Below are 144,179 nucleotides of genomic sequence, written 5' to 3'. Positions count from 1 at the left end.
AACTTAAATTCCAATGTGAAAGTCAAGGAGGAAAATAGCATCCTCACATTCAGAAGGCGGGTTCCCATAGTGTGAATTTCTCTGTCTGGTTAGGATTGCTTCCCTATGTTCGAACACCCAGGCTGATGATGTTTCACTCAGTTATCGGTGTTCTTAAAGGAACTGCTTTACTGCCAAGTTTCTCTGTAATCTTTAAAGCACAAACTTACATTATGATGAACCATATTTTAAATGAAATCTCCAATGTATTTCAGTGTAGTGAAAACTTGTCTTTTACAAAGCTTTAAAATAAGATTTAATATATTTTAGAAAGGCTCACTACATGATTATTTCTAGCCTTTTAACCTAGTCCCTAATATTGATTGTGATCATAAAAATATCGGTAACAATAACTACCATTTTGAGCATTTATCATGTGCCAAGAACTATACCAGGTATTTTCTATACAGATCTGTTTGTTTTTTGCCATTTTATTCTCTGAAACCATCTGACCTTGATATAACATACTTTGTAAATGAGAAAATTTAGACTCAAAGAAGTGTCTGAGGGCAGACAGAGAAGACATAAACTTGGGGGGAACCAGGAAGAGGCCTCAGTTCCTAGCTGACTGTTGGTCAGAGGTCATCCTCAGTTTTTCTATCCCATTCTGTCTCCTGACATCCAATCCTTGGGGATAAAGTCTTTTGTTCCCAATTATAAATGAGTCAGTGCACCTGAGGCTGCAGAATCCATAACTTACAACCACACTAAGATACAGCCTAATAATTGTGTCCTTCTTGAGGAGAGATTTCAATAAAAAGGGGTGGGAGGAAGGACAGACAATGGGAGGGACATCAAACCAAGGACCCTGGATGACTAAAGGGATCACCTCATCCCCTATTAGAAAATGACCCAGACGACTAAGCTTTGTTGGACTGAAGATGAGAGCAGATCAATTACTGGGACCTTCGCCTACAGTTTGGTCCTGTCATTCATTCCCTCGGCAAGTACTGCTGTGCCTGGCTATTGTATAGGATTAGATAACACGCCTAACGTGAACAAATACCCCTCGACATCTCACATGGAAGTTTTTAAGTAACCAAGTGTTTCAATAAGTCAACATTCTGTTTCTACACTTGTGGCTTAAAATCTCCTTACATTATTCCAAAAAGGACAATGAACACAGGTAAATAATTCTTTCTCAATTTTGCAGCATCTGAGGGTAGATCCCTATAGACACCTCCAACCCTCACACCCCTTCTCTTTGTGTAACTGAGGCCACTTGAGCTCACCCTAGGCTCTCAGGCCCCTCCAGAGCCACTGAAAAGTGGACTGCAGGAGGCTTTAGTTCAATACATGAAATCTGACACTGCTCAGAAGACGAGCCTTCTACCCTGCCCTGTGACACAGCTCCCACTCCCTAGCACTGTTCTGATAAAGGCATGGCCCCCTCAGGACTGCTGTCATGCCCTTTGCTTCTCCTGTACCCCCTTTTGCAGTGTCTCCTCCCACTTGCTGTCATGCACCCCCTAGCATGTCTTGGTTTTGCCTCTTCTCGTGAGAACACGTAGCGACGTGGCATCCATCACCCCACTCCCTGCTTTCATTGACAAAAGAATGGACAAATACCCTGACCTCAGAGCTGCTTTGTATTTTTTCCTTAAACAAAAAATTAAACTTTCTTCTTTAAGTGGAAAAGAAAAGCTTCCAGTTAACAGAAGGTTCTGAATGAGACTCCTAATATTCTTATACCAAAACCCTGAATGGCTGATGAATATTTGTCAGTGTGGATCTGAAACCCACAGAACAGATATTCCAGGTGTGGCAAAATAGCAAATGCCATGAATGCCAGGATTTTCTAGAAGCTGGAAACTAATTAGTGTCTATAAAACTTTGAACCATACAGATTCTCCTCATCAGAAAAAAAGAAAGAACAGAATATACAGACATTCATCCTCAATACCACAGTTATATTTAGGTCATCTGAAATAGACTGTCAGATAGATAGATAGATAGATAGATAGGCAGATAGACATGTAGATAGATGGTAGATAGATAGATGAGAGATAGATGAGAGATAGATAGATATGATGGTTGGAGGGAAGGAGGGAGGGAGGGAGGGAGGGATGGGCAGGTAGATAAGTAGGTAGATAGGTGTATAAATTGATAGATGGATAGACAGATAAACTGGTGATTAGTTTTGTTTGAATGAACTGACACTTTCCTTCTCCACGACTACCAGTACTCAGAAGTCATCATAAAAAGGGATCTGACGCTACAGACCAGCTAAACATCAGAAAGGAGATTTCAGTATGAGAAGCTGTGTCATTCTCTCCTTGTGCAGTCACCAGCCAGATGGTAATATGGATTCTGAGGAAACAGATGCTATACTCATGGGACAGGTCCACTCCTCCTAAAGATGTGGGTAGAATCAGAGCCCCGGTCATCAGCAGCCCTCTAACTCTTCTTGACTCTGGATCCCTCAAGGAGCCGAGGGTTTATTCTGTTTGCCCTGCCTGAGAAATCAAAACCAACAGAAATTGGCAAAACAGAAATGAGGCCAGTGGAGGAATTCAGCTACCTACTTTCTGAGAGCCAGGCATGGAGGAGTATCTCTGATTCCCTCCCTCCCATCCTGTCCGGCCCTCCAAAGGCTGGCCAAGGCCCTTTTAGAGTGAAGAAAGACAAAGCATCTCTGGGAAGGAAGGTGGGAGAGGTGCTGACAGTGAGTTATAACTTGCCTGCACAGTAAAGGTGGCAGCGAAGGGGAAAAATCTGAGGGGCAGACCCCGGGGAGGCATAGATGATGAGAAAGTAAGCCAGGGAGGAGAAGCGTGGGAGGATGGAGGGTGTTGTGCATTAGATTAATAGAAGGCAAAGTGGAAAACGGAAAGGAATACACAGGTCAGAGGATGTGAGCGCCACATAAAAATCCAAGAAACTGCTCTACTTCAGGATGAGGAGAGGTTGGCCAGCTATGAACCTCTCACCAAGATGACATGTGAGCTTTCTTCCTTAGGGAGCCCAAAGGGAAGCGTGGGGAAAGCCAGCTTCTGTTTGTGCAAACTCTGTTCAAAATATCTCACACATCCTCAGACCAGTCTCCACTCTGGAGTCCTCTTTGTAGAGACAGGGGCACTCACAAGAAAATGTCTGCTCCTCTCTTGACTGTCCCAAGGCAAGAATGCAATTCCATGCCAGTGTAGGTGATAAATAGCGGCAGTATTCTTTAAGCACCTATTAGGTGGCAGACATCTACACCCTGTCAGGTAGGCATTCTTATCCCCATTTCACAGATGAAAAGATTGAGGCTTGGGGATAAGAAGTCACTTGCCCAAGTTTCCATAATGAATGAGAAGCAGATCAAAGTGTGAATACCAGTAACCCCAGCTGCACTAAGTTCCAAGGACTGTGCTTTTTCCATTACACTCTTGTCTCTGAATTAAAAGCAGGAAGGGGGCTGAGAAAAAGGGAGGAGACCAGAGTGGCATGGGGGCAGTTTCTAAACGACTACTAGTGCTTTATCATTTTAACACAGAACAGGAATAGGCAGTACTGCTGGGTGATGATTTTTCCTGAGTCTTACACATTCCTGCACCTCTTGTCGGCAGGGGCACTGACTGACTTTGTTATGCACCATCTTCTAAAGGATGCGCAGCACACAGATTTGGAAGATAGAGATAATATCTCCCTTGGGAGCAATGGGCAGCCTGCTTACTATCTAGCAGGAAAAATCAGCTTCCTCTTCTGTGACATACCCTACAATTTGTGTATGTGTCATGTGGCCCTCTTTGCATTGCCCCGTGAGTGCCAGGGCAGGGGAAGATGACACAAACACGAAGCTCATGCTGGTTGCTATGCCAGGAATCATAAAGTCCTTTGTCGCTGACCCAGGAGTATCACGTTTTCTGCCAACATCCATGAAACCTTGACAGACTAACTTGTTAGCTGGCAAGTAGGGTAATATCTCAGACTCCACAACACTGGAGGCTTCATAGAGAAGCAGGGAGTGGACAGAGAAATCCAGATGAATCCTACTTGTCTCATGGCACCCAAACAGAGTTCAGATGCTCCCATGTGGCACACCAGTAGGCATTCTGGTACCTCGTGCATCCTTGGGCAATGCAACCTGGGAAATATCTTGAATGCTAATAAGCCATTCCCACCAGGTCCCAGTTCCTGAGCAAACACCATGATTCCCTAGGCTGCCATATATCTATAATGCGGTACTTGACTAAATGCTTAAGAATGGCCGACACTTCTGAGAGCCTTATGCACATTATTTCATTGAATATTCAGAAGAACTCTATGAATTAGGAATTATTGCTCTCAGAAAGGTAAGTAACTCATCCAAGATCACACAGCTGGTGCCCAGGTCTGTCTGAATCCATGCCTGCAATTAGCATCCTAGAAGACTCTCTTTTCCAGCCAACAGTGAATTCATCACTCTTCTTGAAACATACTTCCTTTCAATTCTTTAAAACAATTCTTTAGACGAGCAACTATGCGCTAATAAGAAGAAGCAGTTGCCATTCAGGATGGGAAAAAAAAAAACTTATTTAGTTAACGAGGAACACTTGTTCAAGCAAAGAAGCACTCTGGGGCAAGTGAAACTTTATTTTTTTCCTTAATTATCTGAGGTCCACGTTAGGGTAATCCAAACCTCCCCACAGAGAGGATGCAGTCTGCATAACCCCAATTTTCCCCCTCTTCTGACCCTTTTGGAGGGAAATAAGATGTGAGGCCGATAATCTTAGGCGCTGAGAATGCCTCTTGCTGGGCCAACAGATATAACCAGCTCCGCAGCTCATGCCATAGTCAGGACTGAGGCCGGGATGCAAAGACGGGCCCGCCCACTGCTTACGTGGCTACTAGGACAGAGCGATGGCCAATCGTCAAGATGTCTGACAAAGTCAACTTTGGGGAAGAAGCGCTCTGGGGTCCTTCTGGAAGAGTGGGATGTGTATAAACACTGTGGAAAAGAATATGGGATCCCTCCTGCTTCTGTCACCAGCTCAGGGATTCAGGAGAAGCCCCCTCCCATCTCACAGATGGTCAATTCACCAGCAGGAGTCCTTAGCTTTCATAGGTCGTGATCAGTTGTGAGAATCACTGCAAATAAGGAGTTACTGTATTTATTTCTGAGGGTTGCCCTAACACCTAGCAAACTACAACCAACTCAGTGTTAAAGCAACAGAAATGTCTTCTCTCGCAGCTCTGGAGTCAGAAGTCCAAAATTAAGGTGCTGGCAGAACGATGCTCTCTCTTTTAGCTTCGGGTGGTGGCTGGCAGTCCTTGGCACTCCTTGGCTTGCAGCTACATATCTCCAGTCTCTGATCCATCACACATGGTTCTCTTCTCTTTGTGTGTCTGTGTCTTCACAGGGCATTTTCCTCTGTGTGTGTCTGTGTCTTCACAGGGCATTCTCCTCTGTGTGTGTCTGGCCCCTTTTTCTTTAGAGTCTCTGTTTAAATACCACCTACTCTGTGAAGCTTTCCTGCATACCTCCTTCATTCTCTACCTGGGTAGCTTATTTGTCTCTTTGGTCAGCATTTCTTTATTATAATTTGCTTCTGTCTTTAAGGACCATCACCTCCTAAGGACCATCACACCTCACTGGTGTGTAACCTATATGTCGGCAGGGGTTTTAGTCTGCTTTTCTTACAGTACCTGGGATGTAGTAGAAATTCAATAAGTACCTATTAAATAAGTGAACGTATGAAGGAGATGGTTTCATAAGTCAGAGAAAGTGGGATGTACTTACAGCCAGCACTGGGATGACTTCTACCGCCAACAGGTGCTGGTTACAGCGTGCCATCTCTTACACGTGAAGCATTGATACTTTGTCCTATTGAAGAATGTGGGCTTTGGAGTCAGACAACTGGGGTCCTAGTGCTGGTCCTTCCCCATAGCTCCTCTGTGACCCTCAGCATGTTACTTAGCCTCTCTGAGATGCTGTATAATATGGATGTGTGGTTCTGACTTCATAAGATTATTGTATAAATTATTCATTTAACAAACATTTATTGAATATCTTGTTGGGCGCCATGATAAAATAGGATAAGGCCTATACAGTGCTTAGCAAAGTTTTTGACATGTCGGAGGTGTAGGTTAAGTGGCATTTTGCTCAGCTGAATACCCAATATGTGAAGACAACACAAATGAGGAGATCCGCCAGGTGTAGTGTGAAGATGACCAGAGAGACCAAATGTCCTCAGCATCCTTTCTCACTAAAGGTGCCCCACTCTGCCCACCCACCGTGACCAGAGAAGTTTCTCCTCAGCAGCTGGTGAAAAGAGGGTATGAGGGGTAAGTGGGAAAAAGAATGTGAGAGAATATTACCCAAGTGAGGCATCATTTGTCACCATTCTCTTGGGGGTTTTTGGTACCTCATCAACTCCTGAGGTACCAATCCTATCAGGCAAAGGTGAGGGCTGGGAAGGTTGCAAGGAGAGGTAGAAAAGCGCAGTCTTCAAAGTCAACATTGGGTATGAGGTGAGTTTCTGCCACTTACACGCAGAGGATGGGCAAAGAACCATATTCGGAGAGGATATTCATTTGGGGTACCACGGAACACCTACGACATGCCTGCCATATTCCTTGCTGAACACTCTACTACGTTAAGTCCCACCATCCTCCCATCAACTCTTTGAGTCAGGAATTAATATCCCCACTTTGCAGATGTAGAAAACGAATCCTGTGAAATTGCCCAAGGACAACCAGCCACTAAGTAGAGCAGGGGGCGGGACTAACCTCTGTCTGCATTCCTTCTGCTTCCAACACTCGCATCCCTCCCATATCTAAGATTCCTGGGTGAGGAGTTTTTCAACCATAAACAGGCCAAAGTTCTAACTGGGTTGTTCAGTGTGTAAATGTCTACATGGCCATTTTTATTCCATCCCTTTATATAGGGCACAGAGTTATTTGAGTTTATTGGCACAGAGAACCTTCTGAAATGGCGTTGCCCTCTTATATGACACCATACGATCAAAACCATACTAATGAAATAACGTTTTATCTCTGGGGTGAAAGAAGGAAAACCTTAATGTGGTGAAACCAGACCAGAGTTTCTCAACCTCAGCACTACTGAAACTTGGGGCTGGATAATTCTTTTTTTTTTAAACATCTTTATTGGAGTATAATTGCTTTACAATGGTGTGTTAGTTTCTGCTTTATTACAAAGTGAATCAGCTATACATATACATATATCCCCATATCTCCTCCCTCTTGCGTCTCCCTCCCACCCTCCCTATCCCACCCCTCTAGGTGGTCACAAAGCACCGAGCTGATCTCCCTGTGCGATGCGGCTGCTTCCCACTAGCTATCTATTTTATATTTGGTAGTATATATAAGTCCATGCCACTCTCTCACCTCATCCCAGCTTACCCTTCCCCCTCCCCATGTCCTCAAGTCCATTCTCTATGTCTGCGTCTTTATTCCTGTCCTGCCCCTAGGTTCTTCAGAACCCTTTTTTTTTTTTTTTAGATTCCATATATTTGTGTTAGCATACGGTATTTGTTTTTCTCTTTCTGACTTACTTCACTCTGTATGACAGACTCTGGGTCCATCCACCTCACTACAAATAACTCAATTTCGTTTCTTTTTATGGCTGAGTAATGTTCCATTGTATATACGTGCCTCATCTTCTTTAGAGGCTGGATAATTCTTTGTGGGAGGGGGGCTGTCATACACATTGCAGGATGTTCAGCAGCATCCCTGGCTTTCACCCACATACTAGAAGCACCTCCTCCCCCAGTTTGTGATAATGAAAAATGCCTGCAGATATTGCCACAGATCCCTCGAGAGGGGGCTGGTGAACATCACCCGATTGTGAAACAGTAAACTAGACAAACACGGGTCCAAATTCTTAGTCTACAATTTTCATGGCTTTGGGAAAGTTACACACTCTCCTTGAAACTCTTTCTCACGTATGGAATGGAGATATTAACTCCTATCTTGCAAGGTAATTGTGCCAAGATAATGCATGCAAAAGCACATTGTGTGTGGGTCCTCAGAAGATGCTCAGTACATACCTATAAAAATAAGAACTTATTTTTTAAGACTTATGATGAGCTTTCATAATGCCCACATTTGAGGATCTTGTTTCCTTTATCCCTGTAGAAGGTGAGGTACACTCTTTAAAACTGTTGCTGCCCATTCCATACAAATTGACCTTGAATATTTATGAATAATATCTATCAATTATATTATGCCCATTATCTCCTTTTAATCTTTTTTAAACCACTTTATGGAGGTATGATTGACATACAAAAAGCTGTACATATTTAATGCGTACAACTTGGTGAGTTTGGAGATAAATGTATACCCGTGAAACCATCACCACAGTCTATGCCATTAACATATCCATCACCTCCTAAAGTTTCCTTTTAATCTTTACAACAGTCCTACAAGGATCATGGTGCCATCACCATTTTAAAAACAAGGAAGCAGTTTTAGAGACTTCTTAAGTAACTTACCCAAGATCACACAGCTAGAAAAAAGGGTTCAAATTCTGACTCTATATCCCAAGATATTTGCTAGTATCTTATCATACTTCCATACATATCCAAGAGGCACGTCCTGAATTCTGTACTGAGAACAGAGGCTCTTCCGCTGAGTTTACAAGGAAAAATAAGCAATTACCTTAGGTGGGATGAATACACTTTACATAAGGGGAAGAACAAAGGGTTATGAGAGCACAGAGGAGGCATATTTATTTCATCTGAAAGGTTCTAGAAGGCCTGCTAACAGAAAACATACAAAGAGAATCACGAGTTAGCCAAATTGGAAGAGGGAAACAGTCCAGATAAAGCTAACACACGTGCAAAGTCCTAGCACCGAGAGCAAACGTGATGGGCGTACAGTTGGCCCTCCTATCTATAGTTCCACATCTGCAGATTCAACCAACTGTGGATCAAAAAGATTTGGAGAAACAATTCCAGAACGTTCCAAAAAAGCAAAACTTGAATTTGCCAGGTGTCAGCAACTACCTACATTGTATTTACAACTACTTACATAGCATTTACATTTATTAGGTATCACAAGTCACCTAGAGATGATTTAGAATATACAGGAGGATGTGTGTAGGTTATATGAAAATATTACGCCATTTTTACAAGGGACTTAAGCATCTGTGGATTTTGGTATTCATGGGGTTGGGTGGTCCTGGAATGAATCCCCCGGGGATAACTGTAGTTAAGAACGGATGAAGTTTGGAGAGCAAAGAGGGGAGAAGGCAGGGGTGAGATGGGAGGTAGGCAGGGGCCAGACAACCAAGGGATGTGTCTGGCTGGGGTGTTTAGAGCTCTTCTTCTGGGTCAGGGAGCTTCTTGCATGTTTCAACTTCCTCCTACATCCTACCTCTCACATCGACCCCCTAAAGTCTCTCTTCAGTGGCTTAATGGGTTATAAAGAGCTCCATTTCTTTGTGAAGGCTGCCGCTATGAAGTTGACTTTCCACACTCTGGCAAATAGAAATGTTCTCCTGGTAAAGTTGAACCATGGTTACCAGGCCTTTTGGCCAAAAGTCCTAATGAAGAAAAATGAACAAGACTGCTGGACTTTATACAGGACCTGTGACAAGCCACACACCACCAGCCTCTTCCCAGAAGCGTGCGTGAAAACAGATGCCTAGCTCAGCAAACAGAGGCAGTGCTCCTGGCAGGCTGATGCTGGGGAAGGAAAATGGGCATGCCAGTTTGGGGAGCTGGGGTGACACTGCGGGGATGACGCAGCAAAGGTTTATGAGACCCGATCTCTGCGGATCTTGGCAGACACTCAGAGGCCAAGGCTTCCTGAGGAGGAAGGTTCCTCAGTGGTACCTCCAGCTTATAAGGGTTTTTCATCAGAACCAGCAGACAGGCTGCCCTGTTCCTCACACTTTAAAACCTTCAAATAAGAAATGTTAATTACTTTTCAGACTTGAGAAACCTAAACTATCCAAACTGGCTGTTTTGCAACGCATATACATAGAACGTGGTCACTGGGTTAAAGGCACGTCTTGTGGAGTTTTTTCTCGTATTCCCAGCATGTTGACCATAGTGGGTGCTTGGTGAATGATGGGGGCCAGGAAGTGAATTGTAATCCCTATGGCAGCCTAAAAAAATGTCTGGTCCATCTTTATTTTTCACTGGTCCAATCACCACTGATAGAAATATGAGGTATCCAAAATATCTGTGGATTAATTATTCCCAAAGTATATCATGTTGCATTGGTTCTCATGTTGAAAAGAGCAAGGCAAGTTGGATAAAGATTTTCCTGGGGAAGGAGACAGGAACAAGTCTGAACATCAGAGAGGTCCATAAGACAAACACATACACACACACACACTGAAGTCACATATTATTCAAGTGTAAAGATTTTTTAAGTCATCATGTAAGTAAATCACTTGTGATATAAAATTACCGTTGAAAAACTTCCTAAAGAAGGAAGGAAAGAGAAGGCTGAGTAAGAGGGGAAGTAATGTCATGCAGCCGGGCTTGGAAGTGATATGTTGCTGACCATTAGGGACAAGGCGCCCGGATGAAAGTGAGCGGGGGAGGGGGAAGGTCAGAAGGTTCTACTAGATTCTTCTCTGCTGCCCAACCAAACTTCAGGAGAGGAGATGAGTTATTGGAGTTTCCACTGCATGTTTCCCAGTTTCCACTGATGACCACACACAATTTTAAGCTTATCTAATTAAAAAACATCTAGAAGTTTCTCTAATTAAAAACCAAAGATACTCAAGAAATTATTCCTTTGTTACTCTGTAGTACAGACTTTGAAGGAAGGTTATGTTTGGCTGAATCTGGGGGCTGTGGAATCTACCTGACCCTCTTATCAGGAAACACACAGAAAGTTTTGTAGTTAATTTCAGGGGTTTGCAGTCCCCTGAAAGTGCATCCATGGACCTTCCTCTAGAAAGAAGAGGTTTGCTAAGTAAATTAACTGTGTATAGCAAGCACTCTTTGAAGTAAGTAAAACTCCTGCCTCTAAACTTCTTCTAAATAGTTTTGTTTCTTATGGATAAGTTCCCATTTTGATAAAGTTGCTAAAAAGGCTTATTGAATGATGTAAAGAGTCACCTCTGGGATTTTTATTCTCACTATTGCATCATAATGAGTAAGTCAGTCTACAGAAGTTTCAAGGGAACCAAAAGGTTACACGAGTTTCTCCCTGGATGAACTTGGATAAGACATTTCCCCTTCTCAAAGTACAGTTTCTTCATCTGTAAAGTAAAAGGATGGTGCCATATAACCTCTAAAGCTCCTTCCAGCTCACGAGACAATGAGTGCTTACAAGCCAGACCCTCTAGAAATTCTGCTACATCTTCCCTGGAGAGAAATCAATGGTTAAATTCTGATCTTTATGTGAACGGAAGAGCAAAATCTTTCCTCAGACAAAGCAAGAAGGAACAGAGGCTCTGTTTCGATGGAGAACTGAAAATAAACTAGTTGTCTCATTTTCCACCTCAGCCTCTCCTTTGAGAATTAGAAAGCTATTCTTGGGTTTAAAAAACTCCTCAAAATTATCAACACTGGCAGAAAATTAACCATAGTAAACTGCAAAGATCTCTCAAAGCGCCCGAGGAGAAGGCAGAAGCAGGTTCCTTTCGGTTCCCTGTTGGCTCCATTCCTCCTTCTCTTCATGATTACTTTTTCTTGTAGGATGAAGCCCAGCTAGGAATGCGTAGGAAGGGAGGAAGAAAAGGTGAGTCATCATTTGTTGGTGATTATTCCAGGCCAGGAATTGTGCATATGTGATTTCATTCCTCCGGGGAATTTGGTTGAAGGATGCGGAAACGAAGCCTCAGTGGCGATAAGAAACTTGCATAAAATTATACAAATAGAGAACATCAGGACAGAGAGGTCAACCCAGGTCTCTCTATCCCCAAGCCCCATTTACTTTTCACTGAACCAGGCTGCCTCCATGAAGATCTGGTGTGTGACCCCTATGAAGATGTTTCTGCATCTGAAAGCAAAGATGACCTACTGTGTAACGCACGACTCAGAACTGTAACGTCCAACACTACCCAAAGGGCCACAGGTGATGACGGCAAAGACTACAACAAGGGACGACACTGAAAACAGCATTGTTGGGGGGACAGACAGCATCACTCAATGACAAAGCACACAGTGAAGATGAGGAAACTGGGCCAGCCTTTCCTACGAACCAGCTATGAATCTTGAATAACCACTTAACATACCAAGGCTCCTGTTCCTTTGCCTTTAAAACACAGATGAGTGGTATCATTAGACCCCTTCCTCACTGAGCCTTCGTGATCATCAGAATAATATATGTAAAGACACCTTTGGAAGAACAAAGGAATGCTTTATGACTGTCAGGTTTGAGAATTTTTTTTTTTTTTTAAACTTTGGGTTTATTTATTTATTTATTTATTTATTTTTATTTATGGCTGTGTTGGGTCTTCGTTTCTGTGCGAGGGTTTTCTCTAGTTGCGGCAAGCGGGGGCCACTCTTCATCGCGGTGCGCGGGCCTCTCGCTATCGCGGCCTCTCTTGTTGCGGAGCACAGGCTCCAGACGCGCAGGCTCAGTAATTGTGGCTCACGGGCCCAGTTGCTCCGCGGCATGTGGGATCTTCCCAGACCAGGGCTCGAACCCGTGTCCCCTGCATTGGCAGGCAGATTCTCAACCACTGCGCCACCAGGGAAGCCCAGGTTTGAGAATTTTTAACATACATTCTGGATCTTTAGTTCTAGCCCACAGCAACTAACCAGATAGTTACCTAACCTAGCTATAATTCACTTTTGGTTGTGTCTGTATTACCATCCTTACTAAAGAATAGAATAGGAAATAAAAATACAAACAGATTCAGATACTATTCCTTTAGTATAACTGTATGTCCCCTGACTAGTTAGCGCCCCAGTCATGAGTTTCCAGTTTCACGCAGGAGACCGAAATGTCTCTTCATTTCACGGTGAACTTCTTTTAGCCTAGCTCATATTACTCTTTCATGCCTGGTTTCCAAATGTCAACTCGTAGTAAGAAATTAAAGCTAAGAGCGCCCTGTCACTTAGCTAACAAGTAGTGTTATGACTCAAACGGAGATCTGCTTGACTTAAAAGGTGATGCTCTCTCCACAAACGCTACCCTCTCCTACAGCAACAAAGAGCCAACATGAGAAACAAAGCCTGAAATTCCACTTGTCTGATTAATGCAGAGTGCCTATCTGGAGATTTATCTTTGTTTTTCTACTAAATAAATGGTTACATTTCCCCAGCCAAGAATACACTGGGCTAATTAATAACAGCCCTCTTTCAAAGTCTACTATGCAGAAAAAAAATTCTATCCCCAGGGACCAATCCTTCGCAATGGCCATGGAGAGACCAACTCAAGAGTTCCTCCCTAAGAGACCCTTGAGAGCAACCACACATTTACATCCTATTGGCCATTCACACCTTAGCAAAGATTAGCACTGCTGAACTGTCAAGCAGAAAATAATATGGAATGAATGGAGGAGGAAGGGGGAAGAGGGAGGAAGAACAGAGAAAGGGAGACGGGGTGGGAACGCAGGCAGGAACAGGAAGGGAAGGAAAGACAGGTTGAGAGCCTACTACTTGCCAGGTACCTTCTGGGTAACATATACATGGCTTCACTTAACAACCTATAGTATTAAACTTTTGGTTCACTACTCACTATTTATTCAAATATTTTAGATCAACTTTATGAGCTATATCTTACATACCATAAAATGCTGTCTGATTAGGTTATTCATTTAGGTAAAGCATCACTATCATCGTGACAGGCAACATTTTCATCACCCCAGCATCTTCCCTCCTTCTCCATTTACAGTTAACTCTCTTAACCCCAGGTTCTGGCAATCACTAACCTGATTTCTCGCTATATAAATTCACTTGTTCTGGACACTTCACCTAAATGAAATTATACAGGAGGCAGCCATTCTCATCAGACCTCTCTTTCACTTAACATACTGTTGCTGAGCTTCTCTAATGTTGTAGCATGTCTCAGGATTTCATCCCTTTTTTCTTTCTGAAGAGTATTCCATTACATAGATATTCCACATTTCGTTTATCCATTCATCTGTTGATGAGTTAATTCCATTTGGGGGGCTATTACTAGTAAAGCTTCTATGAACATTTATATACAAGCGTTTGTGTGAACCTATGCTTGTGTTTCTCTTGGGTGAATATCTAGGAGTAGCATTGTTGGGTCGTAGGGTATGTGAATGTTTACCTTTTCAAGAAACTGCCACACAGTTCTCAAAAGTGGTTGCACCGTTTTACACTCCCAGTCTTCCTTTTTCCACCCACTAGCCAAAGAAAATATTTTGATTATCAGCCTCTTCCCCTTTCTCTTGCTCATCAGAGGTTGAGTTAAATGATAAAGTGCTAAAAGGAAAGAGCTAGAAAGAAAAAAATGCTGAGCATATTTGGGATAGAAAAGGATTCTTTCCCTACAGCGCATGCCTTCCTTCACGTACACACATATACAACACACACACATAGACCCCCAACGAGGGGAGTTAAGGGAAGGATGCCGAAGTGTACAAAGGAGAGTGGCCGGAAGAGGAAACAGGATTAATAAGTGTAACTGTGGGCTGTGTATTTGGGCTCTGCTCAATGTCCTTCAGCTGATGCCAGTAATGCCTGTGCATGATAAACTGTGATTCCTGAAGGTGGCACTGCCACAAGACCGAATCACATGAGCTTCCGGATTGGGAAGGGCCCCATACAGATGAGGGAATCAGGGCTCAGCAGAGGTCTGACTTTACTTGACGGTAAAGCAAAACACAGCAGAGTCAGATCTGAGTCCGAGGCTGGCCTCATTATAAGCAGAAGTTGGGAACCTGGTCCCTACCCTTCACAAGCTGCCCCCATCCCCGACCAGCCCCGCGTGGAGTTATGCTCGTACTTCAGTGTAACACAGCACATGTCACAGGATCCTTACAGCACCTGGGTAGCAGTATTTCCATGATTAGTTTCTCTACAGACAAGGCTGATAGCCAGTAGGCATTGATAAGTCTGCACTGGTTATTTACATATTGAAATACTTCTATACCTGATGAAAACCAAATGGTTTGATAAAGAGCCATTTCCTCCAAGGCTTTTCCCCACACTCTGAGCCTCTAGCTGCCCCAGCTGCCCCAAACAACATCTCCATGTGATCCAGCAACCAAAGGCTTGAAGCCTGGCACAGACGGCCCCCAGCCCCGATTCCCACTCCCCAGAGATGTGACCTTCAACCATTCTGATTGGTGCCCATGCCATACCAGTTGTTAAATATTTTAACCATCACCACCTTCTACAGAAAATTTTTAGAAGACATTTGATTTCACACTACCCATTTCCTTGACATCTCCGGCCTGTGTATTCTTTTCGATTCTTATAGACACTACCTCTTACCTAGAATATAAGTGAGCTGCTCATGGTTATAAAAAACATAACAGCCACTATCATTCACTAGGTACCTACTGTATTCTCTTTATGGGCACAATATCATCTAGTCCCCAAAGAAACCTATAGAGTGGGCATTTTTGCCCTCATATTTTAAGAGACTGAGGCTCGTACAAAATATAAATATAAATAATGTCCTCAAAACCAACATCTGGGGCTCTTTCATGTTGAGTCTTTCTACCATGCCTCATTGCCCTTCCTGATCTGAGTAATGGAAGCCATTTAAAAATGACTTCTCAATTAAAAATATGAGAACCATTCTCAAGTGTTCCAATTCACTTAAAAATGCTAACCACCTCTCCTTTTAAGATGCCATCTTTAATGGGTTTACCAACTCATGATAAAACTGTGAAAGCGTCCAGACTCTATCCTGGCAAGAGCCTGACCACTTCTCACCACAGTGGGGACCGTAATCACACGTGCTGGGAATGTGGAGTCACCCCCTTTAAGCACCACTCGAATAAAATCATTCACTTTCCCACTCTCACATTCATGTTTTTTATTTATATTCTCAGCCATCATTTTTTCATGCTTTTACACTCTCTTGCTATAAAATAATACATAGATTTAATGGAGACAGGCTTTGTCACAGTAAGAGGCCTGGATTTAGTGGTTTCTAGGGGGGGGAATTATTTGGGATAACTAATTGAAACCAAAGTGCATTACCATTCCTTGCCTGCAACAATAAACACTAGGTCTTCAAAGGCTGACCAAGTTTCCAGTGATTCCCAACAATAGCAGTTGTCATTTTCAAATGATGGTCCTTTTGAAACGCCAAGTGGAGTGAAGAAAAAGTGTGTGCTATTGCTGATTAGACAGGAATATGACTTGCAGAGCCTATGTTACTCTCTTGTCTGCAAATTTTCTGCCCTGATTAATTACAAAGAGTGCCAGAGTGTGTTGACGTTAGTTAAAAGCATTTGCTCTTTCCAGCCTGTCGTTATACCCGAATTAAGGATTTCTGTGTCGAGGTGAGGTCAGGAGGGTTCAGATCTGTTTTTCACTGATAAATCTTTCTGTCCCATAAGGATTAAAGGAACCCAAGGCTTTCATATGTAAAACGAATACATGATCGCCTGTGTGTATATGTCTCCATGATCAAAGAGCGCTTAGCCAAGTGGGAATGCCTCAAAGAGATAAGTAATTTGTTCACTACAAACATTACAATTATCTATCCCTCTACAAAGTACTGAGAATAAATTCTCTAATCAGAGTTAATTAGCAGCCTTGTTGCTTTGGGTTTAGCCGACTAGTTTTCTTAAAGGCACATGAACAACATAAAAAAATTAACACGCCTTTTCCGTGCCAACTTCTTAAACTCTTTCAAAGTTAGTTGGAGTAACTGCCCACTCATTAGCTTCAACCCATTGCCTCCCATTTGATGAAATCAACTGAACAAAATTCACTGAGCTCTTCCTCCACACCCACTTACTCTTCCATGCTTTTACTGGTTGCCTCCCTACTCTGTGCCAGTCACGTTTTTGAGGGCTTAATGCCCTCAAATTCACAATCCAACACAGGGCGCCATAAAGAGGAACGAGCCGGGGTGCTCTGGAAGCCAAAGGAGGAGAGGGGGGATGGAAATGATCTCTCTCAGGAGGTGAAAGTCAAGGTCAGTTTGGAAGCATGAGCAGGAATTTGGTAGGTTTATGAGGAAGGAGGGCATTTCGGGAACATGAACAACAAAGCCACGTGAAACAGTAACAACAACGAACATTTATTCAGGGCTCTGCCATATATTCTGCATATTCTAATGCATTGAATCTTCACCCAAAATGCTATAATGTAGGTTCTATTATTATATCTTTGTAAAGATGAGGAAACAGATGGTGGAGAAGATGAAATAACTAAAACAAGACGCAGAGTTGGTAAGAGGTGAAGTCAAGATTTGAACCCAGGCCATCTGACGCCAGGGTCTGTATGTTATACCAACTAGGTGCGCGTGCCCACACACACAGAAAATATGTGTCTTCAAGGGAGTCCTAGTCTATTGGCTAGGTAAGGCATAGACACATCGAATTTTTCCTGCACATCATATGTTTTCTGCATCAAAGAGCTCTGCAAAGAAAATGCAACAACCGCTTGTTTCAAAAAACAAGAAAAGGCCTTGCTGGTGGCTCAGTGGTTAAGAATCCGCCTGCCAAGGCAGGGGACACGGGTTCGAGCCCTAGCCCGGGAAGATCCCACATGCCTTGAAGCAAATAAGTCCATGCGCCACAACTACTGAGCCTGCGCTCTAGAGCCTGCAAATCACAACTACTGAGCCCGCGTGCCACAACTACTGAAGCCCACGTGCCTAGAGCCCGTGCTCTGCAACAAGAGAAGCCACCGCAATGAGAAGCCCGCGCACCACAACGAAGAGCAGCCCCCGCTCACCGCAACTAGAGAAAGCCCGCACACAGCAACGAAGACCCAACGCAGCCAAAAATAAATAAATTAATTTAAAAAAACAAAACAAGAAAAAACACACAGAAGTGCTTCCCGAAACACCTGATGCATGGGAAGTGTCTGACTTAGGGGCCGTGCCCCCCCTGCCCCTCCAAGCCAGCCTCCTCCACAAGATCTTCCAAAGCCTTCCCATTTGAGAAGCTCCTTCTCATCTTTGGTGCTACGTGGGACATGGACAGTCAAGGGGCGGGGGGGCGGTCGTGATTATTTTTTCATACCATTGCAGTTAATAGTGATGAACAACTAGAGTGGACTGTTCTCTGCTCTCTCACTCACATGAAGAAAGCCTGGGCTTAAAAAAAAATGTTCACTCAGATTTGCCTTTACAATTGTGTCAAGTTCAGAATCATGTTCTCACACCAACACTCTGGTGCCTGAGGAGTAGCTATTATTATATTTGTCATCTGCTTTTTTAATGCTATTTTCTCCTCTCATCCTCCCAACAGCCCTCCAAAATATGCATTATTATCTCCATTTAATGAATGAGAAAACTGATGGCTATAGAGTTTACATGACTTGTTCATATTCATATCCTCCTAGTACTAACAGGAGACAAGATTTGAACCCAGAATTTTTTTTAAACTGTGGATTCACAATGTCAACCATTCTCTCTCAAGAAGTTTTCCATCAGTTTTAAATAATCTGGAGATGGCAAAATCCAAGCCATTTTCCCTTCAGTTATTTTAGGAAAACAGCAGTAGAGACTAACTTTGGAGTAAAAGTCTTTTTTTAAATTGAAGTATAGAACGTTGTATTAGTTTCAGGTGTATAGCAAAGTGATTCAGGTATATATATGTATATATATTATTTTTCAGATCCTTTTTCATTATAGGTTATTACAAGATATTGAATATAGTTCCATGTGCTATACAGTAAATCCTTGTTGTTTATTTTCTATATAGTGGTATGTATCTATTAATCCTATACTCCTAACTTATCCCTCCCCCTCCTCTTTCCCCTTGGTAACCATAAGTTTGTTTTCTATGTCTGTGAGTCTATTTCTGTTTTGTAAATAAGTTCATTTGTATCATTTTTTTAGATTCCACATATAAATGATATCATATGGTATTTGTCTTTCTCTGTCTGACTTGCTTCACTTAGTATGATAATCTCTAGGTCCATCTGTGTTGCTGCAAATGGCATTATTTCATTCTTTTTTATGGCTGAGTAATATTCCACTGTATTATATATGTACCACATCTTCTTTATCCATTCCTCTGTTGATGGACATTTAGGTTGCCTCCATGTCTTGGTTACTGTAAATAGTACTGCTAAGAACACTGGGGGTGCATGGATCTTTTTGAATTATAATTTTGTCTGGATATATGCCCAGGAGTGGGATTGCTGGATCATAAGGTAATTCCATTTTTAGTCTTCTGAGGAACCTCCATACTGTTTTCCACAGAGGCTGCACCAATTTACATTGGGAGCTCATTCTGTTGTAAAACAAGCCTGTCTTCTCCACTTCTGGACATATAAAAGCCCTGTGTGGGCTCTCTGAAGTGTTGCTAGAAATGGTCAAATTCAGGCTTTACCATTTTTCCCCCAATTTTCTAAATAGTCATCCAAGTTACATATTCATCAAGTTATATGCACTCATATGTGCACATTTGTTTTGAAGCTACAGCAAAGCTGTAGTGTAATTTGGGCATGTGAATAATTTCTACACGGCTTTGCCAGAATAGAAGAGACAGTATTGGACTTGACGAATGTGTTGTCACTACCTCTTTTGTGCTAATAACCTAACATTATATTGCCGGACAAGGGACCCACTGATGCAACACTTTGGGGTCTGCAAAGGCCTTTCATATGCATTATTTCATGTCATATTTACAGTGGATTATGAGTCAGGCATATTAATGCAGTGATTATTATCTCCAGGTTACAGAAAAAGAAACTTAGTCTCAGAAAGGTCAGGAAAACTGCTAGAGACTTTGTAAGTAAAAGATGGGGGTACCCACTGCAAGGACAGTACTGTTTCCACTGTACCACACTGCCTTCTCTCATCAGCCACTGCCCAAGAGAAATAACTGACACACAGACCCTAACCACGGAAGTCCAGCTTACCAGCAATCCAGAAGGTTCTTAATGCTGCCCCTGCTAACTCAAAATGGTGAAGGAAACAAGAGCTTAGACCAGTGGTTCTCGACCACGGGTGATTTTGTGCCCCAAGGGACATTTGGCAATGTCTGGGGACATTCTGTTGTCACAACTGGAGAGGACGTTGCTACTGGCATTCAGTGGGTAGAGGCCAGGGATGCTACTAAATATCCTATAATACACAGACCAGGCCCCCACCACAGAGACTTATTTGGCCGCAAATGTCAACAGTGTTGAGGCTGAGAAACTCTGGCGTAGAAGAATTGTCCTTGGGATGATAAGAAAAAGGAAGGAATATAGCTAATTTTTCCCATTGGCACATGATAATTTAGCACTATGTAGGGTGAGCTACTTCCAACCTTATGAGCTGCTCTGCCTACAGGTTTGGGCGGTGGGTGGGGAAGAAGGGACTCCCAGCATTTTGCTAGGAGAGAGTCCCTGCTTTACGCAGAGAATAAATAAGAAAATGAACGTCAATGGACAGAAATTCACTTTGCAGCTCACTTTTGTTTCAGAAGGCACTTACTCTTAGTATTGTTTGAATGTTGAATGATAAAGTATCCACTATGTGTTTATCCATGATATACCAGTGAATATATGAACTGTTCTCCTGATCTCATGATGAACACAGAAAAATAAACATAAGTCAATTAATGACAAGAAACATCAAAGGGGGAAAAATCATTTAAAATGATGTCTATACTAGATTTATAAACTTTAAGATCAAAGTACATTTCTCAGGAATTTTGTTTTAATCACCGTGTCCTATGAAAAGGGAATCTCTGATAGACTCTTCCTGTTTGAACAATTTCTCTTTACCATAGTAAAGGAGTTATCAAAATATTTAAAATATTAACAGTTTGTTAATCCAATATTATAACTGTAAGCATAAACAATTCGCAATTCCTGAAACTCAAAGCTAGGTGAAATATAAGCTTAACATTTTTTAAAACACATGTCTTTTTTCAAGAGTGAAACCACCAAACAATTGGTAGCTGGGATGAGAGCTTCATTTTCACCACGAAAGTGTAAATCCATCATCTGTGAGAAGATTGTAAATTATGCATTCAGGGGAAATTCCTCTCGCTTGGCCTACTGGGGGAATCCAAGAAAAGCAGGAAAAATGACTTACTACCTCTGCACACTGACCTGAAACTTGTACAGATAGTTCACTGCTAGAGAGAGGAACTGGTAGAATATAATTCAGCAGCAAAATCCAAAATGAACTTCGAGGAGTGATGAAGAGGAGACAGAGGTAAACAGATTTTGGTGTTTCATTTTTTCACCCCAATCGAAGACACCTCTAGAAACCTAATGTGTACTCCTTGAAATACAACAATTTCACACATCAGGATCTGACAAACCATAGCCGAGAAAGGAATCAGGTGTTGCCTATATCTTCCACGTATGTTCTTGGCAAAAGCATATCTTTGTGTATTAAGTGCCAAATGAATAATACCCAAAGTGCATGAAAAAAATTAATCAACTCTGAGATGATTAGCCAAGGTTTTTTATCATAGGCTCTCCAGAAAATAAATCAAATATTTAACAAATGAAGAGATGGGAATGGATCTTTTCTCCTGTGCCAAGGATAGTCCTTCCCTTAGATTAACTTGAGCTTGAGTCAAAGGGCCACTGGTCATCTCTGAAGAGAACTGGGACCACAGGAAGTATTGTAAGTTAGTTTTCTGCAATATGAAAGTACTAGCACCTATTTCATAGGATAGCCATATCGGTTAAACTAGATGCTCTATGTAAAGGGGTCAGAGCATAGATGTGTCCTATAAATGCTTTCAGGATGAAGACAAGTAAGAAAAGAGGTATATGTGCTTAATCCCTGTAACCCCAGAGCAGACACACAGAAGGGATGTGCAAGGATGAAAAGGAGAAGTTTGGTTTCGCTTGGAAGAATGAGTAGGAATTTGGGTCATACATGCAACCAGTTTAGAGACTATGTTCAGAAATCTGAACTTATGTGACCTTGGGTAAATAACTTGACCTCTGTGAGCTTCAGTTTCCTTGTCTGTAAACTGGAAATGACATTAGTACATTTCTCAGTGTACAAATAACTTAATACAAACAAAAAGCTTAGGATAGGTCTGACACATTAAAAATGCACATAATAAATGTTAGTTGTTTGCTGTTATTACCATATTTATGATTAGCAAGGACTACTCAGCATGATACTCATTCAGGATGTTTGGGGAAAGAGTGAGCTCTCACCATTGGTCATATTTAGCCAGAACCTGGAAACCCACCATTTAAGAAAGCCATAAAGAAGATGTGGTACATATATACAATGGAATATTGCTCAGCCATAAAAAAAATAATGAAATAATGCCATTTGCAGCAATATGGATGGACCTAGAGATCGTCACACTGAGTGAAATAAGTCAGACAAAGACAAATATCATATGGTATCACTTATACGTGGAATCTAAAAAAAAGGGTACAAATGAACTTATCTACAAAACAGAAATAGAGTTACAGATGTAGAAAACAAACTTATGATTACCAGGGGGTAAGGGTGGGGGGAGGGATAAATTGGGAGATTGTGATTGACATACACACACTACTATATATATAATAGATAACTAATAAGGACCTACTGCATAGCACAAGGAACTCTACTCAAGACTCTGTAATGGCCTATATGGGAAAAGAATCTAAAAAGGAGTGGATATATGTATATGCATAATTGATTCACTTTGCTGTACAGCAGAAACTAACACAGCATTGTAAATCAACTGTACTCCAATAAAAATTTTTTAAAAAAGAAAGAAAGAAAGAAAGAAAGAAAGCCATGCCTTGGCACGAAGGTTGCTAAGGCCCCAAGCATCTCTTGATCCTAGTCATAACTGAAAGCCAAATTCTTACCTGCTGAAATATGCAGGAGTTTCAGAAAGTCCTCCCACTTTAAATTCTCAGCAGAGCCAAGTCATAAAATTGCACTTTTTTCTCTGGTCCCCTTCTTGGCAGCCAGGCCTTTCAGCCTCCTGCAACTACTCCCCCAAACCTCGGCAGCATCTTAGATGATTTCCCATCACGGTACCTCCTAATAAAGGATAAGACAAATTGGTAGCTGGGGGAGAGAAGTGTCGTGTGTTACATTTTGTGTTCGTTTAACGAGTCCATCTGTGATTTACAGCCCAACAGAGGGGTAGGGCTCTAATTCAGGAGGAAGGGAGCTGGGTGAGTATATGCTGCAAATGAAACTAGAAGCACCGCAAAGCAGCTGTGCACACCAGAGACACTTTGCTATTTTGTTTGCCAGAAGCAGAAGCTAGGAAAACAAAAGAGATGTCACAGAGGAGATCTCTTGAATACATGATAAAACATACATAACTAGAGTGGGACAACCTGCAAAAGTGCACAACCAGTTTTGTCTGTTAGTCCTAAAAATCATGCTGGACACTGCCTGAAACTTCAGCTGTGAAAGTAATTCTGATAGGAAAAAAAAAAACCTTCAATAGATATTTTTGTAGCTCTTATACGCTTCTTCTCTGTTGTCAAGTTCATATACTTCTTTTCAAAACTGGACTCTTCCAGATCTCAAAATTTGGGAAGAAGGTAGCAATTTTGATGCTTTCGAGAAACATTTTGTTAAATCTTTTGTTCATTCATTATTATTCTAAAGGTGCTCACATATCTTCTTATCTTTCTCTATAAAAAGATTTAACTGTTTTTTTAACCACAAGATCTCAGGACATAATTACATCTTAGCTGAGAAGATGATTTTTTTTTTAACTAAGCCATAAATTGTTTGTCTAAATAAGAGAAGTAAAAAAAAAAATGCTTTCCTTAATATGATCTGATTTTTCCTAATTACACAGAGGTGGGTTGCATTTCAGGTTAAAATAAAACAGGTAGAAGCCTAAAAATTAATTTTTAAATTTCATGCAAAGCAAAACTACAATGAGGTACCACCTCATGCCATTCAGAATGGCCATCATTAAAAAGGCTACAAATAACAAATGCTGGAGAGGGTGTGGAGAAAAGGGAACCCTCTTACACTGTTGGTGGGAATGTAAGTTGGTGCAGCCACTATGGAAAACAGTATGGAGGTTCCTCAGAAAACTAAAAATAGAACTACCATATGATCCAGCAATCCCACTCCTGAGTGTATACCCAGACAAAACTGTAATTCAAAAAGATACATGCACCCCTGTGTTCATAGCAGCACTATTCACAAGAGCCAAGACATGGAAACAACCTAAATGTCCATCGACAGATGAATGGATAAAGAAGATGTGGTGTATATATACAATGGAATATTACTCAGCCATAAAAAAGAATGAAATAATGCCATTTGCAGCAACATGGATGCAACTAGAGATTATCATACTAAGTGAAGGAAGTCAAAAAAAGAAAGACAAATACCATATGATATCATTTATATGTGGACTCTAAAATATGGCACAAATGAACATATCTACAAAACAGAAACAGACTCACACATATAGAGAACAGACTTGTGGTTGCCAAGGGGGGAGGAGGAGTGGGGGAGGGATGGAGTGGGAGTTTGGGATCAGCAGAGGCAAACTATTATATGTAGAATGGATAAACAACAAGGTCCTACTGTAGAGCACAGGTAACTATATTCAATATCCTGTATATATGTGTAGAACTGAGTCACTTAGCTGCATAGCAGAATTTAGCACAACACTGTAAATCAACTATACTTCAATTAAAAAAAATTGTTTTTAAGCTTCTGCACAGCAAAGGAAACCATAAACAAGATGAAAAGACAACCCTCAGAATGGGAGAAAATATTTGCAAATGAAGCAACTGACAAAGGTTAATCTCCAAAATTTACAAGCAGCTCATGCAGCTCAATATCAAAAAAACAAACAACCTAATTCAAAAATGGGCAGAAGACCTAAATAGACACTTCTCCAAAGAAGATATACAGATTGCCAACAGATACATGAAAGAATGCTCAACATCATTAATCATTAGAGAAATGCAAATCAAAACTACAATGAGATATCATCTCACACCGGTCAGAATGGCCATCATCAAAAAATCTACAAACAATAAATGCTGGAGAGGGTGTGGAGAAAAGGGAACCCTCTTGCACTATTGGTGGGAATGTAAATTGATACAGCCACTATGGAGAACAGTATGGAGGTTCCTTAAAAAACTAAAAATAGAACTACCATATGACCCAGCAATCCCACTACCGGGCATATACCCTGAGAAAACCATAATTCAAAAAGAGTCATGTACCACAATGTTCACTGCAGCTCTATTTACAATATCCAGGACATGGAAGCAACCTAAGTGTCCTTCGACAGATGAATGGATAAAGAAGATGTGGCACATATATACAATGGAATATTACTCAGCCATAAAAAGAAACGAAATTGAGTTATTTGTAGTGAGGTGGATGGACCCAGAGTCTGTCATACAGAGTGAAGTCAGAAAGAGAAAAACAAATACCGTATGCTACCACATATATATGGAATCTAAAAAAAAAAAAAAATTGGTCATGAAGAACCTAGGGGCAAGAAGGGAATAAAGACGCAGACCTACTAGAGAATGGACTTGAGGATACGGGGAGGGGGAAGGGTAAGCCGGGACAAAGTGAGAGAGAGGCATGGACATATATACACTACCAAATGTAAAACAGATAGCTAGTGGGAAGCAGCCGTATAGCACAGGGAGATCAGCTCGGTGCTTTGTGACCACCTAGAGGGGTGGGATAGGGAGGGTGGGAGGGAGGGAGATGCAAGAGGGAAGAGATATGGGGATATATGTATATGTATAGCTGATTCACTTTGTAATAAAGCAGTAACTAACACACCATTGTAAAGCAATTATACTCCAATACAGATGTTAAAAAAATTTTTTTTTTAATTTTTAAAAATTTAGTTCTGTGGTTAAATATCTGCTTGAACACATATGAAACAAAACTTAATGATGAAAAATCTGGGCCTATCTTCCTACAACAAAGGAAAATCATGTGAGAGGGATCTCAGGGCTGGGTATAAAAGACAGTTTGGTCCATCTTCTCAATTCACTCCGGGATGTTCAATCTCTGGACTCTATAAACAACATTTTGATGGTGGCCAAACTCCACCTAGTGACGGGTCACCTTTTTTGGATGAGAATCAGGAAACTGAGCTTGAATCTTTAAATATGCCCCAGGACCATACACTATCCAAGTCTAACAGAAATTACATCTGTCCTGAAAAGAACGATATGGTAAATCATTCTAAGAAAGTTTAAATCACTTCTTCATTTTGTTCAATCATGATCTGAATGCAACAAAATAAGAAATCACTCAGATATGACTGAAATAATAGGCTGATAAAGAAAGACCCTTCCAGGGGATGGAAACACAGGATAGAAAGCCTCCTCTTTATGGGAACTGCTGAATGTCCTAAACCTTTACTACTAAAGTTTTATCTACACTGTTATTTCTTCATTCAGCAAATAATTTTCCAATACTCACTATGCCTTAGCTACTAAACTTCTTCAAGCTTCAATATGCATCTTTCATTAGACAAAATCTAAGTTCAAGGAGTAGTGGAGGAGAAGGGAATGCAAATAACTGAGACAGAAGCAAATAAATGATTCCTCTAGCCCCAAAAGTAAAAATAGGATTGTTCAATGGAGGTCAGTCCTGGCATTTGATTGGATCCTGCATATGATGAAGAAGACCACAGGCCTCACTTCCCACCCCAACTCAGTCTTACCCAAAGTGGGACAGAATGATGGACAACCTAACTAGGAGTGGGACTAAAAGAAGAGAAACAAAGGAGCTCAATGATCCAACTGGCCATGGAGGGAAAAGGGAGAGAAGTTGGAACATTCCAGAAGAAGAGTTCCTCTACTGACCATGGGGAATATTCCAGGAGAAGAGTTTCTCTACTGACCACGTCATATGCCATGTCCATTAAAGGATGGGATAAGGACAAGTTGAAGACAGTATAGGAAAAATCTCATCATAGATTCTGTATAGATTAGAAGACAAGATCTGAACTTGAAATAAATGACTATATTTTATGCTCTTGAGATACCATATATGTACTTAATCTGTAATATAAGTTTGTTTAATTATGGAAGGGAGAGGTAATTAAGTCCCTGCCTAAATTAAAAACGCAAGAGCTATTCATTCATTCAGCAAATAATGCTTAATTTGTGAAAAGTGCCAGAAACACCAGGAGCTCTGACCCTTATCCTTCCCTCATCTTCCTTAAGCTCGAAAATGCTTTAACACAGGAGGAGTGGGAAAGCAAAGAGACAGAAGCCCTTCCCAGGGCAGGAAGAAGCCAGCAAGACAGAGCTGGAGGAGACCACCTCATCCCTTAGGCATCGAAGTGGGCGAGATGAGGGATGAGAGAAGCCAGGAGCTGGCAGTGAAGATGCAGCACTTTTTTTTTGGCCCGTTTAGTCATCTTCACACTGCCTGTGACCATCAGAAATGCCAAAGGACAGTTTCCCTCCATATTTTTCATGTGACAATTGATCATAGAACAAAAAATGAAGTAGAAAAACAACCAAATAATTTGTTTAAAATTACTGCTTACTTTCCTCTATTGATGAGCTTTACTTAACATTTTTTGTCTGATCATCACACAGCCTCAATTTTTATTATAGTAATAATAGCTTATGACTGAATAAGCTTATCATTTCTAAAAGGCTTTCACAAAGAGACCATCCTTTTGATCCTTAGAACTACTCCGGAAATTAGGTGTTATTGTTATTTCAGCATGATAGATCTGGAAACCTGGGCTTCAGAGAGGTTAACAGATTTGTTCAAGAGAATGTGGAGTGATGTGCATTCGCCATACTTTTAAGTCGTGCGGTGTTCCCGTTGCCCTTTTCCTTCATTAAATAGGTATTAAATTGAACAGTGTCGCACCAACATTCATGTTAGCAAACTCGGTCCTTCTGACTTGCACTAGTGCAGCCCGATCTTCTACAAAGAATGGAAAACACAAGAGGAGGAGTTCAAAAAGAGGAGTGAAGGGTAGCAATTAAGAGCGAAGTATGGGCGTCAACTGGATCTAAAATCAAATTATGATTCCGGCACTTACTGACTCTTGATCTTGACTAACTTGCTGGACAAGTTAGTGAACTTTGCTCAGTCTTAAAATCCTCATCTGTAAAATGGAGTAAGAACAGTGCCTGTTTCATGCTGCTGAGAGGATAAGCATTTTAAGCCTGCAAACAACGTGCATATATTAGCTGCACTATCTCTGCCAGATGCTGTGATAACAATGCTAAAGGACAACTAGTAGCAGCAGTGGTACTAGTACCAGCAGTAGCATTAGTAGCAATAGTACTACTAGTACTACTGCTAGTAGTAATAGTGACAGCAGCAGTAATAGTAGTAGTAGCATTTTGTAACAGTAGCAATAATACTGGTAACAGTCATTGTCATCATAATCACAGTCACAGTAATAGCAGTAGTAGTAATAGAAGTTATCTATGGCTAATTAAAACTTGATGATCTATCGACCAAGTGACATGGAAAGAAAAAGGGGGATGACTGTCCAGCAATAAACATGAGCAAAGAGCAAATGAAGGTAAAAGTTTCTCTGGGTTTGATGTGTTTGAAGGTATCACTGAGACCACCTGATCAGAAAAGACTTCAGAGGGAGAAAAAAAATATGTCTTATTTCAATAATCAGAAACCACTAATGAACAAAGGAAGGCCCACAGAGTCATTGGATTCTAACCATGGCGGTTGGAAACACTGGCAGAAAAGACAGTTCGGGGCTCATCAACTCCGGCAACCTAGAAGCCTTCTCTGTACCGTCTGGGGAAGCAGCAAGCTACCGTACAATCGCAACCAATGCAGGTGAAAACGATTGTTTCAAACTCCATCTTCCTCCTTAGCTTTCTCTCAACCAATTCCGAAAGCAAATGGGGCCAAATAAACTTTTTTTCCCTTTTATTTATTAAACTATAGTTGATTTACAATATTGTGTTAGTTTCAGGTGTGCACGTTCAGATTCTTTTCCATTATAGGTTATTACAAGATACTGAATATAGTTCCACGTGGTATACAGTAAACCCTTGTTGTTTATCTATTTCATATATAGTGGTGTGTCTCTATTAATCCCATACTCCTAATTTATCTCTCCCCTTCCTCTTTCCCATTTGGTAACCATACGTTTGTTTTCTTTTTTTTTTTTTTTAACATCTTCATTGGAGTATGATTGCTTTACAATGGTGTGTTAGTTTCTGCTGTACGACAAAGTGAATCAGCTATACATATACATATATCCCCATATCTCCTCCCTCTTGTGTCTTCCTCCCACCCTCCCTATCCCATCCCTCTAGGTGGTCACAAAGCACCGAGCCGATCTCCCTGTGCTATGCGGCTGCTTCCCACTAGCTACCTATTTTACGTTTGGGAGTATATATAAGTCCATGCCACTCTCTATTTGTTTTCTATGTCTGTGAGTCTGTTTCTGTATGGTAAATAAGTTGATGTGTAGTATTTTTTTAGATTCCACACAGAAGTGATATCATATGATAATTGTCTTACTCTGCCTGGCTTACTTCACTTAGTGTGATAATCTCTAGGTGCATCCATGTAGTTGTAAATGGCATTATTTCATTCTTTTTTATGGCTGAGTAGTATTCCATTGTATATATGTACCACATCTTCTTTATCCATTCATCTGCCAAAGGACATTTAGGTTGCTTGTCTTTTCTGGATATATGTCCAGGAGTGGGATTGCTGGATCATATGGTAACTCTATTTTTAGTTTTTTAAGGAACCTCCAGACTGTTCTCCATACTGGCTGCACCAACTTACATTCCCACCAACAGTGTAGGAGGGCTCCCTTTTCTCCACACCCTCTCCAGCATTTAGTATTTGTAGACTTTTAGACGATGGCCATTCTGACCTGTGTGAGGTGGTACTTCATTGTAGTTTTGATTTGCATTTCTCTAATAATTAGCAATGTGGGACGTCTTTTCATGTGCCTGATGGCAAATAAACTTTCTTTACTGAGAAGAAATTAAAAAATAAATCACAATTTCTTGAGTGCCTGGGAAGTATCCCACCCCACACTAGGCATGGTACCTGCACTTGACATTGGCTATGACCACAGAAGGTAGAAAGGAACCAGAGCCCAAAGAAGTCAAGCAACATAGCCATTGTGAGAAAGCTGGAAACAAGCCCATCTGGCTTCAGGCCCTCGTCTTTCTCACTAATCATGGCTGCTCCCTGAAAATGTGCCTTCAAAAGCTATTGGCCATTTAAAATAAGACACTTCAGTTAGGTCACTTCTGACTCAAATTTAAATTTGTGTTCAACATTGTAGCAATTGGCTTCCAACTCTATGTCCTGGCTCTTATCACTTTAGTACTGGCTTCTGCAACCCTCAGGAGCATCCATTAACCAATGACTGCAGGAAGTTAGTGAGTAAGTGCTCTAGCTGCCTCCATCCCAGGAAAGCTACATGGAGGCATTTGTTCTACACTGGTTTCCAATAAGATTAAGATCCAGTGGTCACGAGAGTTATTGATAACATGTACTTTATTAGCTGTCTTCCCCTTCCTATCTCAACTCTCCTCTCCAACGTGAAATGCTTAACAACTCAAATCCTTGCTCAGAATCTGTTTCTGGTGCCTCCCAAAAGCATCAGAGCAAATTTGGTGTTATGTGCACATTCTGTTCATAAATTCCATCACACAATTGTGGGATCACACCCGTTTTTCTAAACCCTTCTGTATTTTTTTAATTAGCTAAAATTACGCCCAAGAAGTTGATGCTCGAAGTTAAATATAACACATTATTGTCACAAGTACATTGTTCTGAGAAAATACTTTTGATTGTGTTTGGGTTTTTGCAGCTCCTAAAACGTCTATCAATTTTTCCATTGTTGGAGGTACAGCAGGATTAATTATAACCAGCCTTCCAAAGAAAAAGGAAAAATAAAGATCCAAAACATTTCACATGTAATACAAATCTGAGTTGGGGAAAAAACAATCTCAGCTTTCCAACCATGTGTCAAAGTGAAAACCAACCACACAAACAAGACTAAGAGGAAGATGAGGAAAAATGGTGGTGATGGGGGAGGGGTGGACAGGAGGACATATTTACTTGAGTTTGGGAGGAGGGGTGTATTCATAGCTATTCAGGTGCAGGTAGGTCCTTTACGGATAATGGCTTTTCAGGAGATTGTTCTTATCAAAACTGGGAAAAGAAAGGATGGGAAGAGAACATATACTGTGTATGTGCCTATTAGGGGTCAAATAGTCTTCCAGATACTTTACATATTCTATCAATTACTACCTTATACAAGATTTCTATGAGGATCATTATCACCATTTACATGGGATGGAAGAGCCTGATGGCTTAGTAGAGTTAAGAAGACACATTTAGCAAGTGGCAAAACTGGAGTTCAAAACTCAAGTACAATAGATTCTAAAGCCTGCTGATGTCAATAATATACTACTGTTCTAGCAAACTTGCATGGAAATTACATCACATCACAATTTGCAAAGAACTTTCGTTAAGGCTGAGAAAGAGAAAAGCAGCTCCTGACATCTGGGGACGGGGCTGGTACTATCAGCCGTGCCTTGGTGTCGGTAAGAGCCTCCTGGCACTGGCAGGGTGTTGTGATACATTCTTGTTGGGCACAAACATTTTCACAGAACACCAGCACTGGGGAAATGATCGTGATGGGGCAAGACAAATACAAGATCACTCCATAATCAGGGCTGAGCAGAGAGACCAAAAAAACTACACTCTCCGAACAAAAAATGATAATAATCATTCATTCATTCATTAAGAAGACCAAATATCACCCCTTCCTGGCAAATACAAGTGACTGCTACTTCTTTACAAGTATAGCTTGAGCTTTGCTTTGTTCCACTTATCTTCTAGATAGAAACTATTAAGACATGTAATCACAGAGTTATCTTTACATTCTAACAGCATCCAATCTAGGGCAAAGCCCTAGTTGTGAAGAGGGTTCTAGTTTCCTAGAACTTTCCCCACCATCAAATAACACAAGCCTTCTAATACCTTCTTACTGAGAAAATCCACAGTTTCTAATGGTGTGCATTCTAGCTCATGTTAGCAAGTTAATAAATCCTATTCTGTTCAACTTTAGGTATATTTCTGGTGGTCTTTGGCTGAAAGACTTTGAGACTATGTTCATTTATTCAACAAACATTTTCTGAATCAGGCAGACTGAATATAAATCAGGCAGAAACTGATATATATCCTACTTTCAAAAGGTGTATAGCAACACATACTCTAAACTCAAAAGCAATTAAAAAAATTTTTATTTCCTTTAAATACAGTTTTAACAATTCATATTCCTTTTACAATAAGATCATTTCTTTTTTAAAATTAATTAATTAATCAATTAATTTTTGGCCGCGTGGCATGTGGGATCTTAGTTCTCTGACCAGGGATCAAACCTGTGCTCCCTGCATTGGAAGCATGGAATCTTTAACAACTGGACGACCAGGGAAGTCCCTCAAAAGTAATTTTTAAAATGCAGATAGAAAATATCAATGATTTAATAACATATTCAAAACTGTCCTTACTGAGTTTACACCAAAACGATAGTGAACGTTGTCTCTAAATGTACTTCCATAATACGGAAGAGAATGGAAGAGGGGTCTTCAGAAAACATAGAAAAACAAAGAAAGAAGAGGATGGAAGGGTAATCATTGAGGAATCTTGGGTTGCCCTGAAAGTAAAGCCTGAGACAAGAACTTGGGATAGATTGAAATCCAGGGAGAAGCAGTGAGGGACCAGTGAGAGAGAGAGAAAGAGGAAAAACCAATATAAGAGCATGTTATTGAGGTCTGTGATCACCCAAATGTGAAGTGCAACTATGCACAAACCCCACCTTGATACACAGAGCCCTAGTTCAATATTAAATACCGATCAGTAGATAGTTGACCAAAGTGTCCAACATAAAAATTAGAGAAGACAAGATAAATAGAAAAAAAAAAATGACCCTGAAGGAAATAGAGATAATGCAGGGAACAGAAGATAATTAAAGAGCAAATTTTTATTAAGCTTTCAAAAAAATTTTAAAACTTATCCATAAAACATGTACAAAAAAGAATAACCCAGAAAAGTCTGCAGGAAGATTGAGGAAATCTCCAAGAAAACAAACTGAAAAAACAGAGAGACAGGCAATACGAGATACATATATTTTCTGAGAAATATGGGAGTACCAACACAGAAGTTTCAATATCCAATATACAGTATTTTCAAAAAGATTAGAAATTATCCGTTTCTAAATTTCACCAAGATGTGCCTAGGCATAAACCTTTTAAAAGTAACTACGGAAGATCACTGACAGAACTTTCTATCCAAAAACATGTGTTAAAAATTAATAAATAAAATTAAAAGGTAAGTAAACTGGGAAATATGCTCATAAAAATTTATAAGAAAAGCCCCAAAATCCCAACGGAAAAATTTGATTAAAAATGTGGACAATTCACACAAGACATACAAGTTGCCAATAAGAAATAAAACTTTAAATAACACCTAAAAATATAAATAAAAAGTGACTAATGACATGAATATGTGTCCAGGAATTTTTAGAAAATGCAAATTGACATGAGATTTTCTTCTTTACTTATAAAATAAACTAAACTTAAAAGTCAAACATTTTGGACAAACGAGAGCTGGAACAGATACTCTGATTTCCTTCTCATGGGAGTGCGAATTGGTACAAATTATCTGGAAAATAATTTTATAATGTGCATAAAATCCTTCAAAAAAAAATATCCCTTGCTTTCCCCAGGGATTTCCCCAAATCTATCCTAAGAAAATTAAACTTACATCTCTCTCTGTACTTTGTAACAAAAATATTCACACAGACCTAAAAAAAAAAAAAAAAGGGGAAAAAGCTCAGACAGAGACATATATAGAAAAATGTTTATTATTTTGGCATAAACATTGGAAATAAGCTAGACATGGAACAAGTAGAGTAACAGTGTAAAAACTGTGGCCCATTCATTCAGGTAGCCATCTAAGAGGGTGTTTTAAGAAACTATTTCATGAAATGAGAAAGTGTTATTGATACTTTTAGCATTTTATTAAGTAAAATTTTTAAAATTTGTACATTTCAAGGGGTTTTCAACAAAATAAATAAAAACATAACCAGAAGATTTAAAAAGAGTGTTACTGATAAAAAGGTGGATGAAGAAAAGCAGATTTCAAACTAGTTTATACAATGGGATACCAATCAAATTATATAAATACATGATACACATATGGGGTATGACAGAGGGAAACATATTGATTGATAGATAGATAGATACATAGATAGATAGATAGATAGATAGATAGATAGATAGATAGATAGATAGATAGAAAGAAAGATAGATGGATGGACAGATGGATGGATGGATGGACGGATGGGTGGATGGATGGATGGATGGGTGGATGGGTGGATGAATACATTTCCTGGGGAGTGGGGGAGACAAGACACCCATATGTTAACAGTGAAAATTTCTGATTGGCTGGATTATAGTTAATTTGTATTTTCTTCTTTAGACCCTTTTTTTTACCCAACTTACAATGAGCATATATCACTTTTCAATTAAAAACTAAGTTGTTGTTTCATAATTTTATTTTTTATCTTTACCGGTTTAACTCTTATGAAATTTATTTGGGAGTTTCATTTTGAGAGTTTTGTTAAATGACTGACTGATGAAATCAATAGGCAAAATCCCTGGATCTGTTTTGCCAGGTCTGTAGAGCAGAAAGACTTAGGGGAATAAAGGAGATGTGGGAAGATTATTTCTGAATATGTATGTTCAGGGGAGTTGCAGAGGGATGAGACCAGGAGTCCTCTGCTTTCACTTCAAGCCTGATGAAAAGAAAGGTATCAAGAAGGGAACCATTCAGTAAGGCCATCAGTATGAACTGCCTTGGTTTCCTTCCCCAGACACGTGGTGCTAAAGGCAACTTCACCAGTGGTCTGCAAATTCTAATTGCTCCCACGGTAGAAGGTCTTGGGGCTGGCTCACACACATTAAGAAGTATACTTTTTTAGAAATAGAATAATAACAGCCCGGCCTCAATTTCATGCAATTTTATCCTTTTTAATAAGCAGTTAAATCATATTTTACATCTGGTAATAAGTTAATGGATTTTCTACCGTGCTTAAGACTTTTCATAGACCTATCTTCACAACGACTGAACACAGTGTTTAAGATCGCAGACTTACAAGCCAGGGCGACCAATTCTAGCTGCGTGGCCTCTCGGACAGGTTATTTCACCCTCTCGTGCCTGTTTCCTCATCTACAAAATGGAGACAATAAAAGAGCCTACCTCTTTGGCTTTCTTACAAGGAGTATATGACTTAAAATGTGTCAGGCGCTTAGAACAGTGCCTGGAAAAAGAATATGCCCTGTGGAAATGTTTTCCATATTAAACAGAAATAAGGTGGAAACATTTCTTGATCAGACCACGCCTCCTCATGTTTGCATTCAGAGTCAACTGTCTGCAGTCACCATCATAAAACAAACAAACAAAAAAAGGTGTTTGCTCATTCAAATATAAATAAATAAAAGGAAGAAGAACCAACAGTGGTCAGCATCTCTTCTGCCCACCCCAAGCCCCAAGAAGGACAAAACAACATGGTGACTTTTGGAACCCACACAACAGAGTGGACGAGGCTGTTTCAGACGGGAAGCAGAGGGCAGGCGAGAGCTCGGGGAGAGAGAGTCCCCCAGACTTAGAAGGTGATGAAGTCTGGGAGGACCAGTGAGTGGTGGGAAAAGAGCCCTGCTTCGTGGAAGCATCCACAGAAATTGGCAGGACCTCAGCTCATACTAATGCAGTGAGGGAGCGATGCATCATCGCTGGCCTTCAGGAATGCGGTCCAGGCCACAGGTATGGAGAGGTGGGTGGAGAAACCGCTGTTGATGCCCGATAACAAGAACCAGGTGGAGCCGAAAGAGACAAGGACCCGTGGATGGAGCACTTCCTTTCTCCCAGGTACTCTCCTTGCCCATGAATTGCGATCATCATTCCCATTTCAAAGAAGAGAAAACCAAGAGATAACTTGTCCAGGGTCATACAGACCTGAATTTGAATCCCAGAACTGGGATTCTATCCCAACTGATTTTCTATCTGCCTCTGCACTTCCCACAGCTGCCCACTATTAGTAAATCCTGGAGCTGGAGTATATAGTGTGTACGTCAAGATGAGGCAAGGTCACCTGCAGGCTTTCTGCAGTTCAGCCAAACTCACTGCCTGGTCCTCCCAGCCAGACTTCGCAAGGGAGTCTATTCATGGATTTAAGGCTCGAATGGCATTAATATTCAAGGCAAGTAAGGATGTGAGCAGGATACGTATAACCCTAACACATCAGCCCCCGTCAGTGTGGAGGTCGTGTTAATTGCTGAAATGGATACAGGTTGTAGCATAAGAGAACTTGGGCTTGGATCCCTGGGTGGGATTACAAACTATATGATAAAGGGTCAGTGATACAGGTCACTTACCTGAGCCTCATTCACTTTCTCTGTAGTATAATTACTGTCATTCCTATTTCACATAATACCTTTGGGAGGGTCGAGTAAGACAATGCAGTGAGATGCTTAGCTTGGTGCTTAATTAACACCCTGCTCTCCAGCTCCTCCCCAAATGTGTGCCCACGTTTTCTTCTTCCCACCAAGAATAATATCCAGGAACCTAGACCCTAAGGAACACACCCCACTACCCCAGGAGCTAGACCAAACTCAAAACGTCCGCACAAACACGTCTAAAGCAGGTGACCTCTTTAAGACCTCCCTAACCCCTCACTGAAATTCCAAGTGATTATTTAAAATGACACAAAGAGAAGAACGACAGGGCAGGGAGACCAAGAAAGTTAGTTTTCCTAACAGCTGTAAAAGAAAACAAAATGAAGAAAAATATTCCCCATGAAATTCTCACAGTTAAAAAATATAAACCATGTTGTCTTTCACTGGGGTCATAGAGTAAGTTCAAACCGTACCCGGGACGTATCTACCTTGCGATTGTTCAATAGCACAGACAGACAGTGTTAATCATTTTCTGATGGTTGCTCTGAGCTGTGGCTTTGGCGAGTGAGAAAAGACAAATTCCCAGAGCTGAAAACTGAAAAGAAACACTGTACAATCATGGGAATTAAGGGGGGGTGGAGGGGAAAGACAGTCTTGGGCTGAGTTATTATATATCCCTGGTGAAGTCGTTCAAGGACTTTCCAGCTGTGAGCTGCTACGGGAAAGTCTGCACCAAGAGTCCCACAGGAGAGCTCCGTGCATCGCTGCAGTGGACGAGCCCAGGCAATGGCTAGGCTGATGGTTCTCAAGCAGGGTCAGTTTTGTTCCCCAAAGGACATTTGTGATGCTGCTAAATTTCCTATAATGCACATGACAGCCCCCGCTCCTGCATCCCCCCACCAAGAAAGAAATTATCCATCCCCGAGGATCAACAGTGTTGAGACTAAGAAACCCTGAGCAAAACACGAAGAAATGCAAGTCCATCACCATGGGCAACAGACAAGACTGAACACCCAGAGCCTGCATCTGATCCTGAAGCCTCTGTTTTTCATGATGGCACTTCCTTCTTCGAAGCCACATGTACGCTCAGCCTCCAGCCTAGGTTTCTTTTCTCTCTTCCCCCTGATACTGAAAACACATCATTCGTCAAGTCCTGAACACATAGGACAGTTTTCGAAGTGCTTCACAACACTGTGTAGTAACTCTGTTTTAATTCTCATGATAACTCTACGTGGGATGTACGGTTATGGCCCCCATTTTACACACCAGGAAACTGAGGCTCAGAGGGGTTGTATCAATTGCCCAACTGTGAAGCAGCAAAGTCACTGTTCAAACTCTGGATGGTGTGATTTCAAAGCATTAGCGCCTAACTGTTCACATCCCCTTGCAAAGCTTCACCATATTGCCTGGGTAGACCCAGCGGCTCACTGAATACTCCTGAGCTTTGTCCTTCTAGGAAATGGAGATGTATATAAAGTTGCATGTGTTGAAGATAATACAAGGCAGGAATCCTTGAGAACTCAAGCAGATGATCCCTGCGGCGATTACACCCAGGAATTTCCTCCAGTGAAGCAGGAGTTGAATCGGAGGTGCCCAGACTTTCTTCTAGTCCTAAGATCCTAGATTCTAGCCAGTTCTTCAGGGCTTGACTCCAATCCTCCTCTCCTCCCCTGGTTCCCTTATACCTTCCTTGCCCTCTGATCCATAGGTGAGCTCTTTCTACGAAACTCTACAGGCTTCTTTTGGTATCAAGCTCCAGGTAATCTCTCTTTTTTGTTGAATTCAACCTGAGTCAACCTGACAGCAGTTCACCATAACTTTCCTGAAAGAGGAGTTCTAGTGTCAGGCTTTAGAACAGATGATGCAATAGTCAATAAATGCTTAATACATCCATATTGTGGGGATAAGGGGGGAGGGATAAATTGGGAGATTGGGATTGGCATACACACACTACTATATATAAAACAGATAACTAATAAGGACCTACTGTAGAGCACAGGGAACTGTACTCAATACTCTATAATGGCCTATAATGGGAAAAGAATCTAAAAAAAGAGTGGATATATGTATATATATAACTGATTCACTTTGCTGTACACCTGAAACTAACACAACATTATAAATCAACTATATTCCAATAAAAATTTTAAAAAATACATATTGGATGTGCTTACTCAACAGGTGACAGAGGTAATAAAGCTTGAGTATATACTAAATGACTTCAGACACTTGATCTCATTTGATCCTTGTGATAAAGTGTGAGGAGTCAAGACAATGTTATCTGCCCCTCCCATGTATCTCCTCCCACCTCTTGGCATTATTATTATTATTTTGGCTTAAAATAGCAATTTTATTATCTCTCAAGATACTTCAGGTTGACTGGGCTCAGCTGGGTGATTCTTCTGATTCACATGATGTCCTATGGGACTGAAGTCATTGGGGCCTTTGATAGGGCTGGAAAATCCAATTGGCTCATTCATGTATCTGGTGTCTTAGTGGAGATGATTGGAAAGCCTGCTTTAGCAGGTTTGTATTCCCTTCTCCTACATGGGGAGATTATGGGGATTAACTTTCTAGGACTCATTCTCTGCCTCTGATAAACAGAGAGGTTGAACTCAATCAATGGTTCTCAAACTTTGATTTTTATTAAGAGGACCCCTTCTTCAAACAAAATCTTATACAGCATCTTAAAATAATAAACAGAAGCAGAGCTGATATGGGGGGAAGAGTAGCAGTGTGTGTATAGTTCTAAGAAGATGGATCGGGGGCCTGATTTTGATCCATTGTGGTGGTTTCCATGATTACTATTGCCCCTTTGTCTAGGTCATCCATGCCATCATTGGGTACCAGACATCTGGAGGCAGCCCAACATGGCAGCACCTGGCAGAAGAAGACATTCTTTGCAGATTTCTCCACTGACCATTTGTTTGACCCCAGGGAGCCCTCACTTCTCTCAAAGTTGGCATCCAACCTTCATAGGTATCACTTAGTCACCATGTACCATCCAAGGTTTATCCTCCTCCAGAAGGCAGCCTTGAAGAGAGATACAAGGCACTCTTGCTTGTTCATCTTATTTTTCCTCTGCTTCACCCCACCGCTTCCTTGCCCCACCACCATCCCTATCCCCTTCTTGAGGAATCCTCACATTCTGTTTTGTATATAGCCATTCTCCTGTCTCCCAACCCTTGGATAACCTCCCTCCCTTGGAAAATCCAACTCTGTAACAATTATAAGCACAGGCTTTCAAAAGAAAAATCCTGTTAAGTCTCCCCATCAACTTTTCCAGATACGATGGTACAGATCATCAGTAAGAAAAGAAACATTATTCCCTTCTCACCTTCCCTGAGTGTAGGAAGGAAAACAACCCACTCATCTCTCCATTCCATTATTGCTTCAGTGATCAATCAGAAAAAGTCCAATTTTCTTGAAATTCATTTTTTATCTTACTGGTTTCTCCCTCTGATCCCCACCCCACGGTGCTCTGCATTTCCAAGCTGTCCACCAGGAACACAAGAAAAAACACATAGTGCACATGAAGGCAATTCTCCCTCCAGTGCACGATCGGGTCACGTGGGGAGAGATTAATGTGATTCTGAGCTTGGAAATGTGCTTATTTATGATTATTAATGAGGATGGCTTGGATGTGAAAGGATTTTGCAAACACAGCAGTTTAAAAAATGTATTTTCTACCTTGTTTATGAGGCACACATCTATATATAATTCAGTTCAAGGGTTGAGATTTTCTGTTATTATGTGCCAGGGATTATTTATCACAATGGTGAATAATTTCCCAGTACAAACTATCCTCCTCTTATCATCTGAATGGACTTCCCTTCCACATCATTCATGTCATGCTGAAATCGAAGACCATGAAGCTGAAACCATGACATAAGTCTTCCTTTGGATGACAGCATATGGTGTGTGTTGGTTGGAGTTTTTAAAGCACAATCAAATTTCCCACTGTCAGAGACTAGCCTCCCAACTTTGTCTTAGCTGGTGACTCTGGTGTCTGAAGCTGATAGGAAATTATGCACTCAATAAAATATGAGATTGCAAGAGAGAGACAAAGCCAAAATAAGCAGTAGTCCACCGGAGTAGAACCCACTTTCAACAGCCAGTGTTTCATGTCTATCATGCTGATTGAAGCCATCCAGAGGTAAAAACATAAGCGTCAAGACATGTTGAAACTTAAGGATGACAGCTAAGGCGTCCTACTCAAAATATAAGATGAATGTCCACGAATGAGTGCTGGACTTCTCTAAATAGGTTGAAAATCTGACAGGTTGGTATATTTGTGTGAAAGGAATATGAACTCTGATTAGTGAACTTCTGCAAGGGGCATCAGCACATTATTTTTAATGACATAGGGAACTGCACATTAACCTCCACGAAGAAGCAAAAGGTAGATTAAAAAGTCAAAATAGGGACTTTTGTGCTTATGTTGGGAAAATAAAACCAGATTTCAGGAAACCTCAATTTTCAAAAGAAAAATATTGCTCTTTCGCAAAGCCAACACAAAAATAGGTCCAAGTGGTGTCCCATGACATGATGCAACTTGAGAAAATAGTAAGAAAATCAAACAATACAAAAGGAAATAAAAATCATCTCAATTCCTAAAAAGAGGGAGTCCAAAGAATGCTATGCATTTATCTTTAATAAGGAGTCTCTTTCGATGTGATCTGTCAAATATTCTGAGGTATGTGTCCGTTGTTTTTGCAAAGGGAAGTGTGGAATGCTCATTTTTCCTTCAATGGAACATATTTTTATGATCCCTCTAACTTGTTTTTCTGCTCTTCATCTACAAACAGGCTGTGGTTGCTAGGATGCATGGTTGAACTCCATCAGGGGCACAACCACAAACTTTAGTATCAAGCACCATATTCCTGCTCAGAGAGGTGCATGGACTTGCTTAAGGTCACACAGCAGATGACTGAAACAGAAGGCACTGGTCTAGAAGCTAAGAACCTTGGGTTCTAGCCCGGGAGCTGATAGCTGATAAGCTCTACACCTTAAGATAAAATCTCATGAGGTTTGCACATTTTCCATCTTCATAAGAAAACGTTTCATATGTCTCCTTGTCCCTTTATGAGTCCTCCACACCCATGGAATCCTGCAGCCAGTTTTCCCATGAACTTGGACCATTCTTGTAGTATACTGACATCTGAAACCTTTTTTCCTCCTGTCAACCACCAATCCCCTTGTGTCTTTAAAGAACCCTGCAAAATCTCTTCTCCTCCTTTACGTCCTCTGTGATGAGGTGTAAGCCAGGACTCCGCCTCTCCCATTTCAAGGATTAGCACAGGGGGTGCTAAGCAGAACAGAGAGCGTTGCTTCATCTGGGACCTGACTGGATGTGTTAGAGAGTTCCAGCTGCTTAACATCTGCACCACTGTGTCATATTCTGTCCTCAAGGTCATTGCCCCTATCTTTGGGACTCATTAGGACCTCCCTACATAGCCATCAGCAGCTGACCTGGGAGAGCTCTCCATAATCGAATATCCCTCGACTCTATTTTAACTAAAAGTAGGGGCCAGCCAAGCAGGCGGCCACCAACGTGGTGGGCTCCGGGTGTATCAGAAAGACCCCCCCCAACCCCGTCCAAGATAAGACCCTCAGCGATGACCTAAGGTTTCCACCACTGCACACACTACTCCTATGAGCCTCTGGAAGACATGCACATTGAAACAGTATTTTGTTACCTGCTGAGGATAATACGGTCTAAGGGAAAGAGCTCTAGACTAAGAACAGTTGGGTTTCAATCTCAGCTACAACACGTGTGACAGATGCGAGTTTCTTGAAAGTGTTTACACTCCAAGTGTCATTTTCTCCTCTAAACTGCAATTAAAAATACTTGTCAGTTTCAGAGTTGAGGTCAACTGAGAACTTCGATCACGTATGGAAAAGCAATTCATGAACTTTTTATTGACGTAAAATATACACAGAGGAGGGTGCCTTTCGGAAGTGTACCTGCTGGTGATTTCCCCACACTGAGGACACCTGTGTAACCAGCACACAGATCAAGAAACAGAGCCTGAGTCGGAAGCATCCTCACCCCCCGTCCAATAACTCTCCCTTCAAGGGTAACCGCTACCCCGATTCCAATGCCAAAGGTGAACTGTGCCCGTTTTATCCTTTACATGAAGGGGATCATGCGGTGTGTACTCTCTTGTGTCCCTCTCTTTCACTCAACATCACGTTTGTTACATTCAACCACACGGTCCTGAGTAGCGTTAATTATTTGTTCTCATTTGGGGGCGATATTCCATTACAGTCGTCCCTCAGTATCCACAGGGGGACTGGTGCCAGGATCCCACCCCCAATGCTGATACCAAAATCCCCGGACGCTCAAGTCCTTTATATAAAATAGCATAGTATTTGCATATAGCCTATCCGCATCCTCCCACATACTTTAAATCATCTCTAGATTACTTATAATACCTAATACAATGTAAATGCTATGTAAATAGTTGTTGGCATGCAAGAAATTCAAGTTTTGCTTTCTGGAACTTTCTGGAATTAAAAAATATATATTTTTGTTCTACAGTTGGTTGAATCTGCAGATGCAGAACACGCGGATAGGGAGAGCCACTGTATGTGAATATACTGGGTTGTTTTCTTTTTAATCCACTTCTGTTGATGGGAATGTATAATAGTGCTGCTAAGCACTTCATAAACTTATATGAAATATACAAATGTAAGATATTATTATCATTGCTGTAAAGCCATACCTAGCAGACACAGAGGCCTTGGGAGAAAAATATCAAGCAGTGAAATTATAGTGGGAAAAGGAAAAGGAAGATCCAGGATGAGATTTTCCTGGGTCAAGAGAAAATATAAAATGTCAGGTACATCACAAATGTGAGATGTTACCAAATGTTTTAAGTATAGCCATTTATTTCAGCAAATATTTGAATTCCTACAAAATGCCAAATGTTGTGCAGTATTGCATATGATTCTAATACAAACCCTATAAGGTAGGAAGTATAGGTATTCTTATCCCAACGCCATAGAATAAAACTGAAACCCAGAGAGGTGTGCACAACAAGTTGATGGCAGCGACTAGAGCAAATTCATTCATTCATTCACTCATTCATTATTCAACAAAGACTGCTTGAGCTTTCAAGATATGCTAAACACTATGTAACATGTTAGAGATAAAATATGCAAAAAGACAGAAGCCCTCGTGTCAATTACAGTGCAGTTCAAGTGATGGCCATTGATCAGTCACCACCCAGGTGAATGGAAAATTAGAACATCACTAAGTGCTTAAAAAGCAGAGGTGCACGGTGATGCTGGAACACAGTGTGTGTATGTGAATGGGACTAAGGGAGAGAGGCTCTCCTGAGGAACTGACGATTGAGTGATATCTGAAGAATGTGCTGGAGTTGACCAGGCGAGGAGGGAAAGCAGCATATTCCAGGGGGAAGGAGCAGGGCAGGTGTGAGAGGTAAAAAGATGCTTTGAAGAGACTATATGACTCAGAAGCCATATTAAGGAGCTTTGTCTTCCTACTGGGAGTACTGAAAAGTCATCCTCCAGGAAACCTGGTGAAATTCAACAAGGAAATGTGATCCAACATATACCTATTGTGCCCCAGCTATGGAAAGGGCACTGAAATCTGCACAACTGAATTTTTAAGATAAAATAAAATATACTTTGAGTATGTTTAATGGGTCTCACTTAGAAGGATAAACCAGTGGGGCCATTGCTCACTTGGCAAACCATTCATTGCTTGCAAAAGGAATGGGCAGGTGGGTTCTCTGTCTGCTGGTCATCCGCCAGGGTCTCCTGAGAAGGGAGCGCTGGTTTGGCTGCCCGTATGGGCACAGACTGGGGCAGCCGACATGGAGGAAGTGGGCACCAGACAAGGAAAAGGAAGAGGAGGTTGTTTACCCCAAGACCTACTCTGGCCCTCGCGACTGCTCTTCCGTGGCCACCTGCATGACCTTGGCGTCACCTTGGGGACTGTGACGTGAGGTTTTGGGTTTTCAACAGGATTTGAGGTTTCTCTGGCTGCCAAAGGACACTAAATTTGAGAGGCAAACCTTGCATGGGGCTCCCGGGAGAGAAGGGCAGTGCCTGGATTATACCCAGCTCCTTGCCACGATGTGAAGGGTCTTCTCAATTAATAATAACGAAATTTGTCAAGTCAGCGCTAAGTATCGCAAGGACCTTTCTCCAAGAGTATGAGACAACCCTTATGTTTCCTATCAAAAAGGAGAACAAAAATAAGGCTCTACGATTTCTCACATTAGAGCTGGTGTCATGTACTTCTCTTTTGCAGTGTTTGGCAACCTTGGTGTATTTGCCTTTTTATTAGTTACATTCTCAAGCCCAGCAAATGTTTCGCTTTACAATGTGTTTTGAATTAGATTCATGAAAGCTATAAAAAAAAATAAGTGGCTGGAATTAAGCTAATAAAGTCCTAAAAGACTAAAGAACTGCTGTTGTTATGAGCATCAAGTAGTTTTTTTTTTTTCTATCTGAGAATTCTGGTACCTGGATTGAATATACATTTATGCAGAATCATAGACTCTTAAGAATGGAGAGAAGATTAAAAAACTTAACTGGTCCAATATCCCATCTGATGTTCTCTTCCCTTCTACAATGGTCCAGCTGAGTGCTTTTATTATCTCTCTGTTGATCAAACACCTACAGTTACTTGTGGCCCATCGATCTCAGTTTGGATACCAACTTTCTCACTCAATATATTATAATCCAGCCATATTTTTCTGATTTCTCTCAGTGATTATCATATGCCTTGCTGAAAACCAGAGATATTATAACCTTAGCTTTCTCTCTCTAATATTCTGAAACAAGGAAGGCAGAATTCATTTAACATGACTGATTCTACTGACTTTCAGTTATTTTTTAAAATTTATTTATTTATTTATTTTTGGCCGCGTTGGTCTTCATTGCTGTGCGCGGGCTTTCTCTAGTTGCGGCGAGCGGGGGCTGCTCTTTGTTGCGGTGCTCGGGCTTCTCATTGCAGTGGTTTCTCTTGTTGCAGAGCTCTAGGTGCGTGGGCTTCAGTAGTTGTGGCACGCGGGCTCAGTAGTTGTGGCTCGCGGGCTTAGCTGCTCCATGGCATGTGGGATCTTCCGGGATCAGGGCTCGAACCTGTGTCCCCTGCATTGGCAGGAGGATTCTTAACCACTGCGTCACTATGGAAGTCCCTTGACTTTCAGTTATTATTACTTCATTTTCCGAGTTTTTTTAAATTGGAGTATAGTTGATTTACAATGTTGTGTTAGTTTCAGGTGTACAGCAAAGTGATTCAGTTATACATATATATATATTCATTCTTTTCAGATTCTTTACCCACATAGGTTATTACAGAATACTGAGTGGAGTTCCCAGTGCTATATACTAGGTCCTTGTTGGTTATCTATTTTACATATAGTAGTGTGTGTATGTTAATCCCAAGCTCCTAATTTCTCTCTCCCCTGCCATGTTTCCTCCCAAGTTTCTTTTAAAGAATCTATTTACAAATCTCTAAACATTGAGACAGTCAGCTGAATTTAAACTGCTACCTAGATAGAGGGTAAACATCTTCACATTCAAGTCTTTTAACCTTGCTTATTCAATCAACAAACATTTACTGAGATCTGCCATGTGTGAAGAACCATATTGGACCTATGGAATGCAGAAACAGTGGACATTTTTAGCTCTCCAAGAACTCACAGGTTAATATGTCACATGAATAAATACTGATAATGACAGTGCAGAGATTAGCTCGGGGAGTATTGATTGGGCGTTGGAGACCAAATGAGGTCACAGAACTAAGGCTGGCTGGTGGGGAGGAGGGAGAATCAGAAAAGTCTTCAGAAGAATCTTGGATAATAAGAGGGACTCGTTCAGAAGAGGTGAGAAGATGAGAGAAGGGAATTCCCTCCTAGGGTAACAGTTTTTACAAGGCACAATGGCACAAAAAGCATGGTCTGGTTAGAAAATTGCAGGTAGACCCATGGCCTTTAGAGGTCCTTTTTTTCAGCTTTTTTTAAAAGAAAAGACTTCATTTTTTAGAGTGGTTTTAGGTTCACGGCAAAATTGAGCAGAAAGTACAGAGAGTCCCCACATACTCCCTGACCCCACGTGCACAGCCTCCCTCGTATCAGCATCCCGCACCAGGGTGGTCCAGAGTGGTCCAGAGTGGCAACTGATGAACCTACACGGACACATCATCCTCACCCAAAGTTCAGAGTTTACATTATAGTTTGCCCCTGGTGTTGTACCTTCTTTGGGTTTGGACAAACGTGTAATGATGTGTATTCACTGTCATGAAAATCCTCTATGCTCTGCCTATTCATCCCTCTCTCCCCTGTAGCCCCTGGAAACCACTGATCTTCTTACTGTCTCCATAATTTTGTCTTTTTCCAGGATATCATATAGTTGGAGTCCTACAGGATGTAGCCTTTTCAGATTAGCTGCTTTCACTTAACGATACGCATTTAAACTTTTCATGGTTTGATAGCTCATTTCTTTTTAGCACTAATATTCCATTGTCCAGATGTACCACAATTTATTCGTCCAGTCACCTTCTGAAGGACATCTTGGTTGCTTCCAAGTTTCCAACTCCTTTGGGTAAAATACTAAGAAGCATGATTGCTGAGTCTTATGCTAAGGCTAAATTTAGTTTTGTGAGAAACTGCCAAACTGTCTTCCAAAGTGGCTGTACCATTTTGCATTCCCACCAGGGCCAGTGGTCTTTTATTCATTTATTCCCAAAACAGCCACTGAGCATGCCATGGTGAATAAAACAGAAGTGGTCCTGCCCTCCTGGAGTTTGCAGTCTCCCAGGGAACTTGCTAGAGATTATCAGAGAAGGTATCCTGAAAGAGGAGTTGCTTCCTGGAGCTGTTTCAGGAAATGGCTGAGAGAGGACTGGAAAAGAGTTCCCTACATTATCCTTTCAGGGAGGGCATCCTGGAAGGACAAAAGGTTCTTCCCATGTCCTGAACTATAAGGGAGGAGAAGAGTTGTCCCCGAGGCACAGCTGGCTTGATGATGGAGAGGGATGTGACAGAATGGCGTTGACCATGGAAGGACAGCGTGTTCCTCCCCATGTGGACTTCAAGCATTTACATTCTTTGTCCCCAGTGTTGTCCTGTGATACTAAGGAGCCAGTCATAGTTGTTTCAAAGGAAATGAATCTCAGGGATCAATTGTCCTGGTGGCTTTCACACATTTTTAACCACTGCAATCCTTCCTCCAGTGAAATCTTAGATGAAATCGCAATGTGTACATCAAATAAAGGTGGGTGTATTCATTTTCTATCACTGCTGTAACAAACTGTCACAAACTTAGTGGCTAGAAACAACACAAATGTATTATCTGGAGGTCAGAAGTCATATGATGAAGGTGTCAGCAGGGAGTGTTCCTCTCGGAAGGCCCTAGGATAGAATCTGTTTCTTTGCCTTTTGCCAACGTCTGGAGGTCACCTACATTCCTTATCTCATGGTGCCTTCCTCCATCTTCAAAGCCAGCAACATTGCATCTTCAAATCTCTCTCTCACTCTTCATCTTGCACCACATCTCCTTCTCTCACTGTGGCTCTCCAGCCTCCCTCTTAGAAGGAGCTTTGTCTAAATGTCCATTGACAGATGAATGGATAAAGAAGATGTGGCATACATACACACACACACACACACACACACATACACACACACACACTGGAATACTACTCAGCCATTAAAAAGAATGAAATATTGCCATTTGTAGCAACATGGATGGCCCTAGAGATTGTCATACTGAGTGAAGTCAGACAGAGAAAGACAAATATCATATCACTTGTATGTGGAATCTAAAAAATGGTACAAATGAACTTATTTACAAAACAGAAACAGACTCACAGACATAGGAAACAAATTTATGGTTACCAAAGGGGAAAGGGGAAGAGGGATAAATTAGGAGTTTGAGGTTAGCAGACACGAACTATTACATATAAAACAGATAAACAACAAGGTCCTACTGTATAGCACAGTGAACTATATTCAATAACTTATAATAAACTATAATGGAAAAGAATCTGAAAAAGAATATATGTATATAGTCTGAATCACTTTGTTGTTCACCAGAAACTAACACAACATTGTAAATCAACTATACTTAAATTTTTAAAAAAATTTTAAAAAGAAATTAACCTGCCCGTTTGAAGATAACATGATTGTCTATATAGAAAATTCAAGGAATTTACAAAAACCACAGCTAATAACTGAGCTTAGTAAAGTTGCAAGGTAAAAGATAAATTTTAAAAGTCAACTGTATATGTAATTTAAATTGTTTGCAATGTATTTTCAGTTACAATTTTCATATATTTATTACTAGTAATTACAAAACAATTTTGAAAAAAATAAAGTGGGAGGAATCATCAAAAAAAAAAAAAAAGAAGGAGCTTTGTGATCCCTGAATGCACCTGGATGATCCAGGATCATTCGCCATCTCAAGATCAATCACATCTGCAAAGTCCCTTTTGCCATGTAAGGAAACATACTCCTAGGGCCCAGTGATTGAAGGTAGATATCTTTGGGGGGCCATTATTCATCCTACCACAGTGAGACTGTCCTGGTCAGAGCACATGTGGAAGATGGAGAGCCCTAAGATCTAGAAACATCAAAATGCTGCACAGACCACAATTTTAAAGCAACTGACCGGAGCCCTTCCTCAGATCGTGGACGAGGAAACAAAAGTCCAGAGGCAGGAAGTGACTTATTTTAGGACCCACACAATTTTACGGAAGATCTAGGATTAGGATCGACTCCTGGTCCCTTGCCCTTTCCCCTAAACCCACTACTGTAAAAGCTCTTCCCACGAACAATACCAACAATGATAAAAAAGCAGCAGAGTTTTGGTACGGTACAAGCCATGGTCAGAATTGCCGTGGAGTTTTGCAAAATGAAGACATACATGAGGTTTCCTTGGGTCCTGGAAAGCTGACATCCTGTTATGAATTGGAAGGCCTTCCACTCTGGAAACATCTTAGTAAAGAAAATCCCAGTTGCTCAATAGCTAACCACTCATCATAACACAGAAGAAGGCCGTGCTGTCCTAATAGGACCTGAAGACCCCTGGCAGCATCCACAGAGACCAGAAGGCCTGTATGTCGTCCAGACAACTTGTCCTCACATTCTTGGCCTCATAAGTAACCCAAATGCTCCCACCACACCCCCTCTCTCTTTATTTCATGTCATTTATCACTTTTTTCCTTAGTTTCAAATATGAGCCACAAGTTAAAGGCTTTGCAAAAGACTAGACTCTCTGACATTTAGGGGATCTGGTGTTTATTAAATTGGGAGATTTAAACTGACTGTGATTTGTTCTTAATTTAGAGCAGTGACAGACAAATGCCTGAAATGTGTGTGTGTGTGTGTGTGTGTGTGTGTGTGTGTGTGTGTGTGCGTGCATGTCTGTTGTATTTGTACAGCATCCAGGATCCAGGCACATTTGGGGGAGTAAATAGTTTAAAAATCCAGGCAGCCACAAGTTGGAGGGAAAGGAAAGTAAATGCACATTTGAAATCAATTATACTATGAGTTAAGTGGGGCAGTTGGCCAAAGCAGAGGGGTCCCACCTTTCCGATGCTACCACATCTGTGGGCCCACTTCTGGAGACGCCTGGTAGACTAAAACGTCTTTCAGTAATAAATGAGTGGGTCATTTCAATCTGCTAATCTCTGGAAAGACACAGAGTCTGGCTTAGAGGACACAGATGGATGGGCCACACCCCTTCCCCTTGGGCCCTGGGTCTCTCCTGACCATGCTGGTAATAATCACCTGGCCTTCTCAGTGTGATTCAAATCACTGACCCAACACTCGGTATGTGCCAGGCACTGCTAAGTACTTTATAAAGGTCTTTTAATCTTCATATTTGAGTTAGGTAATATCCTATAGTAAAACTAACTTCACAGATTAAAGCAATCACAGCTCAGAAATGTTAACTGCCTAAGACCCCTGCCAGTGGTATAAGGTGGGATTTTAACATTAGATTTATCTGACTCCTAAATCTATATTCTTCCCCGCACATCATCACGTGTACTAGGTCTTTACCCCTAGGCTAAATGCTGGAGGTAAAATATAAATATAGACATAAACTCTGCCCACCAGGAGATCTGTCTGTCTCAAGCAGTGAACTATTTAATTAATTTATTCATCTCTGGGACTTCCCTGGTGGTCCAGTGATTGAGACTCCGCACTCCCAGTGCAGGGGGCCTGGGTTCGATCCCTGGTCAGGGAACTAGATCCCACATGCATGCCGCAACTAAGACGTCCACATGCTGCAACTAAAGATCCTGCACGAGGCAACGAAGATCCCTCGTGCCACAACTAAGACTTGGTGCAGCCAAATAAAGAAAGAAAGGTTAAAAAAAAAAAAAAACTGATTCATCTCTTAATTCAGCTAGTATACAAGGAGTGCATCAGAGGATCCAAATGTGCACTGGATCGAGAAGTTGCCTGTCCATGTGGACCGCCATTGGGAGGAGGGACCCCAGATAGTCAACGAATGAACAAGGAAATACAGTAAGTAGTTGCAGATGCTAATCAGTGTTAGGAAGGACATAATCAGGCTGCCACAGTGGAGAACAGCCGTTGACACTGTCCCACAAGGAAACGCATCATTTTGTAAGGTAATGAGCTCCACGCCTCTGGAAGTATTTAATCAGAGGGTGGGTGACCCACAGATGATCCTGCCACGATGGGAAGCCACTAAAGGTCGAGGGAAGCAGAAATCCATCAACTGGATTCCTTGTGATGCTCATTTCAACTGGAGGCAGGATGGGACATTCCCCAAAGCTAGAGGAGAGATTCTGGAAGAAAGGATTTGGGTTATTGATTATTATTCACGAAAACTGGGTTGGTGCCAGGAAATTATCAAGTGTAGATTATGGTGACGGAGGGAGAAACAACAGAAGAGAAACTGTTCAAATGAATGGAGGAGGGGAGGTAGGAGGACACACCAAAGTCATCGCAGGAATGGCAGGAATGGCAGGAAAGCTCTGGGTTCAGGCTGAGTTCAGGCTCGACGGAGATCGTTATCGGATCCTAATCACTCAACTCTGCAGAGCTGGGCCCACAAGAGAAGGGCGGCTGATTATCGGCTCACATGTTGGGTTCCAATGCCCCTTTAGACCAGACAAATGTCCGGTCTGGGCTGGAAACAGTATAGGCACTTAAGGAGCGCTTCATCTTAAAAGAGGGAACTGTTTTGCTTTTGTCAAACTGGTTAATTTGTCCCAAATGTTAAAACCCTCTCCTTCTCTTGAAGGATCAGCGTTCAAACAGCCAGACCAGGGAGAGTTAAACCAAACATCTCCTGGGTCTCCCCTCTGCCTCTGGGTCCCACCGGCATGTTCCCATTGAGGAGAGATGAAGGATTTTTCACTTGCAGAAGGAAGAAAAGTTCTGGGGTGAGCTGAGTCCAAATGGCAGTATTCTATAGAACATCAGGTGTCAACAGTTATCTGTCTGTGGTTCAGTTCAGACATTTCAGTGTTCCCACCCCAGTAATAACATCCTTGGTTTCAGGCCTGAAGTTAAGAATTCTCAGATTTTTGAAAACCCCTTTCTGCAAAAAGGAGGAAAAGGAGAAGTGTGTATTTCAAATTGTTAAACTCTGGCAAAATTCCAAGACTTATTAAAGCACACACACACACACACACACACACACTCACACACGCATGCACGCACACAGAGACACAACATAGAGCCAAGAATTTCTGCTACACTCTTGATGTGCACTTTCTCATGTAATCCCTACAACAACCCAGTGCGGTAGGGACTTAAGAGTATTATCCTCCCTTCATTTTATAGCTAAGAGAACCGAGGCTTCAGGAGATTAAACACATTGCCCTAAGTTCACACAGATGGTAAGCGGTAGGGCCAGGATTTGACCGGTTCTCTCTCCCTCTAGGGGAGTCGTTCTCAACCAGGGCCAATCCTGCCCCACCTCCCCAGGGGACATTTGGCAACGTCTGGAGATATTTTGGGGGGCGGATGCTGCTTTCATCTAGTGGGTTAAGGCCAGGGATGCTGCTAAACATCCCACCAGGCTCAAGACAGCCCCCGACAACAAAGAATCATCCAGCCCTAAATATCAACAGGGCTGAGGCTGAGAAATCCTGGTTTAGAGGCTGTGCTGTGAAATATTACATTCCATCTGGCTTTTCTGTTTTCCTATCAATCTTTTCCTTTTAGCACAAATCCCTCTAGGATTTATTTCAATCCCACTGGACCACACATGGTTGTATGAAGCCACCTCAGAGCCTTCTTGCCATCAGATGAGACACATCACAGTATCACGGTATCCTGGCATGGACTTCTCTCTCGTATGTTTAGAACGGCGAGATGCCTTCTGCCTCAGGGAAAGCAGTCTCAGGTCCACATTTTCTCTTACTATCCTAACAGTAACCATGTGAAGTGAGAAATTACCCATTTAACAGCTGAGGCGCTGACTTGCTCAAGGTCAAGCAGCTAGAAATTCCCAGAACTGAAACCACACAAGCCCCCCCCCGATTCCCCCACCTGCATCCTTCCCTAAGGTGGAGGCTCTCAGGCTTTAATAAGTTCTGCATCAATTGCAGGGCTGGCTTTTGAAGCTCCAGCCCCACCCCCAGAGCTCTGATTCAGGAAGTCCAGATTGGGGTCCAGGAATAGGCATTTCTAACAAGCTCCCCACGGGGTTTTGATGCAACTGTCGCATGGACCAAATTTTGAGGAATGCTGCGCTCTAGAATACTGGATATGAAGTGCATTTAATTGCAAGAATAAGAGCAAAGATATTGATTTTGTTTATTTTATAGTAAAAGTAATAAATGGGATGCAGATGAGCACACGTGTGCATGTGGACCCGGAGAGGGGACAGGCAGCCTCGGGGGGTCTCAAGAGTAATGACAAAAGTGTTGCCTTGAGTACCATAAGGATTTGAGTTTTCCAACCCAATTTTGCCACATAGAGCTTTCTGATCTTGGGCTTTCTCCTGCTCTCTTAAGCCTTTGTTCTGTCATCATTTACTATTTGTTAATAAAGCGGAACTAAAATTAATTATGTGCTTTTTAGAATGGTATTGGCACTAGACATTTACGTACGGGACACACTTAATACAGTTACGAAGATCCACTAAGCTCTACTCAATAAGTGTTTTTGGTTGTTGTTGTTTTCAGGAAGTGTGTGAATTGAGTCAGTTCAGCTGAAGTCTATGCAACACCAAGCACGTGGCGTTTCCCCTTTGGCAGAGCAAAGAGCACCCATAATCCAACAGCAGCTCGACGAGATGAAGCACCATCCCCCACCACGCATTCCCCCTGCCCACTGAACCAGAATAAGCAGCATCGCCAAAGCATCTGAAATATTTTTAAATTTATAAACATGCCTAAAGCAAAAGCATGTCTTTCCGGGTCTGACGAGAGCGCGCCAGCTGCCCCTTTCTCTCTCTTTCTTTTCATCTGATTGGGCTGCAAGCGAGACTTTCATGAATGAACTGGAAGAGAGATGTCAGAACGTGGTCTGATGATCGCAATTAGAGTTTTCCTCTGTAATGGTGTGATTATTATGTCTGTCTTGAAAACCCCACCCAAGTCAAGGCGTTCAGCTCCGTCAGAGGAAGAGTGGGAGCTTCTCCAAGTCCCCTCACAAACCACGCGGAGGTCAGGCAGGGGTGCAGGGATGCAGGGATGCACGAGGTCTGGTTCCTGACTCAGGGCAGCACAGGGCAGGGCGGCCAGACAGGCAGCCATGTTCATTCCATCAACACCTACCCACTGAGCTCTCACCCTGTACTAGGCACACACAAAACGTGCAGTACGTGATAGCGACAGTGCAGACGTGAGCCCTGTCTTCAAGATGCTTAGAGCCTGGTTTGGTGTCAAAATCACTAGGAGGGGACATTCAATAGGATAGCCAGCCAGCGCAACTCACCACTGCCAAGGTCATGAATAACAAGAAAGGGCTGAGAAAATGTCAGAGACGTAAGGAGGCCAGAGAGACATGAGGACTTAATGCAATATGGTGCCCTGGATTGGATCCCGGAACAGAACAAGGACATTCGTGGAAAAACCGGTGAAATCCAAGTCTGGAATTTAGTGAACAGTAAGGTCAATGTCAGTTTCTTAGTTGTGACAAATGCACTGCAGTGGGTGTTTTAACTTGCAGGAACTAATGGAGAAGAAAAATGTTAACAGTGTGGGGGGCAGCAGCGTGGAGTGTAAGGGAAACCTCTTACTATCTTTATGACTTCTCTGAAAATCTAAAACTATATCAAAATAAAAAGTATGTTTTTTAAAACACTGGGGAAGTTCTGATAGAAACGCATACCTCTTGGTTCTCACCCCGAAAATTCTGCAGTAAGTCTATCTTTCATTTCTTAGATTGGAAGCAACAAAACCTGCCTCTGGTAGCTGTCCTTTCTGAGGCTGGGATGTTCAGCTGTCCTTCTATTAGATGAGATAACAGAGGTTGTCCTGACATGAGATATTATAAGTTCTTTCCATATTTTCCTTTTAAAATGGAATTTAGCCAAAAAGCAGTGGGTATTTTAGGAACAAATGGATGAAACGTCAGGGAACTTTTTCTGTCCTTTTGTTGCCTGATACTCAGAATGCCAGAGAGAGAATGACATGTGTCACTTTCTTATCCCTCGATGAGACATGGTAAAGCATCTTCCATGAGTACCGGGCCAAGACTGAATGCAAATTGGGGAGGAGAAACGTCCCACAGGGAAATTAGGATGCTGTTTCTGGAAAGATTGGGAATAAATGCTGGGCAGCACAAAGAACAGGTAACCACACCTGCAGTGAGGCTGAGGAATATGCATTTTAACAGGAACCCTCCCCTGCCCCCGAGGGATTCTTTGGCAAAGGATTGAAGGCTCTCACCCGAGAACTGCTGGTCTAGTGGGGCAGACAGACCCCAGACATGATACAAAGCAGATGCTATTTGTCTTCTAAGGAAAGCAGAGAATGTAATAGGAGCCGAGAGAGAGAGAGAGAGAAAGACTGATCTTGACCACAGAGATGAGAGCAAGTACTATGGAAGAAGTGGCAGTGAGCTGGGTCCTGAAATACGGCTAAGATCTCAGACGGTGGGGGCTCACAGTGTGAGGAGTTCCTTATTTATATTTTCCCTTCGAAATAAAAAAATCAGAGCAAAGGAGAAGAGGAGCAGCTGTGGTCCAGGGTGGCTAGACCCTGGGGAGCATGGCGGGACGCAGCCAGAGATGGGGTGGAGACCAGCCCATTCCAGTGGGAGGAGAGCTCCCAAATGCCCGGCAAGGCGCTGCCCTGCTCCTGGGACCTCCTGCCCACAGAGCAATTCACATGGGCCTCCCTACACCCAGATCCTTCTGGCTCTCGCTTGTGCCTAGGTAGACTACCAACTCCCTGAGAATCTGAGAGGAAGAAACTGAATGCAGGGAGACAAAGAAGGAGGATGGCGGGATACGACTTAGGACCTGAACTATAGTTAGTTGCCCAGGGAACTAAAGGATGGCGGGAGATTTGGCAGAATAAAGATGGCAAGAATTGGATGGATGTGAGAAATTATGGAGATACCAGTTCTGACTTCCACTCGGGGGATCAGAGGTGAATGGCTGTGCTTTGCTACGGAGAAGCACACAGGCATGGGGTCCGGGAGCCCCGATGAACAAGGAGGGGCCGTTCACCTCCATGCTTTGGGCAATGTCATCAGGGTGGAATGCCAGAAGAGCTGTCCAGATGAACCAAAAGAGCCAAGGTCCTTTTGCTGGGACAATGGTGCTGAGTTTCAAGTCTGAAGAGTAAAGGAAATGCAGAGTTCAAGGGCTGATCAGTGAGGTCTATTGTCAGGATGATCACACTCTGCTGTCAGAATAAGGTTGAGGAAAGAGGGCAAGAAACGAAATGTGAGTAGTAAGCGAGCCTGTAGCTCCATGTCATGTGACTGACATTCCTGATGGGTGTGCCAACACATTTTACAGATAGGAAAACTGAGGCCCAGATAGAGACCCTGGTCCAGGGTCAAGAGATATTTATCAAGTGCCTCTGTTAGGAACTGAAGATACGAAAACCCTGCTCTTGAAGGGCATAGATTCAAGTAGGGAATCAGACACTAAATAAACGAATATATAATATAATGCCAGGCTATTCCTAGAAAAACAATGGAATAAATGCTGGGCAGGAGCAGAGTAAGGAGATGGGTAGGCAGGCAGAGAGATCTGCTGTCACCCTGAATTTCCTCCTTTTGATTCAGGATATCAAACTTTGTAAAATATAAGAGAAAGATAATTAGATTACTTAGAAGACAAATTGTGAATTAACCAAGTAGAGTTTGGACCATGAGGGGATCATTTTATGATGAGTGAGAACCGTCAAGCGCAGCCTGGGATGGTCGACTAGAATCAGAAAGACCCAGGGTTGAATCTCAGTAACTCTACTGTGTGACCCTGTGCAAGTTACTTAACCTCTCTGATTCTCTTTGAATCTTATCTGTAGGGTAGATACAGGGATACTTTTTCAGATGTTTGTGCTGAGGATTAGGAATAACGTATGTAAAGTATTAGTAAAGATATTCTTGTAGGTCACACAAATTGTCAAAAAAAGTAGAAACTTTTGTTTCCTCTCCTGGGAAATGAGTCTGAAAACCCAGCCAGTACTGTCTACTCTCTTTCTCTTGACAATTTAAATTGAATTAAATGGATGGAGATGACTTAATGTAAATAGTGTAACTCAGAAGAAGCTGTGTATTACTTCCTGCTATCTCATCCCATAAAAGGCCCTAGTTTCTGTAGTTGCTAAGATCTGATTGTCCCATTCTTCTTTCAATCCAATGAGCTAGTCCACACGCTTCTAGTAAATTCCGTTTTTGCTCATTACCCGGAGAAGTTGCTTCTAAAAAATACTTTAACTGATTCAGTTAATATTACTAATATTATTAGGAGTGTTTGTGTCCCTAATATGGAATATTTTCATCACCACATATCATTATTACACTGAATATTAGTGTTATCATCTTTCTCAAAAGTAAAAATCTTAACTGGGTCCTAGGTTTGGGGATGATGGAAAGACATTGGGACTCTACACATATTAATAGATACTAGATTGCTCCTCTCCCACCCTGCCCCGTCCCCCATCCTTGATAGTTGAGGAAATGCCATATGCTTTGTCTAAAATGCAAAGGACACTTTATCAAGATCTTGGCCTTGAGAGGAAAGACTGAAGCTTCAACAGCTTTCCTGCACACCGCAGTGGATGCTGAAAACAATCCTGGATTTGAATGCCCATCTCAGAAGTGTGGAGCTCAGAGGGGCAGAAGTGGGAACTCAAACCCCAGAGATGCAAGGGTGCTAAGACTGGAAGGGCCCTTGTAGATCCATCAAATATCCTGTGTTTCTTAGACAGGAGTAGACGTGTGTGTCCATCCCACTCCAAAATCTGATTATATTTTATCCTACTGCTGTGCCAATTTGACTCGGAGACTGTTATGTTAGATGAGAATAAACACAAACTTCCATGGATGTCTGTGGTCTCTTGTTAATCCTTAAGAAATTTCTCTCTTTAGCTCAGTTGGCTTGAGCTCTGTCTCCAGCTGTTCAGAGTGGATGCCAACCCATTTTACAAATGGGAAGACTGAGGTCCAAATGGAGACCCTGGTCCAGGGTCACACAGAGAACAAGGATCAGGGCTGATCTTAGAACCAGGCCTCCTACTTTTCCAGCCCAATTAGGAAGATAGGGAGTTAAAGGGAGAAGAAAACATTGTGGTGGCTTTTGTTTGCTTTTGTTTTAAATCAAGTGTGATTTTCTTTTTCCGGGTATACTCTTGGTTTTTTGATCTGCAATTCGGAGGAGGGAAGACTCATCCTGTGAGCTGTGCCGTTCTCCACCTTGTGGTTCTCCATTCGCATCCCTGTCCGTGGCTGAGGAAGGGCACACAGGGCTGGTCTAACAATGCAAACTAAACCTACTATATATTTGTGAACGCCTGCTGGGTTGCCAGGCAAAGTTGGAGCTTCTTGAACGGGCTTTGGTAGAAGAAATCTGAATCATCAAAAATAATTCTAAATAAGATCTGTATCTATTGGAGGCCTGAGATGATAGCTCCTTATATGTCCTACAAAGGTGCCTTTCACACAGCTTCCTCCCACCTGAATCCCCAACCAGTTAAAATCCTAGCCATTCTTTTTCTTTTCATTATTAAATATTGAAGATAACCCTTGGAGGCATGTGAGTGTGTTTTCTTTAAATAATTTTCTTTAAATAATATTTAAGAGAAATAATATTCCTTTTAAGTAATTTTGATTATATGTATATTTAAACATTTTCTCCTAAATTTTCTGTTTACCACTTCCTAAGAAATCTACGTGATTATGAACTCTTCACAGATGTCATTTAGGAAAGCTGCATAACTTTGATCCAGTAAGTTCCACAATCATCCCCTGGTTGTGGGTAATTGAGATCATTTTTGCTTTTTTTTGGCTAATAATTTAATTAATAAATATGAGCATCTTTTCTTTTTCTAGCCCTTCAAATAGATTACAAAAATGGAATAGCTGACGTGCCACACTCCCTGTAGGGTGTGAATGTGGCCATTTTAGCTTCTTCTTCCCAGCTGTGGAGAATTTCATTGAAGAAAAAAAAATGACTTGCCAATTGATCGATAAAGCCTAACAGTTCACTTATCTTCTGTTTACTCCCGAAGTCGAACTTTTGTCCATGTTCTCCCACGAGTTACATTCCTTCTTTGGTAAATACTTTTGTATTCCACTGTCCTTCTATTTTCCAAGGCCCTTCGTACATCCTACTTCTCCCATTAGGGGCTTTCAACGTCTCTGCAGCACACAGGAATCCTCCTCCTGTTCTACAGTTCTGAGCGCCAAGGGCACAATCAAATCGCAGCAATTACACGTGACTGTAAAGAAAGCACTTGGGTAGAAGCATGATCTCTCCAAAGAGACAGCGAGCACAGCTTTGCTGCTCGGACACAGTGCACACTTGGTCAATGTTGAAGGGAGGGAGGAGGAGGGGCAAGAGGTAAGGCAGGCCCACATCTTTCTGTCATCACCTGGCCTTCAGGAGGTTGGGGATCACGGCAGAGGAGAGACACCAGGAGATCTGGGTCTGCAATCTGAGTAAGTACCTGCACTCCACTTTCACCAAACTCACAGGCTATCATGGCATCAACACTGCTTCCCTACGAACTACAGATGGGACCTGGCCGACTTCTGTCTAACACACTGAAGGCTCTGCAGAGGCAGGGCTAAGTCATTAATGAAAACCTACAAGGTACTCTTCAGATGCGCCAACTTTTAAACAACACCGGATTTCCAACATAAAGGCCAATCTCATGGCAAACCAAAGTTAATATCACACTTGAAAACAAAAAGCCTATAAACAGATTCTTCTAGCTGATCGTTGTTTCTAGCGACCCTTTTCATTGTCAGTTATGTAAGAAGTTTAATTCCATCTTCTTTTTTTTTTTTTTTTGTAACATCTTTATTGGAGTATAATTGCTTCACAATGGTGTGTTAGTTTCTGCTTTATAACAAAGTGAATCAGTTATACATATAATTCCATCTTCTTTATAGTATCTCACCTATAAGGAAAGGGTAATCATGCTTCCAAATTATGTTAATTATGCTGAGCTATTGCCAGATCTAGATGTGGGAAGAGGAATCACTCCAGCCTATTTTTTTAAATTAACCTCTTGTCCTCTAGTTTTATCCCATCCCAGAAAATGAAAGCCATATATTTTAGAATCTGTATGCCAAATTCTATGTGTAATTCGGTGGAAAATCCCTAGCAATAAAGGGGGAAGCTGTAAAATGACCAGCAGTTCCCTGGGTCCCTGGAAACCTTAGATAACATTTTCCAAACGTCCCAACTTTTTCTTTAAACCCCACTTGAATCTCAAACCTCAGAGTGTATCTCGCTGCTGCCTGAAACTACACCACAGATCCACTGTTGTTGATTATCACAGGAGCAGGGGCGAAGGCCAGGATGAGCCTCTGTTTGCTTTCTGAACAGTTAGGAATAGTAAGGAATCTGAAACTTGCGTGTTTAGTTATTAAGGAATCTGAAACGTACGTATATTAAGGAACCTGAACCTCCACTCCAAAGACCAATGGATCGAGAAGTCTGATAAAGTGAGTGAGTCTGTGTGTGTGTGTGTGTGTGTGTGTGTGTGTTGGAGGAGAGGGAAATTGAGGACAGCAGCTCTGACTTAGTTGGTCTAATGCCAAACACAGCAAGAGAGACAATCATGAGTCCATCATCTATTTTAATGCTATGACATAATTTGCTATTATTTGCCCAGTCCTATGCGAGGTATTGTTTTGCTTTTTTAAGATGCAGATGTGTGATCTGTCCTTATATAAGGTAAGTATGTTGGAGCATATATGTGGGATGTGTGTGTAGAGGTTAACATTCATTAAACACTACTCGGTGTCCTAAAATTACACACTATAAACATTTCTTCTTTAGAACCTTATGCATTACGTGTTACCCTCCTCTGTGAAATGGAAATAATGATAGCCACATCTAAAAGTTGAACAACTTCCCTAAGTAGTGGGAAAGCTAGGATGTGAACACAACTTTTCCCACTGCATCAGGATCCATGAGGCCACACCCGCCATCCAAACATTAATAATGACCCCTGTCGTGTGTAGACTGCTTTAAGGGTTCATGACATGCTTTCCTACATGTTGTCTCCTACAGTCTTCTCGGCAAAATTGTGACCTTATCACCCTATTTTAGAGAGGAAGAGATGGAGACTTGGAGACATGATACTTTATTTAGGAAGATAACTACGGGTAACACAGAAACACACTTGAGCAAAACAGGAACCCCTAAGTATGGAAATTGAATCAAGTCATTCTTCTGCTTAACACCTGTGGTCCTCAGGATGCCACCTCAGCATCTTAAGGTGCAGCCAAGGCTCTGATGACCCAGCCTCAGTGCCTCCTCCTACATCCTCTCAGCCTCCAACCTCCACATTCCAGCCACAACAAACTCTCTTCAGCTCCTCTGTATCACCATAGTGTCTCTAAGCACTGGGCCCCCCTACAGGTTCTTTTCTCTCTCTGGAACTTTCCAATTCCCACCACACCTCTTCCCATTTCCACACGCTTCTGCTCTCTCAATTTACATGTCACTTCCTCGGGGATGCCTTCCCTGAATCCCACAAGTGTGTCCGAGACGCCCCTCCCCTGTGCTTCCCCAGCCCAATTCCTCCCCAACATAGCACTTTGTGTGCAATATCGTGATGGACTCTTTATTTTGCCATATCCCAATCATAACTCCATAATCTTCAGGAAGGCGGGGTCTGGAACACCCCGATGGCCCTACAGGGCTGACCCACTATGAATGTATCCCAATGCTTTGACCACTCTTAGAGTTTCTATTCCTTTCTCAGGTAGCGAGATGTAAAGAAGGCCTGAGAAAGTTAAGGGGGACTCTTTGGGTGAGGTCAGGCTACACTCTGATCTTAAATGGTGGGCTGAATTTGCAGAGGGAAGGGAAGAGGAAAGGACATCCTCCATGTGGGAAACAGCATCCGGTCTACTGAGCGTGACATTTCCATGGAACAGGGAGGAGCTTGGTCAGGCTCAAGAGGAAGCTCAGGTCTTCCTTGTGTTAGAGCCCATGCTCTTTCCACAGGGAGGCGCACATAATAACGTATGTTAATCTTGTATCCTGCGACCTTGCTGAATTTATCAGTTCTAGTAGTTTTTGTGTGGAGTCTTCAGGGTTTTCTATATATATATATATATAGTATCATATCATCTGCATATAATGCCAATTTTACCTCTTCCCTTTCAATTTGGATACCTTTTATTTATTTTTTAAACATCTTTATTGGAGTATAATTGCTTTACAATGGTATGTTAGTTTCTTCTGCAAAACAAAGTGAATCAGCTATACATATACATATATCCCCATATCTCCTCCCTCTTGAGTCTCCCTCCCACCCTCCCTATCCCACCCCTCTAGGTGGACACAAAGCACCAAGCTGGTCTCCCTGTGCTATGCGGCTGCTTCCCACTAGCTATCTAATCTATTTTACATTTGGTAGTATATATATGTCCATGCCACTCTCTCACTTCGTCCCAGCTTACCCTTCCCCCTCCCCGTGTCCTCAAGTCCATTCTCTACATCTGCCTCTTTATTCCTGTCCTGCCCCTAGGTTCTTCAGAACCTTTTTTTCTTTTTTAGATTCCATATATATGTGTTAGCATACAGGATTTGTTTTTCTCTTTCTAACTTACTTCACTCTGTATGACAGTCTCTAGGTCCATCCACCTCACTACAAATAACTCAATTTCGTTTCTTTTTATGGCTGAGTAATATTCCATCGTATATATGTGCCACATCTTCTTTATCCATTCATCTGTCGATGGACACTTAGGTTGCTTCCATGTCCTGGCTATTGTAAATAGAGCTGTTATGAACATTGTGGTACATGACTCTTTCTGAATTATGGTTTTTTCAGGGTATATGCCCAGTAGTGAGATTGCTGGGTCATATGGTAATTCTATTTTTAGTTTTTTAAGGAACCTCCATACTGTTCTCCATAGTGGCTGTATCAATTTACATTCCCACCAACAGTGCAAGAGGGTTCCCTTTTCTCCACACCCTCTCCAGCATTTATTGTTTGTAGATTTTTTGATGATGGCCATGCTGACCAGTGTGAGGTGATACCTCATTGTAGTTTTGATTTGCATTTCTCTAATGATTAGTGATGTTGAGCATCCTTTCATGTGTTTGTTGGCAATCTGTATATCTTCTTTGGGAAAATGTCTATTTAGGTCTTCTGCCCATTTTTGGATTGGGTTGTTTGTTTTTTTGATTTTGAGCCGCATGAGCTGCTTGTATATTTTGGAGATTAATCCTTTGTCTGTTGCTTCGTTTGCAAATATTTTCTCCCATTCTGAGGGTTGTCTTTTCATCTTGTTTATGGTTTCCTTTGCTGTGCAAAAGCTTTAAAGTTTCATTAGGTCCCATTTGTTTATTTTTGTTTTTATTTCCATTTCTCTCGGAGGTGGGTCAAAAAGGATCTTGCTGTGATGTATGTCATAGAGTGTTCTGCCTACGTTTTCCTCTAAGAGTTTTATAGTGCTTGGCCTTACATTTAGGTCTTTAATCCATTTTGAGCTTATTTCTGTATACAGTATTAGGGAGTGTTCTAATTTCATTCTCTTACATGTAGCTGTGCAGTTTTCCCAGCACCACTTATTGAAGAGGCTGTCTTTTCTCCATTGTATACTCTTGCTTCCTTTATCAAAGATAAGGTGACCATATGTGCGTGGGTTTATCTCTGGGCTTTCTATCCTGTTCCATTGATCTATATTTCTGTTTTTGTGCCAGTACCATACTGTCTTGATTACTGTAGCTTTGTAGTATGGTCTGAAGTCAGGGAGCCTGATTCCTCCAGCTCCATTTTTCTTTCTCAAGATTGCTTTGGCTATTTGGGGTCTTTTGTGTTTCCATACAAATTGTGAAATTTTTTGTTCTAGTTCTGTGAAAAATGCCATTGGTAGTTTGATAGGGATTGCATTGAATCTGTAGATTGCTCTGGGTAGTACAGTCATTTTCACAATGTTGATTCTTCCAATCTAAGAACATGGTATATCTCTCCATCTGTTTGTATCGTCTTTCATTTCTTTCATCAGTGTCTTATAGTTTTCTGCATACAGGTCTTCTGTCTCCTTAGGTAGGTTTATTCCTAGGTATTTTATTCTTTTTGTTGCAGTGGTAAATGGGAGTGTTTCCTTAATTTCTCTTTCAGATTTTTCATCATTAGTGTATAGGAATGCAAGAGATTTCTGTGCATTAAAGTAGTAGTATCCTGCTACTTTACCAAATTCATTCATTAGCTCTAGTAGTTTTCTGGTAGCATCTTTAGGATTCTCTATGTATAGTATCATGTCATCTGCAAACGGTGACAGTTTTACTTCTTCCTTTCCTATTTGGATTCCTTTTATTTCTTTTTCTTCTCTGCTTGCTGTGGCTAAAACTTCCAAAACTATGTTGAATAATGGTGGTGAGAGTGGGCAACCTTGTCTTGTTCCTGATCTTAGTGGAAATGGTTTCATTTTTTCACCATTGAGAACGATGTCGGCTGTGGGTTTGTCATATATGGCCTTTATTGTGTTGAGGTAAGTTCCCTCTATGCCCACTTTCTGGAGGGTTTTTATCATAAATTGGTGTTGAATTTTGTTGAAAGCTTTTTCTGCATCTGTTGAGATATCATATGGTTTTTCTCCTTCAATTTGTTAATATGGTTTATCACATTGATTGATTTACGTATACTGAAGAATCCTTGCATTCCTGGGATAAACCCTATTTGATCATGGTGTATGATCCTTTTAATGTGCTGTTGGATTCTGCTTGCTAGTATTTTGTTGAGGATTTTTGCATCTATGTTCATCAGTGATATTGGCCTGTAGTTTTCTTTTTTTGTGACATCTTTGTCTGGTTTTGGATACCTTTTATTTCTTATTCTTGTCTTATTGCTGTGGCTAGGACTTTCAATACTGTGTTGAATAGAAGAGGTGATAGTGGGCATCCTTGTCTTGTTTCAGATTTTAGCGGGAAGGCTTTCAGCTTTTCAAGTCCCAAATAATATGAACACTGGGTCCCTCAAGTGGAAAGAATGGAGCAGGATACTTAAAATCCCACTTCTGAGAAATCAAGGGCACATCATCATCACAGCACAGATGCAATGGAAGGATTATGAGCAGGACCTTCTGGGTATGATGAAATCTGCCCTTTTGGAGTACTCCTCTGAATCCATGGTGAAGGAAAGAAAAGGAGAGGAAGTGGGTGGCAACCTGGGAAAGCATAATAAGCTATCTTGCAGTGGTCCAGGAGACAGAATGAAAGGGAAGAGATGGTTAAAGAGGTATTTAGAAAGTGTTGGAGAGGAGGGGTAGGAAGAGCAAGGCTGATCAGTAATTCAGATTGTTTTTCTCTGAACAAACAGCCCTGGGAAGAGATATACTGGTAAATCTTTAATAACTGGCTCTTGATGGAGGAGCTCTGGCTTGTAGGGCCATGGTGTAAATACTCCCACTATGTCCACTTGCCATGGTGTAAACACTCTCAGCACGGCTGATTTCAAGCTATCAGCATAACTTCTCTGAACTTAGAGTTGGGAGGAGTCGAGTACAGTCGGCTCTCGCGAGTCAGCAGGAGCCAGTGCCAGTAAGTACCTCACTGGCCCTGAGACACAGAGGGTCCAAGATGAGAGCAAAGTAAAAATGCCCCAGTGCCCAGGGGAGCCCTGTTCTACTTGGATGCTCAGCAATTATTATAGATCCACAGTAAGTGACTGAGGATGCTAGTCTGGAGAATGAATCATAAACATAGCAGCTTCCACTTAACAAGTGATGTCTGAGACCAGGCACCAAGCTGAGTAGCACTAACACACAGTCTCATTTCATCCTCAAAACCACTCTGGGGAGGAGGTATTCATTTTTCACAGAGGCATAGAAAGGTTAACTTATTTGTTCAAAATCACACAGCAAGTAGGTAAAAGGAGAAGAGATTTAAACGTATGTTTGTCTAACACCAAAACCCGGGTTCTACTTCTCCTCAATGTCTCTTCCTACCAGATCAGAGTGGGAAGAGCTGTAAGAGACTCACCTTAATGAGGGAAGTGGGGGGAAGAAATTAAAGATTGATGCCCACAAGTATAAACCTAACCCACATACACCGTGCACGCTGAAAGCCCGTAACTCCCGCCAAACAGCAACACTACAGACCCCACATCAGATTCCTGATATGATTTTCTTACAGCCTTCTCCCTAGATTCCTGACAGGGAAGAAAATGATAAAGCAATAGGAAAATGAGTTATATCTAGTTCACAATAAATTAACAGCATTCCTCTGTATCTGTACACTGGACACATATCTGAAACAGAAACACAGCCCTTGGCCCCAATTTCCCACTTCTCAGTCCTGCATCACTTATCCCCCAGTCACTTAATATCACCCAAATTGAATGTTCCTGATCATAGCAGCCTGAGGGGAGAATAAAGTTTCCCATTTAATATGAGTCGCAACACCATTCTCAACAAGCACACACACCATGATGAGATGACGTTTAGATGGACGATGTATTTGCAGAGCCATCAAAACACGTCTTGCTCATACTGTTGTGTTTTTTAGTCAAGATGCAGAAATCAGTTAAGCTCACTGGTTGAGACCAACAGTTTCAGCGTCACTCAGACTAGGATTTGAGATGTCCATTTTAGAGGGAAAAGCTTGCTGTTGGGAAATACATAGGAAGCCAGAAGGAGGGGCAAACAGTTCAAGATCATGGGGATTCATCATCACAATGCAGAGTCCGCCTTGGGTGGGGTGGTAGCCAGACTCCGAGATGGCTCCCAAGACCCTCACTTCCTAGCTGGTGTTCATGACTTTGTGTAGTTCCCTCTGATCATGAACAGGGCAGAAATGACGGTATATGCCTTCTGAGGTGAGGTTACAAAAAACATAGCAGCTTCTCCCTTGCCGTCTCTTAGATCACTCCTTCTGGAGGAAGCAATGACCCCTCCATGGAAGCACAGCAGCCCAGTGGAGAGGTCCACACATGGCGAGGAATTGAAACCTCTGGTCAACAGCCAGCACTGACCTGCCAGGGATGAGTGTACAATCTTGGAAACAGACCCCCAGTCCCAGTCACCCCTCTGGATGACGGCAGCCCCAGCAGATGTCTTGAATGCAACTTCACAAGAGATGCTAAGCTGCTCCCAAATTCCTGACTCACAAAAACTGTGGGAGATGATACAGGTCTACTGTTGTTTTAATCTGCTAAGTTTGAGAGTAACCTGTTACCCAGAATATATAATCAATACAGATGGTGACGGAGGCTGGGTTCCCTGTAAGCAGACCCTTAGGCTGGGATGTGAGTGCACATCATTTATTGAGGGAGTTCACTTCAGGAGAAACCTGTAAGGAGGGGGTAGGACAGGAAAGCAAGGAGAAAGGGCTGAACAAGGAGGTGGTCTTGGGTATGTTTCAGCCTCTGCTTGGTCCAGGGAGGCTCCGGAGCATAAATGGCACCACTGGGTTGTCTTCCTTGAAACAAGGGGATCAGGCTGTGGTCCCCATACCTCCACCAGCCAATGGCTGTGGGCTCTCTCTGTTGGGGCATAACTTCCTGACTAAGGCAGCTCTTTCCAGTGGGAGGAAATTCTCCATTCATTGAAAAGCGGTAGGCGAGAGCCACGAGCAGCCAACTCTCCCCAAGCTGGGAGAAGGGTCCCCCTGTTTGATAAAAGGGCTCTGGGCTGGGCTCCACAGCCCTGCTGCCAATGGGAACTCTTGAGTGACTTCTCTCTCCTACGGGGCTCCCCCTTTTACTTCCCAACAGGCTGGCCCTGCAGGATTTCACCTCTCAAGCCGCTGTCCCTCTTCAGTGCTTATTCTTATCTAGCAGGTTCTTTTACCCACTTGGAAGCAGAGATGGGTTAAGATTCCCGTGGGTTCCGGGGGCATGAGTATATGTTTATGTCCCAGGAAGAGAAAATAAAAGAGTGGAAAGAAGAGGCATTGTGAATCTGTGCAGAGGCTTCACGCAGGTTAACAATTCTAAGTCCAAGCATCCCTGACACCCTACAAACTGAGAAACTGCCATCCTCAGAATGGCCCCAAGGCTTTATGCTCCCCCACACACACCCACCCCCGCCCCAGTGAGACCACCATGTCGAAAGCTGTGACAATACTTTCTGACTGCCTTCTCTGCTCCGGTGTTTTTCCTTAGCACTTAAAAACATCAAATGCATGAAATAGTTGAACGATTCATCTTGTGTATTGTTTGTCTCCCCCACTAAGCTCCACAGAGGTGGGATTTTTTTGTCTTTTTTGTTCCCTGTTCTATTCCTAGCACTTGAAATAGGTTGGCACACAATATATGCTCTCTCAATATTTATTGAATTAACACACAAGCAGATGGTTGCTTCACATTTGCATGCAAACACAGATTCTGCTATTTACTGGCAGCCTGAGTCCCCCAACCCGAGAGCTCCTGCCTAGAATCTGGCATGCCTTCAGGGGCCTCAGGGAACTCAAATGGTAAAGGGTTACCTTTCTCTTTATTTTCTCTACTTGTCCCTTTTCAGAAGCAACGGCTTATCTCTTCCTGAGAAAGGAAAAGTATCTCTGTTCAAAATATGATTTCGAGAACAGACTTGCGGTTGCCGGGGGCGGGAGGGGTGGGGAGGAGGGGAGGGATGGAGTGGGAGTTTGGGGTTAGTAGATGCAAACTATTACATTTAGAATGGATAAACAACAAGGTCCTACTGTATAGCACAGGGAACTATATCCAATTTCCTGGGATAAACCATAATGGAAAAGAATATTAAAAAAGAATGTAAATGTGTGTATAACTGAGTCACACTGCTGTACAGCAGAAATTAGCACAACACTGTAAATCAACTATACTTCAATTAAAAAAAAAAGATGATTTGCAATCAGGGAGCCTGCAAAAACAGCCGTGCTGAGTCTTTCTGGGGGAACCCAGTGGAATGTGCAATGCCCAGCTGCCTCCAGGCTGGCCCCAGCGTTAATGAATTATGTCCATCTTTACCATCAACCGGGGTCACAAGTAAGAGTATTGTTCTTGGACAAGAACACGGGGCCTCGAGAAACTCACGCTTGGGGTGACCTCACTCGGAGGTCAGACTGTCTGTGCCTCTCCGGGGCAGACACAAGGAGAGTTTGAATTACAGCCTCAGGAAGCTCCCTCCTCTGCGAGCTTGGATTTGGACTTCCCCTAAGTCCCCACAGGAAAAGTGGGCAAAGTAAGGTGTCAGTGAAAGAACTCAGGTCCAGAAAATGTTACAGGAGTCAACATCCACCAGGGTTTAAATTAAAAAGCGTGCATGCATGAGTGTGTGTGTGTTGGAGGGGGGGTGGGGGAGATGGCAGGAAACATGAGAAAAGAGACAGCAAAATTCCTTAAATAAGACTTGAATCTCTAACTTAAAAGGTCTTTTGAGCTTGCCTATAGAGGGAGAGAATGGACCTCATCATTACCCGCTAAGTGCTTGTGACACACTGCCACTGCCAGTGCCCTGAAAACACTGCTGACAAATCCTAATTTTCCAGATTCTTTTTTTAAAAAGGCAATGAATTTTCTATGTATGATAATTCCATAATTTTGTAAACAGCTACCATACCAAATTCTTTTAAATTTGTAATAGTTTCTTGGGTATGTTCTGGGTTTCCCTACAAAACCGTTTTGTGTGTGTGTGCAAATAATAATGACTTTATATCCACTTTTTAAAAAAATGCAATGAAAATAGTTTCCATTTGTTGAGGACCCATTTTGTGTTAGGATCTGAGCTCTTTTACACCTTTCTCATCTTGACAACAATGCTATGATATTTATGAGTAAAAGAAAGCCATCAAAGCTCAGAGAGCTCAGGTGACTCTCCAGAAAGGGCAAGATCAAGACTCAGGTTGAAGTCTGCCCAACTCCAGTGGCTGTAGTGTCTGACTCTGTTCAGCTGAGGGATGACAGGAAAGCTTAGCCATTCCTGCCTATTTGTTTATTTCCCTTTTCTTTATGTCCATTCCCCTCTGTCCCCTGCTTGCCTCTATACTTGAGGAAACTACATTTCCCATGTTCCATTGCCTTCGGACTCCTGGATGGGTTTGACCAATCAGAGGCACTGGCAGAAACTATTAGGTATAAACTAAGCTACAAGGATCTATTGTAAAACATAGGGAATAGAGCCAATATTTTACAGTAACTATAAGTGGAGTATAACCTTTAAAAATTGTGAATCACTACATGCATCCCAATGTTCATTGCAGCACTATTTACAATAGCCAAGACATAAAAGAAACCTAAATGTCCACTGACAGATGAATGGATAAAGAAGATGTGGTCCATATATACAATGGAATACTACTCAGCCATAAAAAAAGATGCCATTTGCAGCAATATGGATGGACCTACATATTATCATATTAAGTGAAGTAAGCCAAAGACAAATATCATATGATATCGCTTATATGTGGAATCTAAAAAAAAGAGATACAAATGAACTTATACACAAAACAGAAATAGACCCACAGACATTGAAAACAAACTTATGGTTACCAAAGGGGAAAGGTGGGGGAGGGATAAATTAGGAGTCTGGGATTAACAGATACACACTACTCTATATAAAATAGATAACTGACAAAGACATACCATATAGCACAGGGACCTATACTCAATATTTTGTAACAACTTATAAGGGAAAAGAATCTGAAAAAGGATATATATATATGCAACTGAATCACTGTGCTGTACACCTGAAACTAACCCAACATTGTAAATCAACTATACCTCAATTTTAAAAAATCAGAAACATAAAAAAACTTGTGAATCACTATCCTGTACACCTATAGCTTATATAATATTGTACAGCAACTACTCTTAAAAAAAAAGCACAAGCAGTAAAGAGAGAAGCCTGGGTATGTCTTCCCACCCCTTGCACACCTCCACTCCCACCTCTGTTTCTAGTAGACTCTCCACTGCAGCTCCAGCTCCTGATGGATGCACCCTGGCTTCTGAACTCTGACGACAACACCTATTCCTGTTAGCCCTCCAGCCATAGGGGTGGTAGAGCTGTTGCTAATCCCTGGGTTATCTCACCTCCTGTTTAGTTTCTTAGTTCTTCTGTCACCCATGTAACCAATTCCCTGTTATTATATCACCTCTGTTTGAAAAACCGTGGCTGGTTTCTATTTTCCCACCTGAACTCTGGCTAACACATGTATCTTCTATCAGGAAACAAACAAACATTATTCAGAGCATGTACAACCAACATTAAAATCATAGTTAGAATCAAAGGACAGAATAAAGGGGAGACTTGATGGTCATCAGCATGGTTTAAATCATCTGAATTTCGTGTTACACTGAGAACCAGTGTGGGATAATCACAAAGCTTTGATTAGAACTAAAGCCCTTCCCTCACATTTACTGACTGGCTGACTTCAGGCAATTTATTGTAGCCTCTCTGAATCTCATTTCCATCAGAACAAAAAAACCTGTGCTACAGTGTCACTGCATGAGTCAGAAATTCTGTGTGGACAGTAGCAAAGCATAATCCCTGACATGTAGAAGGCAACCAATAAATGTTACTTATTTTTCTTTCGTTCTCAAGAATCTGAAAGATTTCAAAAGGACTGAAAGTCAACATTTTTCAGGAGTGGCGAGAGAAATGCATCGCTTTTAAATGCAGGAGAAAATGGGAAGAATGACATTTAAAATGATCAGGTATGAACTAAAGAACGTTACCTGAAAGAATGCTAAAACTTGCAAGATTTAGGGTGGGGTCGGGGCCCAAAGAAGACAAATATGACAAAAATGTTTTTGTTGAAGTCTCTGTTTTTGGTGTCACTCAGTCAGGAAATGTTTATTTAGCTTCTCTTCAATCCCGGGGCTAGGGGAGAGATGTGAGAATAACATGGCCTCACGTTGGCTATTAAGACCGGGAGTGGCAATCAGGAAACCTGGGTGCTGGCCCCAGCTCACTTCCCCCTGGTGGACCTCAGTTTCCCCTTCTGCTAACAGATTATTGAATCAGTGGCCTGCACCTCAGGATCACCTTTTACAGCTCTTAAAACATGCGTTTTCCCATGGCCTATAGTTATAGTCTGATCCAGTACCTGCCTGGGAGAGGCCCTGAGACAATTATTCTTAAAAGCTCCAGATTCTGACATGCGCTCCTACAGAATCTTCTGGCCTTTGGCTTTAAAGGTCCCCTCCGGCTCTTTCTCAAACCTTGAATATACACCTATGGGAGAGGAACAGAGAAAAGAGGGCCCAGTGAAGTCCCAAGAGACAGAGAAGTCTCCTAGAGAAGAAATGGCTTCAACTCTGAAGGGCGGTTAAGACTGGGATAGAAATAGGTGAGAAGAAGTCTCTCCAGAGAAGAAAAAAGGAGGTAGGAAATGTCAAATTCTTGGTAGAACCAAAAGAAGGGGGCAGAGGGAGGACAAAGTACCAAGGAGTGCACAAGAAGTCAGGCTGGGGAGTTTGACTAAACCTGGATCTAAAACCCAGCTCCACAACCGCGTGACCTGGAGCAAGAATTTATTTTCTCTATTTTCCTCATCTGTAAAAAGGGTACAATCATAGTACCTCTATCAGAGATTTGTTTTGAGGGTTCCCTAGAACAATATATCATATCGTAATTAATGCTCCCAATGAAAGAGGCCTCGTACCAAGACCATTATCGTGATTATTTCTATTATTGTCTACATATCCCCTTGCATGGCTCTCCAGCTCTTTAAAACTCTATACTTGAAGCCACCATGCGAAACTGCTGTAATCAAGCAGGAAAAAAATGTGACCTGAGTTCTGGAAGAGAAGCCAGGAGGAATGGAGAGAGAAATGGAGAGAATTAGGAAGGGTGATGGGAAATTAGCAAGATTTAGAGCAGAGCTTCTCAACCTCAGCGTTACTGACATTTGGGGTGGGATCATTCTTTGTGGCTGCGGGCTGTCCTGTGCACTCTAGGACGTTTAGCAGCATCCCTGGCCTTGACCTGCTAGATGCCAACGGCACCTCCCAGTTGCAACAACCAAAACTGAATCCAGACGTGGCCAAATGCCCCTGGAAGGTCCAGTTCGCCCCAGTAGTAAAGAACTACCGGTTTATAGTAGTGAAAATGGAGATTTCTTGGGAGAAAGAGGTAGAAATCGAGAACTTGAGGATTTAAAGGGAAAGTGATTTTAACAAGTGGGAGAAAGAAAGAGGGCAGTTTTGTGTTTGCCTGTCTCAAAGTCTTTGATGGGTCTGCGCAAACCCTTGCCCTTCCTAGGTGCCCCATCAATGTGAGTTGAGGAAAGGTACCAGTGATGTCTTTACATCATGTATTTCCCCCCAGATGGAAAAAGTGTCTCAGCGCCGATTATTAATCAAAAGTGCAGATCTTGGCTGTCACCAGAGGGCTTTTTTCTTCCTTCGGTTACCATGGTTGTCTCGGAGATTCCAGAGTTTCCCACCCAGCCCACGCCTGACCTCTTATCTCCCCACGCCACTCAGATGGCCCAGGGAAATCCTGGGGAGGACCTGCCAAGAGCGGTGGCCAAGGTAACACATCTGTCTCTTTATCTACCAGCCAGGCAACTTCCCCCAATTCTTTCCAAGAGGAAAACTAACCAGGCGGCAGGGCTCATCAGGGCAGAGGCCAGCAGGTGAAAAGGACAGAGAGGCAGAGCAGCCGGCTGCCTCCGCACAAACTCAGCGCATGCCCCCCAGGGCAGGCCCCCGCAGAGGCAGGGAAGGGCTACTGGCTTTCCGCCCCGGCAGCAGCCGAGCCCCCGGCCCCCTCCTCCCGAGACCTCCTCTCCCCTCACCTCCTTCATCGTTCAAGTGCCCTTGGTCGTTTCCCCCACTTCTACATTGTGGCCTTCAAAGCCAGATGGGCAAAGTTGAGAGGGCTTCCCTGAGTTCAACATTCATTCAAATACTCCAGGGGAGCACTTTAAACAGCCGATACAGTGAAGTACTGCCCTTCACTTCTAGAATGGTCCTCATCATCCGGGCTTCATCACTGACTACTTTGTTCTCCATGTGAGGCTTTTACCCGCGTCGTTTCCTGTGTGGAAGATGTCGCCTATTTACATCTTAAATGACCACTTGAAGACAAAAAATAGATTGTGTGCTTGACATTTTTTTTAAAAATTCCCAACAACACACAACTCTGTGTCCGACACCTTGCTTGGGGAGGGCTTGGCATGAATTGTTAAATTAGTCAAAGAGATCTAAATGGGAAGGAAATCCAGAAAGGAGGGGATATATGTATATGTACGGCTGATTCATTTTGCCATATGGTAGAAACTAACACAACATTGTAAAGCAACTATACTCCAATAAACATTAACTGAATTAAAAAAAAAAAAGAACGAGATCTGACAACTAACACTCCGCTTCTTAGCTCTGACTGGAGTTGAACATTCACTGGCTCACTCGTTCTCTCCCTCCACCGTCCTGTTCCTCATTTAATCACTCTGCATTATTTCCAGAAGACCTACCGTGTGCCAGGCACTGCACCAGGCACTAGGGCTATAATGGTGGAAGAAACAGACATTGTTCTCAAATCCATGGATCCAAGCCTAGCAGAAGGGTAAACATTTATAACGAAAGCTACTGTCTCTCTTTGGTATTCCAAAATCCAGACTTTTTACTAATTCAAATTGCCCCTGCAAGAAATGCAAATCATTGGGATTTATAGTGTCTAATAAGTCTTGTAACTCAACTCTCTGCCCCCAAGATAGGAAACTTAAAGGTCTATGTTAAATCACACTTCCCAATTCAGTCCACTCTCCCCCTTGGCCCATAAAGAGCCTCTGTCCTTTTTAATTTTCCTTCCTTTTACGCCTGATTTCCACTCCTATTCTCTCCCCCGTAAACCTTACTGTATTTAATATGTACCCTTAATAGGCTCATGACCTTGTAAATTATCTGTTTTGTGTATGTGTATGTGCGTGTGTGTTTCATTCACATTGCAGGGTTGGTGTCCAAAATCACATGCTGTTTCTTATTTTTCTCAATTAGAATTTTTATAAGATCTGTACAGGTTGCTATAACTTAGATGTCTAATGGGTCCATTTAGAATGATACAGAGTATTTGTATTTGTTGCTGTTGCAACAAATTGCCACAAACTTAAACAATACAGATTTATTATCTTACAGTTCTGGAGGTCAGAAGTCTGGAATGAGTCTCACCAGGCTAAGGGCAGAACTGCATTCCTTTCTAGGAATGACTCTGTTCTCTATGTTCTACGGCTCTAAGGGAAAATCCGTTTCCTTGCCTTTTCCAGCTTCTAGAGGCCATTGCATTCCTTAGTCCATGGCCCCTTCCTCCAACTTCAAAGCCAGTAATGGCAGGTCAAGTCTTCCTCATTTCACATGCCTCTGACACTGGTTCTTCAGTCTCCTCCTCCCACTCTTAAGGACCTTTGTGATGGGCCCACCTGGATAATCCAAAATAATCTATTTTAAGATCAGCTGATTAGCAAGCTTACTTCCATCTGCAACCTAAATTCCCTTTTGCTGTGTAAGGTAATATATTCACAGCTTCCAGGGATTGGGACATGGACTTTTTTGGGGGAGTGGCGGGGAGGATGGAGGGAGCATTATTCTGCCTACCACGGTATTCCATAGTGTATATCCACCAAAGTATTTTAATTAACCCAGGTTTCCATCTCCAGGGAAATGAAAGACTCCAATTCCTTACTGAAACAAATAATGCCTCGATGTTCATCCTCTCAGATCTATAAGAGCACTTCTCTAGGAGATATATATATACACACACATACCTAGGGGTGGTATTACTGAACCTTAAGTAATATTCATAGTTATGATACTACCTGATTGCAGAAAAAACAACAAATATTCACTTTCTGACTCTCAAGCAGGCTAGCAGTATTTCTATAAAAACTATCTGAAGAAGACGCAAGAGGTCTTCCCAAATTTCTTGTCTCTCTCCACTTCCCAGGCACGTGGTGGGTGGCCCTCCTTTGACTCCTTTGAAGTTAGACATGGTCATGTGACTTGCTTGGGCCAGTGATGTAGAAGTGGAAGCAAGACTGGTCCTGAAGACCAGAGTGTTAAGAGCACAGCTTCATCTCCTGCCATGGAGATCAAAGACTCCCAAGCTGATACAGAGCCTTCATCGAGCTGGGTCTCTGAGTGGCTCCAATGGACAGAGACCAGCCCCACCCTTAGCAACCAACTGGATGGATGTGGAGGGGCCGGAAAAAAAAATCAAATTTTTATTATGTCAAGCCACTGGACTGTGTGGTTTTTGTTACTGCACCGTAAAGTAGCCCATCCTGACTAATACGTCTTTAAAACCAGAAAGAGTCCAAGTTTCAACTCTATTTAGATGTTGAGAATTTTTATAAAGCACTTTTTAGCATTTTCTTCTGCATTATCCCTCAGACTTATAAGCCCCCTTTCTCCTCCCGCCCATGCACACTGTTTTTCCATAACGTCTTAGGGAAAAACCCGAACCAACTTTTTGGCCAACACGATACATTGAAATAATCTCTTTATTTTTTAAGTTTTTAAATATTTATTTATTTATTTATTTTTTGGGGGGGGGTGCGTTTGGGTCTTCATTGCTGCACGCGGGCTTTCTTTAGTTGCGGCGAGCGGGGGCTACTCTTCGTTGCAGTGCACGGGCTTCTCATTGCGGTGGCTTCTCTTGTTGTGGAGCACGGGCTCTAGGCGCGCGGGCTTCAGCAGTTGTGGCATGTGCGCTCAGTAGTTGTGGCTCACGGGCCCTAGAGCGCAGGCTCAGTAGTCGTGGCACACGGGCTCTGTTGCTCCACGGCATGTGGGATCTTCCCGGACCAGGGCTCGAACCCGTGTCCCCTGCATTGGCAGGCAGCTTCGTAACCACTGGGCTGGTGATACTCAACAGTCCCTCTACTTGACAATATGGTCCTTGAGTGCAAGTACCATGTTTTTTCATCATGCCCAGGTTCAAAGGCAGTCAGGATCTGGCACATTTGTAGCAGTCATATAATGTCGACCCAAGCGGCTTTTCTCTCCAACTTACATACACCAACCGAGACTCAGAGAGCATAGGAGACTGGCTGAGGTCACACAGCCAGGAAGAAGAGGAGTCAGGATGAGAATCCAGGTCCCACTACAGTATAATTCCTCCTTGGCCAGCTCAGGGGGAGGCATCCCATGATACCAACCGGGACCTACCCCTCTCTGCCTTGCCCACCTCACACAGATACAGACACCAAAGCTTAAGTACAAGAAGGGTTGCATGAATTCCCTTCCTCGATTTCAAAGAACAAGGGAATGATGGTTCTGACATCTATTTCAGATGAGATTAACATCTGGACTAATTGCTTCTCAGCATCTCTGTTACACATTTGCTAATATTTCCTCTTTGCTCAATTGCAGAAGGAACCTCACAAGCCTGCTTCATCAGATGGGAGATCACAGACTATGATGTAAGCCCAGCATTCAGAAGACATAAACAAGTCAAATCAGCAAGTGTTCCTGGAAATAAATACAGACTGCAAGGTACAGGGACATACAGGGAGGCTCCAGGCAGAAAAGGGGGCCCACGTTTCGTTTAAAATATAAATGAGAGCTTGAATGAGGGAGAAACCAAAATGATCCATTTCCTCTCATATTATCATAAATGTGGTCGACGGGGATTCCAAAAGGACTCAGAGGCTTGGCTGTTGGCAGATGGTGTGGTTCCCCTTATCAGTCCATCAGCTGGACTAACATGACCCCATGGAAGTAGGTTTTTCTCTACTGCATCTGTGCAAATAAACATTGGCAATGTCTAATATCGAGCTGCTTGCTTGTAAAGTGATCTATGACCCTGACAGATTATCACCCTGAAAGTGAGTCAATGACTCCAAGCCAGAGGGTCCCATTTGTTTCTGGGACTTAAACTTCTCTGTCTTTGAAAAGGAACAATGGTTGTGGCCGCAGATGGCTAGAGGTGATTATTAATGTGCCCTCCCCATGGTGCTCAGAGCTCAGAGATCTACAATATGGAGGCTAAAGGATTTGACCGGCGTGGAGCCAGTAATGGCCCCAGGGGATGCTAAATGTTTGTGCATGATGTAAGAAAGCTTGGGCCTTGGCATCAATCTCTAGATGAGACAATATAGCAGAGTGGTCCACAGCTGAGGATCTGGACCTGGGTTTGAATTCTGCTCTGCCATGTAGTAGCCCCTTGCCCTGGAGCGATCGACTTAAACTTTCCCAGCCTGTTTCACAGCTCACTTAGAAAAGGAGGATCATAGTAGACTTAGACAGGGTCATTGTGAGAAATCAACCAAATAATTTATGCAAGTGTTAACAGTCCCTGTGTGAACTATTACACTGATAAGAGGAAGAATAGTCATCATAGATATTCCATTGGGCAATGGCTCCATATTCCTGCTGGAAGGACACCCTGCCTGGGATAAGACTTCAAGAACTAAGAAGGCAGCCCAGGACACACTCTGGAGTCTGGGGGCACAGGCAGTCCTAGAGGAGAGGAAAGGGTCTTCCAGATGGACCAGAGGTACCATCTTGGGATGTGGTGGCAGTGGTGGGGTTCCGACTATCATGGGCAATGGAGGTGCTCAAGGAGACGGTGGCTACAAGGAAACCTCCCTACACTGGAGCAGATGAGAGTCAAGGGAGAGATCAACTCTGCTGGAAGAGCAGATTAGCCGTTGCCACTGAGAAGGCACTAGCTCTCAAAGTAGACTCCAACGGAGGCATCAGAGCTGGGGCTTCTGCCAGCAGAGCAAGACGAGAGCACCCAAGATGAGGGAAGGGGAGTTACTTTTTTTTTTAAACCTCTTCAATGGCTTCCCATGGCCATAGGAGAAAAATAAAACTCCTTTCCATGGCCAGTGGGGCTGCCCCTTCCTAACTCTATAGCATCAACACCCACCATGCTCCCTCTAAGCACCTGCCCCCAGCCACACTGGCTAACCCCCATCACTCCACCCAGTTCAGCTCCAGCATCACTTCTTCCAAGAAGCCTTTCTCTCATGGCCCCATCTCTCAACTGTCCTGCAGATCTAGGGGCTAATGGCTTTCCACTGTGACTGGTCCCCAAGGGCGTCCAATCCCTGGCTCATTTCCTTAACCTGTTAGTACTTCCTCCTTTAAAGACTCCTCAAAATGCCAAACTGTGTTAGAATCTTGATTGTCATCTCCTTCCAAACCAGGAAAACACAACGTCAGAGACGGCGGTCTACATACGCCCTGGACCCTCCCTGTCACCCCGTGAAGTCTACGCTGTCTCCTCCACCATGACCTGGGGACAATCGGCATGCTTCAAGACAGCTGGGGGAAACTGCTGCGTGGCTGGTCAAGCAAAACAGGCACAGAAACGGAGCCCAGGATCCTCAAGCACACGATGCCTCCCAGACTGTCCATGCCTGGACCATGCTGTCATCACGCGGTCAGAGGCTACTCCAGCTTAAAGCAATTTAAGCTGAACGTAAGCCTTCAGCTGATGGAAACGCAAGAACGAGAACGGGCAGCTGTAATTACCCTCCCTGAAATGATTCTCCCAAGGACTTCAGAGTCTTTGTGGTATCCCAGGATCTGTGAGAGTTTCCCACAGGGGTGACCTTGAGAATGTAGAGCTGATCGGAAAATTGAAAGAACTGCTTCGGCTTGGTGTGTAAACATGTGAAGGTCTGCTCTTCCTGGATGCTTTGGAATCCCAACGTGATCGGCAGCAAAGGCCTTAGATATTTCACTCTGAAAATTCCTCGGAAATCATTTACAGCCCCCCTACCCCCAACCCCACAGTGTTACCTGTGGTTTTCTGAAGGTGTGGGGTTTTCAACGTGGTGATTCTGGTTTGGCTCCCCAGACATGTGCTGTCTGGTCTTAACCATGACCCCAAACTGCAAGCACCCTAAAAGATTCCTAAGAGGTGGAGACATGAAGCTTCAAATCCTAGAGGCCAAGAATGATTTGGAAAGTTAACATTCACCTACAGCATCTCACACCCAACTGCCCGACTCACGCATCACCCCACAATAGGGTCCCGCCTCGGCTCCAAGTGGACCAAAGATTCTCATGTGTTTCATACCTATGAACTCTAGTGGATGTTTGGCATTACTGGCTGCTCCTCAACCATCCCCCTTCCTTCTGGGTACCTCATGCCATGGCAGGCATGGTGTCATGGCAAATCAGATCACTCCAGACACCACAGTTCCTCTCGGACACACCCAGAGAGGGGGCAAGTGTGCTAACTTCAGCAAATTGAATAGCATCACCCAAGATTTTGAATCTTGAGCAGATTGACTACAGGTCAGAAAAGAAATGGGTTGGAATCCATTCACTTTAGGTGTGAGCTAGTACCTTGCTAAGCTACTCACTCTAGCAGCTAGAACCTAGATGCAAAATACTACAAATCACAGGCCTTCATGACAATTTGAAACCATCAGCATAAAAAGGTAAATGCCAAGGGCCTACTAAGTACAGCAGACAATGCTAACACCCCACCTAAACCCCACTGATGTCTGTGGGCTCCATGTGTGCACCCCGGCTTCTATGTATTTACAGCAGCCTGGCGCGGGGCTCTTAGCAGGGCTGACCTTGGCTGATGGAGCTGGCTTTGCTCACAGGCCTGGAAAGCCATAGTCCCTTGGAATTCATGTCCACCCTCCACCCTCCTCCTGGGGGTGGCTCTTAACCAATGACTGACAGGCACAGTACGAAATCCCCATCTCCCTCGCCCCACATTCTAAGGCATAGCTTGCCTCTCAAAGTTCCCCTGGTGAGATCAGGCTGAACTCTCCACTGTGGGACTTGGCCTGAACTTGCCATCTTCCTTGGCATCTTCCTCTGCCCTGTCCTGCTCCCCCAACCCCCATGATCTCCCCCTGGGGAGCCTTGCCTTGTACCTGAGCCCTCCTCTCTGGGTCTGTTCTGGGGTCATCTCAGCTCCATGAACTCTGATAAACCAGCAGCAGCATTTTGAGATATGAAGACAAGAAAAGGTAGACATATTCTGGAGATGAACCGCTGATCAGATATATGCTTTGCAAATATTTTCTCCCATTCTGTAGGTTGCCTTTTCACTCTGTTGATTGTTTCCTTTTCTGTGCAGAAGCTTTTTAGTTTGATGTCATCCCACCTTTCTATTTTTATTTTTGTTGCCTGTGCTTTTGGTGTCATAGCCATGAAATCATTCCCAAGACTGATGTCATGAATCTTTTCTCCTGTGTTTTCTTGTAGGAGTTTTGCCTATAGTCAACAATAACGTATGTACACTTAAAATGTGTTAAGAGGATCTCTCTCATGTTGTGTTCTTGCCACAATAAAATTGAAAGGGGAGATATATTTGCATGAGAAACAATTAAAAGAGTTACCATCGATGTATAAAGGCCCAAAGAAGACTGTGTAGTGTATTAAACACATTCAAGACCCTTCCCTCAGTTACTTGACAGCCCAGTGGGAATGAGACCTAGATCCATACTGGTATCATATAGTTCATCTATCTATATACTACATTATATATGCATACACACATATGTATATATGCACATGTATATACTATATTATGCATGTTATATACTATAGTACATATAGCATACTATATATATATATATTATACATTACTACTATAATAACCTAGTACATCGATAAATAAATTAACCAGGAAATTAAATGTCTAAATGCTAAACTTGCAGCCAACCTATTGCTGAAGCATAAATGAATAGCTTACTCTTCCTTCCCTCAAAGGAAAGTTTGTGGGAAAACAGTCTGACTCTCTTGGCATCACCCTTAAAGGGCTGAGGCATGACTCAAAAATCAGTTTTCCTTCAAGACCACCTTCTAGGGATGTGACATCCATGAAAACATCTAAAGGCTTTCGTGGCTGTTTCTATTTCAGGACCACTTCTTGGGAGTAACGTGTTCCGTAAGTTTCCTGTAGTGAGACATGGTGCGGGGTGGAAAGACTGGAGCAACAGATAAACATGGGTTTGGACGCCAATATTTATGGGCAAATATGGGTTTGCTGCCTCTATGGCTGACTAGTTTGGTGGTATTGGACTTCCAAATATTAAAATGTGTGTCAGGTTCCCTTTCTATGAAATGGGACAACCACTCCCCTCACGGGTTCATAGTGAGGATTCTAGATGTAAAGCGCCTAGCTCAGTACCTGACATACAGCTGGACTCGGTAAAGTTTATTTTCTGTCTGTTCCAACTCTTACTCTTTTCTTTCAAGGAATCAGACCTAAGGAATATGGAGACAGACTGAATCAAGAGGCTGGGAAATGGTCCAAATCAAAGGACTTTTGAAAACAGGACTTGGTAAGCTCCTTGAAGGCAGAGGTTAAGTCTTTTAAGTATTCAGTACAGTGCCAAGCCTGCTGGCATTGCCCAACAAACATTTAAATAGGGATAGCTGCTTAAGAACTGGATTTTGGTCTCAGTTTCCTTGGAAAGGTCGCCACCTGGTGGACAGAGCTCAAAACAGCACACCTCTGGACCCAGTGTGTTCCTAGGGCCATTTCAAGGCTGACAATTTTATCTGCTAACATTTACAGCTCCTGGGAGCCTGCTCAAGCAATAGTGAGTTTCCAAAGAAGCGGAAAGAGGAATTTAGAAGGAAAATAAAAACTTCTTAGAGTTCTAGAAAGATCAATGCATTTTCTTGCTGCTAATCCTTCGCTTAGAGAATCCATCTTAGCCCATTTACCGGCCCTAAGAATTACGAGTAAAAATTAGCACCTGAAATCCTAAAACTTCAAAGCACGTAAACCATCTACAAAAGCAACCCTAAGCTAGGTCAAGTGACAAGGAAAAGACAAAGGCCATATTGAGTTGCCCTCAGTACACCCTATACGAGTATCTGGTCTCCGCTGCTCTGAGCATTCTGAGATCTAAGATGTAAAATCATCTTTCATGGAAACACACTTGCAACACACGACTGATTCTCCAAATGGTGGATATATTGATAAAGTGGAGCAGAAAGGAAATTCTCAATGGGGGTGAAACTCCTAGGCTCCCATTCAGTGAATCTGTGATCAAATGCAAAGAGCATGGCTTTAGAGGTGGGCGTGACTCTGGGTACAAATCCCAGACAAAGAAGTCAGCTGTTCCAAGACTTAATTTCCCCATCTGTAAAGTGAGTCAATGATATTTCCTCCATACCCATTACCCAGCCGCTTCTAGCTATGGTTCCCAAGTCAGCACCACCATGATGGATGGAAGAGTCTTCAGCAGCCCTGATGGTCAGAAGTAAACCACACCATGCATTTGTGCAAATGTTTGGGTTTCTTTTATGACGACATGTCACGTGGGCCTGCATTACTCAGATAATCACCCCATTTCACCAATCGGGTGTTTTCCAATGAGCCCATGGAAGCCTGAGGTCAAAGAAGCACTTAGTAATTAAATAATGCCCACAAGTTTCCTGAACAGAGATTTCAAGCCAAGCCCATAATGTAAGGAAAGTGCTGCCCACTTCCATCAATTCATTTCTGCCTCTGCTTCCTGAAAGATCCCAATTAGCGATTGTGATCAGCTCCACTTGGGGAAACCTGCAAACCCTTTCAGCTAATTGGCCCAAGGAAGAAAACTTGAGGGACTTGAGTGGAGTTCATGGGACATGGGCTGACCTTTGTCTTCAACTTCCCCAGCAGTTATTTCTTGCATTGAAAGGGGAAGCTGAAAGGATACGTATGATGGCGGCAAAAGCCCTCACATCGGTATCAGCGAAAAGTAAATGGGGTTGGGGGCAAGGGATATCAAGACAGTTATTATAACGGAAACTGTATCCCCATCCCCAGAACAGAACACACACCAACATCCCTTCACATACTGATCATTCTTAGTGTCTTTCCTTGTTTCTAGAGATGGTGAGAGATTCCAGCAGACTCATTTCCTACTTGCCATGTTGGAAAGTTGGCACCGGTTTCACAGTTGAGATCCTCTTGTTGAAATCTGATTAGGCTCTTCTCTGTGTTATCCTTGAACAGAACCCTGGATATGACTAAGGACTCAGGGCTGGGAGTGGGAATTACGCACAGCAATCCACAGGGGAAGATGATTAGTGGTGAAAATCCTCCGTGCACAGCCAGAAAAACCTGATATGAGCCCCAGAACTAGCAGCTATGGGTCTGTGTCACCCTTGAACAAGTGACTTGATAAAGCCTCAGTTTCTTAATCTATAAAATAGGCATAAGATTCCTCACAGCAGAACCCTGTCATGAAAAGTGAAATTATTCCCTTCCTTTGGAAATTCATTAAAATGTACATTGAAATCACCTACGAAAACTGTTTACCGTAGTGCTTGACACTTAGTGGATGCTCAAAAAATGGTGTTTTGCCCTTACAAGTATCCAGGGAGATAAATGTTGTTGAACCTATTTTATGGAGGCATCTCAGTGTAACTTTTTTAAAGATCACACACCCATTAAGGGCTGGGGTTGGATGGGGCCTGAAACTCAAAACCCAAAGCTTATACACTCCCCTCTACAGTACGGATCCTAATTCTTTGCTGGGCATCAGAATTTCTTGGGAGCCTGGTTAAAAGTGAACATTCCAGGGCCTCGTCCCAGATTCTGATCCAGTCGGTCTGCAGTAGGCCCCAGATCTAATGTAGAAAGTCCCATAATTCTTCTCATTCACATTTAGATATTATTATTATTGTTATTATTATTATTACCACAAGTAGTAGTAGTATTCAAGTTACTATTAGTTTTTACTTTTACAACTAAGGTGAAAGTTCAGTATAGCTCCTGATTCAGAGATCAAGACAGAAAACACAATCACATACATGTATGCACACACATAACATATGTAAAAAGTACATATTGGATTCTACTCACTCCAAAGGGTGATACAGAATAAATTTACTAAAATTCTGTGGGCCAAGTAAATGTATATTTTAATAAATTTGTTAAGTTAAACTATGTTCTGTGAGTTTATAATTTTGGCCATAAAAACTGTTAAATCTCTCAAAGAGTCTGGGTTTTAGGGAGATTATTTCGATAACACTGTGGAAGATTAGGGAAAGTGAAATCCATTCATTCATCCAGCAAACACGTGCTGCTTATCTATTTTGTGTTCGGCACTGGGATAAGTGTGAGGGATTCAGAAATCAACAAGACCAGAAGCTTCATGAAGTCCCAGAACTTGTCTATCTTGTTGGAAAAACAGATACACGTAAGTAAATCAAATAATTCCAGAATATGATAAGTGCTATAAACGAAAAAAAAAAAAAAATCAGGGTGCTGTGGCAGAACTACTGGGAACCAGGGAGTGTGAGACAGAATGCTCTTTCTGAAGAGCAGAAATTGAAGCTGAGAACTGAAGGTAGGAAGGGCGCAGGTGTGTGAAAAGCCAGCAGGAACAGCAGGCACAAAGGCCCTGAGACAGGAGGGAGATTTGTGGGTTCATGGGAGGGAAAGCAGCTCTGGGAGCTGGCTGAAGAAGCAGGAGACCAGTGAAGTGTCTCACAGGGAAGGAGGCCACAATGGGGGCAGCCGTGCAGGCTCTGCCCCATCGCTGCCCCTGGACCCCTGGTTACACACGCAGCGACTGCCCACACGGGGACCTGAAACAAAGCCCCTGTGGGCTGTGACAGACCTCGAGCCTGAGGATCTTGTTTCTCTCTGCCTCTCCCAGGACAGCTGCCGGCAGGACAGCCTCTGTCCCCTTTAGCACTTGGTCCTATAGAGCCCATGCCCCTTGAGAAGGAGGGAAGAGGTCGCTTCCAGGGGCCACATCCCCATCACAGGCGCCTCTGTCTCCCACGCCAGGCTAGGGACGCTTTGATTAATCCGCTAGTTCCCAAGAGGGATGGCTGGACCCCCAAGGGACCTCTGGCAACGTCCACAGACGTTTTTGGTCGTCACAAGTGGGCAGTAGATGCTACTGCCATCCACTGGGTCAGGCCAGGGATGCTGCTATTCATCCTACAATATATAGGATGGTCCCCTCAACAAAGAGTCATCCAGACCCAAATGTCAACAGTGCCAATGTTGAAAAACCCTGGCTTATATGTGGAATCTAAAAAAATGGTACAAAATGGAAATAGAGTCACAGATGTAGAAAACAAACTTATGGTTACCAAGGGGGAAAGGGGTAGGCAGGGATAAATTGGGAGATTGGGATTGACATAGACACACTACTATACATAAAATAGATAACCAATAAGAACCTACTGTAGAGCACAGGGAACTCTACTCAGTACTCTGTAATGACCTACATGGGAAAGGAATCTAAAAAAGAATGGATATGTGTATGTGTATAACTGATTCACTTTGCTGTACGCCTGAAATTAACACAACATTGTAAATCAACTATACTCCAATAAAATTCATTTAAAAAACCCACAACCCTGGCTCAGAGGTTCATCAAACTTTTATTTCTTCTCCAATAAAGCCAAGGTCTCCCACTGCCGTTCCCCAAAGAATAAGGAAGAACTCAAATCCTTGTAAACAAGGCAGAGAAAAGAAAAATGGCAGGTATTGACTGATCCACTGTGTGCCAGCCAATGCACTTTACATGTGTTAACTCACGTCCTGTTTTTTTGGTTTTTTGATTGCTTGTTTATTTGCAACAGACCTATGTAAGATGGGTACTTTCACTACTAGAGGAGGGGACTGAGATCCCTCTGGGTAAAGGCAACTTTCAAAATCACAGAGCTGAGATCCAAACCCAAAGCTCAATGACTCCCAGTGTGGTGCCCTTTTCTGAATTCCAGCAAAGCTCTCAGGTCAGCTGCAGGGGAAACGGAGCAGTCAAGTCTGACTGTAGGAGTCTGGTGTTTTGCCTGGGAAATGTAAATAATTTAGAGTACAGGGGCTGGAGGGTAATCATCCTGTCTGGTTTCACAGGCCACCCAGACAGCTCTGAAGCCCCTCTCCACCATCCACACCCCACAGTCACCTCGCTCCCCATAACCCATCTCCTTGCAGATTCTTGTCATTCTGGGGATGAGAACCTCCTTCTCAACCAGAAGGAAAAAGGTGAGAGGTGAAAATACCATTTGGCAACCAAGTTCCTCAAGCAGAGAAACACTATTACAGGCTGAGAAAATGGTATGGAGGTAAAACTCAATCAACATGTGTTGACTTGATGCCTACTGTATACAAGGCTCCACACTAAGAGTAATGAGGACGGGAAAGGTGAGTAAGAAACATTATGTGGACCCCTTTCATTCATTATAAAATGGTTTATCAGGCGTATATTTTATGCCAAGCCAAATGTGAGGCTCCGAGACATCAGGATAGAAAACCAGGACCCCTGACCTCTGGTCATAGGTGCTTTGAGGTCAGGGGTCTTGTTATTAATTGTATTAATAAATTAGTACAAAGTGCTAATGTATTAATAAAAGTACTAATTAAGATATGGATTGAAAGCAGCAGTGAGCTAGGGGGAGAATGGACAGACAAGGTCCCAAGTGGATGAATGAATGAATTAAAATTAAAAAGGAACAAGTATGGGATTCCCTGGTGGCGCAGCGGTTGAGAATCTGCCTGCCAGTGCAGGGGACACGGGTTTGAGCCCTGGTCTGGGAGGATCCCACATGCTGCGGAGCAACTGGGCCCGTGAGCCACAACTACTGAGCCTGCGCGTCTGGAGCTTGTGCTCCACAACAAGAGAGGCCGCGATAGTGAGAGGCCCGCGCACCGCGATGAAGAGTGGCCCCCGCTTGCCGCAACTAGAGAAAGCCCTCGCACAGAAACGAAGACCCAACACAGCCAAAAATAAAAATAAATAAATAAATAAATAAATAAAAGTTATTAAAAAAAGAAAAAGGAACAAGTATCATTCAAAAGCACAGCTAAAGTTCTGGGAAAGGGAAGGTACAGAAGTGAAACCTAACCTGCAGGAGAGAAATCAGGAAAAACTTCGTGACCAATTGGCTTTTCATGTTAACAAGATTCAGACATGTGGATATGAAACGACTTGCATCCCGGAAAAGGAGAATGAGTCAAAGTTCTGGAAAAAGGCCTTCTCTGACTAGACGGAGTCATTTATCCAGAGGCCAGAGACACCTGGAAAGAAGGATGCAGCAAGGATGGTCCGAGTGCCCATCACAGGGGAGAAAGTATTTGGAGCCCTTCTTATACTATCCCACTAAGACTCACAAGAATACAAAGCAGGTGCTTTTATTAACCCATTTAACAGATGGGAATGATGGAAAGCCCACCTACAATCCCAGCAGGTACGTAGTGAAGCCCAGGTGGGATCCAGGCCTTTTGGCTCAGAGCAGGTGACTGCAAACTACAGTGCCTGGGCCAAACCTGGGGCATCACCTGTCTTTATAAATAAAGCTTTATTGAAACACAGACATGCCCATCCACTTGCACATTGTCTATGGCTATGACGGCAGAGCTGAGTAGTAGGACAGAGACCACCTAGCCTGCAAAGCCTTCAGTAGTTACTATGTGGCCCTTTCTGGAAGAAGTCTGCCCCCTGCTCTCCAAAACTCATTCTCTTGACTTGGGTGACCCAGCACGTCCTGGCCTGGTATCACCGGATGGAACCCTCCACCTGGGGGCCACTCCCAGTCTTTGGCCACTGCCGGCCGTTTCTCCCTCTGATGGGGAAGCTGAACCCCAGGGTCTTCTCAGGACGTAGAAAGCCCTGTAAGCGAGCACATCCCTGGGGTGCTTGAATTCCTGTGGCATCGCCGCTATTTATATTGCAAACACCGCAAGAACTCATTTTTCATGCTATTTCAGCTGAAAACGGCCGTGGCAGGCCCACAGTCTGGAGATCAGGATGGTGGGGGTGAGCGGGTCTGTGCAGCTGGGCTCAGCCGACCGCCCGGGCCCCAGGTTGCCTGTCCCAGGTGCACTGGGCCCAGGCCAGGCTTTCTTCTGGGACAGTGGGCTTGAAGAATGAGGGCAAGTCGAGAGGAGCAAAGGCGCCTGGTGGGAAACGTGGCCACCTCTCATCTAGAAAAGCCTAAAAACATGAAGTGGCGTTCATACATCCACCTTGTTCGACAACCCAACATGGGTCATTAATTGAAATAAAATCAAACCAAATGGAATCCAGATGTTGGTAAATATGCACTTGCATAAAATTCAGACACACATCACCCAATGGAAAGGCACCAAAACTCAAGCAGGAGTTATTTGAGGGACCTGGGGTTACCTCCTAGTCTCTACCTCAACCACTTGTCTTTGGTCTGTTCTCCCTTCATGGCACTTAGGCAAAGAGAAGAAAAAAGGACAGATAAAATCCTAACTAGAACTATCTTGTGTTTCTCCTCATAAGAATGGAGACTCCACAAGAAACTGTGTTTGTTTGTTGTTAACTGGTATATCCCCGGAGCCGAGCACACAGCCTGGAACATAGTATGTGTTCAATTAATCCTTGTTGATTGAATAGATGGTTCTATTTTCATGTATGCCAGATGATCCACAAGAAACATACATTACTCTTAGAAAAAAAAAAAAAACACACTGTTTTAAAAATATGTGTCAATCAAATCAAAGAATGGAAATTGACATTTTATTTAGCAAATATTTATTGACTACCTACTACGTGTCCACATCACCAATTTCCCCTCACCTCCAGAAAGCCATGCATGATACAACATGCAGAGCAAATCTTCAATGAATACCTCGTGAATATCCCTGACCACACAAATTGCACCACCGCAGTTACCACCTGCTTTGAGAAGGATATATAAAAACAGTAGAAACAACAATTCAACTTTGAGAGAGTAAATGTTCCAATGAGCCCACCACCACAGTCCCCAAGAGTCTGGAATGCATTTTCCTGGGAGATAATAAAACTGAATTGCAACCGTAGTGCAGAGAAGAACCCAGCATTGTTTTGGAGAAGTTATCAACAAACATTGTGAGGCCAGCAGGTCCCGTGAATAAACAAGTCAGCATTTATGAAAGTTTGCAACACAAAGCTTGGCAACCTATAGGCTTCATTCTACCCCTCTCCATCAAGCTCCAGACTCTGAAGGCCAAAGACAAGGCACAAAATGAACTTGAGATGTTGGAAAGACAACTACAAAGCACCTGAGAGTTACATGAGTGAATACAGGCTGAGTGTTAAGTAGGAGACGTTGAGGCAGATTTGGACTCATTTTTTCCCCCTTCACAAACATGGTAATGAAACTTTTATTTTAAAGGCCACTCATTAACGTCAAGTAAGAAAAGACGCCCAGAGAATAGCCAAGATTGCAAAATAACGGTTAGCCTGACCGTGCTACTTAAGTCTGGCTCTCCAGTCAAACAAGACTGGTGCTTGGATATAATAATAAACCCCACGACTCTGTGGGTCAACCTGCCCACTCTGAGCTTTCATTATTAAAGATGCTTGGATCACCCTCACCATTACCTAGACCACATCTGCCAGCTAGTAAGTGGTTCCGATGCAGCAGGGGGAAGTGAAGGGCAGCTGGGAAAATGAAAAAAAAAAAAACCTTGAAAAAGTGAAATAAACATTCTTAAGAAGATACTACCCTCCACTAGCCATGTCCCAGAACTATAAAAAAGAAAGAAAGAAAATAGATCTATACTGCATTGAGCAGAGGAGCAATCCTTCCATCCCAGGGAGGATAAAAAAGCACCAAACCAAAATCGCAGCCTAATGTAACGGACGCTGCAGTCTTTAAGAAAGATTGTTGAAATAAATTCTGGAGAAGGTGTGGAGAAAACGGAACCCTCCTGCACTGTTGGTGGGAATGTAAATTGGTGCAGCTACTATGGAGAATAGTATGGAGGTTCCTCAGAAAACTAAAAATAGACTTGCCACATGATCCAGCAAATCCCACTCTTGGACATATATCTGGACAAAACTATAATTTGAAAAGATACATGCACCCCTGTGTTCATAGCAACACCATTTACAATGGCCAAGACATGGAAACCACCTAAATGTCCATCAACAGATGAATGGATAAAGAAGATGGGGTATATATATATATATATATATATATATATATATATATACATATATATATACACAATGGAATACTACTCAGCCATAAAAAGAATGAAATAATGCCATTTGCAGCAACAAGGATGGACCTAGAGATTATCATACTAAGTGAAGTCAGTCAGAGAAAGACAAATACCACATGATATCACTTATATGTAGAATCTAAAATATGACACAAATGAACATACCTGTGCAACAAAAACAAAGTCACAGACACAGAAAACAGACTTGTTGTTGCCAAGGGGAAGGAGGAGTGGGAGACGGATGGAGTGGGAGTTTGGGATTAGCAGATACAAACTGGTACATATAGGATGGATAAACAACAAGGTCCTACTATATAGCACAGGGAACTATATTCAATATCCTGTGACAAACCGTAATGGAAAAGAATATGGAAAAGGAGATATAGATAGATAGATATGTTTATGTATAACTGAATGACTTTGCTGTACAGCAGAAATTAACACAAAATTGCAAATCAACTATACTTCACTAAAATAAATTTTAAAAAAAGAAAGATTGTTGAATGATGGGTTATCAGACGTTATCTCTTCCTTCCACAAATGAGAATTAATCACCTGCTGGGTGGCAGGCCTAGGTGCTGGGAAGAAAAGGACCAGTCTCTGCCCTTAACGACAAGTATGATTAACTCCTTAGAAACATGGTGAAATTTGCTAATGGCCTTCCATGACCCAAGTTTGGTGCTAGGCTTCATAAATGTTACTCGTCCATTCAATAAGCACTGATTAAGCAGGTACAATAATTACACTGTTCTATGCACTAGGGTCACACTGAACAGACAAAAATCCCATCTTCATGCATCTCAGTGCATGTCCATAAAACACCACCCTGCGGATATTACTCCAGTTTTAAGGAGACGAAGTGAGATTAGCTATAACCTACTCAAGGTCACACACTAGTAACCGGGCCAGAGCCAGGACTTGGGCCCCGCCCACCTTCAGACCTTTCCTCCTTCCCTACAAATGTCTGCAAGGACCACCTGGCAAAGGTTATGGTGGGTCAGGTTTATTAATAACAGCAACTTGTGTTTGTTTTTATCTTTGTTTCTACACAGACACACTTTGACTATTAAATCCACAGTTGTATTTTTCACTTCTGCCAAAATAACAATAACAATAGTAAAACAACACAAGAATAACAATAATAGCAACAACAGTCATAATAATGCTCCTTTCTCATATTTCTCCAAACACATAGCCCTTTCAGGCTAATTATTTTTGGCCTTTAGACAGAGCTAGAGTTAACAAGAAATACTTCACTTTCTGTTCAACACTGTTGTAAGGAAGCATCAGAATGACCATGATGATGATGGGCAAACGGATCCTTGTCAACTTCCATATTGAGGAAGTGATCGGCAAGGTGGGGGCCGTGGGGAAATGGGGTGCATGAGGCCCGTGTCTAAGGGGCGGCTGCTTCTCAACCTCAGCTGATGGTCACCTTGCAAAAAGGAAGCCAAGCGTGGTCAGAACTTCTGATTTTTCGAGGGAAGCCAGAAATCTGGATTGCTATGTCAAATCTCCCCAAATTTCAATATTGGCAATACATTTTAAAAAATATGTGTACCAACATTTTGCTGGCTAAACAATACAAATTTTGGTGTTAAATCTGTCACAGGTCTCTGCATTATTCTAAGTGTTCTTTCCAGCAAATATCATGCATACTGAACAGCATTTTAATGCATTTATTTAGAATACCTATCAATGGTCTTTTCCTTTCCACATTTACAGCTATGACATAAAACCAGCTCCAGAGAAGGAAAAAATTGTGTTTATAGCAAATAGCATTATACTCCAAGTACCACGCACAAGATGTTGAGAAGTGCCATCAAAATTTAGAGGGAGGGAGAGGTCACCCAATTCTTAACTATGTGTCATGGAGGAGAGGAGACTTTATCTTGGATTTAAAAGGAGGGGTCTAATTTGGACTTAAATTAGAGAAATGGCAGAAATTAGATCAGGAAGGCACAGAGCATGACCAAAAGCTTGGAGGTGAAAGTGAGCAAACACAGTTTAAGGGAATGTGAATATGAGAATGTTGATAGAGGTGAAAAGAGGACAAGGGAGCTGTAGATGGTGAGGACAGAAGGTTACACTGAGGCAAATAACCTTGTACAAAATGGCGCCCGTATCTGGTCTACTCTAGAAAAGGAGGGTAGGGGAGAGACTGAACTCTGTGTGCTTAGCATGTAGAAAGCTTCCAATAAGAATTTAAGGATGAAATGAGCTCATATATGTGAGGCATTTTGACCAACACAAAGTGTGCACAACACCAAGGGATTATGAATATTGATGAGGAGACAGTTTTCAAAGGAAACTTACATAGGACCCTTGAGAGAAGACTAATAAATTGAAGGTCTCTGGCAATTGTTAAGGGTGTTGTCAAAGTTTAGCAGGCATTTTCCTTCTTAAAAACAATGAAGGGAAACTCATTCCATGGATTTCTGATCCAACTGGGGATATTAAGCCAAAAGTGAAAGGGAAATAGAGGTTAATATGTGGCCCTTTTCGGATGTCAGAGTCAAGAGACACACCCTACCCTTCCCCTACAGCCTCCCCTAATAAAAAAAAAGCAATAGCTCTTAATCTAAGAAAGCACTACATTTTACTTTCATCAAAAGCTACGGTTTATAAATTGAGTTATTTGTAGTGAGGTGGATGGACCTAGAGTCTGTCCTACAGAGTGAAGTAAGTCAGAAAGAGAAAAACAAATACCGTATGCTAACGCATATATATGGAATCTAAAAAAAAAAAAAATGGCACTGATGAACCTAGTTGCAGGGCAGGAATAAAGAGGCGGACATAGAGAATGGACTTGATGACATGGGGTGGGAGGGCGAAGCTGGGGCGAAGTGACAGTAGCATCGACACATATACACTACCGAATGTAAAATAGTTGGCTGGTGGGAAGCAGCAGCATAGCACAGGGAGATGGGCTCGGTGCTTTGTGATGACCTAGAGGGGTGGGATAGGGAGGATGGGAGGGAGGCTCAATAGGGAGGGGATATGGGGACATGTGTATGCATATGGCTGATTCACTTTGTTGTGCAACAGAAACTAACACGGTATTGTGAAGCAATTATACTCCAATAAACATCTATTAAAAAAAGAAAAGAAAAGACGTTGATAAAGATTCCCCCCCCAAAAAAATAGCTATGGTTTACTTTCCACTGCGTGACAACACAAGTTTTGGAAGCAGACCCGGGTTCAAGTCCCAGCCCAGCCACTTATCAGCTCTGCCACCTTGGACAAGTTACTGAGCTTCTCTGAGCCTCTCCATAAAGAGATGAGGCAGCGAAAACAGTGCCCATCTCACGTGAGTGATGAGGATGACAGGAATAATGTACAGTGAAACCTGATGACCCTCCTGTAAATATCAAATTGGACACAAAATGATCTCATTTCAAGGAGACATCAAAAGCCAAGGAGCCGATTCTGTCGAGATGAAAATCCCACAGAGATTTCATCCAGGATGTAAATTGCTTCTTGATAGTCATCTCTTTCCTGGCTCCTAAGTACAGCGTTCTGCTACCACGCGTAGATGTTCCTCTCAGCAGGGTAATCCATACACACAGATTGCCCACAGCTGTCCCAACCACATGAAAGACCCACACACTCCCCCGTGCCCTACTGGTAAAAGCTAGTCATTCATCAAATGCTGAAGACTCAGCACCAGACACAATGAAAGGTCAGCCCTGGGTTTTTATTGCATTGGTATTAGCTTTCCCTGTCTGCAGCCATTTGCTCAGTACAAAGCTTTACAGTGTTTACAAATGGTGGAGGGTCCTGGCCTTTTCTTCTTATTGACTTTTAGATCCTTGCATCATTAATCTTTTTCATTGGAAACTTCAGCTGGCCATGAAAAGGAAACACTGCCTTCTGCTGTATGACAAGTTCTGCTGGGTTGTGCACCTCTAGAGGAGGTCTGGGTGTGATGGGGTGTGTTGGGGGAAGAAGTGCCATCTTCCATCCTGTGCAAAAATTGAAACTGTTATTTTTGTGACACTGTGCTTGCACTTGAGACCAGCCACGCCTGCCCAAGGAATTTAACACAGTGTTTACTATATTGTGAGCATTCAAAAAAGAGCATCGGTTGTTATTATTATTTTATTATTAATTTTATTCGATTATAGTTATTTCCATAACTTGTATGCTCGAGAAAAGAGAATATTTGTCAACAATAGGAAGTAAGTTCTGAAGCAAATAACACTTTCATCGGTAATAACTATTAAAAAAATAGCAGAGCAATAACAAAAAATAGCCATCATCACTATATAGTCCAAAGCTTCAAAATGCTGAACATGGGCATGGTGCAAATTTGTTATTTTTCCTACTTTTTGTGAAAAAAGTATTGTTTTCTTCCAGGTTTCTTTTAAATAATTTTCTACATCGACATCATCAAATACAACTTTCTGTGATGATGGAAAAGTTGTATAACCTAGCAAAAAGCTTACTGGTACATCCATGTTATTAAACACTCAATGTGATTGAGTAATTTTAATTAAGATCTAATAACATAGTCTATGGTGTGTATATACCATACTTTACATAGCTATCCCCTTACTTTTTCTTCTTGTAATTGTTTTCCATTTAGTATTGACAATTTAAAGGATACTTTTCAGATACCTCACAAAAATATGCACTGAAATTGGGAAAGCTAGCTGTCCTCTTAATAATCCTAATCTCTTAGAGTTTGGTACATCATCTAAGCCTAACCAACCTGTGAGAAAGAGTCAACATCATCCTAATCCATTCATAAGTACGCCACTTAGATAGAATTATTGTATCCTTATTGTATTATATCCTTCCCCATCTCTCATTTCTAGTCTGTTAGCTTTAAATCACCAGCAATGCTTCTTATACCGCCCAGAAATCTGAGCAAGAACAGAAGTTTAAGAAGGAAGAACGGCAACCTGGGAATGACGCTACAGAGAGTGCACAAGTGGATGAGAGAGTTCTGGGGGGGGGGGGCGGGGGGGCGGGCAGCCCGATGGCACAGACAAGCTGCATAATCCTCCATCCCTGCATAGGTGCAACCTCCTGCCCCAGCCCAAGAATACTTCTCTCACCACTTTCCACAGGTCACAGAAGAAGAATTCATTCTCTCTTTATACCACTTTGGGCCAAGTATTACCCCATCCACTACCTTATTTGATCATCACAATGACCCTGGATGCGGGTGGAGGGTGTAAGTTGGGCAGATAATATTACTGTATTCACATTTTACACAACAATCTAGAGATATTAACTTGTCTAGGATTACATGACTACCCCACACCAACATGAGAATTAGAACTCAGATCTCACAGCTTCCAAGTCCAGAGGTCTTTTTAGTATCTGTTTTCTCCATTTCCTCCTGCTCCCCAAGAACAAAATAGGGCAGCTGTCTGGACTGGTGAATAAACAGTAAAACCGGAAGGCTACATATCCTGCTAAATTAATAATTAAGGATTTCTGATTCCAGGAAATATGGAGGAAACACACTCCACCCTGCCTCTCCCACTGAATATAGCTATAAAAACATGGACCTGATGCATGAAGCTGTTATTTGAGGACTCTGAAAAGTAAATTGTGGCAATAAAATCAGAATTTAAAGTAACACTGAACTGGTGGTGGGTTTTCCACTTCTTTTCCCTCTAGTATACTTTGTCTTGAACTCAACACTCTAGACTTGGCAGTGGACACCAGGACAGAGCAGAGGAAGCTTCCAGAGAAGCTACTTCATTCTGGTCTGAGGCCCTGAAGAAGGAACTTCTAACTCCAAAAGACAGTATGGAAATTTCCTGTTTTGTTTTCTTTTTCTTTTCTCTATTTCTCACACCCCCAATCAATTTTGTAAGGGTGGTAGAAGTGACTAGAAGCAGGAGCCCATGGGAGCCAAAACTCTGATGGAGAAGAATGTTTCTGTCAATTTGGTGAAGTTGCAATCCCAAGAGGGTGGGGAGGACCTTTATTTTCCTCCCTCTGTTCTGCCACCATTGGCCCTTGACACAGACAACTGAAGTGACTAATCCTTAGTTCTCAGAGGACAAAAAAGGAAGAGCCCTAGGGAACGAGAAAATACTGAAGAGATCACAAGAAGAGAACTCAGGAAAACAGACCCGTAAATGTGTTCATCAACTCTGGGGTTCACTCCCCTACAGTGCAGGCATTGATCTGATCCTATTCAGCACACCAAGCACGTTGATCAAAGTCAAACTAACTCCCAGGACCCAGACTGGCCACTAGGTGGAGAACACGCAGGACAGATCTGAATAGCATTGAAAATGCTTTGAAAACCAGAGGACATTAGAATCATAGCCCACAGAATGTGGGATAGAACTTGGGGCCTGACCATAAAAATAGGTCAACTGACTGCTGAAAGAAAAACATCAACATTCTCCAAGGATTTTAGAAAGACCCAGAGTCTCTTAACCTAACACTAAAAAAGTTCAGGATATAATCCAAAATTACTCAGCATATAAAAAATCAGGGGAAAAAAACCCCAGGAAAATCTGAATTCATATGGCAAAAGATGATCGACAGACAACAACACTGAGATAATACAAATGTTGAAATTACCTGACAAAGACTTTTTTAAAACTAGGATAAAAATGCTTGAGCAAGCAACTATAAACACTTTGAAACAAAAGGAAATATAAGTCTCAGTAAAGAAACAGAAGATATAAAGAGGACTCAAATAGTTTTAGAACTGAAAAACAAAACTGAAAGAAAAATTTACTGGATGAACTTAATAGCAGAATAAAGATGACAGAATAAAGAGTCACCAAAATTGTAGATAGATGAATAGAAATTATCCAATCTGAACATAGACAAAAAGATTGAAAAAAAAAAAAGAAACATAGCCTCAGGGATCTATGTGATAATGACTAGAATTTTAACATTCACATGACCAAAATCCCAGAAATGAGACAGTATAGTACTGAAAACTATTTAAAGAATAATGGTTGAAAATGTCCCAAATTTGATGAAAGACACAAACCTACAGATCCAAGAAGCTGAGTAAACTCCAAAAAGGATAAACCAAAATAAATCCACACTAAGACACAGCATAATCAAACAGTTAAGAACGAAAGACAAAGAATAAACTCATTATCTATAATGGAACAACAATTGAAATTACTGTAGATTTCTCATTAGAAACCATGGGGCCATAAGAAAATGGCACAATATTTTTCAAGTTTTGAAATAAAACAACTGCCAGTGCAAATTCTATATCCAGCAAAAATATCCTTCAGAAATAAAGGTGAAATAAGGACATTCTCAGATGAAGAAAAACTATGTAAAAACTCAGCTAGAACGGACCTGCTCTATCCAAATTGCTAAAAGAAGTTCTTCAGGAAGAAGAGAAATTATGCCAGATAAAAATGTGGAGTATCAGTCATGAAGAAAGAGCAGAAGAAAGAATAAATATAATAGACTACTCTTCTTTCAAGGCCCTTAAAATACATTTGAAGGTTGAAAGAAAAATTAAAACTTTGTCTATTGGGGCTTTCAATATATGTAGATTTACTTTATGAGACAATTATAAAGGGGGCCATAAAGACATGCATACGATGGAATATAAAAAGATGTATATGGTGTAATGTAAAGAGATGCTTATGATGCATGTCGTGGTAGGGTGTTTACATTCCACTGGAAATGGTTAAATGTTGATTTTCAGTAACGAGTGGAAAGCTAATATATATACACACACACACATTTACATACACGCACACATACTTATATATATGTATAATAAACCCTAAAACAACTACTTAAACACTTTACAAAGATAAAATAGATAAAAGATTTAAAAGAATAAAAAAAGCAGATAATTTTTTAAATGTTTAAATAACCCAAAAAGAAGTAGGAAGGAGGAAACAGAGGATGAAAACAAAACAGACATGGTCCTTACTTTCAAGATAACAATTAAAGGAGCAGATAAATATTTGCATTTCATGATGAAACTCCTGAAGGAAAATGTAAAGCAGAGCACTCTGACATAGACCAACCATCAAGATCACGAAAGGCCTCTGTGTGGAGATGAGCTTTCAATTAAGACTAAGAGCAGATCTGGGGGAAGAGTATCTCAAGAAGATGGAACAGCATGAGCAAAGACCTCCAAGCAGGAAACAGATTGGGTGTTAAAGGAACTGAAAGATGATGGTGGCTGAAGCAGTGAAGAAGGAGAATGTGAGATAAAAGAGGTAAGGGAGAGAAAGACTGTGAGATCTCCCAGGCTGTAGTTACTAGTTTGGATTTCATTCCAAGCACAGTGAGAAGCTGCTGAAGTATTGCATTTGAAAAGCAAAGGATTCTATTTTTAATGTTTTGAGGAACCTCCATACCGTTTTCCATAGCAGCTTCACCATTCTGCACTCCCATCAACAGCGTAAAGGGTTCCAATTTCTCCACATCCTCATCAACACTTGTCTGTTGTTGTTGATAACAGCATGAGTCCACTTATATGAGGTATATAACATAGTCAAACTCATAGAAGCAAAGAGCAGAAAGGTGTTTGAAGTTTTAGTAATGCAAGATGAGTATGTTCTAGAGATCAGTGATCATGGGCTCAAAGCTTCAGTAATGTGAGATAAATAAGCCCTAGAGATCTACTATACCGCACTGTGTCTACAGTTAACAATACTATATTGTACACTTAAAAATCTGTCAAGACAAATACCGTATAATATCACATATGTAGAATCTTTAAAAAAATGGTACAAGTGAACTTATCTATAAAACAGAAATAGAGCCACAGATGTAGAAAACAATCTTGTGGGTAACAGGGGGGACAGGGGGAGAGGGATAAGTTGGGAGGTTGGGACTGACATATATACACTACTATATATAAAATATATAACTAATAAGACCTACTGTATAGCACAAGGAACTCTACATAATACTCTGTAATGACCTATATGGGAAAAGAATCTTAAAAAGAGTGGATATATGTACATGTATAACTGATTCACTTTGCTGTACACCTGAACCTAACACAACACTGTAAATCAACAATTCTCCAACAAAAACTTAAAAAATAAAAAAAGAAAGAAATGGAGGAAGACACACAAAAAAATGTGTCAAGGGTGTAAATCTCATGTGTTAAGTGTTCTTACTACAATACAACTAAAAAATTTAAAAATAAAATGAAGATCAGAATTCATCTGAAAAAGGAAAAGAAAAGGAAAGCGTTATTCTGGAGAACCCTACCTACCCCCACCCAAGGTGGGAGATTCCTGGGCAGAGTGTATATGTGCTCCCTCAGGGTTTGGCTGAGGATAACACAGCAAAATAAACAAGGAGGTCCCAGGCAAGAGCAAGTTTTCTCATTCCTTTGACAGCTGAATGGTTAGCTTCCCTGGGCAGAAATGTGTACAAATCTGGATTACATCGAACAGTCAGATGCCTTATCTAAAAGACGACAGCCAAAGCTTGATCTTTGGCCTTAGGGGAGAATTAAAAGATGTTTATGTTTCAGAAATAATCAGAGTCAGACATCTCAAAATTAAAATTCTTTGTCAGCCTATCAATATTTATGAATGTGTAAAATTTCCGACAGCCCCATTCCACAATTTCCATGCATTGCAGGTTGAAAGAAGTCTGACCTTGGAGACAGATAGCATTTCTCTGCCAGCACATTTCTCACTTACTCTGCAGAGCAAAGCTTGTATAAAACTATACCCATCTTCCAGTTAAGTTACCTATATTCACCTTTCTTGTTGAAATCAACCAGAGTGAGACTTCTTTACTTTCAGCAGACCTTGCAGGATTGAAACAAATAAAACTACAGGTTCCTCCACATATAATCAACTCCAAAAAAACCATGAATTAATGAAGCAAGACTATTATATACTATAGCCAATCTAGTTTGAAACAATGGCAAGATTTGCATTTGGAATAAAAGGCTCCTACTCAGTTTTGACATTAACTCATCATGTGAACTTGGTCAAGTCTTTTTTTTTTTTTTTTTTTTTACCTTAAGTGGCTTCATATCTATTATCTGCAAAATAAGGAGTTGCACATTTTATGTGTATGTATGCATGTATGTGTGTGTGCGTTTATGTAAAGATGAGGTTCTCTAGAAGGAGAGCCTGAGACAGGGATTCAGAGGCATGTGATTAATTGAGGGACAACAACCTGTAAGGGAGGTGAAGCAAGAGAGAAAGGGGAAAGTGTTGAACAAGGATATGGTTAGGGTTAGGCTTAGGCTTAGCCTGACTCACAAGAGAAGGTTAAACAGACCAGGAGCATAACACACAAATTTGTAACTCAGAATAGTCCCCATTGTGAGACAAGAGGGTCATCCTTTTTTTTTTTTTACCCCATTATCAGGCACTGGAATGCCCCCAGGATGGAGATAATAATTAATTTCTCTTGGGTGAAGAGGCTACTCTCAGGTGAAGATAATTCTTTGGAGATGGAGGCCAGCCATGAGCTCCCTGGAGCAACATTTACAGCAGCTGGGGAATGGGCACACTGCTCCACAGAGGAGATCTGGACAAGGCACTAACATCTATGTTGTGTATATACGAATAAGAGTATATTGCACATACATGAATGAAGGTAATGGAGGTACGTGCGTGCGCACACACACACAAACACACACGGGGGGAGGTTAGTAGTGAGGAGAAAGAGTGAGAGGGAGATTGACTTCTATTTTCTCTATTGGCTTGCAAGGTTATTATGAAAACAAAAGATAATACTTGAGAAAATACTAGAAACTCATGCCTCGTGCGTTCTCAAACCCATCACAAGCTTCCCTGACTCCCTTTTGCTATTCTCTCTGCCTCTGACTGCCCTCCCCAACAACCACGTTTACTGTGACTCCAAGTGGCTATCAGGTCCCTTTGGAAAGTCCCCAGGTCTACCTCCTCCTCTGACCACCCCTCCTACTGCACTTACTCATAATGTAAGACACCATTAATAAGGACCCAAGAACAGTACCCTGTTGTGTGGTACCCATCTTAGGAATCCATAATTAGAGGGTTCAAATCCCAACTCTCCATTTAATACTTATGTGACCTTTGGCAAAGTCAAAACCTCTCTACACCTGCCTTCCTCCTCACCTCAAGGTGAGCGATGGCACCGACCTCAAATTTTTTATTCTACATGCGACAGCTTTTGAAAGCTATGGTGATACATTATTTGATGGTTCTTTTCTCTGTCCGAAGGAACACATTTCTAGCATCTCCCAGTTAAGTAGACCCATAACACCCTTGAAACCTCAGGACTCCATCCAAGAAGGAATGGTTCTACTTGGATTTAAAGCAAGCAAAAGGAATGCATAGTTCTTGCACTGAAGGAATCTAATGTTGAAGAGAGGAAAAGCATGAAAATGGGGTTGGGGGGTGTCCCAGGCCATGAGCCAAAAGCCCTGGTAGCAGCTGGGCTCAGCAAACAATGCTCAACTATTTTTAGCCTCTGTTTGGGTATACTGATTTCCGGGAAAATATCCTCTAATTATGGTGTCTAGGATTGTATCCTGCCCTCCCACCCTTATCCCACCAGAAGCAGAAGTTCTGCACTGTCAGGCAGCTCTTTCTAGGTGCCCCTCAAACCAGACAGGGATTCTCAGCTTTCTAGATACGCCATCCTGGAACTGGCTTTAATTTCAACAGCCATCCAAGTGCTTTGCTCATAGCAAAGGGCAGTCTTTGAATCCTCCCCGCATCAGGCTGCTTCTGGTACCTGTTGGCATCCAGCACAAAGCACTGGCATGATTTTTGTTGTTGTTTTCAAAACAATGCTGCAAAAGAAACCCCACAATTCCATCTTAGCAGCTCGTGTAGTGGGATAATGAAGTGTAAAGCCTATTCTGGTTACACGTTGCCTCATAACAAGTCACTCTAACACTTAGTGGCTTCAAACAGCCATGTTGTTCTTTCTTGTGGTTCTATGGGTTGGCTTGGCTAGCTGGACAGTTCTGCTGATCTTCCTTGGGGTGTTTCATGCCACTGCCGATGGCAGTTGGGTTGGTGTTATCTAGACGTTTAACTGGGATGCTGGCTGAAGCGTTAGAGCATCTTGTAACAGTGTCCATGGGGAGGAAGAACCCACAGGATAAGGGGAGGAGAGGAAGAGGCAAACATGAATACCTTCATCTCATTCCTTTAAATGATGAAGCAAAACAAGAGTCCAGGAGGCCATCAGATACCAGCATAAGTGCCCTTGCCTCCTTCCTTTCCACCTCTTCTCTTTTCATAACCTCGTCAGCCACAGTTATGGGGTGAAAATGAGCCAGAAAGGATGGGAATCGTTGAGCCAACATCCAGGCACGACCTTAAACACACACTTCACATCGAAATGCACACACACACCACTCAACTATGGGAGCTGAAGGAACCATTTATGGAGACACTTTCATGAGACTCGTAATTTTCTATCTGAAAATATGAGTGCTCTCTGGGGTTCATCACATTTCTGATAAGAACCTCTGCTGCTCCTGCAGTACGTCTCATGTCACAGGCTTAGAGCCCTGGAAAAAAGTCTTGGAATTCTGAGTCCAATTACCTTTCCCAAAGGGAGTACTAAAAGGGATAAACTAATGAAAAATGATTATATATTTCTGAACCTTTGTGGCCAAGTAAGTCCAAGGTGATAAGACGACCATAGATTTTCTTTCTGAAAATCACATATCCGGATACAATGCCTCTCCTGCCTGCCCTATCTAAAATAGCAAGTTATTACCCTTCACCCGGATTTAATTCTCTCTGTGCATTTCTAACTGCCTGATATTATGTCTATTAGTTTATTGTTTGACTCTACAAAATGTCAACTCCATGAAGGCAAGGACCTTATCTATCTTGCCCACTGTCTAGCCCCTTCAATAGTACCTGGAACATAGTAGGTAATCATTAAATATCTGTTGAATGAATTAATTAATATTATTTTAATTAAGTATAAGACACTGTAGTATTTGCTTTGTGAGGTTCTGTTCTGCAAGATAAGAAGTTATCCTCCAGAGCTTTGCAATGTACATTAGTAACTATAATGCTCAGGAGAACTACAAGGGCATTTAGATGAATAAACGGAGGGCTATTGAGAGAGCACAGAAAGAAAATCATGAAAGACTATTCATTCGGGCATTACCCACTGAAGGTGACAGAGACATGATTCAGACAAAACTCCAGCCCACAGTGGGCTTGCTGCAGCTTGGGTACTGTTTGAAATGCCCACCATCTGAATATCAGACTTCCAGACTTCCTGACTTCCTGACTCGGATTATTAACCTGTATCTGGTGGAACTCAGTTTCTTCCTCTGTAAGATAAACATCTCTGCCTGGATAATCACTGAGGTTCCTTTCCATGACAACAGGGGACGGATCTAGGAACAAGGGAACTGGGTTTGGGCACCAAGTCCTCAGTAAGGCAAGACCCATAACCAAACTGTCTGCTATCAAGTTCTATCCACAAGCCACAGGATGTTCCCTACAGAGTTAATTATAACAAAGAGAAAATTGGAAACCAAATTAGAGACACTTTAGAATTTATTTGGAACTAGTTTTAGTTTAATTCAACATGAATTGTTGAGTTTCCATATACCTCACCCAGCTTCTCCTAATATTTTAATTGTCTCATTCTCCTTAATGCTCTAAAATATAAGTGGGTTGTATCTAGTTTGGGGTCTTTATTCTCTCATCCTGCTCTGTGCTTGGTGTCTTTGCTCAGCACTGGCAAACTATCTTCTATTATGTCTTTGATTATTTCCTCATTTCCATTGTCTCAATTCTCTCTTTAGGGAACTCCTAGTCATTGGGGATTTGACCCTTGTATATTGATCATCTATGTCAACTGTTCTCCCATGTTTACATTCTGAGAGATTTTTTTAAATGTTTCTTCCAGGTGTTAAAGCACATTTCTTTCTTAAGACCATTACAGCAATAATAGTTTCAATTTAGAGCAAGGTTTCTCAACATTGGTACTATTGACATTTTAGGATAGGTAATTCTTTGTCTTCGGGAACTATCTTGTGCATTGAAGGATGTTTAGCAGCATCCCTGGCCTCTACCTGCTAGATGCCAATAGCACCAGAACCCCCATCATCACAATCAAAATATCTCCAGACGTTGCTAATCACCCTAGGTTGAGACAACTGATTTAGAAGAACTCTAATTTCCCTTATTTCTTCTCTTTTTCATTTGGCCACAGTCACTAATACAATTAGGGCTTGTTGAATTTCTCTTCTGTTTCTTGAATTATTTCTGTATTCCAGAGTCAAATGTTCTGTGTGTTCATCTTTGTTCTTCTCTATTGTTGAGATTTCCTGCAAACGTCTGGTGGTTTTGACCTTCTGTATATATTTATCAATGCAGGGCTTCATCAATTAATATGTCACTGGATTGAGTCTCCAGTTTTTTTAGTAGGTTTTTGCCCCCAACAGACCTCTTCCCTGAATCAGAGTGAACTCGAGGTGAAGTGTATGAGTAAGCAGGCTTCACTACAGGATGGACCAGTTCAGAGCAGGCAGACAGAGCAACTGATCCCTTCACCAAATGTCAGATCATAGTGTGTTTACTCTGGGGCACTAACGCCCATACCAATGCTCTCGAGAGGTCTTCCAATAATCACCCTCATTCCTGCCTCTTCTCCAACCCTCATCCTCTGTAACCTACTGAACCCAAGCCAGGAATGTCTTGAGGCTCCAGGAAAGAATAATTCCCAAATTGAACCAAACCATTACCACCTGGCCCTAGGTGTGCTCTGGGCCCCTTCCTCCAAATGTCCTTCAATAAGTAAATGATTAAATAAATTGTGTTACAACCATACCATGGAATAAAATTGTGTTACATCCATACCATCAATAAAAAAGAATAAGTTACTGATGCCTGCAACAATTTGATTGGATCTCAAGAGAACTATGCTGAGTGAAAAAGCCAATCTCACAAGGTTATATAGTGGATGATTCCATGACAAAATTCATAGAGGTAGAGAACACATTAGTAGTGGCTGGGAGTTAGGGATGGAGGGGGGTGTGGCACAGCACGGGTGTGATTATAAGGGGTAGCACAAGGGAGATCTTTGTGATAAAGGAATACTTCTGTGTCTTGATTGTGCTTTTGGTTACATGAATATACACATGTGATAAAACTGTAAATACAAACACACACTCAGAGCATGTAAAACTGATGAAATCTGAATAATCTCTGTAGCTTGTATCAAGGTTGATTTTCTGGCTTTGATATTGTGCTAGTTATCCAAGACATTACAAGTGGAGAACCCTGGGTTAAGGGTAACTCCCTTCACGGAACCTATATGGAATCTCCCTGTACATTATTTTTTTCAACTCCCCATGAATCAATCGTTATTTCAAAATAAAAATATTTTTAAATGAGGTAACTGTGACTTCATCTTCACCCTCACCGCCATATATTCATGATCTTCTCTGACACAGTGAACACTCCCCCTCCCATTCTTAGGCAAATAGGGGTTCATTCCTTCTATCATCTTTCCAGTGGGATTTCTGGAGGTAGAGGAAGCAAACTCTTTGTGTTCATGTATGTGCAGACAGCAATCCTGAATTGGAAAGCATGCATGCATTTCTTTTGAATTAAGAGAACTATGAGGAGGGCTCAAAAAGTTGAGTTAATCAAAACCCCAGCTTAAAAAGAACAGAGATTTAAAGAAAGTAAGCTACATTTAGAAATATGTATTTATTCCTTTAGGAACTCTAAACTCTATCTATGAAATGAAGTAGCACATCAGAAATGTTGGACATTGTCACACCACGTCAACTGAGCATACTGTAAAATTCCCACAGAGTTGTAGCTTTAGTTTTGGTTGACAATCTTTCCAAGGACCATACATGTCAAAAAGGCCCTCGCATGCACTGTGGAACTTCTTTTAAAGATATTTTCCCCCAGGTTACTGAGTGTCTCATCTGACATATCACTTTATAAATCTCCTTTAGAGCAGTGATTCTCCAAATGCGGTCCTTGGACCAGCAGTAACAGAATGACCTGGACACTTGTCAGTAATGCAAACTCCCAGGCCACACTGACTCAGAACCTCTGGGGATGGGACCCAGGAATCTGGTTTTATAGACCCTCTAGGAATTTCCAATGCATGTTAGAGTTTGAGAACTACTACCTTAGAACTTAGTGATGGGTTCTTGGCTGTTGGATTTGGTTGCAGTGAGAAAGTATTTTCTATGGTTTAAAATAAGAGAAAAGGGCTTCCCTGGTGGCGCAGTGGTTCAGAATCCGCCTGCCAATGCAGGGGACACGGGTTCGAGCCCTGGTCCGGAAGATCCCACACGCCATGGAGCAACTAAGCCCGTGCGCCACAACTACTGAGCCTGCGCTCTAGAGCCCGCGAGCCACAACTACTGAAGCCCGCGCGCCTAGAGCCCGTGCTCCACAACAAGAGAAGCCACCGCAATGAGAAACCCGCGCACCGCAACGAAGAGTAGCCCCTGCTCGCCACAACTAGAGAAAGCCTGCACACAGCAACGAAGACCCAAGGCAGCCAAAAGTAAATTAATTAATTAATTAAAAAGAAAAAAAAAAAACCACAAGAGGATTTTTTAAATAGATAAATAAAATAAGAGAAAAAATACGGAGTGATGGTGGAAATCCCTTATAAAATTATTTTTATTCTAACTTTCTGCCACTGGGAACCTTGTATATTTTAAATTCCTTTTCCTTTTTGGTTTGGGTTAGTTTGTTTGTTTTGCACTCGCTGCTAGGAAACTCAGAGCCAAATTGGAAGGTCAGCCATGGTAAATATATTGATCCACAGAGTTATCATATGGATTCCTTCCTCAATTTCCTTTCCTTGCCCCAATTTCTTATTTTTATTTTATTGGATTTTGTTCCTTTCGGGAGAATAGAAGGTTTTAAGTACAGTCAGTATATCAAAGAATCCTTCACAACAGTGGCAATGTGTTCTTATACGCTGCCACATGTTCTGTTCTGAGTATGAAATACAGCTTGACCGAACAGATGTTACCAGATATTAAATTGTTTCAGAAGTAGATGAGAGGACAGGAAAATCCAAATACTGCCCAGAAAAAAAAATATTTTCATGTATAACTCCCAGGGATAGTCTTACAGAATGGGATTATTATTGCTCTTTTGTTTAAACATAAGAGAAAGCATTTAGGCTTAGATTTATTATATGAGTATATTAACCACTATTGCAATTTTGGCTTCTTGCCTTTGGGTGATGTTTTCTTGCTGAGAATTATTTTCTGTTTCCATCATGTTGAAACAAACAACGTGTGTTTCCATTGTCTTTTTATATTTTCTGAGCCAACAGTCTGATATAATTCCCATTTGAAAAAGTTCCTCTAAAAAACAACCAACAAAACATCAGGACTACTGACCAGTTTCACAATTCCCATGCATGTGTTATATTTTGGGTTTTATCTATGACACACTCTAACATGTCCTTGAAAAAGGTATGGTTAAGTAAATGCTCAATTAAAAAATGGGATGAACAACTCCAAGAATAATCAATAACTGTTTTTTGAACAACATTCACTTCCTTTTTCTAAAAGTCTGAACTTCAGAAGATAGAAAGTATAAAATATATTCTCTGAAGACTGAAAACCGACTCGCATAGACTTTGTGTTCCCACTGGACAGCACTGCTCTTGATCCTACTGTCCCAGACCACAGTATTCCACATCCCTTCAAACCTGACCGACTCATACTTGGAGACGCTGCCCGATCACTTTCTAGGGGCTGGTCCCAACCAGGCCCCTGACAACTGGCCAAGTCCCGTTCTAAATCAAGCAACTCCACAGAACCTTGAAGCTACCACCCACCTGCTCCAAATGCCAACACCTGCTAGAATCCCGTGCTGCTCCCACCAACCACACAGAGCCCCGGGGCATCAGTACTGCAACGCTCCAGGCGTCTGATAATTCTCTCAGAACCCACCATGTGTATTACTTTCGAAAATGACTGCGTAAGAAATCACCGTATACCGAACAGCACAGAATAATACAAATTTATTATCTTACCTTTCTGGAGGTCAGAAATCTGAGGACAGACTCATTGGGCTAAAATCAGGAGGTGAGCAAGGCTGTACTTCTTCCTGGAGGTTCCAGAGGAGAATCTGTCTCCTTGCCTTTTCCAGCTTCTGGAGGCCACCTTCATCCCTTGGCTCTTGACCCGTTGTACCCGCAAGGCCAGCAGTAGCTGTTGACTCTCACACCCCGTACCTCTGACACTGACTCTTCTTCGCCTCCTGCTTCTACTTTTAAAGACTCTTGTGATTATATTGGGCCCACCTGATACTCACAGGTTACCTGCGTACTAGCCTCTATTAAGGATCGTTGATTAGGAAACATTTCCATCTGCAACCTTAATTTCCTTCTGCCACGTAACATGTTTACGACTTCTGAGGCTTAAGACAGGGACATCTTAGGAGTCATTATCCTGTCTACCATGACCAGTGAGCCAACAAGTGAGTAAATGAGTGACCAACAGACTAGTCTGGTGGACTGACCGAGTGAGTATCCAGCTCGGGGTGATGACCGCTCAGCTCCTTGGAAGCAGCCTGTCTCCAGGAGTGAGTGGATGGCAGCGTGGAAGCTCAGCTTTCCCCACTCACTCCGCCACCCCTGTGAGCTTCACTTGCCTTGCCTGTCACATGAGGATAACAGGAACACCTATTTCACAGGCTGATTGAGAACACAACATGAGAAAACGTGTCAGTGTCTGGAATAGAGCAACGACACAGTAGAAAGGCATTGAAACAATAAAAATGGAAGAAGGAGGAGGGGGAGGAGGGGGAGGGGAGGGGAAGGGGAAGGGGGAGGAGGAGGAGAACCAATGTCCCATGGTACTAAGGTATACTAAGTCTAGAGACAGAGCATCCTAGAGCCGAAAGTATCTCGGCAATCATCAAATGGGAAAGAAAGGCAGAGACGGGAAACAATGTCATTCGACTATGACAGAAATAAGATTAGCAATCAGCACCAATCAGAAGCCATGAGACCTCTCTCTTCAATACCACTCCACCCTTTATCAAGACTGTGATGCCGAGCAAGGATGCTCTGCATTAGCAAATGGTGGGTGTTTGCCCACCGTGGAGTACACTTCCTTCCAGCTCTGGCTGTGGAGGGAACCCCGCCTTTCTGATGCGTGGGAGCCACACTCTCCTTAAACTTTAAGATAATATTTCAGTAATATGGGGACATTTTTCACCATGGATACAAAGCAGGATACATAATTGTATACTCATGATAGCAGCAGTTATGTAGAAATAAACACTTATTTTACTTGAAATTATTGCAAAAAAATGTGTTCACATTGTTTATCTCAGTGTTGTATTTGCTGGGGGCTTTTTATTTTTTCCTATCTTTTCTTTGTTTTCCAGATATTCTAAGTGAGCACGATTTTTATAATAAAGAAATGTAGAGGTGCTTTTTTTTTTTTAAAAAAACTAATGAGAGAGATTACTTCTGGAGGACATTGATTTTGTTCTGTCATGACCCCAGATTTCTAGAACCTGGATGTTCAAAAGAAATATTTCCTTTGTACTCTCAAAAATATTTCTTCTAGCTATGTCTTCCCCTATTTCTAGGAGATCTCTGATTTATCCCACATTGTTACACACACACACACCACCACCACCACCATCAAAAGACATTCTAACATTAACTACCTCTGTAAGCAAGTCTATGGACCATATAAAAGTGAAATGTCCCCATCAGTGAAAACAATAAATCAAAGCCTGTGACTGTGTTCACATCCCATAGTCACCATCATCAGCCTCGCTTAACCAAAGTTCTCTGGCTTCATGATGTTTTCCCTTTCTGTTATCACTACATTCATTATCCAGGCAAACTCTTTTCTAATAGAATTTCATATCAAATAAAGAAACACACTGAGAGACGGTAACCCTAAGGAGGAACACAATTCCAGTCTCTCATAACCCACATTCCCCTGGATGCAATTAGTTTAATCTCTTTCTGAACGTGTTCTTAATATAGGCTTTTACCATGGACCATTTTTCATGTGTCTTGGTTTTTCATCACTCAATTCTTGAGTAAGACCACAGACATTAAAATGATAACATATCATGTTGAAATCATGGTTAAGTTCAAGGGGGAAATAACATGCTCTGTCTACAGTTAGAATGGAGGAAAGTGATTGCAGATCACGGCTACATCGTTTTCATAATATTTGGACTTGTTTCTTACTGTCACATTTGGGTTAATGGAGTTACATTTCGAAAGCTGGTCTAAAGCATTCAGAGGTCATTGTGTACACGGCGGGGATGGAGTGGGGGTGAGAGGCAAGTTTTCTCAGAACTTTAACAATTCATTAAGATGGCAATCAGATCCCTATTACAGAAAGATCTCAAAGCCCCCAAATAAAAAGGGAAAGAAACGGTCTTACTCAAAAGTACCTATGAATTAAAAACCCATCTGAGAAAAAAAAAAATCAAGCCCTACCTGATTTCCAAAAAGATGATTCCCAACAAATCAGACTTATGAGATGTTCAGGGTTTATTATATTAATTACTAATAATATAGGGCTTCTAGGAGTCTCATGATTGATTGGCCTGCCCTTCTCTGTTGTGTCTCTGAAGATGCAGAAATTTCCCAATGTGGCCCCTGTCAGCCCAGCTTGTTTCCTTGTATCCTACATTCATTGACTTTTCCCCCAATTTTACCCCACTGACTACCACCTCTTTCTGTAGCTTCAGTCCCTGAAACCACCTGACATAAAGGAAGGTCATCAGCTCTCAGGGCTTAGAATTCTCTTACCTGATCTCACCAGCCTGCTCATGTTTTCTAAAATCTCCTGTCTCCACTTTGATAATAATTGTTATCACAATCACATTAACAGCAAACACTCACTGGATGCTTTCTATGTGCCAGGCATTTTTTACTTATTTCGTTTAAGTTCTGTGACCACCACATGAGGTAGGTATCCATTATTAAACTCTCTGAGCCTCAGTGTTCTTATCTGTAAAATAGGGGTATGCAAAATGATGAAGTTCACACAGTGGGTGAATACTAGGTCTGAGAATCACTTCCAGGAATTCTTAATCCCAGAGTCCATGCTCTTAAACACTGCCCTGTGCTTACCCTAGTCTACTTGCTATCAAAATTTCCAAGGTCAGCCTCATCCATTCAGATAATAGAACTTGTCTTCTAGACTGTATCATATTCCAAAGGATGGATATATATAGATAGATAGATAGATAGATAGATAGATATAGATATATATATAGATATAGATATATCCCTCCTTTGATATATAAAATTTTAGAATTACAGAAAAGTTATAAAAATAGTACAGTTTCCATCCATCCTTCATCCAGCTTCCCTGAAGGCCATGGTTTTTTCGGTCTTTGGGTCATCATTGTCAAATTCAAATCAACTGAACTGCAACACGATAGGGACACAGAAAGAAAACCATCTAATATTTTAATAGTACCTCACATGGGTGGCATGGCTTTCCCCCTTGGTGGAGGCTCTCGGCTGCCCCTCTCACACTTTTCCTGTTATTACTGATAATTTCCTCTGTACATAGCACAGGCACTGACCACAGATCTACACTGTTGACATAACAGATAGACCAAGGATTCTTAATTTTGTTGGGTCCTTGATGAATTTAAAGAATTGCCCCTTTCCCTAGAAAATGCAGAGGTAAACAATCCCATGTAATTCAGGCAGTCTGTAGACCCAGGGTACCTCTCTTGTCTGTTTTATTGTTTGAAAGCTAACGATTGCAGTCTGACCTGCTAACCTCACTCACTATCTTTTCCTCAATCTTCATAGGGCTTCTCCACACCACTAACCCCGGGAAGGCTGCCAAGGAATTAGAGCCACTCCTCCCAAGACACAGCTTTCAACCACTGAATTGTTGGTTTGGGGCTGCGGAAATGGCTGTTTGCCAAAGAATACATGTTACTGCCACCAGGACAATCTCATCAGGCGGTGAGGACAGTGGATCCACGGCTCCCACCATGTCAAATCCATTACTTCTGGGATTTCCTGACAAAGGGGCAGCCCAGTCAGCTCCTCAGTTACGTACTTGCCGAAGGTCAATCCACTTATCCATACAGACCCCAGTGACTTCTCACAAATTAGTATTTATGAGCCTGATATCCTGTCCAATCTAAACATTCTATGTGGAATGTAGCTGGTTTCTTTCTTGATAAACTGAAAGTCTGAACTTCTCAGGCTAATATTCTACTAGGGGATCAGGTGGCTGTTAATGAAATCACAACACCTAAGAAAGGTCTTAAAAGAGAATCAGAGGACAGTCGGTCCTTGAGTTACTCCAAGCAAGAGAGTGAGCCTTCTTTGGGTAACGTAAGACCAACATGTTGATTGCCTTTTCAAATATTAACGGGTTAAAAAAAACAGGCTATTTTCAAAAATACTCACATTTCAAAAATATAAAATTAGTCTATCCTCAGCATCATATGATGAAAAGAACGCAGGCTTTGGAATTAAACAAATAAACCTGAGTTTGGATGCGCCCCTTGACTGAGTTGTGTGACTTTGCTTATCCTCTTCTGTAAATGAGGAAATAATGCACACAAAAAAGGACTATGATGAAGACGACATGTGGCAATGTGCATAAGGGACTTTGCAGCAAGGACTAACTTAATGAATCTTACTTCTCTTTCCCCTAAAATTCTTTCCACAACTCCCAGGTATCCAGCAGCAAGAAGGTAGACAAATCTACAACTTTAGACACATCAAATTTTGAAACATATTTAAAATTTAGGGAATGTAAGCGATTAAGAATGCAAATCTCTATGTATGTCAGGTATTCAGAAGTCAACAAAGAACATTTAAAATACACCTAACAGCAAAAGACCTAAATAGACATCTCTCCAAAGAAGACATACAGATGGCCAAGAGGCAAATGAAAAGCTGCTCAACATCACTAATTATTAGAGAAATGCAAATCAAAACTACAATGAGGTATCACCTCACACCGGTTAGAATGGGCATTATCAGAAAATCTACAAACAACAAATGCTGGAGAGGGTGTGGAGAAAAGGGAACCCTCTCGCACTGTTGGTGGGAATGTAAATTGATACAGCCACTATGGAGAACAGTATGGAGGTTCCTTAAAAAACTAAAAACAGAATTACCATATGACCCAGCAATCCCACTACTGGGCATATACCCAGAGAAAACCATAATTCAAAAAGACACATCCACCCCAATGTTTATTGCAGCACTATTTACAATAGCCAGGTCATGGAAGCAACCTAAATACCCATTGACAGATGAATGGATAAAGAAGATGTGGTACATATATACAGTGGAATATTACTCAGCCATAAAAAGGAACGAAATTGGGTCATTTGTAGAGACGTGGATGGATCTAGAGACTGTCATACAGAGTGAACTAAGTCAGAAAGAGAAAAACAAATATCGTATATTAATGCATATATGCGGAATCTAGGAAAATGGTACAGATGAACCGGTTTGCAAGGCAGAAATAGAGACACAGATGTAGAGAACAAACGTATGGACACCAAGGGGGAAATATGGGGTTGCGGGTGGTGGGATGAATTGGGAGATTGGGATTGACATGTATACACTAATATGTATGAAATAGATAACTAATAAGAACCTGCTGTATAAAAAATACAAATAAAATAAAATTCAAAAATAAATAAATAAAATAAAATACACCTAACAGAATGGCTATCATCGAAAAGTCTACAAACAACAAATGTTGGCGAGGATGTGGAGAAAAAGGTACCCTTGTACACTATGGGAATGTAAACTGGTGCAGTCACTATGGAAAACAGTAAAAAGGTCTCTCAAAAAAATAAAAATAGAACTATCATATGACCCAGCAATTCACTGCTGGGTATATATCCAAAGAAAACAAAAACAGTAATTCAAAACATACATGCACCCCAATGTTCATACCAGCATTATTTATGATACCAATATATTTACAAGATATGGAGACAACCTAAGTGTCCATCAGCAGATGAATGGATAAAAAGATGTGATACACACACACACACACACACACACACATACACACACACACAGAGTGGACTATTATTCAGCCATGAAAAAGAATGAAATTTTGCCATTTGCAACAACATGGCTGGACCTGGAGGAGATTATACTTAATGAAATAAGTCAGACAGAGAAAGACAAATACTGTATGTTCTCACTTACATGTGGAATCTAAAAAATAAAACAAATGAGTAAAAAAAACAGAAACAGACTCACAGATACAGAGAACAAACTAGCAGTTACCAGTGGGGAGAGGGAAGGAGGGAGAGGCAAGATAGGGGTAGGGGATTAAGAGGTACAAACTACCATGTATAAAATAAATAAGCTACAAGAACATACTCTACATCACAGGGAAATATAGCCACTATTTTGTAATACCTTTAAAAGGAGCATAATCTATAAAAATATTGAATCACTATGTTGTACACCTGAAACTAAGATAATACTGTAAATCAGCTATATCTCAATATAAACAAACAAACAAACAAAACTGATTGCAATCAATTCTGGGCAAGAGGGGGTAATCACACTCCAGCCTGTCTTTCCACTGAATGCAAATATCAACCCTGGACAGAATGTGTGGAGCAGTTATCTAAGAAATATATGGTAGCAGGCAGATCAGGGAAGCAGAATTGGAAGTATCACCAAACTGGTGGTAAGATCCCCACTTTTTCTCTTGAGTGACACCCAGCCCAGACACACACACAGCTCGAAACCCAGAAGTGGACATTGGTGTGAACACCGGCATTCTGACCCAAGGATTAGGAAAGGGGGCTGCAAGGATCAGAGACAGTAAGAGAAGTCCCTTTTTCTTTTTTTAAAGTTTCTGTCCCAGCTGCTGGGCAATCCTGTCACATCGCAACAGCAGCAGCAGATTGGGAAGATGCCTAAAACTGAGGAAAGGGAATCCTTTTCCCTGACCAGAGAGCATGATTCCAACAGCATTAGGCAACTAGCCATTACATTTTTTCCTCTCTGTCTTCAGCAAACACTAAACACAATAAATTTTTAAATAATCATATCCAGACATATCATAACATGACTTGAAAACTAAAGACAAAGAAAAAACTCTTAAAAGCAGCCAGAGGAAAAAGGCACATATAAGGGAACAACAATTCAAATTTCTATAGATTTCTCATCAGAAACCATGGACACCAGAGGAATGAGAACTTTAAAAAATTTCTGCAGGTAAAGAACTGTCGACCCAGAATTCTACACCCAGTAAAAATGTCCTTCACAAATGGAGGTGGAATAAAGACATTCTGAGATGAAGGAAAATTAAGAGGATTCACTGTCACCAGAACCTTCTCTGAAAGACATGTTAAAGGAGGTTCTTTAGACAGAAGGGAAATGATACTGGGAGGAAACCTGGAACATCAAGAATGCAGGAAGAGCACAAGAAATGGTAACTATCTCGGTAAATAAAATAAAGTGGTCTGCTCCTCTTTAGTTGGCCAAAATATGTATGATGGTTAATATAAAAATTATAACACTGACTGATGGGGTTTTCAATGTATATAGATGTAATTATACATATGATGCAAATATACATATGATAATTACTATATATATATTACATATAATATATATATAAATATGTGTATAAATACATATGATAAACACAATACATATAAATAAAGAGGGGGGGACTTCCCTGGTGGCGCAGTGGTTAAGAATCTGCCTGCCAAAGCAGGGGATGTAGGTTCGAGCCCTGGTCCGGGAAGATCCCACATGCCTCGGAGCAACTAAGCCCGTGCGCCACGGCTGCTGAGGCTGTGCTCTAGAGCCTGTGCTCCGCAACAAGAGAGGCCACCGCCAATGAGAAGCCCGCGCACCCCAACGAAGAGTGGCCCCCGCTTACCGCAACTAGAGAAAGCCTGCGTACAGCAACGAAGACCCAATGCAGCCAAAAATAAATAAATTAATTAAAAAAAAAAAAGAGGGGAAAGGTAAAAGTCCCTATATTGTAGTTAGGTTTCTATACTCCATTTCAAGCTGAAAATATTAATTCTGAGTGGAAAGTGAAAAGCTAAGTATATTATATTATATCATGTTATACCATATTATATTATATTTTATATTGTAATCAACAACTAAAAAAGAAACAAAAACAAAACACAAAAAGCTTTTAAAGTGATACAGTAAAAATCTCAACAGAAAAGTTAAAATAGAATACTAAAAAAAAAAATCGAATAATCCAGAATAAAGCAGAAAAGAGGAAACCTATAAATGAAAAACAGAAGGAAGAAACAGAAAACAAAAAAACCAGAATGGTCCACCTAAATCCAAACACATCATCACATACACATGAAATGTAAGTAGACTAATCACACTATTTAAAAAACAGTTATTCTCAGAATAAATTTGAAAAATAAGATCCAAGGATATGTTCTCTACAAGACACACTTTTAAATATAATGCTGTAGGTAGGTAATAATAAAGGGATGGAAAAAGATGTACCATGAAAATACTAACCAAAAAAAAAGGTGGAGTGACTCTATGGATATCAGACAAAGTATACTTCAGAACAAGGAAAATTACCAGAAATAAAGAGGAACATGGTATAATGATTAAAAGGTCGGCTGACAAAGAGACATAACAATCAAGTGTGTATTCACCTAAAAACAGTTTCAAAATACACGAAGGAAAAATTAACAGAATGAAAAGGAGAGACAGAGAAATCCACAATTATATCTGAAGACTTCAACCTTCTCTTTCAACAATAGATAGTATGATTAAACAACAACAACATATCAGCAAGGATACAGAAGAATTAAACAACCCTCAACTGACTTGATTTAATTGGCCTTTGTCAATTGTCAATTGTCCCATTACCAAGACAAGAAGGACACTGTAACAAAAGAACCCTAGTGGCAGAAAAATGGTATTAGACAACATCCTGGACAAGTTGCTATCCTGGATGGATAGCACGTGTCTTAAGTCCAGGATTAGCCCGACTGGTGATGAAGAACAACAAGCCCTTTCTGGGCTTTCGTCTTTTTACCTGTGGAACAGGCAGCTGGTGGACAGGGCAATGAAGTGCATGTTACGAGGTTGAAGACGGACAGTCTAGGTTAAAATCCTAGCTCTGCCTCTTACTAGTTGGATGAGCTTCGTCAAATGCCTTGACTACTTCTCTAGTCCTCTTTATGCTTCTCTGTGTAGCACTCCCACATTCATATGTAAAAGAAGGCACAAAAGCACCTACTCTACATGGGGGCGGCGGTGGGGGGATGGGGGGAGGGGTGTGAAGTGGGAGGTGGGCGGGGAGAACGAGGTAATCTCAGTATCACACTTAAAACAGAACCTGGTCCATGGTAAACAGACAACAAATGTTATCATTAAAACTATTATTAATTCCAAAATTATTGAGATAGAGCAGTGTTTCTCAACCTTTTTATTATTGCCTCCTTGAGAAGCTGTTTTCTGATATTTTTTTTCACCTAATCATACCCCTTCTCCCTGAAATTTTAATACCACAGATATATACTGCATATCTGTGTATGTGCTGTGGCTCTTTGGAGAGCCACAAACCATTTTAATATTTAAGAACCAATTTTCACCCTCTTGGGAGAAATATTACCCCTGTTGAAAATGCACATGTTAAAGAAATCAATCTCTAACTTTCTATAATTCTAAATCGGTATAGATCGTATTATAAGACCTTTAAAATTACATATTTATGTTACATAAAATGTGAACGAAAGTTGCCAGTGGAATTGTTTATTTATTGTTAAATTATGCTAGGCAGGATTTGGGAGTATAATGGGTTAAATCAAAGGGTTTGGGAAAGGCTCCCTAAATAGTACAGGCAGGCAGCTGGCCAGAGACTCGGTCTCATTAGATAAATATCATTACATCCTGGAAATATATTTATGTTTAAGTTACTGGTATACACTATGAGTTTGAAGATTTATGAGATTATAAAAAATTTTTAGTCATGAAGAATATGAGAAAATGAAATATTTTCTTTTAGTCATGTAACTGGGCAGATTGAAATGTTCTCCTAATTTCTCTTGACATATAGCCCATCTCTCATTAGCTTATAAGGGTGTCTGTAACTGCAGCACCTGTCAAATACTTATTTCCAATGATCAACGATCACACTGCAAAGACAGCCCAACCTCATCTTGTCTTTAAAAGTGGAGAAAGAAGCCTAATACTAAATGTCTCTTCTGGAGCCAAGAAAGCATGTATTTTCTCAGCCCCTAAATCACACATTGATGGTAAAATAAGGCCCAAGCAGCTGTTTGGAATACTCCAGCCTTTCATTCCTTACTGACCTTAGAGATATTCAGCCTAATCTTGATAAATTATCAGAGTATCACTTACCCTTCACATTGGCTTATTTTTTTTTTTTCCCTTGAACTTCTTCTCCTGTGTTTTTTCTTCCATTCTGGTCATAATGAGCTATTTCACATTGGTTCCACCTCTGATGCCATCCAGTTGACAATTATTGAAGTATTCTGGAATTATTTTGGAAAGAAAGAATATAGTGATGTCAGAGAAGAAAGCTGACCAGTTTCCCAAACAGGGAATGTCTTCTGGGAAGATCACACTCAAGGTCAGATTTTCGCATGAAGGAATTTACATCAGTTGATTGTGACTCTGGAACTGACTCAATTTAATCAAACTCCTAAACGATTAATATAAATCATAACGTCAAACTTCTGGTTTTAGTTTCTGGCTTTATTTGTTTGTTTTGTTTTTTCTTTACTCTGAAGAAAACACCTAACTAGTGACTGAAAAATAGATGTCTGTCATTCAGATCGTACCTACCCAAATAGCAAGGAACACACGGACACAAATTAGTAATTGTTAGATCTGAATGTAATCCCCAATAAAGGGGAAGATGGGTGGGAAATGATGATCTGGAATAGCAAAGACAAACAGTTGACATGTGTTCCACCATTGCCCTTACTGAACCAATGATAGACATTGTTAATCAATCACGGCGCACTTTTCATGATAAGCTCTGATGCGACCCTGTATCCATCCCACAGAGTACTCAAGACAGCCCCATCCAATCAATCAGAGTTATTATATGAGATGAAATCTTATACGCTATATTGGCCTAGAGGGATAATTAGTCCAAGCCATGGATCTCCTTTTTCTGCCATAAGACAGAGAACTCTTCACTAGTTATCAGAATTTATATTTACAGCAGGTTTCGTACTCTTCTCTGCTGGGACTAGAAAATTATTGCCATATTCTCCTTTTGTTCTGGTGGAGCATACCTGACAGATAAAATTAGAGAGATAGAATAACGTTGAACTTTAGGAAAAAGACTCTAGTGATGAAACCTGAGCCTCCGTAGTATTTGTAGAAATCTCCATGGAGATTTTGTGCTTCTTAAACGCACCGATGCTGGCCATCCAGGAAAGGAAACTACCCAGCCCATGTGATTCAACGGTCCTGACTCTAGCATTACAGATAATGCTGACTAATTGCAGTCTTGCTTGATAAGCGAGGACAGATACAGTACTCAAGACTTCACAATAGGATGCTCTAGACTGCTCCTCCCAAGCAACTAGATATGGTGTGCCAGGCAATCACTAGAGTTAAACAATTCTCTCTTCTTCTGAGCACGGTAGAAAGACATTGAACCAACATTTGCCCAGTCCCTTTAAGGTAAGTGTGGCCAGGTGACTTGATGGGCCAATGCTATTGGAACTGAGGAGACACGCAAAGCTCTAAGAGGCAGTTCGTGATTTAACTGCATCGACCAAGTGGCCTGAATCATTCCATATGGTAGGTGCAGTATCAGTTTGGGGCTTACAGTGATGTGGCTTAAAGCCTTCAGTCTACCCACGATAAAAACCATGATGGTTAATTTCATGTGTCAACTTGACTGGCCACGGGATGCCCAGATTAAACATTATTTCTAGGTGTATCTGCAAGGGTGTTTCGGAATGAGATTAGCATTTGAACTGATGAAGCCAGTAAAGCAGATGGCCCTCCCCAACACGGGTGGGCATCCTCCAATCCATTGAGGCCAGAATAGAATAAAAGGCAAAGAAAGGAGGAATTTGCCCCTTTTTTTCCTGCCTCAATGTGTGAGCTCATTTCATCTTCTCCTGCCCTCAGACTGGGATTTACACCGTAGGCTCCCCTAGTTCTCAAGCCTTCAGACTCAGACTCAATTATACCATCAGCTTTCCTCGGTGGCCAGCCTGCAAAGAGTAGACCACCAGACTTTTCATCCTCCATAATTGTGTGAGCCAATTCCTCATAATAAATATGTGTGTCTATTACTGGTTCTGTTTCTCCGGAGAACCCTGACTAATACAAGCACGTAGAGTGAGCAAGAAGTAAGCCTCTGTTCTTTGAGGCCATCGAGATGGAGGGGTTGTCTGTTCCTTCAGCATAACCCAGCCTATTCTGAGACGTCGTACAAGGGAAACTTTTTTGCAATCCTTGCAAAATCTTTCTGGGAACTCTCAATAGGAAAAATTTGGCCTCCTCAAGGTGCCTTCAATTTTGGCAAACTTTAAACATATAAGCAGATAAAAATAAGCTCTCTCGATACTGGGGGATCTTTTGAGATGAGATCTCGAAAGAGGACCAGAGAGCAGGTTTGAACACAATCGGGAGGAGAAGGGGGAAAGAAATGAAGGAGAAATACACATGGGAACAATTCTTCAGGCCTCATGCAAACTTGTGCTGATCCCTGATTTTTTATTTCTCCAGGACAACTGGGCAGGCACCCAAGCCAATCTGTGTTGGACTAAGATACACTGAACCACAGGGAGTGTGCTGGCCCCAGAACTACCATTGAAAGCAAGATGGGGACAGGAATGGTTAAATGTTACCAAGCATCATTTTCTAGGCAAACATTTAATTTTTTTGTTGTTTACATGTCCCTTCCACAATAGGAAAGAAATTCAAATAACTGGTTTAAAGAGGGCTTGGTGCTACAAAAGACAGTATTTTTTTTCTGTCTAGCTTGCGCAATATATAGTACTTTCAGGCCATAAAACATTTTTCAACAATATGATTACAAATTTTAAGGGGTGCCATCCAAAAACTATAAACTACAAATCCAACTTCTAAAAGTGCATACAATGTCAAATAATAAAATGTTTTATATAATAGAAAACATGTTTTCTTGGGTAAAGTAGGCTGCTGATATTTTAAATAATGACATAATAATTAATTCCCAAACAAGTGAACTGAAGGCACTTCCTTACTCCCTCCAGCTGTTATTTTCTTATCAAGGATATGTTTTAGAAGAAGATTCGAAAGTGATAATGTCAACTCACATAAAAATATTGTGCTTTCCCAGTCAAATGTCATCAAAACTACACATTTAGTTACGGTTTTATAAAAGTATAAGGTCCCAGGGACTTCCCTGGTGGTGCAGTGGTTGAGAATCTGCCTGCCAATGCAGGGGACACAGGTCCGAGCCCTGGTCCGGGAAGATCCCACATGCCGCGGAGCAACTGGGCCCGTGAGCCACAATTGCTGAGCCTGCGCGTCTGGAGCCTGTGCTCCGCAACAAGAGAGGCCGCGATAGCGAGAGGCCCGCGCACCGCGATGAAGAGTGGCCCCCACTTGCCGCAACTAGAGAAAGCCCTCGCACAGAAACGAAGACCCAACACAGCCATAAATAAATAAATAAATAAATAAATAAATAAATAAAAAGTAAATGGCAGCAGAATTCTTCTTTAAAAAAAAAAAAAAAGTATAAGATTCCCGGGAATATATTTCATAATTGTGAGTGGCACTTAAAAGATTTACTTTTATAAAACATTCCAAAGGAGAAATTCAATTATTGGACAGAAATTATGAATAATTTTTCTCTTCAAATCAGATATTTAGTATTTTTATGAATGGCGTAGATTAATTCATCCATTTATTTCATCAAAAATATTTCTAAGCCTTATCACTCAGCAGGTTCAGTTCTAGATGCTGAAGCTGCCACTGTGAATAAGACAGACAGCAACCATGGACTCATAGAGCTTACACTCCAGCAGGGGTAATAAATAAGCAGAAATGATAGACATAGATAGATGGATGGCTGGACAGAGAAAGAGAGAGAGGGATGGATGATAGGTATCACTAATGATCTCTTATTATATTACATATAAGTTCTATAGTCTAGGGATAAAGAATGATGGTCAGAGGTACTATTTAAATAAAAGAGTCAAGGAAGCCATCTCTGAGGAAGAAACCTTTGGGAAGAACCCTAAATGAAGTGAGGAAGAACATTCCAGGTAGAGGGGAGAGTTAAGTGCAAAGACCCCGAGGCGGAAACAAACTTGGAAGATTTAAGATGCGGATCTTGAGATGGCAAGATCTAAGATGGAACAATGACAAAAGACAGTAGAATAGTGTGAAGAAAGGCATCGTTGGGGGCAAGGAGGTCAAAGACAGAGAACCCAAAGCATTAGCTGGTTCATTTTGGTGGATGGTCCCATATCCTTTATTGAACGATTTTTAATTAATTTTGAATCTAATCTTTCTTATCTGTTAATGTAAAGCCCAAGATTTCACTCTAAATGCCATGTCTGCCTGTCCCTCAAGTGTTTGATATTTAGTGTTTGTATTGTTATTTGGTTCTAAATATTTTCTAAATTCCACTATGGATTTTTTTTTTTTTAGTTGAGCAATGCTCTGTTTGAAGTGACACATTAAAATTACCAAACATATGGTCTTCTGTATGTGCCCATTACATAACTGTGTTGCTCAGATCTGTATTTTCACTGATGTCTGTCTGTTTAATCTATTGGTATCTACAAGAAATATGCTTCAATCTCTTAGTACGGTTTTGTATTTGCCCATTTCTCCTTGTAATTCTGTCCATTTTCTGCTTTAAATATTTTGTGATTATCTTGTTACTTATACACATTCAGGGTCAACTTTCTAGTTCCTTTCTGGTTAGTGATTTCCTTTTATTAGGATTAGATAAATCTGAAAAATGTGTTTTACCTTACAATCTGTTCTGTCCAACATTAATATGACCATTTTAGTTTTGCCTGATATATATTTTTTCATCCTTTAACTTTCACCTTTTCCATGTTATGATACATTTAAAATATCTCTTATAAACAAAAAGTGGCAGATTTTTTTCCCAGTCTAAGAATTGCTATCTTTTAATACATGAACTAAGAAATTTACATCTATTATGATTATCGAAATATTTAGATTTAATTCTACCACCATTATTTTTAAGACCAATTATTTTGTTAATCAAATCCCAATGACAACTTGATAGTGAAAATTCAGATTATACACCCAAGTATGGCACAAACTTGTGACTTTGCTTCCTGTTGGGAAGGTTTTTTTCCCCTATACAGACCCCCAAACAGCATCAAGCTCCTGGTTGTTCCTCCAACTAGGGAGCACAGTTTTTCTACTGCCCCTTTCACACTGAAGCAGCACTTCTTGGTTTTATGTGAGGGTCTCCATCCCAAATTCCAGCCTTGCACTGCCCATAGGGTCACTGTGTTAGTTTGCTAGGGCTGTCATAACAAAGTACCACAGATTGAGGGGCCTAAATAACAGAAATTAATTTTCTCCCAATTCTGGAGGCTAGAGGTCCACGATCAAGGTGTAGGCAGGATTGGTTTCCTCTGAGGCCTCTCTCCTTGGCTCATGGGTGGCCATATTCTCCCTGTGTCTTCATATGGTCTTCTCTCTGTGCATATCTGTGTCCAAATTCTCTCCTTAGAAGGACACCAGTTCTATTGGATTGGGGCCCACCTAATGACCTCATTTTAACTTAATTACTTATTTAAAGTCCCTTTCATCAAATACAGTCACCTTCTGAGATACTAGGGATTAGGACTTCAGTGTATGAATTTGGGGGGAAGGACATAATTCAATCCACAATAGGCAACCTCCAAATTCAATCTGCCAGGTTGCCAGAAGTGGAGGTTCTGAGTGGTCTTTAATGCCTCTCTCTGAGTCTAGTTTAAGACCGAGCTCCACTGCTAACATTTCTAGGAAGTTAATCCTGGTCCGATGCCCCTGGACAGCATTCAGAGCTTCCTCATCCAAGGCACTGTGTACATACTTCCCTTTTCATGCTATATAATCATTGGGTACATATATCCTAATAGAGGAGGATGATATGATAACACTGGTGATGATGCAGCACCGGGCACAGAAACTCTTTGAGGCGGTTACTATTATTAACCACCTTTTAAAAATAAAGAAGCTTTGTCACAGAAGGTTAATTAATCCACCCAAGATCACAAAGCTAGGGAGCGATACCATTAGGATTCAAACACGGGTCCTCAGGCCAGAGTCCACATCCTTACACCACTATTTACTGACTTTGGAATCCAAGAGACTTGGTCTGAATTTCAGCTCTGCCACTAAATTATCAGTAAGCCTCTGAGAACGTTGCTCTAAACGTACCTCCTTTGCTCCTTTAACAAATACTGAGGATCAGTGATATGTCACTCGGTGTGACGGGGCTGGGGATACACAGTGAGCAAAACCCAGCATGGACTTCGTTCTCATGGAGCTTACGGTCTCATGGGGGAGCTGCCTCTGGGGGGATGGTGTGGGGGGATGATTTCAATGAGGTCAAATTATAAGCCAAGAAGAATGCCCTGAAGGAGAGGAATGTGCCACAAAGTGGAAACCTGCTGTAGAATTGGAATGGAAGGGATGTCCTGCTGGAACACATGGATACCAGGAGGAGAAACTGGCAATAACTAAGCAAAGGGTATGGTCAAGAATACAAAGAGAATATCCCAAAAGGAAGAGCACACCCCAAGGTCCTGTGGAGGAAGGAGGCTGGGCAAAAATCAAAGAACTGGAAGAAGATCCATGTGGCTAGAACACAGAGAGTGAGAAAGAAGGTGGTGTGAGATGACTCTGGAGAGGCTGGCAGGGAGAGAAAACGCTAAACCTCTCTACAGATTTCTACCAAAAGGGTTTTACCAGGTTTAACTCATTCATAACCTGTCAATAATACAATAATAATTCCTTCCTTGTAAGGCTGTAGTGAGGATTTGCCGGGGTGGGGGGGGTGGGGGGGAAAACTATGACAGATGTCTGGGTTGTGGTCAGCACTCAGCCATCAGTCTTTTTTTCAGTTTTTCTCAACTGTACTTCTTGTAAAGAATGTCTAGTCAACAGTCTTGGCCACTGGGGTTTTAGTCTTCCTTTAAATTGATTTCCACACAAAATGTAGGACATTGGTATCTCACTCTGTGGCCTGTCCTTTCAACCTTTCATTTGCATGAAAATTAGTAGATCAAATAATGTCATCCTGCAGAAAAACCACAATTGTGAAATCAAGCAAACCTTGCAAAAGTGGCCAAACCAGAGGATTTGCCAAATGCCACCACTACCAATTAGAAGCCAGAGTGATTTGGGACAACATCTTTAAGAAAGAATAAGAAGTCTTTCTTCCAAAGAGTACCACAAAAACTCTCCCTTTAAGATGTTAAAAAAAAAAACAACTCTCCTTTTATAGAGAACAGAGGGTAATGGCGTTGAACAGTATTCTTCCCCAGCTTTTGGTACAACCGAGTGCTGAGGGCTGACGTGGCAAGTGCCACATTTTATTGGGTGCTTCGTCATCTTCTCTAGGGCTATACACTCCCTGACTTCTCAAATGTAATATAAAGAACTCCCTCTTTCTCGTCTTTATCAGTTATAACATTTGGAACCATCAAGTTCACCACTGCAAGGAGACCTGGGTTGAGAAGGATAGCTAGACCTTGCAGCTCTGAGTCTGTCCTAAGATTTATATTTCTTATAGGAGTCCTGGTGCGACCACCCCACTGGCCTTGGGTAGTGTTGGAGTAGCAGAAATGACTCATACTTTAGCCTAAATGTGGACAAAAGACCCTTCTCTTTATACCCCATAACTTAACTGAGACAATGTCAGAAGAGTCGCATCCGACTTTGCTAAATGGGAAATCAACACCAAAACCAAGAGTACCCAGAATGCAGATAATCTGTTTACCGAGAATGACCAAGTCACTGTCAGCTTGTGGCTCCACGTAGCTGAAGGCAACTCCAAACTTCTCATCCCTCTTTAACTCTCAGCACCTAGGAGTTCATGCCTACATACCTGAGATCTTATATGCTCTACCTAAACACTGAGCCCAAAAGAGAGAGATCCATGTCTCCTTTGTGGTTTACCTAGACCCATCTCTTCCTTGGTTGACTAACAGCAGGAATAAAATTCACTTGTAACCTCACCTCTTATTCCTCCTTAGGCTGAGGCTTTATTGGGCATCTCTCTAAACAAACTTAGAAATGCAAGATCCACATACCCATCAGCAGAGGGTCATCTCCTCACGAATACTCCATTCTCCAAAGCCCAGTTTTCTCAAAAAATGGGAAAAAATTGTGCCACAGAAGATAAGTCTAACACCCACTCACCATTCTCTTGATACATTTTTAAAAACACAGATGCTGTTTTCAAATAATTATATCTACATTCTATTTCATAATATTGTAATAATTTTCAAGCTGTTACATCTGTCTTCTCTAGCCTCCAAATACATTTACTGAATTGTACAAAAATAACTGTAAGACAAGTCAGAACAGGCTTTAACCCACCCTCTCTAATGAACTATAAGATCTGAGAGGGCCAGGTTGTGTCTGACTGATCTTTTATGCAGCTATGATTGTGCACATCCTGGTGACTCTGTCTTGAATTCCTTCTGGTAGACACTTTTCAACCTTGTTGGCTTCCCAGCATCTCAACTTTCTTCTAAGTTTGGAGAATTCTCCCTGTGTCCCACTACAGAAGCTGCAAATGTCAGGTACTTCTTTTCCCAGACTCCCTTGCAGCTACAGCGTGAACACATGACCCAGGCTCTGCCAATCAGATGCACCCACAATGGACTTTGAAACAGGACCCAGCGGTACCAGGAAGTGGGACCATCTCAGGCAGCAATAGAGGTTGCAGCAAACTTGAGCTCCCAGGACACAACTACAGGGCTATAAGTCCAAGTATTCAGGGCTTGTGTTTTTTTTGCCAAACCAGTTCTAGGGTATGGTTTTGATCTTTGTCTCTGTGTAAATCTGAGCCTGGTTTTTAGCCCTCCTAAAAATGCCCTTTTAATAAAACTCCTTTTCTGCTTAAATCAGCCAGAATCAGTACCTGGCATGCCCAGTTAAGTGTCCTCACTACACTTTTCTTACCTGGAGAACCAGCTCAAAGCTCCCACTAAGTGGCTGATAAGTGAAAATAGGAGGCAATCGCCTGGCTATTATTGATCTAATTCCTGCAGATAAACAGGAAAATGGATTTAAAAAAAAAAAAAACAGACCAATCTCCTATTTTGGAGCCTATGGATCCAGGTCAGGATGCTGTTCTCCTTTCTGTGGAAGCACAGATTATCCTCCCAGATAACTACCCATCAGTCTGATAACAATACTGTATATCTGTAGCAACACACAGAAAATTATTCTCAGTTGATGAAGGTAAAAATGTTTTTTAAAGAATGCTTTCCACTTTTAAAAGATGGAAACCCCCAGATGAAGAGAGACTTGTTTTTTTCAGGTGAATATTTTGGACCACAGGTTTCTGCATGATATTGCTGAAAAGTAAATGACATGTCACGGTTTCAGAGCAGAAAGAGACCATGCCAAGTGAATCTGCATAATCCTATCCTTCATTTTTGTCACAGACTCAGGGTCAAGTGAATCGTGTTTAATGGGAGAAGTCCTCTCTCAAGTGCTGAGGAGTAAGACCTTTCCAGAACAGGGAATAAGACCCTGTCACCCTCCAGGGTTATTCTCTCCTCATGCCCTCTATATTCAACCCAAAAGCTTCTGTCTGGGGAATCCTCCCTTGCCATGCCGAGGATGGAGACACACAGGGTGTCCTCTGAGCAAACTTGGGAATGTACCTCATCACATTGTCACCGAGATTTTAGGACAGAGCAGTGAGCAATTATGTGCAAACAGATTCACAAGTGGGCCATTGTTTCAGGCTGTGGTTACTCATATGTCAATGTGCTTTCAAAGTGCATGCTTCTTACCAACGGGGTCAGCAACAGACCCCTAAATTACATGGTTGTGGGTATAAACAGAGCCTTCCAACCTTGGCTCTCAATCAGAACAAAATTTGTGCTGAGGCATAAAGAAAGTTTTGTGCTGCTGGTAATGTTCGTCCAGAGAAATCTACAAATAGTGAGCTGCTTTACTACAGATGCCCAAGGGGACCTTAAGATAACACTTTGCTATCAGTGAGTTTCAGGCAAAATTTATCTGCTGAACTGTCAGTAGAGAAATTCTACCTAGAATCCAATAGGATAAATGGGACTCAACCTGCTTGTCAATTTCAAACAATGGGTGACTGGTCCTAATCATTGGCTTGGTGGGAAAGAGTACAAGATTGATTAGCAATGTCTACCCTGGGATGGGAAGTGAGTTCCATGCATTTTAAAAGCCCTGTCACCTGATGTCACAGTGTCAATTAAGCATTGCCTGATTTCCTCAATTCAGTCCTGAAATCTCCATCCTTGGAAACTCCAAAACTGTTTCCTTCTGCTTCTCTTATAATGCTATATTCCACTCTACTATTTGCATGTTTCCATTTGCCTCTTCTAGCTCTTTAATTCCCCAAGGCAAGAAACTTCAGCTTATCTACTCCTGCATTCCTCTCGGGTTTTAGCAATCTTCCACCCAGCCTTTTACCTATTCCTTAATTCTGCAGCAAGTATGGAATTTCTGCTCTGTTTTGGAATTGGTTAGACCAGAAGAGAAGCATAGATAAGATCCAGTCCATACCTTCAATAAGCTCATGGCCTAGTGGACTACTTACTGAGTGAATGAAGCAAAAATTGTATTCTGGTTCCCCCACTGGTGTGATCTGTGCTAATGACCATCTCTTACAGGGGTTGGTGGTTTATGACTTATGAAGTAGGTTTCCATATACATTGTACTCTGATGTCATCCCAGTGAGATGGACAGAACAGTGAACTGAGGTTATATCGGAATGGTTAAAAGACTTGCCCCCAGTTTCACCACGATGTGTTTTCACAAATCATTTGGGGAATGTTTTTGAAAGTAACCATGAAGCAAATGGCTCCATAGTGCTGTGACCTGAAGGCTGAGCTCTGATAATCATCCCAGCTTCAAACACAGAGCAGGAGCCCCAGTGTCTGGATTGGCTGAATAACAGACACCACAAAGATGTCCACATCCTAATCCCTGGAACCTGAGAACGTGAGAGGTTTCATGGCAAAAAGGGAATTAAGATTTCAGATGGAATTAAGGTTGCTAATCAGCTGACATTAACATAGGGAGATTATCTTGGATTTTCCAGATGGGCCAAATGTAACCACAAGGTCTTTAAATGGGGAAAAAGGAGACAGAAGAGAACCAGAGAGACGCCAGCATGAGGAGGACTCAGCTGGACATCGCTGGCTTTGAAGATGGAAGAAGGGACCACAGCCAAGGAATGCAGGCAGCTCCTTTCAGGGCTCAAAAAGCCCCTAGACCCTCCTAGAGCTTCCAGAAGGAACAGCCCTGCCAACACCTTGACTGTAGCCCTCTAAGGCTCATTTTGGACCTCTGACTTCCAGAATTGTAAAGTAATAAACGTGTGTTGTTTTGAGCCATTAAGTTTGTGGGAATTTGCACAGCAGCAGTAGGAATTGAATTCAGAGTCCCTGTGAGCAAATCAGTTTCAAAATAGCCTTCTTCACAGGATGTGTGTATGTGTGTGTGTGTGTGTGTAATAAAAGAATATATACACAGGGTCTTCTGCACAGCCGAGCAATCACAAATGTTAGTTCCCCTCTGTCTTCCCTTGGAAATATCACATCCGGGGAGTCTTTATTTTTTTATCACAATTTAAGCAAATTTTGGCCTATACTACTCTCTGACAACATTCCAAAACACTGAAGAAAAATAAACAAGAAATAAAACTCTTCTTCCAAGAAAGTAGATCTCCACCCTAACTATACATGAGAATCACCTGAGGAACTTTTAAAAAATAGAGATGCCCAGGCTCTCTCTCGGACCAATCACATCATTCTCTCCAGGAGGGAGTCTCAAGCACAGGTCTTCCTTTAAGAGCTCCCCGCGTAATTCTAAGGTGTGATGAGGGTTGAAAACACCCACCCAAAGCCATGGAGGAGCTTTTACAGCAGAACTGGGAGCACAGCCCTCTTGATCCTTTGCCCCTGTAACTGTCCCTACCACGCCCACAATATGACTTTCCAGCACCTTCTCCTAAATATACTAGTTTTCCTGTTTCGTATTTACTCCAGAAAGCTCTTGCCAAAAGAAAACCGACTCAGAAGTCCAGTGGATAAAAAAAAGATGAAAATGGGATTTGGGAGGCAAGAATCCTTCGGATTCCAGCCTTCTGAATGTCCTCTGAGACCAAAATTTCAGAGTTGGAATTATTGTTTATCAGTTAACCCTGGAGGTGGGCTGGACTTGTGTACCTGTCTAGTGTGGCATGTCCCAAACCGTACACCACAGACCATTAGATCCTCAAGACATTAACAGATGTTGTCAGAAAAAATAACAATAATGGGGGGGGGCGGTCTATGATCAAATACCTTAGAAAATCACCATCCATGCTCTCCCACACTTAGATATTAAAGGCTCTGAGATGCTCTGCAGTTGAAAACACACATAGTTTAACCTAATACTTCCTAAACTTACTTGACCAAGGAACTGCTCTGTTAAGGAACACCTGTCATCCGGGGGACCCAGTGTGGAAACGCAATTCCTTCTTGTGAAAGCTCAGAAAATGGGGGCTTAGGGTATGAGGTAATTTGCCCAAGGTCAGGAAGCACAGTCTGCCAATGCCTCCCTGTCTCCCCCTGACCCACCTGGGCTTCCTTGACCTGGGCTATTTCCAGCTCGCTGACAGCTTCCCAACCCAGGGTGCCTATGTTTTCCATCACTGGCTCTGCCCACCTCGAAGCTCTGCCCATGAGGAGCCCTCTTACTGGCTTTTCTCCTTCCCCTGCCCCTAACCCTACTTCTTCACCTGTGCTTCCCAGGATCGGTCTCCTAATGATCCTCCTCTCGAGGCTTTCTTCTGGAGGAACACAAAGAGTTATTCACAGAGCAACTTACGCACAATGATCTAGATTTAAGGTCTAGTTCAGACACTAAATAGATGATGTTTTTTCAAGATTTAATTTTTTTAGAGCAGTTTTAGGTTCATGGCAAACATGTGCGGAGAGTGCAAAGATTTCCCATATACCCCCTGCCCTCACACGTGCATAGCTCCCCCATTAGCAACATCCCCGCTACAGTGGGACCCACATTACAATCAGCGCAGCTACACTGGTACCTCCTTGTCAATGTCCATAGTTTGCATGAAGGTTCACTCTTTTTTTATTTTTAATTTTTATTGGAGTATAGTTGATCTACAATGTTGTGTTAGTTTCAGGTGGTCAGCAAAGTGAATCAGTTTTACATATACACATATCCACTCTTTTTTTTTTTTTAGATTCCTTTCCCATATAGGCTATTACAGAGTATTGAGTACAGTTCCCTGCTGTATAGCACAGAGGGTTCACTCTTGATGTTGTACATTCTATGGGTTTGGACAAATGTATCGTGACATGTATCCATCATTACAGTATCATACAGAGTAATTTCACTGCCTTAAAAATCCTCTGTCCTAATGACTGGGTTTTTTACAAATGAAATCAGATTCAAGCTCCAGATTCCAAGTTTTCAGCAGACATAGACATTTTCTCTTGAGACAAGCAGTTAAATTCTACTGTCAAAATCAAAAGAGTTTAAGCTTTTTCTTCCTTCTGACACTAAAAATTTTTTTAAACATGTTTTTTGAGAAATAAGGCTGTGTTAGAGATAAAGCATTTTTGCCTTATCTTCAGAAAGTAAGCAGTGCTTCTCCATTTTTGTGCCCACTGGTGAAAGGTCACAGACAAATAATCAGTCATGTTGCTAGAATGTTCTTTGAGAGCTAAGAAGGAAACAGAAAAGCTTAAGAAAGTTAAACTCAGGAATTTCTGAACAGGCTGCACATCTGAGGTGGCTCCAGGCGGCCAATTTTTTTTTTTTTTGAAAACAGTGAATAAATTGCTCAAGAAATTAGCTGTCATTAGCAGGGGTATGAAAACCCAGCCAGAGCTCTAAGTTTGGCCAAGGATCTCAAACTGTTTTCCAGATATTTGGGGCTCAGTAAACTCTAACGCATTTTCCCCAGCAACTTCTTTTCCCCTTTAATTTCCAAACCCGGAAATTACAAGAGAACTTTGATATATGCTTTTTAAACATTAGTTGATATCAAGCAAGCAGATAAGCATTTTCTGATTATTGTTTTAATGGAAGGATTTTCAAGAAACTAACATTTGATTTTGGTGATTGCGATTTTTTTCCCATATTTAAATTTTGCACACTCTATATGCCGAGGGTGGACATTTACGGTTGAAAGCTCATGAGAGAAACTTACATCTTCACAGGGAGGGAGGGAGGGAGAGAGACAGAGAGAGACAGAGAGCGGGGGAGAGGGAGAGAGTCTACAGGAGTTTCAGGAGACCTACCCTTATAGAGCTGGGAGGAGAGAAATATCTACTAAGGTAGAGAAAATGCAGCCCTTGCCTTTCACCTTGGAGGAGACTGATGCTGTCTAAGGCCAGCTGGAGAACAGGCAGAACAGGCATCACAAATAGATGAATAAGTTGTTAGAACCCATCTGCTCCGCTCTGAGCATTTTCAGAACCGACTGGATCCGGAGTTGTGCGCTTCAAAACACAACTACATCTGACTGCTCTTCATCAAGACTCACGGCTGCCTAGAAATCCATTCCCAGAAGTACCGCTCTTGGGCCCCATGAGGGTGTGACCTGTCACTCCTTCCTAACCGCCTTCTCGATCCTCAGCTCTCATCAGACCCATCGTCAGAAACTTCCCGCCATCCTGGGGTCTGACCTCAATCCCAGACAAATGACCAGACCATCTGACTCTCCACTAGCTTAGCTCTGAAACCAGATTTTGTTTTGAAGGGCGGAGAGTCCATGTAAAAATGTTGTTCTCTATCATCTTGACCTCACACCGTGGAGCTCCTGCTAACGGCAACACCAGCTCATCCCCGCATTTCCACCCAAGCATCCCACTAAGCTTCTCTCCATGGACACTCGACCTACACAATACGGTGCTCATCACCTTGCAGGTGCACACCACCCTCCGTGGATTACATAGGGGGTCTCCTACAAGGAATGTTTTGAGAGAGTGATGGAAAAAGTCCCCTTTGACCACAAATGACTCCCTCAGAAGCCTGCCATGGGACTGAAAAGTCCACCATTCTTTTCTCTGGATTAAAACATGGAAGGCAACTGTCTAGGGAGATGGGGAACTGGTGAAGTCATAATCAACCATAGGGACGCAGGCTAAAATGAACTTATCAAATTCGCTCTGGCCACCAGCAGGGCTAATGAAAATAGATCATGGACACAAAATATTTGTTTAGATCTGACAAGGAAAGATGCCTGGGGCACAAGGGGCTGAGCAATCAAAATATTTCTCTCTAGAAAAGGGAACCCGCCTACACTGTTGGTGGCATTGTAAACTGATGCAGCCACTATGGAGAACAGTGTGGAGGGTCCTTAAAAAACTAAAAATAGAGTTACCATATGATCCAGCAATCCCACTCCTGGGCATATATCTGGGGAAAATGTTAATTCAAAAAGATACATGCACCCCAATGTTCATAGCTGCATTATTTACAATAGTTGAGACATGGAAGCAACCTAAATGTCCATCGACAGATGAATGGATAAAGATGTGGTACATATATACAATGGAATACTACTCAGCCATAAAAAAGAGTGAAATAATGCCACTTGCAGCAACATGGATGGACCTAGAGATTATCATACTAAGTGAAGTAAGTTAGAACAGAGAAAGACAAATATCATATATCACTTGTATGTGGAATCTAAAACAAAATGATACAAATGAACTTATTTACAAAACAGAAATAGACTCACAGACACAGAAAACAAACTTATGGCTACCAAAGGGGAAAGGGGAGGCGGGATAAATTAGGAGTTTGAGATTAACAGGAACAGGGAACTATATTCAATATTTTGTAATAACCTAAAATGGAAAAGAATCTGAAAAAGAACACATATGTATGTATTATATATCTGAATCACTTTGCTGTACACCTGAAACTAACACAACATTGTAAATCAACTATACTTCAGTAAAAAAATGTTTCTCCTTAGTTATGGGAATAATAAGGAGGTGGGCAGGCATTAGGAGACAAAACAAGAGTACTACATGCCCGTAAAAGAACATAACCCCAAGGAGAAGACACACAGGTAGGAAAAGATGATGAAATGACCATGAAAACAATGCTGCAGTCATCATTCAGGGAGAAGACAGAGTGTTAGACATTACATTTAATATAGCCTCTGATTTGATTATCATGATCCTTATACTAGGTAGGTATTCTCATTTCCATTTTACAGATGAGTATACTGAGACTCATAAAAATTCATCCCTTCCCTTATTCACACAACTAATAAGTGGCAGGTTGTGGGTTCAAGCCCAGATCCCCCTCCAAAGTCATCATCATTCCATTTGGTCACACTATCTTCCTAATAATGTCTTAGTTGTAGTATAGTTAGGGGCACATACGTGCTTTCTCAGGGAAAAAGAAAGACAGAGAAGGAAAAATTCCACTAGATTTCAGACTAGAGGCTTGGCGCAGAGAAGCAGCAACGTCACTGAACTCAAGAGATGACTGTTCCTTAGCCTCACACCCCACGATTCACCTAAGTCTGTGGCTCCCAACTGGGTACTCAGAGGTATTGCAAGGGGTCTGTGTATCCATATGTACATTGAACCTTGTCTGCAGACAACATACATCACGGACATCTATTTCTGTGACTGATAATATACCAGTTGATTCAAAAGTGTTATTGAATTCACAGGGGATATTTATCATTGTATATTTCCCAACCCAGGAATATTAAAAGCATAATTAGAATCATATGAGATGGGAGTTTTTGTTATTAAAAGGGGATTTTCAATCCTACAATCCAGAAATTCCATTCTTAGATATATACTCAACAGAAATGCAGCAACGTGTTCATCCATAGACATTATACAGGAATGCTCATAGAAGTGTATTCATAATTTCCCCAAAGTGGAAACAACCCAAATGCCAACAAGAGTGCAGTGGATAAACACAGTGTCAAACAATTATACCACGGAATACAATGCAGCAGCAAATGTGAACAGACCACAACTGCACACAACAACAGGATGAATCTCACAATGTGATGTGGAGCAAGGAAGACAGAAACCTAAAAATGACCTTCTATGTAATTCCACTTATATAATATTCAAAAACAAGCAAAACGAATCTATGCTGCTAAAAGTCAGAGGAAAGTTTACCTTGAGGTGTGTAGTGGAACTTGAGTGATGGGGGCTTATAATGTTCTGTTTCTTGATCATCTGGATGTTGGTTATGTGAGTGTATCCAGTTAATGAACATTCCTTGAGCTGTGGATGTGATTTATATGTTTTTATATTTCTATTTTAATAAAAGATTTTTTAAAACAGAGGCAGTCATACCTATAAGATACATGACCACTGCTCTCTATAAAGGTTCATCCCAGCCAGTTGCCTCCCCATTTTCACCCTGGCCATCTCCCCAGCTTCAAGTCACCCACCCCACCCTCTCTGCCTATAAAAACCATTTTTTGTTCTTTCAGACTCAGCTCTGTCGCACCGCCTCCAAGGAACTTTCTCCCATTCTCTAGCCAGAAGTGAATTCTTGATCCCCAAGCCCCAGAGAGCTTTAACAGCGATTTCTCTGATGACAAAGCAGAGGTCCCCAGAGCCTAGTATAGCACAGTGCTTGCCAAATGATAGGATAACAACAAAGGTCTTCTGTTGTTATAATAACCTCCACATCTTAACCTCCTAATGAAGGATTTATGTTCACCTTACTTCCTGCCCTCAAGAAACTCATAGTCTTGGAAGAAACATATGTCTGCTAATCTTTGTATTGCTCACCAGACCCAACCCATTACCATGCATCCAGCAGGTGCTCAGGTAATGAATGAAGACATATGTCACCTGTAAAAAGAACTTGCAATGAAAGATACCTTGAAGATCTCAGCAATACTAGATCATACATGAACAAAGGAAAATAAAGAAGAATTCGATATGACATTACCCTTTCCCCCCGGTGGCTGGTATTTTATCGGATTGATACTAGACTGAATACCCCTTTGGGGGTCCAATGATCTCTACAGGCAAAAATGTGCTTTTGTTTTCTACAGTAAGAAAACTGAAGGGCGCTGAGATGTTTGGATCGTGGGGATGAAAAGCTCAGCCCAATTCCAAGCCCCTTGGATCAACCTTGGCACACACTTCCACCACGAGGAAAAGGCATCCGACAACAAAACCGACAAGGCTACATCCCAGGAAAGATGACGGAAGTGGCATAGACGGATAAGCCTTCAAATCCACTTCGGCCTTGTCCCCCAGTAGGGGCCACAGTATTTCTGAAGGGTCCCCAGAGAGTGTCCTCAGTCTATCCTTCTGCCTCCTTCCTTCCCTTTTTCCTCCCCTTTTCTCACTAACCTGCACAGGACAAATTCACTGTGAAATGATTTTTTTTTTTAATCATTAGGGCAAAATGAGCGATGCTGGAGCGCTAAGATTCCTGAATTAATAATATTGCTGCCATCCATGATTTGAGCTTTCTCTTTTCTGTTGGCAGAAGCCAAAACATGAGGAGATATTTTCCAGCATTACAGTCAAACTGTGCATTTTTAGCTTTGTGGGCAGGCTGAGTGATCTCCAGCCAGAGTCTCAGCCCTCAGTCCTACATTCCAGTGTCATTCTCTGACCACAGCATCATTTCTGGTCTCCCCCAAGTCATTGCTTTGGAGAAAATGAAGCGTGTTTTCAGAATTTAATTTAAGAATAACCCAGGCAACCTAAGGCCAACTGACAAGGTAGTGGGTCCAGTCAACAGAAGGAAGGGCAGATATTGAAGATAGACGTGGTCAGCACCTCCCACCAATGAGACCTTTTATGCCTGCATCGAGAATTTCCTCAAAAGTTGGAGTGTATAGGTCCAAGCAGCTTCAAGTGCCCACATCTTTTGCTTTTTATTCCAATCACAAGAAAACAGAGCATTTGAGTTAAAACATGTATTCCAGGTATCATTACCATTCAGGTGTCAACTGGAATTGCATTTCTCACGGAAGCCTAGCCGAAGGCTTGTTCAAGCTAACACTTCCTTCAAAGATTTTACCGCAACTGTCATTTGCTAATAGTTACTTGGGCAATCCAGGAGGGCAAGGATTGAAGCTGTCTTGTTCATGGCGTCAGCGGTACCTGGGAAATACTTGGTATAGTTAACACATGCTAGTTGGCTACACAGACTACTAGGACCCAGCAATCAGCAACACCCTCCCCCCCCACCATGGTTGGAAAGCAGGAAAGCAAGAGAAGTGTTTTTCATGCTCATGGTGAATCCATGATCAAATTTTCCTTCCTTTTTCTTTCTCCCAGACTTCAGGGCCCCAAAGTGTCTCCTGTCCCTAATTTATGGCACCACCATCCTCCAAGTTAACCGGTTTCAAAACCTAAGAAGCATCATTGGTTCCGTCTTTCTTGTCAGTCTGCCTACTTCTGACTCATTGATGCTACCTCTAAAAGCTTTCTTCCAGCTGCCTGCCCCTCTCCTTCAACTCATATCACTCCTACCCAGGATCTTGTTCCCACTCTCCTGGACATCGAACTGGCCTCTGACCTTCACTTTGTTTTAACCAAATCTCTTCATTTCTAGCTAGCAGATAATTCTTGGTAATTTCAGATCACCCCCTCCTAGAAAAAGCACTCACGAATTCCTCACACTCAGGAATAAAATGTATGAATTTTATGAATTACATGAATAAAATGTAAATGCCATACTTTGGAATACTCCTCGGTCCCCAAGCTGTCTCCAACTTCCCTCCAGTCGATCCTTCTATGTCTGGTTGAAATGCCATTTTCATGCAGGAAGTCTTTCCTAAATCCATCTCCACCTGAAAATGCAACCAAATGCTGCCACCACATTTTTGGGAATTTTGTAAATGTTCAGTTTTATAAATTCTAAAGCATCTCCTAAATCGTTCCTATTAGTCTGGAAAGATCTTCCAACCATAATCTAGATCATATTGGTCTTTGTTTACTCCCAAATGCCTAACACTATGCCTGGCACAGAGTAGCTTTTCAAAAACTGTTTCTGGAACTTAATTAAATTCATTCCTTCATTCATTCCTTCAAACGTGCAGTCTCTGTTTACCAACCCCACCCCAGGGATAAGATGTAGAATAATTGTGTGACCTCAGACACGTAATTTTCATCCTTCTATAGTTTCTTCATCTGCAAAACGAGCTATGCTGTGGACCAAATAAAATAATGCATGTGAAGCACTTAGCTCAGTGTCTGACGCATAGTATATGCTCAGTAAATGTTAACCTCTTATTATTATTATTTCACAAGGCAGTCTGTTCCACTGTGGGGCAGCTATGACTACTAAAACATTTTTTCCCCCAATTCTGAGTTAAAACAGACCTCCTTATAACTCCTCTTCATCGACCAGAGCTTCTTTGTCTGTGGGCAACAAGCAGGCTCAGATACACTTTTAAAAATCTAATTCGCAGCCCCAGGCCTGGAATGAAGAGAGGAAAACTGGGGTCAGCTGGGGAGAGAAGCTGGAATTCATTAATTCCATGGGTTTCTGAAAAGGGCTAAGGTTCTGTACGTTGGTGTTCATTTTCTACCTTAGGACTTTTGCTCTGGGAGTCCAATATACTGCTTAAATTTCTCTTATTTCCTTCAGCTGTAGGATTTGGGTAAGCAAGGAAAATTCTGCAAAATGACTTCACCATTGGCAGTCATTTGCCCTTGGCCAAATTGGCTTGCAATTACTCTAAGAATGTCAGGAGTTTCCAAATTAGCTTAGGCCGCCTGATGCTGAGTAGTCTCCTTGGGGTGGGTCGTGTCCATGACTTGAGTCTCGCACAAGATGGATCCAGCTGCCCTGAAGAAGTGTGTGCACTGCTGTCCTCACTTCCCCCCAGCACCTGGTTCAACTCCTGCTGGGAACCATGACACCTCAGGACTTGTTTTCATTTCTCCGGTTTCCCACCCCCTCTTCCACTGGACTTCGTACCTCTGGGTTAATTATTTTTTTAATAAATGGCCTTCAACTGACAGAAGGCTCCTTTCTTTAAGACACCAGGCTTCTCCCTTTCATCGATGTGCTCTGTTCTGCGGTGCTGTAAGTCCGCACAAACCAAGCCGTGCAGAAGCTGCCACGCCCACACACAGGTATAAGAGCTGATGACACTGCAAGCTAATTTTCAGAAATCTTGAAGTTCAGGAAGAGTCTGTAACTCTCCAGGGGTAGCAATGACTTCTTTTCAACTAACTTCAGAATAATCCATAGTTTTCTTCAACTCAAGCATGTTAGGAGAATGAATCATGTAGTATTTTTACACAATTCACTGAGTATCTACTCTAACTCACAGCCTGACAGCATAGCCTCCTAACTGACTTCTGCCTCTACTTTTGTCCTCTATAATCTATTCTCTACCAGACCCCAGAGTGATTTTTTAAAAGATGTAAGTCATAATATCTTACAGTCTTGCTTAGAAATGTTCCACAGCTTCAACTATATTCCAGATGAAACCATGGTTGTCCAAGCTTTATACACCTTGGTTCCTGAAGTTTCTCTGCTCCCTCACAGCCTGCTGCCCCTCGCCTACTACACACAAATCCCTCCCAGTTCCTCAAATGTATCAACTCTGTCCTGGCTACGGGCCCACAGTTTTTGTACCTCCTCTTCCCTCCACCTGGATTCTTCTTCCCCAAGTTCTAAATATATGTCTCAGTCGCATATCTCTGCTCCCATCTTACATTTAGCTTTCTCTGAGAACTGTAAAATAGAACCCCCTTCCTCAAGCTGCAAAGGTGCTCTTTAAATAATTCAGCTTATTTTCTTTACATCAGACTTCTCGGGATCACCATGCTTTATGTAGTCAATGGCCCCAATTCTATACACATAAATAAGAAGTCTAATGAGAGTCAACAAATATAACTGGCTGCATTGCCCAGTGTGGGGAAAATATATCAATCCTATAGTCATTAAACAAATGTGAATCATATATAAAAGTTACCAACATAACAGCCACAGAGCGCCAGGGAAAGGGATTAAGAAGAGAAAACACTCCCTTCCCTTTAGCAGCGTCTTGCTCACTTTGTAAGAAGGAAACCTTACCCACGATGAAGCTTCTCATTGCCACTGGAAGAGGCAAGTTTGATGGGATTGCAACAATAAGTTGTTTCTTTAATATTCCAATTTCCTTCTGGGATTGAATTACCAGCCTACTTCACACTCCTCAGACGTCGCAAGGGCAATAAAACTAATCAGAAGAGGAATTTCTCCTTGATCGCTGTCTACTGTCCGTTCCCTCAAAGGCAGACTCTTGATACAGAAACTTCTCTCAGTGCTGAACAAATAAGCCTGTGGCTTGTCAAGTTAGCAACAGGCGTGCCCAAGATTCACAAGGCCTAGAAGTTGAAAACACAAAAATAAAAGTCAAAAATAAAATAATAAAAATAGTAGCAATATGAGTAAATCCTAGCATATAGTAAGTGTTTATTCTGTGCCAGAAGTGATTCTAAGCCTTTCATATGTTATTTCATTTCAGTCCCATATCCATTGCTTGAAGATGCCGATATTACCTCTCCATTTTACAGATGAGAAAACGGAGGCACAAAGAGATGAAATAAACTAGCCCAGGGTCATTCAGGCAGTAAAGTGGGGTGTCAGAATTTGAACCCAAGAAATCTGACTTCAACACCTTCGTCTTAACAATTTACTGCTCCTCCGTGTGCCAGAGAGGCTTGGGGGTCAGCACATCACAAACAGTACTGACAACACCCACATACTCTGAGTCCCAGAGGGACAGGGTTTGCAGAAGTGGCCATGCAAGGCCTCTGCCAACTTGACGAAATCGTGAGAGACCGAGAAGTGCGACGGGTCCACTCCACCCCGTGCGATACAATCGCCCGAAAAGTTCCAGGAATTCTTGCAACGTCTCCCCTCTCTTCCACTGGGCAGGTCTTTTGTACCTAACCCTTGTCTGTGCCGTTTCAGTAGACTCTCCACCATCAATTTCTTCTGTTTCATCATGTAGCCAACGATTGTTCTCAATCTCATTTCTAATCACATTGACCCCATTACCCATTACCTACTGAACCACCTGGGTTTGATTCCCAGGGTTGCCACTTACTGTGTGGGGAAACTTGAACACGTCACTTACCCTCATCTAAGGTTAGGGGTCTTCATCTTAAATTGGACTAAAATAAGTTTCTTACAATGTTCTTTTGAGGATCCAGTTCATAGTGACTGCTCAAAAAAAAAAAAAAAGGTAGCTATGTGGCAAAATAAAGCACTTAGCATTTAAGACTTTCTGTGTGCATGGCTCCTACCAACATTCCCAAGTTTACCCTAAATGAATGCCCTTCAACAAATACTGCTACCTCTGGGGTTCACCTGCTCTGCTCTAGACCAGCATTCCTCCAGGGGTGGTCCTTGGACCCTCTGCATCAGAGTCACGTGACATGTCCTTAAAATTCAGATCCTTAAGCCCCACCCCGGCCTTGTTAATCAGAATCTCTCAGGACGGATCCTGACTACCTTCATTTTTAACAGGCTCTCCAGGCAGCACTTATGAACCCCTACGATGCAGTCCCACTTGCCTTGTCTACGACAAGATTCTCTATGCCTGAGACTCCTTCCTGCTCTCATATCCATCACCCAAACCCCACCGATAATTCAAATCCTGACCTAAATTTCTCCTCCTTCATAAAACCATTCAAGATTCCTCCCTCCAGAAGCAATCTGTCCCTGCTCTGAATTATCATGGCACTTATTCATGTACATGACGACTGTCCCCAATATTTTCAAGCTCCTAGAGGTGACAGTCAGTATGTAAATCACACTAGCATCTCCAAAGTTATCTCTCACAGGACTTCGCATAGAGTAGGTGCTCCGAGAAAATAACTGAATGGGCAGGATAAAGCCCAATCCCAATATTTTTAGATCATCTTGATAAATTAAGTAATAACCGACTCACTTGAAGAAGAGAAGGGAAGCTGACCGAACAGACTTTATTTATTTATTTATTTAAATAAATTTATTTATTTATTTTTGGCTGCGTTGGGTCTTCGTTGCTGCGCGTGGGCTTTTCTCTAGTCGTGGCGAGCAGGGGCTACTCTTCTTTGCAGTGTACGGGCTTCTCATTGCAGTGGCTTCTCCTGTTGTGGAGCACGGACTCTAGGCGCGCGGGCTTCAGTAGTTGCGGCACGGGAATTTCAGTAGTTGTGGCTCGCGGGCTCTAGAGCATAGGCACAGTAGTTGTGGCGCACGGGCTTAGTTGCTCCGCGGCATGTGGGATCTTCCCAGCCCAGGGCTCGAACCCATGTCCCCTGCATTGGCAGGCGGATTCTTAACCACTGCACCACCAGGGAAGTCCTGAGCAGACTTTATTATCTTTCTCTCCTCCCCTTCTTCTCCCTGATTCCTGCTGCCCCTTTATTCCTTAGCCCAAGTCTTGGAGTGGGAACCCTTCATGTCTTCCCTTTAACACACTTGAGGCTGGCTGCCAAAGTTAGGTCATTTCTCTTTCTATTTATGAGTAGGCAAAATAGGAAATCAATATAACAATAATAAACCATGTAATGTCGTCAGATTTCCCTGGTATAGGCTCCTGTTTAGCTCAAAGGGCTGGAGAAATTTCCCCAGCATCTTGGTTAGAGTCTGACTTTGTGAACGCTGCAGGTTGTTTGCTGTTCTCAGTACAGCTAAAAGCAGAAACAATCACTCACTCAAGTTGTTCCCTTGTTAAAGCACCCCAGTACTTTTCACTCCTATGTCTTAGGCAGCTCAGGCTGCTACAGCAGAACACCATAGGCTGGGTGGTTTAAACAATAGACACTTATTTCCCACAGTTCTGAAGGCTGGAAGTCTGAGATCAGGGTGCCAGCATGGTCGGGAGCTTGGTGAGGATCCTCTTCCTAGTTTATAGACCACCCCGCATCTCACTGTATCTTCACATGACTGAGAGAGAGAGAGAGGGAGGGAGGGAAAGAGAAAGCATGTCTCTCCTGTTGCTTCTTTTAAGAGCATTAATCCCATTCACGGGGGCTCCACTCTCATGACCTAATTACCTTCCAAAGGTCCCGCCTCCAAATACCATTACGTTGCAGATGTGGGCTTCAGTATATGACTATGGCGGGGGGTGGTGCGGAGGGACACAAACATCTAGTTCATGACGCCCCAAGCACCGTGATCTCAGTACAACTCATTCTGAGTTTTGCTGGAAAGGGCACACCTTACCCCCAGGCAGTGGCAAGCAAGATGGCAGTGACTATGCCACTGTAAG

Source organism: Eubalaena glacialis, chromosome 18 (genome assembly GCF_028564815.1).
Source record: "Eubalaena glacialis isolate mEubGla1 chromosome 18, mEubGla1.1.hap2.+ XY, whole genome shotgun sequence".
Classification (NCBI taxonomy): domain Eukaryota; kingdom Metazoa; phylum Chordata; class Mammalia; order Artiodactyla; family Balaenidae; genus Eubalaena; species Eubalaena glacialis.
The sequence above is the reverse complement of the archived record's forward strand: the minus strand, read 5'-3'. Positions refer to the sequence as shown.